This window comes from Anolis carolinensis, chromosome 1 (genome assembly GCF_035594765.1).
Source record: "Anolis carolinensis isolate JA03-04 chromosome 1, rAnoCar3.1.pri, whole genome shotgun sequence".
Taxonomy (NCBI): domain Eukaryota; kingdom Metazoa; phylum Chordata; class Lepidosauria; order Squamata; family Dactyloidae; genus Anolis; species Anolis carolinensis.
In genome coordinates, this window is record NC_085841.1 from 312443095 (window position 1) to 312587273 (window position 144179).

The 144179-nt window shown below is 40.3% G+C and overlaps 2 protein-coding genes across 5 annotated transcripts; one reads left to right on the top strand and one right to left on the bottom strand.

The window, feature by feature from the left end:
* Positions 1-2950: 2950 nt before the first annotated feature.
* LOC100563580 (transmembrane protein 151B) lies at positions 2951-33347 on the bottom strand. Of its 2 annotated transcripts, none has more exons than XM_008104350.3 (2): positions 32613-33347; positions 2951-7112 (listed from the first exon to the last, which is right to left on the bottom strand). In XM_008104350.3, the coding sequence occupies exons 1-2, from the start codon at positions 32733-32735 to the stop codon at positions 5685-5687; spliced, it is 1551 nt and encodes a 516-aa protein (XP_008102557.1). In that variant the 5' UTR covers positions 32736-33347; the 3' UTR covers positions 2951-5684. The 2 variants fall into 2 exon arrangements, with proteins under 2 accessions (XP_008102557.1, XP_003214627.1); XM_003214579.4 differs by having other exon boundaries at positions 2951-7115.
* Positions 33348-51960: 18613 nt separating this feature from the next.
* Positions 51961-120681, top strand: rpap1 (RNA polymerase II associated protein 1). Of its 3 annotated transcripts, none has more exons than XM_062968152.1 (25): positions 51961-52105; positions 57293-57530; positions 61394-61539; positions 63061-63153; positions 66117-66303; positions 66968-67144; positions 69101-69340; positions 79209-79324; positions 79627-79725; positions 80240-80341; positions 81562-81729; positions 83265-83459; positions 89528-89662; positions 92891-93070; positions 94252-94409; positions 94900-95079; positions 100780-100981; positions 109670-109779; positions 113772-113967; positions 114293-114442; positions 115879-116021; positions 116634-117438; positions 117868-118044; positions 119686-119742; positions 120218-120681. In XM_062968152.1, exons 2-25 carry the CDS (start codon positions 57341-57343, stop codon positions 120371-120373), a joined length of 4362 nt encoding a protein of 1453 aa, XP_062824222.1. In that variant the 5' UTR covers positions 51961-52105; positions 57293-57340; the 3' UTR covers positions 120374-120681. The 3 variants fall into 3 exon arrangements, with proteins under 3 accessions (XP_062824222.1, XP_003214628.2, XP_062824223.1); XM_003214580.4 differs by lacking the exon at positions 51961-52105 and adding an exon at positions 55706-56088; XM_062968153.1 differs by lacking the exons at positions 51961-52105; positions 57293-57530; positions 61394-61539 and having other exon boundaries at positions 66208-66303.
* The last annotated feature ends 23498 nt before the right edge of the window (positions 120682-144179 follow it).

Consider the following 144179-nt stretch of genomic DNA (forward strand, 5'->3'; position numbering starts at 1 on the left):
ATCATCTAGACATACTCAATTGATACTAGAACATATGGGTAAGAAACATTTTTGCTTGATAATACGAGTATTTGCTTTGCAGTGGCACAGAACACCTTGTTTCTAAATGATAATGAATGGATGTTGCCATGTGTTGCAATCAAGGAATGATCAATGTACCTTGATAGAGGAAGGAAGGCTAGTGAAAATGAACAGCTGAAAAAAGTTGGTTTCCATGGCCAGTAGATATGAAGGACTCCTTGTAGATGCACCTCACAGGAGCTGAAAATAGTGTTTTTGGCAACAGCATAAAACGTGATCAAGAGATCTTTAATCTTAATTCCTGTGGCAAGAGGCAAAGCAAAAGCCAGGATATGATCCAAGTATTCTGGACAAGGCACAAGGGGAAAGGAAAAGGCAAGACATTACAGATGAAGTCCAGGAATCTGCAAGTCAATACAGCAGGGAAAATGGGAAGATGCAATAACCCTTCCTCTGATGTCTGTATACTAATAACATACACAACATGGAAACTAGCAGGATGTACTTGAAATACGTAAACAAGATGATATGCACAGTCTGATGGGTATTACTGTAATAAGGAGGGCTGACATTAATGTTTGTAATGCAGAAAATGAAGGACATCTCTTGTCCAAGGGGAATAGATCAAATCAGAAAGACAAAGAATAGCATCAAATGTAAAGAACTTATATAAAATAACAAAGAATGGTAGGTCCGTTGAAAGCATTTCAGTGAAGACAGAGTGAGGGAAAACAAAATGTTATTTCTGCACCAATATACTGCCAATGTACTATAAAGATATAGAGGACACTGCTTTTAAATGGTGGGTTCTGACCCCAAATTGGATCCCTTTTGCTCAGGGTTGGAGGTCATGAAAAATTTGGCCACAGTGAAAGGTTTCTGAATATCACCCATTTATACAAATCTGTTAGCAACAAAATGCAGTGTATACAGTGAAAGTTCCAGAAAATGCTTCAGATGTAGTCCACATAAAGGACAATCAACCTTAATAAGCCTTCCAAATGCTGATTTATTTATCAATAAATGTGTGATATCTACTTTATAGGCCTATACACCTGGGCTCACGTAAACATTCCTTGGGCAGAAAGGGATCATGAGTGGAAAATGTTTAAGAAGCCCTGACATTGGACATGAGTGGTATTTTCATCATCCTAAAATGCAAAATGAATTCCATTTTCATGGCATCTGCTGGAAGTCCAGTTATGATAAAAATGAAAACATCTAATAAATTTTGTATTTGTTTTGCAGACAAATTTCTCAGAAGGTGGAAAGATGAAAATGGGGCCAGTCCCTCGAGAACTAGTTCTGAACAATAGGAAGGAATTGGGTTGTTGTATGTTTTCCGGGCTGTATGGCCATGTTCCAGAAGCATTCTCTCCTGACGTTTCGCCCACATCTATGGCAGGCATCCTCAGAGGTTGCCTGCCATAGATGTGGGTGAAACGTCAGGAGAGAATGCTTCTGGAACATGGCCATACAGCCCGGAAAACATACAACAACCCTGTGATCCCGGCCATAAAAGCCTTCGACAACACAATAGGGAGGAATGATAGATGAAGTAAAAGTGACAGGGACGTAAGGGGAAGATTACGACCTTGAAAAATAATCTCATAGTACCTTGGAAAGCCTTGTACCTTGTTTATGCAGAACAAAACAATCAGAAACATATGTATCGAATTGGATAGATCTGGCTTGCTAGAAGCACATACAGAGGAGACATGGCTCTCCAAATGAATCACATGATGCTATATTCTGCATTAGTGGCACAGATTTGCAGTACTGTGGCCAGTTAAGATAGTATTGACAGTTAAAATGCATTCAGAAGGGAGCAACAAGGATGTTGAAGAACGACAAGGATATTCAAAGTCTGGAAAAAAAAACCCATATGAGAAACAATTAAGAGATTTTGGTATACAAGGTCAAGGGGAGAGGCTGACAGTTAAGAGACCGTTAAGGTTAAGGGGAGAGCACTATTTAAATTTCAAAGAGACTGTTATGAAGAAAATGGAGCATACTTTTCTTGCTTCAGAGAGGATGAATAGAAATAATGTGTGGAAATTGAGAGAGAACATATTTCAGCTAGACATGACAGTGAGAACTATAGTAGTACAAACCAATTTAGGACATCACGGTCTATCCTATGATGGAGGTATTAAAGCAAAGACTTGGTGACTATCTTTCAGAAGTGCTGTAAATGTATTGCAGACCCTGCATTTAGCAGGGGTTGGAATGAAGGCACCTTCCTATTGCATGATTCTACAGTTTGTGACCCATATACAAATTGCTTCCCAGAGTTTCCTCAGTGTAGAAAGTGCTGAATGGAAAGGAATTTGTGTCTTGGTGCTCCACAGTTGCACCTGAGAAAATTAAAAATATATAGAAACCCCTATTTCCTGTCCTGCTGTTAAGAGACCCTGGAAGATGTACAAACTTGCCAGCGTATGCAGTTTAACAGATCACATTCTGTGTTTCTGAGGACAAGAGAAAGCAAATCAGAATTTAAAGTATCTATCCTCCCTGCTTTTTACTGAAACCAAAGGATGCTTATATCCAGTAGCCTTAAATCCCAGATGTAAAAACCGAGTGGTTAAAGATTAGAGCAACAACTCTTGACAGGCATGTCAGTTACTAATGTTACTAGTATTATTTAAAGTGACTGAAAATGCAGAAAGCTATGTTTTCTTTTTCTGTTAATAGAAATCAATATATATAGTCTTGATTTCTCATTAGCTACTTAGGCTGCTTCCATGAGAGCCACTGAATGACCTGAACAGGCTTTTGTTTGATCCAATGAGCAAATCATTGGTTAATGGCCTAATTTCAAATCCCTGCTCAGTCCTGGACAACTTTGGATAAATTAAGACTGATTCACAGGTTCATCATTGGCATTAGTTAACAGTATCATCAAGGAGTGGGACACAGGCAAGAGTGAGCTATCATTAATTTACCATTGTAGAAAAATATTTCATATCATGACCACAAATGCAGTGCTTTCCAGTGAGATATCTACACTTTTGGCTAAGCATAAACAAGTATTCAGTAATCAAATAATGAGACATCATACACACAAGTGTGAACAAAGGACAGCATGAAATTACCCACATATCCATTTCTTATTGCTTTCTTTAAAGGCCATAAAATATAAGATCTGTAAAGCATACAAGGCTCGTAAAGCAACTGATCACTAGATGTTGAACTCTACCAATTATTGTTTGCATTGCTGTATCTTAAACTAATGAACAATACAGATTGAGTATCCCTTATGTAAAATGCTTGGGACCAGATATGTTTGGGACTTTGGATTTCTCCCCAGATTTTGGTACACACGTATTAGCATATATGTATATAATAACAAACACAATTTCATTTATGTTTCATCTACATACATAATCTGAAGATAATTTTATACAATATTTTAAAGCAAATATGTCATTATCTCAGCCACCTATGTGGACTATTTTAGAGTTTTTCATAATTCCTGATAATGAATGCTTAGCCTATATCTACCTATCTGGATCATTTGCCCAGTTAAATCTGTGTTGAATGGGTTGTCAGGGCAAAAACTGAAGACAGCTTTAATGGTGGCATAGAAGAAGGTATTTCAGCAGGTGTTGCTGGTTATCTGGCTATCTGACAAGCAAAATTTGCCGAAAGTCGCTCTTTTACACGACCATTAAAACTAAGTTTTTATTCTGGAACTAGTTTTAAGTGATGCTGGCTGTAGCCTGAAAATCAGGAAAAGCACTTGATCTAGGTGACAGGTATTCACTTGGTGATCTTGGAAAGCGTGAAAGAACATCTAACAAGCATCGAACAGTGAAATAGAGAGGAGATGGAGGAACAGAAGGAAGAGATTTTTTGAAAAATGAAACAGGAATATGATAGCATTAAGAAAAGGGAATAAAGCTCTGCTAAGACAGAGATGATGTTAGATCAGGCGTGGGCAAACTTGGGCCCTCCAGGTGTTTTGGACTTCAACTCCCACCATTCCTCACAGCCTCAGGCCCTTTCCTTTTCCCCCTCAGCCGCTTAAGCGGCTGAGGGGGAAAAGGAAAGGGCCCGAGGCTGTGAGGAATGGTGGGAGTTGAAGTTCAAAACACCCGGAGGGCCCAAGTTTGCCCATGCCTGTGTTAGATGTATCTATCTGAGACTTGTATTCTGCAATCCCTTCTTTTGAGAAACAGTGAAGGAAGCGATTCTGCCCTTTCCCACATCTCCGAACATTACTCCAAACCGAGGAGGATGACTTTTTTGCTCTTCATGATGCTATAATCTGGGATACATTGTCATGGTCCCATTGTCATATGATAAGAGAACAACTTCAAGACATCAGAACAAGTATATGAAGCAGATTAGCTATGCTCTTTAATAAATATATTTAGTTAACAATACTCTAGCAAGAATCATAGTTTAACTCACTTTTACAGTTAAACTAAATGTCATTATATATTTTCATCAGCATAGTGTAGGATGTGAAGTAGGGTTTTTTTAACTGATGATGAGCAAGGATGAATCTCCATTAACTTATCAGCTCTTACCTTGCTCTATTTACAGTAGACATGTGAGATATGGGGATATTAGCTTAAAACTGTGGTCTTAGAAGGAAAATCTAAGACTGGTTTCATTATCAGTATGATGGATGGAAAGGTCACACATTAACAATGTCAAAGTACATGTATACACTCAAATGAATATTCTTCCACAATTCCAAAAAAAAAAAAAAAAAGAAAGAAAGGAAAGGAGAAGAAGATAAATAATATGGGAAACCAAGATGAAAGGATATTTCTGGATGAGAGTGCAATGAGATTTAGAGAGGAGAAAGTTAGGATAGTTTTAAAGGTTGAGTATCCTTTATCCAAAATTCTTGTGACCAGAAGTATTTTGGATTTTGGAGGGTTTTTTGAATTTTGGAATACATGTATGTGCACATATGTACATAATGTGATATCTTGGAGATGGAACCCAAGTCTAAACATGTTTCATATACATACATATTTATACATATAGCTTGAAGATAATTTTATACACAATACTTTAAGTAATGTTGTGCATGAAACAAACTTTATGTACAGTGAACCATGAGAAAGCAAAGGCATCACTACCTCAGCCACCCATGTGAAGATTTTTGAGCTATTTTGGATTTTGGAATTCTAGGTAAGAGATGTTCAACCTGTATTTTGTCTGCAGATCTATACACAAATGCTTTTCTGTATGAACATTCAATGGAAAAGACAGTGTGGAAATTCGACTACAGATTATAACTACATAGGACTGTTAGTTTTGTGTGGTGTAGCAATAGCAGATATGTGTGAGCCTTTGAGGAAAGACACTTGGAATCAAATATCTGATCAGTCTGGAAGCTAATAGCTTGGCCTTGGACAAAGTCATTTTAGCTTGCCTGAGGATTGATTATAAGGTTAGTGTAATGACATGACAGTATAACATCACAGAGAATGCCCTGAACAAGGTGGAGGAAGAGCAGGATATCAGTGTAATAATTTCATGTTAATTTACCCTTCATTTTAGACTTTATCCTTCACAGATTAGTGAGTAAGCATGTCCCCTTATTAGGAAAAATCATTAACTGGGACTTGGATCAGTTGCACTGTATCACTGGTTTTGGGAAATGGCTTTCAGGAAGTGATGCTGTCCTCATGGTGCTTTCACAATGAAGTCTCCAGGCAGGATGCCCGGCGGAGGCAGAAGTGCCTCCCTTCCTGCCCTTCTGACCTATGAACAATTAGCACTGGGAAAAAACGAGCATCTTGATAAGTCGGTGGGTTTTCATTGACAGCCAATTGGCTAGAGTGGGAGCAGCACTGTTCATCCTGACAGCCACGGTCGGCAATGCTGCTGCTGTGACTCCTCCCGAGACCTGTCCTGTGAGAGCCATGAACCCGGCACAAGGAGAAGTGACTGGTGTTGAGAGAGAACTGTGAGTTTCCACTGCAGCTGTGGAAAGCGTGGCGAGAGAAGATGGAGGAGGTACTAGAGGCATGATGGCAACGCTCACAACCATGAGTAATTTCACTGTATCTGCACATGGAGTAGCCATTGCACATGGAAGAACTTGTCAAGTTCATGAGCATGGCTTCTGAATAGCTGGGAATGAGCTGCCGATTGGTGCAAATGTGCCACTCGAGTTCAGTGCTGTCCTGGGTGCTAACTCTGGGTATGCGGTATCTGTACAAGGGCTCCTCTGCCACAGCGGGCACTCTGTACTCCACCCCAAGGAGCTTCTCCACATGGTAGTGTACATATGCAGTCCGATACTCTATGAAAACTCTCAGTGGCCATGAGATCATCATTAAAGCAGCCACCCAGAAAGCATAATGGGAGATGTACCATGGGAGATGATCTGGGTCCCCATAGGCCATCATGAGTTCCTTGAAGTCTATGTTTTTGAGCTTCATTCCTTCTCTGACTTCCATGTAGTCATCCAGCCCTTCAATTTCTGTGAAGAAATGTGTTCTCTGTGTGAGGTAAGAATTCTCAGACTCTGTGTTAGCAAAACTGAAACACTTGCTGAATTTTAATTTTGTGGCTGAAAACAACTCCAGGCCCATGAGTTCTTTAGAAATGTCCTTGAATCCACAGTTGGAATAATCAAATTCAGCTTCAGCCACATGGGTGTTGACTCTTTCGTGGTAGACCTGGGTGGTTGTGTAAGCATCCCCATTACGATAACGGGTCACCTGCCGAGTTCGCCGGACAAAATGGTAGCTTATGGCTTTCCACCAGATACACGGGGTAGCTTGCTTCATTCTGGCAATTCGGTCATAGACACTTTCCACATCAGCTTTGTACTGAAGTTCGCTTTTGGTCCGGCAGTGCCAACACTCCACCAGATAAACCACATACAGCATTGTGAGAAAGGCTAATGGAATATACACATAGCCATCAGAGCAAGGACTGTCATGGTAAGTCATAGATTTACCTCTGAAAGAGGTATCAAAACTGAGTTTAGTGACTCTAGTAAGTTGGCACCAAGTGACAGCCCCCAAGCATGAATACATAAGGATGGAAAGGAGGAGGCACTTCCAGTGGGACTCTCTGCACATGGAGGAACTCAAGGATTGCTTGACTGGTCGCTGCTAGGATTCACATAGGGTAAAGTGTGGTCAGGGGAAGGGTGGAGAGGAGGAGGAGGAGGAGGAGGAAAGAGAGAAAGAGAGATTTGTTAGACCATTCAAAGTACTATCAGTATATACAGTCCTATAGGAGTGCTACAACTTTATGTCAGACTTTGGGAAGTGTATTGATGCTATTATTCTAGGCAGTGTGTAATGGAGCCTGGTTCTCCATCATTTCATTCTGTATAGCTGTGGTGAGGTTAGCTTGATTCTTAAAGTAAAGTGGGTCACGACACAACCATTTCTTGAAATCACATATTTTGTTTTGCTGTTTGTTTGTTTTCGACATGGAATGTTTGCCACTTTATCACTTTTGTTGGAAACTGCCCTGAGTCCACTCGGGGAGATAGAGTGGGTTATAAATAAAGTATTATTATTATTATTATTATTATTATTATTATTATTTGAACATTTTATTTCAGATTACACAAGAGTTATTTGTTATTTATAGGCTCCCTCCAATAGCTAAAATGAAATAAAGCAGAGAATTGAAGCAATTAAGATATTTTGGGTAGCCAGTCCTGGTTACTCCAGGTTTTTCTTCCTTTCAATAGCCCAATTAAGGTGAGAAAAGCCACTTCATTGTTGTTGTTGTTGTTGTTGTTGTTGTTGTTGTTGTTGTTGTTGTTGTTGTTGGGATTCAGAAACTGATGCTGATGTGCATCGTATCACCCAATGATCTACCAAGTGAGCCCATTCTACCCTCTGCCCACACCTGGTTTAGAGAAACTGAGGGTTGGAATACTGATTTCACTGATAAGCATTCAGAATTACTCCGCCCTGTACTAGAACTAGCTAGAACCAGCTGAATTGAGAGATTGTGCAATGCTAAACAATATTTTAATTTTTATCTATAACTAGTATCCATTTTTCCAGATTTTTTGGTTATGTTGTAGCTTAATGAGATATATTAAAGATTTGTTTAATACTATGTTTTGTAACCGAGTCACTTAAATCAATATTGTTGCTTTGGCACCAAGTATAGAGATTTCTCTCATGCGTCTGATCTGAAATGTTGGATACAATGTTATGTAGGGCTGTGATGTATCCTTTCAGCCTTACACTGCCTCTCTATCCTCCAAGATCTTGCACTGGGCATTTTTTCAATCTGTCCATTAAGCCATTGACTCAATGGCCATGACAGTTATTGAGCAAGTCTTTATAATGGTAGCCCAAAGGTTCCTGCTGGCAGTTCAACAGATCTGACAGCATTTCCCTTTTAAGCAGGCAATTAAAATTGTTCTTTGGAGGATAGGCTTTGGTAATTAGTGGTGAGTTTAAAACTCTGCTGTTTTAATTTACTCTTCCTTTGTTGTCTTTTTCATATATCATCATGCATGCATTTTGCACGTTGCTTTGTGAATCCCAGTTGACAAAGAGGGATATACACAAATTAATAAATGCATATACTCAGGGCCTGTCTACAGGGACAACAAAACTGTATTCACTTCATATTGGGCCCTGTCCTGACACATTATGTTCTTGACAATTTGCATTCTAACTGGTTCTTTGGCCCCTTAAATCACTTTCAAAAGAATTGCCTTTTAGAATACATTCTGGCCAAAGACCTGGATGAGTTGTGGCTTTTTTCAAGTGGCATTCCCCAATAAGTGGCTTCCCACTGGAGTTGGGAAGAAGTTTGGTGTGGCCTAAACTGGTTGGTGGAAGCCGACAAAGGTCAGCAGGTCACATGATTGTTGCCACCAGAGAAGTGGGATTATTTTCAGGTGTAGAGAAGCCCTCAGACACTATTCTTGGATACACTTGGCAAGAAACCCAAACTAGCATCTCATCTGAAAACATTAAAGAAACATTTGCAGCCTGTAACTTATCAAACCCTGGTGGCACACAGATTAAACCGCTGAGCTGCTGAACTTGCTGACCGAAAGGTTCGTGGTTTGAATCCAGGGAGCAGCATGATTTCCCGCTGTTAGCCCCAGCTTCTGCCAACCTAGCAGTTCGAAAACATGCAAATGTGAGTAGATCAATAAGTACCGCTCCGGTGGGAAGGTAATGGCATTCCATGCAGTCAAGCCGCCACATGACCTTGGAGCTGTCTATGGACAACGCCAGCTCTTTGGCTTAGAAATGGAGATGAACACCAACCCCAGAGCCAGCTACGACTTGACTTAATGTCAGGAGGAAAACTTTTACTTTTACCTTTAACTTCTCAAATAATTAAACCATGATTTAATGGAGAATGCTTTAATTACTTGTGCTCAAGCTGGGGTTCAAATTCACCACTGTCTATAGTGGAAAAATTATTATGAAACTCACCCGGACATTAAAATGCAAACCCATTATCATTCCACAGCTCACTCTGTAGGCATAAGAAAAGCCCATAGATAAAGGCTCCATATGCATGAGAAAACTGGAAAATAAAGATGCTGTGTCTGCATTTGGGCAGCAAGTAATCTTGGCTGAGATCGCAAAGCAACTGTACAAATGATGTACAAAGAAATCTCTTGGAAATCTCCCAAATTCCTAATGTTGCATCTATTCAGAGTGATGTGAAATGAGTATAATGGGTCATTACCAACTCTGGCCCTAGCTACACTACCCTATAATCCAGTTTCAGAGTGTGGATTAGAATAGAGGAACTCCAAGCACATTCATAAGACAGTTTTCTTTTGGTCTGTCAATCTCCTGATAATTAAAATATTGTTGTTTTTATAATTTATCTTTTTTCAAAATATAGCATGCATTACTGGGAAGACATTTCCATCTTGTCTGTGTGTGTGTGTGTATAATATTGTATATAATATACAATATAATTTACAATAATAATTAATATATTGCATATACATGTAATATTGATAATAATATTATAATGTAATGCTATATAATAATAATACAATGTAATAATAATATTAATTATATAATAATTATTAAATGCAATATTACTGGTAATATTACAGTATAATGGTGTCGTGCAATATGCTGGTATATAGTGCTAATGTTGTGCTGTGCGAGTGATATAATACACTGTATGTAAATATTATTTGTAAGCCACTCTGAGTCCCCTTTGGGGTGAGAAGGGTGGGATATAAATGTAGTAAATAAATAATAATAAATAAATAATTACACTCACCACAATGTCTGAAATTTATCTTTTTTATCCTGCATTTACAATATCAGTTTTTGTTCTTAGTAGAACAGATAAATTCAGAATCTCTTTATCCTTCCACAGGGGTTTGCATAAGGATTACTACATACTGATATAAAGGAGAAATAAATAAATCAACTGTTCCAGAATCTTATACAACACTTCCTGGGAACAACTCATTAAAATAGAATTAGAATGTTAATTTCACTTGCATCACTCATCATTTGCTTACTATTTATGGTGTGAAACCTTTTGATACAGTACAATGTTCAGGTAGATAAAAGTGTAATCGTGCCTACAATATTTACAAGTGCTCCACAATAGGCAGATTTATAACTGGAATTTCTGGTACCCCTTCTACACACGTTGCAATGCTGGCTACTAAACTTAGTCTGATGTACATGATTTAACATGTTAAAGAAACTGCCTGATGCCAATGAAGTAACTGTCCTTTCCAAGAAACACCTGTAAAGGCTTAGGCATATGTTCATTTGTAGCTGATAAAACATCAAAGCCCCAGATTACTTGCACAACTCTAGATACTACTTTTCATTATACAGAGTTTCAAAAGACTTATCAAATTGCTGGCATCCAAGATCAAGAACAGGAGAGAGTCTGTTTCATTGCACCTGCTACCAGAGCTTGTAAGTGCATGTCTTGCTGAAATACAGCTATGCGTATAAAACAGAATATACATGAGTCTTGATTAGCATAGGGGCTGCATTACTCAATTCGAAATGTAAGTTCAGATTGATATAAATGAGAGAATCACTGGAGACCAGTGGGGATAGAAACATATGGAAAAGAAGTAGAGACCTAATTAGCAATTTTACTCAATCCACCATCAGTTTTAAAGGGATTTAAAGCATAAACACCAGACCTTGTATTTTTCAGGCTAGGCAGTGGTTCCCAATCGTCAGTCCTCCAGGTGTTTTGGACTTCAGCTTCCACAATTCCTAACAGCTGGTAAGCTGGCTGGGATTTCTGGGAGTTGAGGTCCAAAACACCTGGAGGTATCTCTAACCACTAGGCTAGAGATACCTCTCCCTTCCATACATTGAGACTCTGTGCTCATTGAGACTACTCACCTAAGCAAGCTTAAGAAACCTCTTTGAACAACACCAAAGCTCAAAAATTTCAGCCTCTTCTCATATCTCATTTTTAAATAAAACTATTTAAATGTATTAACTTATTTCAAAACATTGAAATACTAAAATTACCTTGTTACGCCATCAATCCCATGTCTATACCCCAATCCCCTAACATGATTTCTGTATTTCCAATGATGGCAGAATTCCAGTTACTCCCCCCTCCATCCCTCGTGCCTCCCTTTTAAAAAGATAAAGGGAATCCCTACCCTTCAGCATTTCACAGATGAAAACTGGGGCATGTGTGGTCAAGAAACATGTTAAATGACAAAAGTAATAAATGAGGAAGAACATACCAATTAGGAGAGGCTACAGAGCTTTGCTTTTGCCTGAGCACATTGGAAAGGGCAAGATCTCTTTCCCCCTCCCATGATTGTACTTTGAATTCTGTATCAATGGTAATAGGTCAAGGACAAAAGAGAAAAGGGAGAGGAGGATAGAGAAACTGGGAGAATTCTCTTTTAAAAAGTGGCATGACAGTCTGTCCTTGCCACTTCAAAATCAGTCTCCAAATGATAACTGAGATTAGATTTTCTTTCTTCCCCTCACTCTCCCTCTTCTAAGGAATCAAAGGGTAATCCCTTCCTTTCAGCAACATACACTGAGACTGCAGTTGCTTTCTCTGCCTCCCCAAACTCTCAATTTAGGTGGGTAAAAGTCAAGTCTGCTTTTTGCCAAAACTCCATACAGCTTGTTTCTCTTATCTCACTCTCCGACATTGTTGAAGTGCCAAGAGAGCTTTAAATTTTATATAAAACTTCCATTTATTGATTTATTTTAAATTAAATGTTGTAAATGGGGGAAACACAAAAATTTGCTTGTAGTAAATGCCGGTTATTCTATTAATCTGTGGTACTTCTAGGATATAGATTTGATCAGCTTAACACACGTTGTGTATTCCTCACCTGAAATGCTTGGGACCAGAAGTGTTTTGGATTTTTTTTTTTTGATGTGGGTATATTTGCATGAAAATAATGGGATATCTTAGAGATGGAATCCAAGTCTAAGTGTGAAATTCATTAATGTTTCATGTATATTTATACACATAGCTGGAATATAATTTTATATACAATATTTTAAACAATGTTATGCAGGAAACAAAGTTTGTATACACCGAACCATCAGAAAGCAAAGGTGCCACTATTTCAGCCATCCTTGTAGATGGTTACAGGTTTTAGAGTCTTTCAGATTTCAGAATTAAGGATAAGGCATGCTCAACCTTAAAAATATTCTACAACACAGATTCTTGTTAAGATGAGTGAGGTAATTGAATACTTTTGTGGGTGTTTATTCAGAATTCATTGAGAAATACCATCAATTATCAAAACTTGGAGTAAAATACTATATATATTTGTATATAAGTCTACCTCGTGTATAAGTCAAGGGTGGGGTTTGGGGCCAAAATTATGGATTTTGATATGACCAATGGATAAACTGAAGGTCATTCCATGGAGAGGGGAATGTGCCAGAATTGCCTCAGGAGGTCAAGCACCCAGGCATCCAAAAAGACCTTTTGCCACTCTACTCAGAGAAGTGGGTGCTTTCTTTTTTGACATAAGGTAGAGTGGCAAAAGGAGAGAGTCTAGTCCCTCATGGGAGACCCTAAAAGAACCACTGCCCCCCTTTCCTCTCTTTGTGCCACTAGATTCTTTTAAGTTTTCTCAGTATGGACAAAGGCCCCATCTACACTGTCAAATAATCCAGTTTATGAAACCAGATTATTTGCTTTAAACTGGATTATATGGCAGTGTAGACTCATATAATGCAGTTCAGAACAGAAAATCAGGATTCAGAAACCGGGTTACATGGCAGTGTGGATCCAGCCTAAGTTCTCACCTTTTGCTGTTCTACTCAGAGAAGGGGTTGTTCTTTTTTGAATAAGAATTAAGATACAGTACTTGCATTGAAATGTGGATAAGTCAAATGGGATTTTTAGGAACAATGCTTGACTAATATTTTTAGATTTACACATAAATGTATTCAGTAATCACTGTTGCTGATATTCTGGAAAGTGTTCTGCTCTTACACATTAGTAGGGGAAAAGCAACCCTAAATGTATTTGGAGTTAATGTGGAAGGAATTGCTCTCTGTTCCTCCAAATCCCCAAACTCAGGGGTCCCCAAACTAAGGCCCTCCGGGGTCATTTACCTGGCCCCCGCCCTCAATTTTATAATATAATATATTGTATATACATATAATACTGATAATAATATTATAATGTAATACAATAGAACACTAATAATCAGGGCCGTAGCCAGAAAAAAATTTCGGGAGGGGTTTTGAAAATTTTGGGGAGGGTTGAACCCCTAGCACATACCCCTCCCCGCTACAAACCTGTCAATATCTGCTTGAGATAGTGCCTGGAGGGACTCTTAATGTTTTGCATCTCATAGACTTAGCATGGGGATTTGGTTAACCAGTTAAAATTCATGAGTAAACGAGATTTTTTTTATAACTTGAAAAATTTCAGGGGGGTTGAACCCCTAAACCCCCCCCCTCGCTACAGGCCTGCTAATAATAATACCATATAATAATATTAATTATATATTCTATATTACATATAATATTACTAATAATGTTCAGTATGGTGGTATAGTTCAATATAGTAATATATAATGCTAATATTGTGCTATGCTAACAATATAATATATTGTATGTACATATAATTTGTAAGCCACTCTGAGTCCCCTTTGGGGTGAGAAAGGTGTGATACAAATGTAGTAAATAAATGCAATAAATAAATAAATAAATAATAAATACATTTTAGACTTAGGCTCGCCCAAAGTCTGAAATGACTTGTTGGCACACAACAACAACAACAACAATCATAATTATCTTGACTATCTCATTGGCCAGAAGCAGGAGCACACTTCCCATTGAAATCCTGATAAATGTATGTTGGGTTAAAATTGTTTTTATTTTTAAATATTGTATTGTTCTTTCATTGTTCTTGTTGTTGTTGTTTTTGCACTACAAATAAGACATGTGCAGTGTGCATCGGAATTTGTTTGTATTTTTTTTTCAAATGATAATCTGGCCCCTCAACAGTCTAAAGGATTGTGGACCGGCCCTCGGATTAAAAAGTTTGAGGACCCCTGCCCAAACTTCTTCTTTCTAATCAGCTGTAGAGGAAGTGGAAACTAGAAAAAATAACCAATTTCTACCTCATTTAGTTATTCTCCCTCATGACTAAGATTAAGTTCTGAGTTGGCAGACAGCAGGTGAGGTGGTTTTTAGTCTGCCCAGTAAAGGCATACTCTCTCTGTCTAAGCATTCCCAGTTCATTCTATATTACATGATATTAGGTTGGTGTGGTACACTGAAAGAAACAACTTCTTTAAAACTAAAATAATTTAACACCACGATCAAAATACAATTCACAATCCAGTAAACTGAAAATTAAGTCATGATCTTACTAGCCTTTGAAGACTTGGATGAATAATTTTTTAACTTGGTGCCAGAATAACCTCAATGTTGGTACCAGCATCTCGCTACAACCAAACCTTTATTTTGAGGCAATTTATGCACTTCTTGGGTCTCGCTAGGATATTATCTAGACACAGTTTTTAGACATACCCAATTTATTTTTACCAGAAGTCCAGATTGATATTTCCTTAGTAATACTAAATGACTCAATGTTGACATCTGCACCATCACAACTTTACATAGTGGAAGACCGCATAGGAAATTAGAGCAGCCTGCATTTTAGTTTGTGACTGTCATTGCTTGTAGCTTATTAGTGATACTTCTGCTGGCTCTGTGTGAGTTTTTTAAAAATGTATTTCTCTTGCTTGTGATGGTGAAAAAATTGTTCTGTTTGCTGGAATTAGTGTGGTGGCATGGGCAGTTCAGTGGTTGAGTGAATCATTTTGAGACAAAGGAAAGTTATCAGTTTGGCTGAGTTTATCGATTAGTGAGATGACAACTACAAAGTGGTCTTGATGGACATGGTAGCAAAGTATGGATTGTCAAGGTTGTTGTTGTTGTTGTTGTTGTTGTTATATTTATTTATACCCCGCTTTTTCTCTCCACAAGGAGACTCAAGATGCAAGGAGACAGATAAAGGTTCTCTCTCCAGATTCATTCAAATGTTGAAGCCTCTTGTCCTATTTCACCTGCATTGAAACCTTCATTCTACAAAAGCAACTGAGAGAGTGATTCACCAAGCAGATTCAAAATAATATAAAGCTGTAGTTCTTCATATTAATAAAAAACAGTTCATAGATACAAAAAGTTGACACGGAAATGCTGTGATTTTCTGGTGTGAATAGACTGCAATATCTATTGACGTGCACAAATACAATCTTTGTCCAAAAAAAAAAAAGAAGAAGAAGAAGAAAGGAAAAAGAATAATATTTTTGGCTTTGACTGGAGTGGGCAGAACTCCCATAAAAACTTTTGTGAAGCTAATATTTCAAGCTCACTTTACATATATTTTAAGATATTTATGAGTGAGAGTGGTGCTTTCATGTTACAGATTATAATAAACTTTGAAGCTTTCTGAAGGCCATGTACTGGAATTAAATATGTATTCATCATGAAGGACAAAATGGTAACATTTTAGACTTCCTTGATTCAAAGTTAATTGCAGATATAACCACATCTATATTTTAAAGATTTTCCTTAGGAAAATTCCTCTCCCTGCTTCTAATTATCTAGCATGTAAGGACAACTTTTCTAGCTACTCTCCTGCAATCAAGAATTCTGCCTCGTGTATATATATTTTACTTTGTTTTTCAATGTCTTGCTCATGCAGTGGCAGAGTCTATGGAGGCAATGGAGAAAATATTTTCTGCATGTTGATATTCTGCTGCTCTGAAAGAATTTCAAAGGTAAGAGGCATGAGACTCTTCCTTCAGCACTCTGTCTCTGGAATAGCAATCACTGTTGATAATGTGAAACAAATGAATCTGGGCTCATACCCAAGTATTCCAGTCCCTGGCTTGCATTAAGCTTCAACAATGACAGCAGCAAAAAACTGTTTCTGGAAGTAGTTGCTTGTCCTTTCATTAGACAAATATTCTTGTTACTGTTACAGCTGATGCTCTGGATGGATTCCTGTTGTACTGCAAATGCACTGGTGTTTGCTGGCTCCCATAGAAAATAGAGATGACAACTTAGTAAGTCAGTTAGACTTTCTCACATGAGGGAGGCAAATCAACACATTGCTTATCACATGACATCTATTGCAGACCGCTGCGTGCATCTTTTGCCAGCCTGCCTCCTCCACAGGATTAACTGGTCTTCTGCTGTTGACAAGCAAAACAGGTCAATAGTGGCCGATCCCTCAATGTTTCTATTGCTTCCCATGTGCAATGGGTGTTCTGCTTATGTGCTGTCATGCTGGCACTGAATTGATGTCAGGAGAAAGACTTCATCTTCTCTCCCACTTTCTCCCCTATTCTTTGCTATTCCACACCAGTTTTACTTTAATTTATAGTAATTTGGGGATTTTTAATTAATCACTGCTGAAATTGTGTAATTGTTTTAATAATAAGAATAATAAGCAATGAACGTGTGTGAAGATGGCAATGCCAAGGTATGCTGAAGTATGACCACAGATTGTCAAATCATTGTTGTGCTAAGAGGTGCAATAAGAAAGGTGCTCATGCTGGTATGGATCTGCTATCACTGCTCGTACAACAGGCATGGAATAACAGTTTCATGCAATAGTTTTTAGTGTTTATTTTAGTATAAAGTATCCTTGAGATCTAGAACTTCTAATTGCAATCAGCCAACTTTACCATAACTACAACAAGGGCTGCTTTTTCTCATGCTGCTTCTGGAAGCCGGTGGGCCCTTTCTGTAACCCTTACTTCCTCACAGTACCGTTGCATGTATTGTACCACAACACCAGTGACTGCCAGCCTCCAGAATTCTTGGAGGCAATGGATGTCAAAGCCAAGGGTTGCAGAAAGGAGGTCTTTCCTCCCAGCTGATGTTGCTGCCACAACAGTGGAAATTTCTGTCTATAAATTCTCTGTCTATAAAGACTAATTGATCCTCTCTGTGGTCTCCTCCAGGCAGCAGGTAAAGGCGATTTTGTTTCATCATCAGGAAATGAGGAAAGCACTCTGACTAATGGGCTGCCTTGTTGGTGCAATGAGTTAAACCCTTGTGCCAGCTAAACTGCTGACCTGAAGGTTGACTGTTCAAATCCACCAGTGAGTGAGCTCCCGAGACGGAGTGAGCTTCCATCTGTCAACCCTAGCTTCCCATGCAGGATGGTAACACATCTGGGCATCCCCTGGGGAACGTCTTTGTAGATGGCAGATTCTCTCACACCAGAAGCAATTTGCAGTACGTTCTCAATTCACTTCTGACATGATAAAATAATTTTAAATGGTTATGTTTTAAAATTGATGTTAATTATATTGATAGTTTGATGATATTTCAGCTTTTGAATGTATTTGGGGGATGAAATATTTTATCTCAGTTTAAATTAAAGTTACTTGAGTCCTAGGACTGGGAAAAAGCAGAAAATGAATTTTATAACACAACTTGACCACTTCAATCCCACCCTACAACAGCCTACTGGGCTTATGCACAGCAAACAGGGAAAAATCTGTTGTCACTGTGAGGCAAATGACCTCCTTGTTGTAGCTTATGGCTCTGTTCTTTCTCAATTATTCTAGCATATGAAATGAGCAGCATGGCAAACATGGTGTTCAGAATCCTCTCTCCAGAACTCACTAGTAACTGTAGTAACTGTTGGTGTTGTGTCTAGATTGTTTCTTTTGCTTAGAAATACAACAGAATTAAGGCAGAAGAATCGGTAGGTGACAGAATGGGCTATAGCAATTTATACCGCAGATGGTGGCACCATTTTAATGCTCCATTACACGAAGAATTCAGTGTAAATACACACTTACGGACATGCATACAATTACACCAGAGAGAAATGTTTTAGCCCAGCCTTCTCCCTGCTCTACTATTTGACAACTTTTAGGGAAGGTGTATATGTTGGCCTTTCTAATGAACTATTCAAAGTACTGATTCTTCGGCAGTTAAATGAGATGGGCAGGTCTTCTCAGAAATGAAGAAGGGATGGAGGCATTTGTCCCTTCAAAACAATGTTTCTTCTCCCCTAAACCAGTCTAGCTATAGTGCTCACAAGATCCCACATTTACAAGTCGTTCTAGAACAGTGGTTCTCAACCTGTGGGTCCCCAGGTGTTTTGGCCTGCAACTCCCAGAAATCCCAGCCAGTTTACCAGCTACTAGCATGGCCCACCACATTTCCTTCTTAGTTTTGTATCTGCTTTTAAGTTGGCTACAACTTATGACAACCCCTAGCAGACTTATTTAGTGGAGATTTCCCATTGCTTTTCTCTAAGGCTGAGAGGGTCCGACTTGCCCAAAATCACTCAAGGGGTTTCCATGGCCAGACAGGTATCTGAACCCTGGTCTCTCTGAAGCCTACTTCAATGCTCAAACCACTATGCTATACTGGTGCTTGGAATCCCTGGATATGGGTCTCAATCACCTCTCTGGTTCCAGGATCCTGTCACATCAATCCGCTTGTAGGGGTTTAGAATCCTGGGGTTCTTTGATGGCACACACTATTTTTCCACTTGAAGTTATGTCTGCATTCTATGAAATGCCTTTTTTGTAATTTGGCAAGGAGCTGGAACTCTGGCTGAGAATTCAAAACCCCTCTCCTTAAACTACAAACTTCAAGATTTCATAGAATGGATGGAATCATAGTGCTATAATTTGTAGTATGAAATAGTGTAAAGTCTTTCTGCTCGTTTCACATTTGGTACCCTACTGAAGCATTCCCTGACCTGATGACCTTACAGTTTCCACCAGCTCCACCAACATGACTTATGGGCACGCATCATAGGATCTACAGTTAAAAACATCTGGAGGACATTGGGGGAAGGCTATTCTATAACACAGCCTGCAGGATAGCAATCAACCTCAATTCCCAGCCTAATTCATTTTCATCTGGTCTCCTTCCCAGATATTTAGTAATGTAGGACTGACCCCTGGTGTTCATGGATACCAATGTGTTGAGGCCAACAAAGACCTGCTTTGAAGAGCTTGGAAGTAGCCTGACATACATCAGCAAGGCACAGCACCTGGGCAAAGACCTACTGGGTGTGTCCACAAGCTGTTCTTTGCTGCTGGGGTAAGCTTTTAGTGATCATTAGGTGATAATATCTTCAGCAAGGTGTCATGTCAGATACTGAACAGAAACATTGCTGCCTTTGATCTACAAAAGATAGAAATAACAAGTTTGCACACTCTGTGTCTTTGTAGTTCCATAAAGATAAATCCAATGTATTTATTCTTGCTGCAACCTGGATCTATCTAACCCCCATTCTTTTTCTTTATTTATATCTTTATTTTGCCTTATTAATTCTTGAAATCAGGGTAGGAAAAGTCTCTGGACTGCACATAACCCAAATCCATTTTATGGTCTTTGGTGCCCACCAAACAGCTACACAAGCTCTAGACCCCCTGCCCTTAAAAAAATAAAAAGATTCAGTGTGCTTTTCAGTGCACATGCTCACAACTGGATCAAAACTGCCACAAAACACATTTATGTTGCTTCCATTACCCTCTCTAATCCCCAACTTTCACCCAAAAACAGCTGTAAAATGGCCAAAAATGGAACAGGGAGTGACATCAGATCATTTGCAAGTTTTTGTGTTTAGGTGTGTGAGTCCTGCCATGGACTTGGGTAGGAAGCATCGCCCCCTGCACAATTACCTACTCCTGCTTTAACTTGTTAGAAAAGAGGTGTCTTTTAAAATAAATGACAGAAAAACTGACTAGGTTACTACTAGCAGCAATGAATCATGCCCTACAAAAAGGGAAAATTCCAGATTCGTGGGCGGACGCTACCATAGTCCTTATCTCCAAACAAGATAGAGATATGGAACACCTGAAAAAAGTCAAACCAATATTGCTGCTCAATTCTGATTATAAATTACTTGTGGAAATTCTTGCAAACAGATTGAAATATATCTTAGTTAAAATAATACATGAAGATCAAGTAGGATTTCTACCTGGAAGATAGCTAAATCAAAATGTGAGAATGGTGCTAAATATATTAGAGGTTGCCAAACAAGACCCAAATAGAGATATCGTGCTATTATTTTTAGAAGCAGAAAAGGCGTTTGATTATATAAGTTGGGAATTTATACAAAAAGTACTGGGAAGGTTTGTTGCTGGCTCACAATTTAAGAGGCAGTGGGAGCCATTTGCTCCCCACAAAGAGGTAGGTTGAGGCTTAACAGCCCATTGTCAGACATCATTGAAATTCAAAAGGGGACCAGACAAGGCTGTCCACTGTCACCCTTGTTAGAAATATTAAACATCAGAATAAGAGAAGACAACAGTATTAAATGAGTGACTATAAAAGAGCATGAATTTAAAATCAAGGCCTATGCAGATGATATAATAATAATAATAATAATAATAATAATAATAATAATAATAATAATAATAAAACTTTATTTATATACCGCCCTATCTCCCGGATGGGACTCAGGGCGGTTTACAGTCATAAAAGCAACACAAACATTACATAACAACATAATACACATTATTAAACAAAGTAAAATAATACAATTATAACAATAAATCACACTTACATGACCAGATCAAGGGGACGGGAACCATAAAGGGAAATCTTATGCAATATATTCAGGCTCAGAAGTCGGCGGTAGTCCAATATAATTACTCAAAAACCTGCCGACACCACCAGGTCTTCAGTTCCTTACGGAAATCGGATAATGTAGGGGATTGCCTGATCTCTTTTGGCAATGCATTCCAGAGCCGGGGGGCCACTGCCGAGAAGGCTCGTTCCCTCATCCCCACCAGCCGCACTTGAGACGGTGGTGGGAGCGCGAGAAGAGCCTCCCCGGAAGATCTCAAGGTCCGCACTGGCTCATAGGAGGAGATGCGATCAAGGAGATAGGTAGGGCCCAAGCCGTGTAGGGCTTTATAGGTCAAAACCTGCACCTTGAATTGGGCCCGGCAGTTTATCGGCAGCCAGTGGAGCTGCTTTAATAGGGGCATTGTGTGCTCCCTATAGCCGGCTCCCGTTAGAAATCTGGCTGCATTTTAGGTACCCAGTTCAAAGAAGACAGTCGCTAATGGAGATAATCAGTAAATTTGGACTCAATTCGGGATTCAAAATCAGCAAAGAGAAATCTATGTTTCTAACTAAAATGTTATCAACAAAATATATTGATGAACTGGAAAAACAATCAGCATGCAAGGTGGTGTCGAAAATAAAGTATTTAAGCATATGGTTAACTAGCAAACATTAATTTACTTCAGAATAACTATGAGAGGATTAAAAAGGTTAAAGGTTAAAAAAGGTTTTAAAAGGTTAAAAAGTATTTAAATAGATGGCAAAGAATTCAACTAATCTGAACTCTTTTTTCTTTGTGTTTAAAAAAATATTTTTTATTTATTAAAATAAATGAAAAATAAAAAATAAAAATTGACTAGGGATGGAAATTCATAGCTGGATTTTATGGTGCTACAGAAACTAGCATTGGATAATAAATGGAAAGCCATAGATCAGGAAGCATTGGATTCAAATGTGAGTTAAGCCATGAAACTATTTAAAAAACCTCATGTATCACATGTGTGCAAATGCTCTCTCTTTTGTGAAAATTTGTAAAATAGTCCTAGTAAAGATTTAGTGAAAAGGTTTTCCAACTATTTTAATTTCTTGGCACAACTGTTTTACCAGCAATTTGTCAAGCCTTTCAAAGTCAAATGTCTGAATCCTTTTGGTATGGGAATTTAGAACAGTTATAAGAGAATGGCGAGAGGTACTAGCAGCAGCCTTTATCTGCTTGCTGTCCACTGAAGCTTAGAGAAGTTCTGTAGCCTGAGATCTGTCTAAAGTTTAGCAATGGAGAGATAACAAGTTATTAAAGCAATCTTAGGCACTAGTAAACACACTTGGGAGCTAAAGCCAATTCTAGTTTCCTGGCTGAACAGATACATACATAAATACAAATGCCTATTTTAGCCATTGAAACCAATGAGTGGTGCAATGATTTTGCTGGGAAGGAACAGGGAGATATTGATTCTATCTCCCACTGCACAGCCCCAGCACCCCAAAGTCTACATTGGGTGGTCGGGAAGCCCCTCAAGTTAGTTTTCAGTTGAAAACAAATGTTGTTGGGAAGTGGAAAGACAATTTTGTCTTGCTAGCAATAAGTTGCAAGCATGGTAGTGAATTAAAGCCAATAGAATCAAACACTGTGGTAAATTGTGATGTGTTGCTGATCTATACAGGTTCACTCAAAAGTAGGGCCCCTTCTACATTGCCATGTAATTCAGATTATCAAAGCAGATAATACACATTATCTGCTTTGAACTGGATTATAAGAGCCTACACTGCCATATCATCCAGTTCAAAGCAGATAATCTGGATTTTATAACGCAGTGTAGATGGGGCCTAAATCTTATTGAATTCACTGTGGTTTGCTCATGGGTAAATATAAATATGGGATTGTGACCTTAGGTAGTCATTACCTAGACTCAAGACATCCACATTATCTGATTTGAACTGAATTATCTGAGGCTCCTTCTACACTGCCAGATAATCCAGGTTATCAAAGCAGAAAATCCACATTATCTAATTTGAACTGGATTATCTTAAGTCTACACTGCCATATAATCCAGTTCGAAGCAGATAATGTAGATTTTATACAGCTGTGTAGAAGGGGGCCTCAGTCTTTTTCTCTAAAATGGAAGAATACTATCCAACTATACTAATTTTTTTTGAAGTTTTCCCAGAAGAATGTATGTGGTCTATTTGCAGAGAAAGGGACTGAGAGGTATATTTGAGCACTATTACTATGTCTTTTCCTTGAGTGATGAAAGGAAAGCTATTAATTTTCACCCATACTTTGAAACATTTTGCATAGGCTAACTAACAGGCCATCAATGGCAAACACTTCACTGCAGACAGATATGAAATAATGGTAATGACACAAGAAATTATGAACGAAGTGGAACAATTTACAAGCACTACAATCAGAGAGAGGGGAAAAATCAGTTCTTGTTCAGAAATAGAAACCTAGAATGTATCAGCTTCAAAAATGCAATCAAGATATTGCCATTATTAGTAGAGTAATGATAAAATAAATTGGTTCTTCCACAAGACACCAAGCCATTCCTACACAGCTGCTGTCCACGCTGTTGTACCACAGGAAGTTAATGATCTCCTGCAAATTCCAATCAATTACATATGCATAGGAGCACTATCCCAGGCTTCAAATCGGGGTGGACAAAAATAATTTAATAGGGAGAGAGAAATTGATACAGGTTCAAAGACCTCTGCCAGCATGAATTTCAGGGGAGATTGTTTTGGTGATTATCAACTTCCATGTTTGCAGAACAGTGAATCTGCTTCTAATTTTTGTATCAACTTCAAAGGGTCTAAGGGGGAAAGTCTACACTGGTTGCCCAAGCTGGAGAACACCCAGACCAGCAGTCTCCATTTATGTCTGGACAGGACCTATAGCGACTGTGGTGCCATGTTGGCATCCACATAGTCCCACTGGCCTGTCATCTTGCTTTCTGTGTCCCTATTACTCTCTGCCAGCCACTGAGCTCCATGAAAGTGTCTGGCAGTTATCTGTTGTGACTATGATATCATAACAGGGCATCCGCATGACCAGCAAGGAGGGACTCCTCCTTTTTGCTGGTAGCGTGGATGCTCTGTTCTGACATCACAGATGTGATAACTCGCATGAAGCTCTGTGGCTGACATGGAGTGATGGCATTGACATGAGGGTGAGTTATCCTCTTCCCCTGTGTCGGTCACTATGGGGATAGGGGAGCTTACCATATGAAGGGAGAGAAGCGTCTTTTCCCCATTGCCAGCATGGAGTTTCCCAGAGCGTATCACATGACACAGAGCTACTTCCAGTTGGGACTCCATGCTGGCAGCATTGTGGCAGCAGAGCCCAGAGGAGTCGGGTGTACATCCAGCTCCTCATAGAAAAAAGCCAGAGGAGTTGAAGAGGAAGCAGGGGCAGACCAGGAAATGTTGTGGGAAGGAATACTACAGACCCAATGGTAGGGAACATAGTGTGACAGTTCCCTCTGCTGCTCCACGATTTCCCCTGCTGTCCCCCACTTTACAAATGGCCATCTGATAAGGTTCAGGGTGATGGCACGATGTCTGTCTGGACTGGCTATCAGGATAAATCTGACCCAATTCAGCTATCCAGACTGCCGTGAAGTTCCAGGACACCATGGAGTTTCCAGCAAAGTCAGATCAAAGCAAGAAAACCCATGATACTCACCAGGAGTTGGCATATGTTATGGGGAGAGGACAGACATTGTTGATTGTAGAGATGAGCCCACTTTTCTTTATCTATGTAGACTCCCCCTGAGATTGAGTCCCTGATTCCCCAAAGTTTAACATATGAGGTTCAAACTAAAACCCAGACCAGATTCACCACCACAGTGACATGGAAGCTGCTGGTCACCATTGGGAGATTGAGTAACACAAGTGTGCTTTAGATTTCTGGGTTATACTATATGGAAATAATTTTGTCAGTCCAGGATACATATGTTTTATTTATACTAATAGGCTGTATCTCTTTGGAGCATGTAGTTGGCCTACAGGTCCACTCAAATGCTTATAAAGTCCATAACAGCCACTTTCTCTGTAAAACTAGCAAAGTGGCAAGAAACAGTGTGACTGAAAAGCAATTATATGTGGAGTAACACAAGTATTTTGTGCCCTTTTTTCTTCCTCCTCTCATCTTCTGAAAATGTGCCTCTCTCCCATAATGTGTTAGGTTTCTATGGACGCAAGAGACTACAGTAAAAGGAATGTTTCCTCTCTGAATTCTCCTTCACCCTCAGAAACCTTCTTGAGAATTTTTGAAACACATATTCAACTAACAAAAAGAATTAATTGACAACTCCATTCTAAACAGTTGGAACACTAAATTTGTCTGCAAGTTGATTGGCCACTAGTCTTTGCTCCCTAGTACTGCTATTCCTAGGCAGATAAAAGGTGTCAGTACTTTAGGAATGGCAGTCTCCATTTCCCATGTCATGGGTTCAAAGCTCAAAGTGAACTTGTTTTGGTTAATTCCCAGGGGCATGAATGACATTTGCAGCCTTACCTTCCCAAATTTGCAGGGGCCACCTGACAATATAATATCACTTTAAATCAGGGTGCATGTGGAGAATGCACCCCATTTTTCCAAATGGAATAATGTTCCCAAAAGCAAAATTCCACTTAAAAGCAAGGTTTGACTTTCCACTTGCCCTCTTTCAAAGGCTGCCCACCAGATATTGTTGAACTTAACTGGGCTGACTTAGACCAATTAGAGTTATACTCCAACAACATCTGGAGGTCTCTCTATTTGAAAGAGAAATGGGATGATGGTGTTACCAGGTCTTCTTCACCCCCAAAACGTGGAACAAGAGCAGTGTATGGTAGCTAGTGAGCCCAACAAGGAGGGCACTAAGGTCTGTATACCTCCTGAAATTACCCACTCCATCCTTTTCTCCCTTCTCTATTTGATTCCTTATCTAGCAATGTCTCTTAGGATCTTTTCCATCTTTAAAGAGTATACTCCAGACATTGTGTTGAATGAGGAGCACATCAAATGGCACCCCTGCCCCAAGTCAAGGTGTTCGAATTTCTACCCGAAATAGCCAACTGGAATTGGAGGTAGAAAATCTTACTCCTATCCCTTCCTGGTAGTAAAAATACAACAAGAAACAACAAAAATCTAACCATTCCTTTCATGGGAAAAACCACAGTAATACTAAAGTAAATAACAAACAAACCCTGCCCTTTCATGCTATCTCAAGTCAACAGTCTGAGGTAGTTGCCTTGCTCTGCCCAACTGCAGGGGCAGCACTTCTCATTTGCCTTCTTTACCAGGACTTGTATCTTCTCTTTCCCAATTATCCTTGTCTGCCTTGATTTTTGTTTCCAGATACCATCAGGTCATTTTAAGTGAGACTCAAAACAGGCTTCCTTCACTTCAAACATCATTTTGGGCTTCTGGCTTACTGTTTCTTCCCTTTGTTATCTCTGCTTTCCTCCTTTTTCATGATGGTTAATAAAAATGCCATCTGGCTGATGTTTTTGGGCTATATAATCCAGCAATAGTTAATGGTAAGGAAAGTTTTGGAGATTGCAGTCCAACTGCAAACAACAGTCCACATTTCTCACTCTCTTTTCAGCCTTACTCAGCACAGCCTTACTTAGTTTTCCATCAGAATCTACATTTAGACAAGATTTAATTCATAATAGCTTTGACATTATCCTGTTGACTTGCACTGTAAACACAATTTTGGGGGTAAAAGATCACACCAACAGAACTAAATATGTAAAAGATTTGCTTTCCAGTCATAATCTACATTCAGAAATCATGAATCTGGAGACAGAGACCACATTAGAGCATGAATCCACTTTAAATCTGGTTTCTGCCTCCTGCAGAATTTTGAGGTTTGTAGTTTGATAAAGCCCAGGACCTGTCTGGCTGAGCTGTTTAAAGCCCCCTTCCGAAAGTGGATTTAAAGTGGATTCAAGTTCTAGTGTGATGAGGTCCTGAAAAGCACTGCTTTGTGTATAGGAGATAATGGTTGCTATAGGATTTAGGATTTAGTTCTATTGGGGTGATCCTTCCCCCCAAATTTTGGATTTTAAGTAGAAACCAACAGGATAATCCCAAAACTGTGGTGAAACAGATCTTTTCAGAAATATTATTGACTTTCTATTTGGGCTTAGCAATACAGCGGGGAGGACTGTTAAAGTAAAATATCCAAGGCATAACATCTAAACCAGAAATGGAGCAGTGTAAGCTAACTCAGAAGGAAGCTTTATTTAGTTCAATGGGGCTTATTTACAGGACGGTGGTCACAGGACTGCAGACCAATAGCATTTAATTGGCCATTGCCCAGAATCCAACTAATATCACCTCCCTAAATCTCATCTTCTCCAGCTAGCATGGAATTGTAATCTAATATACCCTGAGAGTACCGGGTCAGAGAATACTGAAAGAAACCTTCTGAGCACCAACATTTTGGCAGAGTAGGAGCAAGCTGAATTCTTGAAGGCAGATGTTTGGATTAAACAGCCTTTTTGCTCACTGCTGTTCAGAACAGGGACCAAGATTCATCATTCGGTTAGGAAAATACAAGCATTGGTAATCAATATTTTTAGATGCTGGACTACCAAACAACATTCCTGTGTTTTTTGTATTAGAGGAAGTACTCTTACATCATGTCCCCATAGTGGCTATGGGACATGTTCCAAGTTAATTTAAATTTTCCATTTTTCAATATTTGCAGTATCATGCCTGTGAACTTCTCCCATAGGGTTATATGTGTCCTTGGATCCTTGAAGCTATCTTTTGTTCACTTGAAAAGATTAACTAATTGGATTGTGCCGCTCCCATGTTTGTACTGAGACATAAGAGGCAACCTAAAAGCACCCCTGGATGACAGCCATTTCATTTTGCAGGCAAAATGAGTGAAATAAATAACAGGATCCAAAAAGCCATGAATAGATTTTCTTGTTGTGCTCAGGAGTTCCTGAGAATTGTATATTCTGCCTTGGCTTTGCTATTATCCCATTGCAGTAGGTTTCCTCAGAAAAACAATTCTAGAAAGCCATTCATCCTTCAGATAAAGTGTTCTCAAATGTTATTACTCCAGGTATTTGGGCCTCCGACTCCCATAGGTCCATCCTAGACACCTTCATCTATGGTGAGGCATTCTGGGAACTGAAGTCCTAAACATCAGGAAGACCAAAGAATGAAACCACTGCTTTAGACTGGACAAGGTGTCCATGCTGTTTTAGTGTGAATGTGCTGGATATGCAGACAGCATATGACACTCAGAACCTGGAAATGTGACATTTTTTCAATCCAACATTTTCAGAATTTCTCAGGCAACACAGCTACTGACCATGTTGCTTGCAGCATTATTGCATTAACAATAAATGGATGGTGTGTCTAAACTATGATATCACTACATACCACACAAGATTTATTGGATGCAAACACATCAGCCTAAATAAATAAGAATTCAACTAGATCAGTGTGCCAGACACAACTGTGCTAAACACATACACACATACCAACAAAGAAGAAGAAAAGAAAAGAAAGTTGTGGGAATAAGTAAAGCCTCTAAGCAGTACTCTTCAGTTCAGATCAGGTGTCAAAGTGTCCTGTAGGTCTTTCCACTACATTTGAATACCTAGCACCACTTGTCAAATATGCTGACAGACTTGCTAAGAAAGGACTAAGTGAAATAGACGACTGAAATTAGCCCTGCTTCTTTAGGGAGGCACTTCTTACCCTGAAAGTCTGGTCCTGATTGTTTTCTTCAAAGCTGGCAGAAGTTTCTTTGAGGCCTGCAGGGTCTTGCAAATCTCTTCAGAAGGGTTTTGAACCATGTTACATGGGGGAGAGAAGTAGTATTCCAGAGGGAAGTGCGGCGCCAGATATTGAAAACAATATGCTCAATGATATAAGGGAATTGGGTCAATAGTAAAAGAACATGAGTGTGAGCAGAAAAAAAAGGAATCATTGGAGAGAATGCCCCTGACATTAGATGTCTCTACAATAATGCACAGAGCAAGATGAGCCTGAACTCTTAACAGAAGAAGATGATTCAATAGATGTGCCTCATGATTGAAATGCAACAATTGAAACATAACTATTTCAAAGAAATAGACCAAATAGGAAATGAGATGAATATTATATGTTAAAGATGTGTATACAGTCATGTGAGATACACAACTTAGAACATGGGAAACAAATTGAAATCATTTGAGTAAAAATTAAAGCGTAGAAAAACTATAGTGGCCTCATGATGCCATTCTAAACTAAATTAATGGTTACTGGTATTTTTTTCATGTCAAGAGTGACTTGAGAAACTGAAAGTTGATTCTGGTGTGAGAGAATTGGCTGTCTGCAAGGATATTGCTCAGGGGATGCTCAGATGTTTTGATGTTTTACTACCCTTGTGGAAGGCTTCTCTCATGTCCCTGCATGGGGAGCTGGAGCTGACAGAGGGAGCTCATCCGCTTTTTCCCGGATTCAGACTCACAGCCTTCAGATCAGCAACCCAACCTTCAGGTCAGCAGTCCTGCCAGTGCGCCACCAGGGGCTCCTTTGATATTTGTAACACTCTGCCAAGAATGTAATAATCAACTGATTTCTCAGGACAGGACATAGACTGAAATCACTCATGGTTATAATGAATGTTGAGAAGTTGACCAATCCAAAGAGAGTGGCTTGAAATGTGATTAGAAGAGCAGGGTCTGGCCTTTCCCCAATTGTGATGTATGAAATATAAGTCTTGTGATAATCATATTTCAATTTGAAACCAAATTGGTGGAGAAGGTTGTGTGTTTTTGCATTTACATAGTCACATTTAGTTTCACATGTTTATTTTACTGTATCCCTCAATAATACGTGCATAGGGATTTTTATAAGGAGTATATGTGTGTGCATGTGTCTTCAAGTCACCCCTGTCAATGTATCATGACCCCATGAATTTTACAGGTTTTTCTTAGGCAAGGAATACTCAGAAATGGTTTTGCCAGTTCCATTCTCTGAAACAGAAGTTTGTAATAGCCTAAGGCTCCAGGTAATGATTGGTGGTTTCCCATCCAAGTACTAACCTGGAAGGAGCTTTGTAAACTTCCAATATCAAATAAGATATTGTGCCCTTTTCAGGTATGTACATTATCTCAATAAAGTTGGAAATAACTTGAAGGCATACAACAACAACAACAACAACAACAACAACAACAAAGTATTATTTATAGCATCTGAGTGATGTACCATTGGAAAAGCTTCATTCGTTTTTTCATATTCCCATGCAATATACCAAGCATGGACAAAGTGGAATCCTCTATACATGGTTAGATTGCAATTGCTAAAATTCTTCACCATTAATAATGTTGTGTATTGAAGCCATGCATCAGAGGTTTATTTTACATTTACAATATATTACAACCAGAATATAAACCATCAAATATGCACACTGCTTTGTTGACAAGATTTACAGTTCACAGAAAGAGACCCAAGCATATTTGCAGCATGTTTTACAATCCTGGTAGAGAACAATGATTTGCTGAAGTTCATCCAGTCAACTGCAGCACACAGTATTTTGAAAATTAAATTATCTTAATATCACCCAGGCAGCAGCAATAGCTGGGTTGCTGTGAGTTTTCTGGGCAGTATGGCCATGTTCCAGAAGCATTCTTTCCTGATGTTTCACCCATATCTATGGCAGGCATCCTCAGAGGTTGTGAGGTCTGTTGGAAACTAGGCAAGTGGGGTTTATATATCTGTGGAATGTTTATAGTGGGAGAAAGAACTTTTGTCTGCCTGAGGCAAGTGTGAATGTTGCAATGGGCCAGCTTGATTATCATTGAATAGCCTGGCAGCTTCAAAGCCTGGCTGTTTCCTGTCTGGGGGAATCATTTGTTGGGAGGTATTAACTGGCCCTGATTGTTTCTTGTCTAGAATTCCCTTGTCTTCTGAGTGTTGTTCTTTATTTACTGTCCTGATTTTAGAGTTTTTAAATACCAGTAGCCAGATTATGTTCAGTTTTATGGTTTCAAGCAGCAATAGCACTTGTGAGTGAGTATAAGTGTGTAGTGCATGTATCTTCAAGTTGTCTGCTGACTTATGGCAACCTCATGCATTTCATGGAGTTTTCTTAAGGAAGGAATACTCAGAAGTGGTTTTGCTAATTCCTTCCTCTGAAATATAGCATTTTTCAGTTTTCATTGGCAGTCTCCCATCCAATTATTAATCAAGGGCTGATCCTCTTTAGCATCCAAGATCAGATGATCTGGTGCCTTTAGGGGCCTACTAATATTCAAGTCCTCTTCAGAACTCTTTGAACCTCTGAATATGTGGTCAATATATTCAGCGCTCACTCCCAAAACAAACGTTCCAGAACCTTGGACAGCTCTGGAGTTCAGAATTGGGAGACTCCCTTGCCTTTGGCTTCCTGGTGGATTAATTCCACCAAACTGTTGGGTGATATTAAGGAACACACACACAGAGTGACTGCTCCAGCTAGACTAATAACAGCTTCCGTGTCTCTTCTCCTTCCTTCCTTTCCTACTTCCCTCCCTTCCTCCCCCCCCCCCCCCACTCTGAAAACAGAAATTCCAGACATGAAAGAATCAGGGCCAGCTAACACAAAGGATTCTCCCAGGCAGGAATCAGCCAGGCCTTGAAGCTACAAGGCTTTTCAATGCTAATCAAGGTGATTAATTGCAACATTCACACTTACCTCCAGCAGACAAGAGTTCTTTCTCCCACCCTGGACCTTCCACAGATATATAAACCTCCCTTGCCTAGTTTCCAATATAACTCACAACCTCTGAGGATGCCTGCCTTGGATGTGGGTGAAACGTTAGGAGAGAATGCTTCTAGAACATGTAGAAACTCACAGTAGCCCCAAAACAAGCATGCTTCCATCTCCTGCTTCCATCATTTGATGTGACTTATTTTGCATCATGCCCCTGTTTCAAAGAGTCATTTTGGGTGGCTAGGAAAGTTTGTGTATAAAAACACAACAGTGGAGTCATCCTTGCTTCATCGCCTTTCTCCACCGTTGGTCCTCCGGGTCAAGTGTGTGTTTTGGACTTCAGCTCCCAGGATTCCTGGCAGTTAGCCAAGATGGCTGGGGATTTTGGAAGTCCAAGTCCCAAACACCTGGAGGACTAAAGGTTGGGAACCATGGCCTTTGGGCCACACTTATATCTTGTAGATCTCTCTCTCTCTCCATCTCATTTGTCTGCCTGTCTTCTAACTCCAAGATGTGTGGATGCATTTAGTATAGGCATGGGCAAAGTTGGGCCCTCGGGGTGTTTTGGACTTCAACTCCCACCATTCCTCACAGCCTCAGGCCCTTTCCTTTCCCCTCCCCAGCTTAAGCGGCTGAGGGGGGAAAGGAAAGGGCCTGAGGCTGTGAGGAATGGTGGGAGTTGAAGTCCAAAACACCCCGAGGGCTCAAGTTTGTCCATGCCCGATTTAGTGAGTGAGAGAGAGAAGGAGGGCGAGAGATGGATGTTTCTAATCTTACCCCCTGGTTCTATAAAGGCACTTCAGTTGCTCCCATTTCCAGCGTCCCATCAGCACACAGGCACGCACACAAAACACACACCGCCATGGACTGCATCCCAGGCTCTCCTTTGCCCTTGGCGTCTCACCTCCTCTCCAGCATCAGGAGCTGCAGTTCCTTCTTGTTCTTCTTCTTCATCTTCTGCTGCTGTTTCTTCTGGCGGATTGGCCTCGGTTTCAGCGGCGGGGTCGGGTCCCCCCTCCGAAGCCATCCCTGGCCATCCCAGACCCGGCAGCCCACGCCTTGGGGTCAAAGCCGGAGCCCGAAGGACCCAAGGAAGTTTCTCCGCCCCAGAGAGGGACGTGGGGCGAACATCTCCCTGACTCTTCCTGCGGCTTCGCTCCTTGGCGGGATGTGCTGTGCTCCACCGAGAGGACGCGCTCGGCTTCTCCAGGTGCAGTGTGATCCGCAAACAACCCGGATCGTGTCTTGGCGAGCCCCCAAAGCCAGATGCTGTCCCTTAGGGGCTAGGAGGGGGATCCTGGAGAGGTGTGGGGCTCTTTTGGTCAACGCTTGGACCCCTTTCTCTCGCAGCCTCTTCCCCCACCGGCCGCCGCCGCCGCCTCTGTCAACAAAAGCCGCTGCCTCCGCGCCGTTGCAGTCCCCAACTCTCTGCAGTGGAATTAGTTAGCTGCCAACTTCGCGCTTCCCTTCCCTGGCTTCTTCTTATTTTTTTTCTCTCTTGGAAGGAAGAGAGGACAGATCTACCCGGTTGTGTGCGTGATACTCTCCTGCTGCGGTTTCTTCTTGGGAACATGAGCAGGTTATTCGAGGGTATGTCCTGTGCCAGCGGGTGCCAATCCCAGCCCTGGCAGAGAGAAACCCAGAGGCTCTTCCCAGGGTCCACCTGGAAATCCTCTTGCACCAGGCGACAGACAACATCCCTGAAATCCCAGAGACTTTTCTTGAGTCTTGACACATTATTATTCCTATTATTATTATTATGACACAGCAAACAAGATAGATATGCTGGATTTCATATCACAAAATCACAAGTCGAACACTTCCCAAGTGTCTAGGACTGTGTGATGTATTTTCGGATGATGCGCGCAGATCCCAGTAGGGTGGCCTTTTGCAGTTGGTAGATCGTAATTTTGTCAATGTCTATTGTTTCCAAATGCCGGCTGAGATCTTTTGGCATGGCACCCAGTGTGCCGATCACCACCGGGACCACCTGCACTCGTTTCTGCCAGAGTCTTTGAAGTTCAATCTTGAGGTCCTGATAGCGGCTGAGTTTTTCCTGTTGTTTTTCGTCAATGCGACTGTCACCTGGGATGGCGACATTAATGATCCAAACCTTTTTCTTTTCCAGAACTGTGATGTCTGGTGTGTTGTGTTCCAGAACTTTGTCAGTCTGGATTCGGAAGTCCCACAGTATCTTTGCATGTTCATTTTCCAATACTTTTGCAGGTTTGTGATCCCACCAGTTCTTTGCTGCTGGGAGGTGGTACTTGAGGCATAAGTTCCAATGAATCATTTGGACCATGTAGTTGTGCCTCTGTTTGTAGTCTGTCTGTGCAATTTTCTTACAGCAGCTGAGGAGATGATCAATGGTTTCATCGGTTTCCTTGCACACTCTGCATTTTGGGTCATCAGCTGATTTTTCGATCTTGGCCTTAAATTATTATTATTATTATTATTATTATTATTATTATTATTGTTATTGTTATTATTGACACAAAGACAGAGTATGACACAGTAAGCGAGATGTACAGCAGAGTCTCACTTATCCAAGACTCACTTATCCAAGGTTCTGGATTATCCAAGGCATTTTTGTAGTCAATGTTTTCAATATATCGTGATATTTTGGTGCTAAATTCGTAAATACAGTAATTACAACATAACATTACTGCCTATTGAACTACTTTTTCTATCAAATTTGTTGTATAACATGATGTTTTGGTGCTTAATTTGTAAAATCATAACCTAATTTGATGTTTAATAGGCTTTTCCTTAATCCCTCCTTATTATCCAAGATATTCGCTTATCCAAGGTTCTGCCGGCCCGTTTAGCTTGGATAAATGAGACTCTACTGTATATGCTCTATTTCGTATCATAGAATCACAAGTCGAACACTTCCCAAATACTTAGGACTGTGTGATGTATTTTCGGATGATGCACGCATATCCCAGTAAGGTGGCCCTTTGCAGTTGACAGATCATAATTTTGTCAATGTTTATAGTTTTCAAATGCCGGCTGAGATCGTTTGCCAGGGCACCAATTACCACTGGGACCACCTGTACTGGTTTATGCCAGAGCCTTTGCCTTTATTATTATTATTATTATTATTATTATTATTATTATTATTATTATTATTAGCCTGGGGACCCGACGTTGCTTGGGTTATTTGAAAAGGTCATTTTTAATTGTACAAAATGCATACGGTTGTGAATTAACTACAACTGACATCATGTCAGAAATGATGGGGTTCAGTATGCTTTCTGGCTGCAGGGTGAACTACAACTCCCACTATGGTGCGTCAGTCCCCTCAATCCCCTCCAGTAGGTTGAGTTAGTCATGGGGGTTCTGTGTGCCAAGTTTGAACCAGATCCATCATTGGTGGAGGTCACCGTTTCTCTGGTTGTGGGTGAACTACAACTCCCAGAAAGGAAGGTCAGTTTCCCCCAAACTCCTACAGTAATCAAATCTCAGCATATCAGGTATGTGTGCCAAGTGTGGTCCAGATCCATTGGTTTTGGGTTCACAGTGCTCTCTGGATGTAGGTGAACTACAACTCCCCCAAATCAAGGTGAATTTCCCCCAAAGACCTCCAGTATTTTTTGCTGGTCATGTGTGCCAAGTTTGGCCCAATTCCATATTTAGTGAAGTTTGGAGTGCTCACTGATGGCAGGTGAACTATAAATTTCAGTACCTACAACTCCAAAATGTCCAGGCCAATTCCCTTCAAAACCCACCAGTATTCAAATGTGGGCATATTGGGTATACATGCCAAGTTTGGTCCAGATCCATCACGGTTTGAGTTCATAGTGCGCTCTGGATGTAGGTGAACTACAATTCCTATAAATCCCTCCAAAGACCTCCAGTATTTTTTGTGCTCATGGGGGTTCTGTGTGCCAAGTGAGTTCCAGGTCCATTGTTGGTGGAGTTTAGAGTGCCCTTAGATTGCAGGTGAACTATACATCCCAGTACCTACAACTCCTATAAATCATGGTGAATTCTCCCCAAACCTCTCTAGTATGTTCAGTTGCTGATCAATTCCTTTGTTTGTTGTGTGCTATAGAAAAGGATAGGAAATGGTTAAGGGAGAGGCAATGGATGGGGTCATGCAAATTCCACATCAATGGAGAGATTAAGAAACACTAGGGTGTTTATGGTGGAGGAAAACAGAAAATCCAGAATGAAATTGTCCCAGTATGACAGCCTTCACTTGGGTTGGGGACAGTCTTGTGTTTGTGGAGGACACTGGCAGGGGTTGTACATGTTCACAGTGCTCACTATAACCTGCAATGTCATTGGAGCGAAAGGCCATTGGTGTCTCCTGAGTAGTGGGAGCTATAGCTATTTGTGGAAGTGGGAGACTGTCTGTGTAAGTGGACACATATACACATATTTCCATTTTTATTATGTGTATAGATTATTAGGAACAGGAAAACTGTTCTTGCCTGTTCTGTCCAGGGACTCAGTTGCCCTCCACGATGTTTTTGTTGTTGTTGGGTGTTTCAAGTCATTCCAGACTTATGGCGATCCTATCACAGGGTTTTCTTTGCAAGATTTGTTCAAAGAGGGCTTGCCTTTGCCTTCCTCTGAGGCTGAGAGAGTGTGACTTACCCAAGGTCACCCAATGGGTTCCCATGGCTCAGAAGGATTTTGATCCCTGGTCTCCAGAGTCTTGAGGTGCACCTACAATGTCAAATTACGGTAGTTTGATACCACTTTAACCACCATGGTTCAATGCTATGGAACAGTAGAGTTGCAGTTTCACCAGGTCTTTAGCCTTCTTTGCCAAAGAGGTTAGTATCTTACCAACTATGAATCCATAGCATTGAGCCATGGCAGTGGAACTGTATAATTAATGCAGTTTGATATCACTTTAACTGTCTTGGTGCAATGATATGGAATCACGGTATTTGTAGTTAGTAAAACACCAGTCTCTTTGGCAGAGAAGGCTGCAGGACTGGTGAAACTACAACTCTGTGGTTCCATAGCATTGAACCATGGCAGTTAAAGTACTATCAAACTTCATTAATATACTATAGGAGATGTAGTTTTAGAAACTGCCCCCCCTCCCAATTTATAATGTATGAGACTAGAAGATAAGACTGGTATTTGGCAGTTGCCCAGCACTTGACACCTGGAGACATAGCTACTTCAGTTGTTTACTTGCTTTCTACTATGAGCAAATACAGTAAGTGAAAGTGAGCCATAGGTGAGAAAAGACAAAATTTTATAACCAATTAAAAGTATGCTCTTTCAATCCGCTGTAAAGAGATAAAAGGCTGCACCCCAGCGGGGAGGTGGCGGCAGTTCTTTGTGCATTGTGCCAACTGTTCAACATTTGCTGGCTGGCAAATAAAGATTTCTTCATGGACCCAACTCATCCATGTCATCCGTCTCCGCACTGCCCTTTTGGAGAAGGGGAAGAGGATTTCTTGAGTTTTCCCCTTCAGTACAGTGTAGATCAGACATTGGCAAACCTTTTTGCCTTGGGGCAGCATTGTGGGCCTGACTGAGAGGGCTGGGCACGCACTGGCTGAGATGAGTTCGAGAGGGAGAGGGCTGTGAGAGGGTGGGGCTGGGAGGGGGTAGGGCAGGGTCTGGGTCATCCTCAGGTTGTCCTCCTGGCATAAGGATGGGGCTTCTCACCCCATCCTTATGCCAGGAGGGAAATGCAACATGCGGTGACTGCCCCAATCATCCTCCCCGATTCTTCTCTTGTGATCTTTGGGCTGTCCTCTCGGCATTATGCCAGGAGGACGAGATACGTAATGGCAGAGAGCACTCTGGAGCACTCTCTCTGTTGGAGAGTTGTCCCTGGTCAAGTGCTCCCTGGTTAAAAAAAGGTTGGGAACCACTGTTATAGACAAAGTACAGGGTGGAATTATTTTGTTACCCATCCACCACACTATCATTAGTTGAGCTAATCCAATTAAAGTTTAAACTGAGGGGATGGAGGGTAGTCATATAATATTGAGTCAATACAATTGTATTGATTGGGAAGAAATTTGACATTTTTTTTCATCATCTACTTATGTATTTAGTTGTGACAATATAAAAAGCAATTAGTGCCACAGTAGTTACTGCTTGAAATTTGCCGGAAATGGAAGTCCATCTTGCTTGATGGAAATTCTCTGGAATGCCTCAATATTAAACTGAACACATGATGTAAAACAAGGATATAACACAAAATTCTTGTCAAATGCTTTGCTGAAATAAAAATATAATGCTTTTTTAACTTCATTTATTTAATTTACTATTTTATTTTATTTATTCTTTATGGACCAAAAAGACTAAAAAATAAGTACCAAGAAAATAACACACAGTGATATTTAGGGATAGAAAGAAAGAGAGAATGGCAGTCAGTGAACCCCATACTATGCTGTGGTGTTTCTACTTTGAGTTTTAGACTAGCCTTTAAAGGTCCTATCTCTGATATTGAAATCTATCCCCTCAAACATTTCAATACTTTGGATCGCTTCTTTAAAATCTGGAATAAAGCCTAGAGATAATTCATCACATCCCTGACATCAAAGCTACTAACAATTACAAGGAGATATTTCTATAGACACAGAGGAACTGTCCAGAGGATGTCCAGAGAAATAAAAGGGGCAGAGGAAGAATTGAATCTTGAGCAAATCTGACTAGAAGTAGAGGTCTGCTCTGAAACTCCTATTAAAGAGTGAGATGATGAGCAATTATGGCATGATTTACTGAGGGGGATTTTCAAGACTGAAGATTAAGAACTCAGCATTTCCAGGGAGTAAAACATTGTAAGACAGCTTGGGACAATGAGTGTGGTATTAGTTTGAGCATTGGACCAAGGGTACATCTACACCAGGAATGGGCAAACTAATGCCTGGGGGCTGGATGCCGCCCCTTGGGCGCTAACCTCAGGCCCTCCTCATTTTCCCTGTCGTATTGGCATAAGGACATGGTGGCCCACCGCATCCTTATGCAAAAAGGATGAGGGGGGATGCACACAGCAGCTGAGAGCCCTCTGGAGTACTCTCAGCCATCGCATGTCTTGCCCTCCTCCCAGCATAAGAACGGCGTGAGTGGCGCCATACATTTGTTGAAAGGACAGCCCGAGGAAGGCACGTAGGCATGGGCAAAGTTGGACCCTCCAAGTCACTCTTCTTGCAACGATGTGGCTGTGGACCATCTTTTAGTTCTTGGGGACCACTGGTGGTCCATGGACCACGGGTTGGGAACAACTAGTCTATAAGAACACCTTCTCATTTTTTTTAAACGTCACAGGTTCACTTGCTTAAGTCCAATACCAAGTCCTTGAGTCTTGAAGATTTATGCATGTGCAATATGACAAATTACACATGTCATCTGAGAATGATGTATTTATTGGTTCTAATATGAAAGTAACATTAAAACATTCCTAAGTGCAATAAGAATAATGAGAAAACAAATGCAATAACTCTTTAATAGGAAAGATTAAAGTATCGGATCACCTTTTGTTTTATAGATTACAACATGGCTCATCTAAATGAAAGTCGGCTTTAGAATCACAAAGGACACAAGGCTGTCCTAAAACAAACACTCGCTTTCAAAATCAATGCTAAGAAGTAATTTTGGGGTTCCATCAGCAGAGAGGGACAGTGTCACCGGCATTAGCTGCCTAGGACACCTCTCTCTCCCCATAAGCTTTTTTCCTATTCTAATACACATTAATTATGTATTTCATGCTAAATATGTGATAAATGCTTCACATGCAGGCATATCCCACTTGGCTGCCCATTGCTAATTTTACCTCTGAAGAGCTTAACATCAGAGGCAGGCAGTTTTTCTCATGGGCAGCAAGTCAGGATATGGAATTACATTTCTTGAAGCCAGTGCGGACTGTTATCAGCTACAGCTATTTTAAGACCATAGCTGACAACTTAAAGGGGGGAAATCATTCAATTTGTGATTACAAGACTTCCTGAGAGAACTTCTCTACATTTTTCACTTTAGTTGATGGGCAGATGATCAAAGGGTAAGGTCCTATGCTAAGTTGAACATAGCCCCTGAAGTACTTTAATCTCGCCTTTTACCTGTGAAGAGTAACTTACTAAAAGCTCTTCTTCCACACTAAGCTTTACAGTAATTCTTAAATTGTTCAGGTTCTTTTGCCTCAAATTTGCAGGGGAATTTGTGGATGAAACACCCTGGAAAAATACTTTCTCTGTTCCTAGAACCCAAACTTCTCTTTGCCCTGAGGGTAGAGAACAGTTTTATTATCTGGACATATGGAAAGGAATCACTTCAGAAGTTACACCAGAATTTCAACAGCTTTCATCCTAACACCAACCTCAACCCAAAAGAGCTCTCACAACAGGTTTACTTTCATGACACCACTATGCAACAACATAGTGGAAGGTAAACTCCACATTATATCAAAAACCCACTGATTGCTGTGCACACTTACATGTATCCAGCCTAGGAAAACACCATTAAATATATTGTCTAAACTGCAGGCATCTTCAAATTGCGGCCTCCAGCTGTTTGGGTTTCCAACACCCAGAAGTTTGTTCAATGGTCAGGAATTCTGGCAGTTGGAGGCCCAAACAGCTGGAGGGCCATAGTTTGGGGGTGCCTGGTCTATAGCCACGTTCTCTGACACAACAGCATTTGCTTGAATCTGAGAGACAGGGAATCAAAATGCATCACTAGAGCTGGCTTTCTTCAGACAACAATGTTTATTTAATATTTACTCAATTACATGAAAAAACAAACCAACCAGTCAAGACTGATATATAGAAATAATGTATAACAAGACAACTCCAAAATAGAAAATGATAAAATATCACAACTGGAATCTTTTAAATCCATCCTCGATCGACTGCTACTCGTTCCAGACAACACTGCTCCAATTTCACAGGCTTCTGGTGGGAGACCTATACTTGCTTCCTTCCCCCAAACTATTTATTTAAACATAACATAGACAGAAACGTATGATAACACCCTACCATAAACACAGATTTACTGTGGCAACCCCACAATGGATTCTAATAATGTCACCCAAAATATCAGGGATACATTTGTTTGTTCATCATCTAATGTCTTCAGTGCAGTCTACTGCCATCATTTGTCTTCTGCACTTCACATAGTACAAACAGAACACTCTGTATGTTGTATATGAAACTTAAAATGAATTTAATGTTTAGATATAGGTCCTTTCTCCATTATGTATATGCAAGTATTCTAAGACTCAGAAAAACCCAACATTCAGAACACTTCTGGTCCCAAGCATTTCAGAGAAGGGAAATTCAATATGTATTTGTATTATTCTTTCCTTCCTCTGTGCATGTATTTGTATGACAAGTTGCATGTTTTTGGCAAGGCTTTTAAAAATTGTTCTGCCTGTAAAGTACCATGTACATTGATGTTGCTATATTATTATTGTATTATTATTGCTAGTGATGTTGTTGTTGTTGTTGTTGTTGTTGTTGTTATTATTATTATTATTATTATTATTATTATTGGTGCTGTTGCTGCCATTGCCTAGGAACTAATCACAGCCAACCAGTCAAAATATATAAACCATAAAAAAGAGCACAGCTGCAAGAGTAAATCTCCTAATTACACCATAAGGGATATTCCTCAAAACTAATTAGAGAAAAGGGTTACATTCTCCAAGAGCAGATTTTCCAAGTCTGCTCTGGTCCAGAGTAGTCCCTCCAGCTGATATCATTGGCATTTAAAAAAACACTCTGTTAATAAAAAAATATGATATATCTAAAGTGACTGTGAGTTGGCAGTTTGATGTGTTAGACATCCATATAACTTTCTTGATCTGACTTGTGCATTCAGCCCTTTCCCCTCATATTTTCCTGAAACGGTTTCTAAAAAAAAAGTCAGGGACAAATTACACTGATATAGGTCCAAGAGCCAATTCAGTTTTGACCCAGCTACGTTGGGGAGGGGCTCAATTTAATACAAGGAGGGAAAACCATTTTAATCTATGAGCAAAATTTAATTTCAGAGAAGCAGGGACGGGGAATGAGGCAGAGAACTAAAGGCAAAAGAATGTAAAGGTAAAGGTTTCCCTTTGACATTAAGTCTAGCCGTGTCCGACTCTGCGGGTTGGTGCTCATCTCCATTTCTAAGCTGAAGAGCCGGCATTGTCCATAGATGTCTCCAAAGTCATGGGTGCAGCATGACTGCATGGAGTGTCATTACCTTCCCACCGGACCAGTACCTATTGATCTACTCACACTTGCATGTTTTCTGCTAGGTTGGCAGAAGCTGGGGCTAACAGAAGGAGCTCATCCTGCTCCCCGGATTCGAACCACGAACCTTTCAGTTAGCAAGTTTAGCAGCTCAGTGGTTTAACCCACTGTGCCACCAGAGATGTAGTTTTAGCTTAATTATTAGTAACAGCGAGTAAGCCTTAGGGCAGTGGTTCCCACTTTTTAGTCCTCCAGATATTTTGGACCCAGAATTCCCAACAGTTGACCAAGCTAGCTGGGATTTCTGGGATTTAAAGTCTCAAATACCTGGAGGAACAAAGACTGCAAACCACTGCCTTAAAAGATGAATCTCAGCATTTAGAAAAGAGAAAATGGGAAATAACTAAACAACAGCAATAATGGAAAAAAGTGTGTGGCATGGTTGGATTCTAACTCCGGGTGGTGGTGGTGGTGGGGTATATATTTGATTGTAAGATCAGAGGTTTCCCAATCTTTGCTTAATGTGTGGCAGATCTTAGTCCTTGGATTGATAAGAGGGCCCACTCAAAATAACACATGGCAGTACAAAATTAACATGTTAACACGAGGAGCAATTTTGTAAACCTGGGATTTCAAATCTATCTTTTCACAGCTGATTGATTTTTCTTCAATCCATTTCATAGCTCACCTTGTCTCCCTGATAACTTGTTCTCAGCTTAAAAAGCTAACTGAGTTTTTATGGTATCATCATCCCTGCTGCCTCTTTTGAAGCTGACATTACTTTCTCTCCTGTCACTCAAACTCAGTATGAAGATCTTTGCTCTTTCTTAACTCTGGCAATTGGAAAGCGCCCAGATTCTTCTGCTTCACTTTCTCTTCATCTGTCTTCTCTGAATGCTGCAAAAATGCAATTAGACATTCAGCGGCATTTGAATTAATTGGTTTAACTTCAACAGGACCATAGATGTAGAGGTATTGAATTGTCTTCAATGCCAGCGTCTCACTGGAAGATTGAATCCTAACTAAATCTGTCCTTTTTAAACAACTTGGAGAAATGACAGTTTTTTTTATAACTTCCTAAATTACAAGCAAACATAGAGCTTTTCTTGATAGCTATGCACATATCTTGCAGGCAGGTAAGTCTGGCACCAGCTTTGCTTTCTTCTAGGCACTAAGAAAACATTTTTTTAAAATTTATTCAGGCATTTAAAAATATCTGGGCTGTCTTAAATATTCAGCAGCAATTTCTTATGCTGACATCCCTTTGCATATTGGCTGGATGTTTGTGCATCTTTCACATGACGTCATCTTCAACGTGCTTATGGGCTGAAATCAAACTGGCTGTCATATAGGTTTCTTTCTTGAAGAAAATTACATTTCACCTTCAAAGTCTTGATAAATTAAAAACAGAGAAAAAAATAGTGTTTTTCATGAGCTTTGTTATGAGTGGAGCTGCAATGTGATCTACAGCTTCAGAAGGTTTTCAGAAGGGAAGGATTGCTGAAACAGCATTGACACCCTGCCTATTTGGGGGGCATAGAAGGCCATTTGCATTTTCTTAAAAACAAAACAAAACAAACAACAGCAACAAACAAGTGTAAGAACCAGTATGGAAAAATTGCAAGGGAGATGGAAGGCATTCTGGTTGCTGTTTTCTGTACTAGTTTGTCAGAAAAGCAATGGCTATGGGGGTGAGGAGGGTGTGTGTGTGTGTGTGTGGCATTTAGCTGGAAACATTAGAGGAGTGACTGAACTCATGTCTGTAGCCAAATAAACAACAATGTAATTCTTCAGAACCTCCCAAAGAATGCCAGAAAAATAGGAAGATGTTTTATCCAATTTGGAATATGTTTTATAATTGTGTGATACAAAAAAGAGATTATGTGAATATTTCATTAGGCCAGTGGTTCTCAATCTTCCTAATGTCCTGAAAAATAGGGCCCAAAGTATTAAAAGATTTTTTTATATAATTTCTGCATGAAATAAATATAACATTTCATTATCAGCCAACTGTGGATAAATAATAAAATAATAATAATAATAATAATAATAATAATAATAATAATAATAATAATAATAATACACTTGGGAAGTGTCTGACGTGTGATCCAGCCAGCATAATGATCTTGTTTGCTGTGTACTAACCTTGTTGTGTATCAAGTAAGAACAATAAAAAACTTATTATTTCCGCCTTGGCAAAACGGATTAAACCACTGAGCTGCTGAACTTGCTGATCGGGAGGTTGGTGGTTCAAATACACGGGATGGGGTGAGGTCCCGCTGTTAGTCCCAGCTTCTGCCAACCTAGCAGTTTGAAAAAATACAAATGTGAGTAGATCAATAGGTACCACCTCGGCGAGAAGGTAACGGCGCTCCATGCAGTCATGCCGGCCACATGACATTGGAGGTGTCTACAGACAACATAGGCTCTTTGGCTTCGAAATGGAGATAAGCACCTCCCCTCAGAGCCGGAAGGGGAAACCTTTGCCTTTATCTGTGATATGGTTGTTTCTAGGCATTGAATGTCCTTTGTGTTTGTGTATGCTGGAATCCACCCTGAGTCCTTTCGGGGAGATAGGGTGGAATACAAATAAAGTATTATTATTATATTATAACTTTATATCCCGCCACCATCTCCCAGCAGGGATTTGGGGCAGCTTATAAAAGTACGTAGTAGTGCAGCAGAATACACAAGGTACAGTAAAATACATAAACATTCATAAAACAGTAACAGTTTCAATTTACACAAAACAAATATACATAAAATAGCATATAAAACCACCTACTAATTTAAATGAAATACATTATGCAGTGGCATGGTTCCATTTTGTCACAGAATCATAGAGTTGGAAGAGACTACATGGGCCATCATCCAGTCCAACCCCATGTCATACAGTAGTACATTTTCAGTTAACTTATTTAGTCATTCATTTTAAAAGAGTCACAACAATAACGATTCAAGAGGCACCTGAATCAATATGTCAGGGTACAGGTTATGATGGGTTAACTAACTTATTTAGTTAGATACATGAGATGGTCTCATTAAATTGATAGCAGAATTTTACTTTGTGGGGTAAACTTAGTAGCTTCCAGAGGGGCAGTCAATGAAGAACATACAGATTTTCTCTCACACGTTTCCCAAAACTTTGAAGAAACAAACAATGCTTTTATGTAACCAGGGTAACTACAATGCAACCACAGCTAGAAGCATTCAAAAGTCAACCTGGTATGTAATTCATTCGTAACTTCATTCATATATTCTCTATTGTCTCCTGTCTCTCAGGCTACTGGCCTTGTACGTTCACACATATTACTACTATACAGAATTATATCTATATTCTGACAATCCATAATTGGTAACATTGAAGAATTCTAAAGAGCTCTTTTGGAGACAAAAGTAATACTCTTGATTTTAAACAAGGCTTTAAAACCTTTTACAGAGCTCGGAAAACCTTTCTAAATAGTTTAATTCTGAGTTTGTTAGATTTCTTTTTTATACAGCATGATGTAACACCATTGATTGCCTAATGAGTGCTGGAGTTGATCCTACAAGGTAGGCCACCAGAATGTAGTGATGAGCTCTCTAAGGGCTTATCTACACTGTAGAATGAATGCAATTCGATGCCACTTTAACTACAGCCCCTGCTACACTGCCATATAATCCCGATTATCAAAGCAGATAATCCACATTATCTGCTTTAAACTGGATTATATGAGACTAAATTTCCATATAATCCAGTTTAAAGCAGATAATCTAGATTTTATATGGCAGTGTAGAAAGGTCCTGCCATACCTCAGTGCAATGAAATCCTGAGAGTAGTCGTTTGGTGAGGCACCACAATTTTTTGGTCAGGGAAGGGTAAAGACCTTGTAAAACTACAACTCCTATGATTCCGTGGCAGTTATCATAGTGTCAAACTGCATTCATTCTACAGTGTAGATGCACCCTCTGTCAGGTTCAGAAGGCCTCGGGAAAAGTAGCATTAGGATCAGGACTAGCATTAGGTTTGCTACTGGCTTACTTGTTAGTATGATGTTCAGACCTGTGAAAGCATGGTCTTTTTGGGGGGCAGGGGAGGAAGAGAGACAGAGAGACAGAGAGGATACCAAGGAGCAGAAGAACAGTGAGGCAACTGAAGAAGTAAGAGAATAGATTAATGGTTCTCAGGGCCCATCCAACAGTACCTTTCTCCCAGGAGCTTCTGCGGCAATCAGGAGGGTGGCCAGATGCCTGTAAACCCGGAAGCAATCACTACAAAAGGCAAAGAACACGAAATTTCCAGGTACTGGAATATTGCAGATTTTAGCAGAATATCCAGATCTCCGCATGTCTGTATGTCAGTGCAATCGGAAATCACATAATTTTTTTATCTGGGTTTGTTTCTGGGTTTAAGATGTTTGTTCCTGATTGGTCAGTTCCTAAAAGGAAGGTGACATTTGAGTAGAGGGCAAAAACTTTGTCCTGGGAAGAGGAACTTTGTCCTTCACCTGTTTAATGACGTTTGTGGCAGAAAAAATGAATTTCTGGGGTGCAACAAGTATTTTCACATTAAGTAGTACACAATGAAACAGGAACAGACACTTTCAAACCAGGAACAGAATGTCATAACTGCTGTAATTAGTCAGACCTTGTTGTATGGCCATCTGTGCAGAAGGGTTTCGTGGTGTACTTATGCCAGGGAACAACAGGATGGTGTTGCCAGGTTATACATGTTGGTTCCTTATTGGGTGTATGCTGACAACATGGGTACAGTTTAGTAAATGGCAAAAACTTACTACTGGCTGTTGGGACATAGATGTGCTGGAGAGGAATGTAAATACTGAGAGCCAAGATCATGCAGGAGGGTAATAGGAACAGCCATGTATAACCCAGGAACAGCACCCTATTGTTCCATGCCACAAGTGCACAACTAAATCTGTCTCGACAGATGGTTAGGCAGCCAGGCTGTAAAAGTGACAATAATGACAAAGTTCTGTTCCTGGCTTGAAAGTGTGTGTTCCTGTTTCATTGTGCAGTGATGACTTGGGCAGAAGTAGTCCTACCCCATTAGGTTTGTTTGTGTGGCAGATACTTCATGAAACATCTGGGGGGGAAGTTTTTCTGGACAGAATAAAAAACTTTTGCAGAGGTCCACATATCCATATATCTGTGTATCCGTACATCTGCATCCTGGGGTTTTTACAAAAAAAGGTTGCCAAGGTTTCCAACAGAAGTCCCACAAGTGGTCATCTTGGGAGCCTCTAAATCTCGGAGCAAAGCAGCAAGCTCGGACAACTGAGGCAGAAATCCCAGGACTAACAGGTCTGTATGTGGACCCCTTCTGAAGTCCTGGGATTTTTTTTTTTACCTCTGTTTAAATCCTGTGATTTAGTGCTTCCTGGAAGTGCTTTCAACCTGTGGGCCCAGATGTTTTTGGCCTACAACTCCCAGAAATCCCAGCTAGTTTATCAGCTGTTAAGATTTCTGGGAGTTGAAGGCCAAAACATCTGGAGACCCACAGGTTAAGAAGCACTAGAATAGATGAATCCTGGATTGGAATGGAATTGAGGGTGAGAAGTGATTAATTTGCTTAGCAAGAAGCTCTCAAATGCACAATGTCAGGCATCTCTCCTTCCTCTATATCGGCTTGGTTTATGAGGAAATTATTTTGGACTTTCTGGAGTGCAGATACGTTGTTAATCTCCCCTATTGATCAGGGTAAGATGCAAATAATCACTTCTTACTCCTTAGTGTGTTTCCGAGTGCTCACACAATGATTTCATATATAAGCGAAATGCTTTCTCCAGCCCTCTTCCTCTTGGTGTTCCCACCTTTACCCTACATGCTGCCTTTCAACCATCCTGGTTTTTTTTTTACCAATTTGATAAAATGAAGTCAAAAGACAATTGCTAGGTAATCCATGTTCTCCCATTTCTGCTTAGAAAAGCAGAATAGTGGGATTATTTGATATCCAATATTTTAAATAAGAAATATCATGGACTGAACTGGGAATCTCTAACTTTATTGCATATTCACACAGTCTTCTGAGATCATGCTCTTTGAGAGGGAATTTGGGAGGCAAAAGAGGATGCACTAGCGCAGTTGTTCCAAAAATGTTCTTCATATGTTCAGGGACCCTCAAAGCATATCTGATTAAAAATTCTTGACCCTTGATCTTTCTATTCAACCATTTTTTTTTGCTGCACTTGTGATAGGTCACCATCCTCTATTTGAAATACATACATCTTTCCTTACTAACTTTTATGATCATCCCATATGATCTTTAACAGACAAGGAATTTGAGAGATTACTGAAGTGTAAGTGTTGACAGAGGTAAGATCAAGTCGAAAGAAGAGAGGAGAGATGCAAATCAGTAGCAAAATTGAATCGAACTATTTGTAAAATGAACTCCCATGCAGCAAAGGCAACAACAATAATTTCTTACCTACCTCTCTCTATAAATTGAGGTGGGGAACAACAGCATATTAAAATACAATACACACCATCAGTTATAAACACTATTCATTAAAAATACACTAACCAGATAAAACACATGACATCAGTGTAAAAGAACATATAAAATAAATACATATAAACCATTGTTACATAATGTACAATTAATCGTTTAGCATTCATAGTTTAAAAATAATCTGGATAGGTTTGCTGGAAGAGACTGGTCTTTAATGCTGCTTTAAATTCAGACAGTATACTCAGCTATCAAATCTTTTATGTTCATGTTACAGACTATAAGGAGCTTTCCCAACCTGACAGTTTACAGATATGATGTTGGAATCTCACTATCTCCAGGCCATTCTCCTTCTAATCCCATCGTCTGTTGCCAAAAACAAGCTTTTCAAGTAATGGATTAATTAGTGCTGATTCAATTAATCCAACAAGTTCAGTTATTAACCATTGGGACAATGAACCAATCTAGTCATTTCTCACACTTAATATTAAAATTGATTTTTCAAACCTAATTTTCCAGGCTCCACTTTTGAAAAATAAAGAGAATACCCTGATGAAATTAGTAAATCAGTCAGGGAGACATTCTGGTCACTCAACTAATTGATAACTTTTTGATAAAGGATATAATTGAATAATACTTATATGAAAATATGTGGACATGAATTTTGATCAGACAAAATAATTTAGAGATCAGGCTCCATCGGTTGGCGGTTTGAATCTGCCAGACGGAGTGAGCTCCCATCTGTCAGCATTAGCTTCCCATATAGGGACATGAGAGAAGCCTCCCAGAAGAATGACAACATATCTGGGCGTTCCCTGGGCAATGTCTTTGTAGACGACCAATTCTCTCACACCAGAAGCAACTTGCAGTATGTTCTCAATTCGCTTCTGACACGATAAAAAACCCCTATAATGAGTAAGACTGATCTACCATTAAGCAAAATGAGGTCACTACCTCAAGTGGCAAGATTCAATGGTTAACTGTATCACTTCTTCCAATGGGAAGTCACTTTTCTTTTTCTTAGGATTGTGCATCTTTTTCATATGATTCAGATAAGGTTCTAACTCACTAATCTGTAGAACAGCAAAACTGGCAGTCTGCCTGATTTGGGCCCCTTCTACATTGCCACATAAAATCCAGATTATCTTATTTGATCTGGATTATATGGCAGTGTAGACTAATATAATCTAGTTCAAAGTAGATAATATGGATGATCTGCTTTAATAATCTGGATTATGTGGCAGTGTAGAAGAGGCCATGTGTGAGGGCTATAGCTTTATATAAACTATCACAAATATAAAATAACGTGTCTCAAATATTAATTTTCAAGATACAGGAAGCAGATCACAATCATGGAACCCTCACCACATTTAAGAAACTACAGTGGGAGATATAGTTTTACATGATATTTAGCCTTCTCTGATGACTCACCAAACTACACATTCTATGATTCCATAGCACTGAGCCATTGCAGTAAAAAAAAAAGAGACTTTCCTCCTAAAAGATGAACTTGATACAAGGCTATTATGAATTATCTGTATCTATATCTATATATTCTATATAAGTTCTGCAGCAGTGAGACCTCACCATTCCCGTATTCCAAAGTAGATTGGGTCTCTAGCAGCAGGCTAGAACTCAGGAATTTCGTAGTTTAGAGAGGGACCTTATAACTGTTCAGACAGACTAACCTACAAACCCTAGAATTCCGGATTTAAAGTGTATCCATGCTGTAGTGTGATGAGGCATTCTATCAGACATCCTTTAGCGCTGAATGTTAATAAACCTCGGTTTGTTGCCTTCAAACCCAGGTAGCTGCATTTTGGCTTCAGCATATCAGTTAAAATGGCATCAAACTGCATACAGGGTAGATGCACCTTAACATGATTCCACATGCATTTTGGAGGGGTGATAAAAGGTTACCATCATGAAAATTATTAGTTCCCTTGCAGCTTAAAGTGCCGGTGAAAACATACCCGAAGATGTATGATTAATCAAGTCAATAAAAGGAAACCAATGTCTATCTGATCACCATTCATATGTCAAAGGCAAAAAGATAGTTTTTCCATCAAAGCAATATCCTAGAGACATTTCATCTAAGAGTCTATTGATAAATCATTTAGAATCACACACCTTGAAGCAATTTCAAGCCCTGTGGCTAAACAGAAAAAGTGAATTAATGGTCTATTTACATTTTACACTGTGATTGGAAATTAAGAAAGTGGGTTTTTTTAAAATATAGGTGTGCCTTATAGTGTTTTAAGACACACCTGGTTACTTGTTTTTTGGTTACTTGTTTTTTTGTTTTTACTTTGGAAAAAAGTAGTGAGTCTATAGAGATCTTTTTGCTATCATTACATTGAAAAAAATTGCTGACAAAGCAATGGGGTCAATACGGATGGAGTTTTGAACAGCTTGTCTTTCCATTTATGCCAGGTTGAAAATTTAAAAGTAAGGATTTTTGATTTCTTTAAGAACGTGATGGGGAAAATCCCAGAATCCTAGTCTCTTTATCCAATCTTCTTTGATGTCAATTACTTTGTAATTTGTTTGCATATTATTCTAATTAGTTGTCAGATCTGATAGGCTTCACAATACAATAAAAAGTGCAGTGTCTCTAGTCCACTTGTTTAAATTTTGCTATACATAACGGATTTGAGTTTTTTAAAAATCTTTTCTCTTGGTTAATACAATTCTACAGTACTTTTGTCAGTTTTACTAAGGTTTTTTATGGGAAGTACTTGGAATGGGTACCTCAACTTTGGAAGTAGCATAGTTTTGAATATTGCTGTTCTTCCTAGCCCAGAGACACTGATTTCCCGCCACATCTGACATTTCTGTTTAATTACCTTTATAGAAGAGGGAAATTAGCTCAAAAAAAATCCCCTGGAGACATCCCAAAGTCTCAGAGAAATTCCAGGAGTGGAAAACAAATTTGGGGTGAACTTTTGATGTTCTTGTGACATATTAAAGCATAATAGGCTCAATTTTGCTGTGTTGACTCGAAGTCTTAAAGACTGCCTCTAAGCTCTGGACTGGGGTGGCCAAAGCAATAGCTAGATCATCAGCAAACAGATATAGATTTATCGTTACATTTTTGTAATAGATTCTGCTAACACCCAGATCTCTCTTGATTGCAGACACCAAAGGCTGAATAGCAAATGTGAAAACAAGTGGGGAAAGGGTGAAATCGAGCAATTTAGAGCAGTTCATGGAGAGCAAGACCCAGCACATGGATACTGAAACCCGACAAGTGGATAGCAAGATCCGGCATTAGGCTGCTGAGTCCGTGCCTGGCAAGACTTAAAACTAAAATCCAATGTTCCCCAATCAAAGAAATCTCACCAGTTGAAGCAGAAGCCACCAAGGCAATTTTATTCAATCTGGCCAAAAGGAATGCCAGCCAGTGTTATACCGCTCAAAAGCTGACATGTTTGACAAGAATAAAACAGACGTTTTTATACAGTAAGGTCTTTTGTTTTCCCCGCTAACACCCAGATGGGGCTGGCTTCACACTGATTGGCGGAGCCAGTCTCTGACGCCACACCAGCTGGCAGAATTCCCTCTCCGAAGAGGGACTGCGGCGCCCGCCAATCAATCAATCAATCAATCAGAGAGCGTTTCCCACTTCCAATGCAGATTTTTGCTCTCCAATGGCTGACAGGGGGCAGGATGGCCAGAGGGGCAAAAGAACACATAGTTTTCTGAGTGGATCACATTGTTTCAATCTCAAGATGAACAAAGAGGGCCATTTTGGCACTAGTGCCCATTGAGTTCCAGATCAGTATATTGTCCAAGGTGAGTGGATTACGGAATTCATTCCTGGGAAAGGGGAAATGGCATTGTGGAGAAATTGGACAGGACCTCCTGGCATATTGGAGGAGTGCCAGGTGATTAATGTTCCTTTTGTGTCCATGTGGCTGCACGGATCCTGTCGTCCCATGTACAGTTGATCTTATGGGAATCAATAGGGGTGGATTGATTCCAGTGATGATGGGAGCTTGAGTCCATTGTTGATGTGATACCCAGGAAAATGCTGGAGGGAATTCCCAGGGAGAAGGGGTGCTGGTGAAAGGTTACAGTTATACACACAAAAGGGGTTTCATGGATACCAGGACCCACAATAGTGGGAACCGGGGTACTGACTGGGGCGAGGGTTGACTCAGGGTTAGAGTAAAGAAGGTTAAAGTTCTGGGGAGAAAGAGAGCAAGCCCTGGTCCTAGAGCAGGCAGAGCTGTAGCCAAGGGGGGGGGGGGGTTAGGGGTTCAAACCCCCTCCAAAAATTTTCATATTTTTTTAAAACCTGGTTTACTAATAAATTTTAACTGATTAACCAAATCCCCATGAGTGTCCACTGAAGTTTATCGATGGAGCCTGATCTCTAAATTATTTTGTGTTATAGAACTACTCTTCATGATTAGCTAAAAAAAAATCCCCACTTCCAAAATGTTTTTCTGGCTATGGCCCTGGCAACAAGGACCAAGTGGTTACCAGGCTGAGCTGCAAGAGCCAAAAGGAGAGAGAAAGATACAGGAGGCAAAAAGGACACAAAAAGAATCAAAACAAGGATAACACTCTGAAGTGTATGCTTATTAAGAGGATATTTTGTATCAAGTGGGGAAAGGGGGTTGTGATACAATTGTATCAAGTGGGGAAAGGGGGGTTGTGATCTATAATTTTCTGTCTTGTCAAGTATCTAAATGGCATTGGATGTTTGCCGCATATGCATGTTATGTGATCAGCCCTGAGTCCCCTTTGAGGTGAGAAGGGTGGAATATAAATACTGTAAATAAATAAACAAACAAATAAATGCAAGGTATCACTGGGGCTGGTAGCTGCTGCAAGTCTTCTCTGTTCCCCCGGCCGGCTCCTCCGCTGGAGTGTCCGATATGATTCTAATCTTGTACATTTATTAATTTGACCAGGTGGCAGGCAGTGCTCAACTTCATTGGTGAACTCCAATTGAATGCCTTTGCCTATGGCTTTTGGTTCTAGTATTTGGTATTTGTATGTATGATGGCATGCATAATAACTATTATACAGTGTTCCCTTACTTATCACTGGGGTTAGGTTCCAGGACCACCCGCAATAAGTGAAAATCCGCAAAGTAGGGACACTATATTTTAACATTTATACATTTTTAGTAGTTATACACTATTTTAGGTCTTTATCAACCAATTGTGTGTTGATAAATCGCCTCCTTCTCCTCCTGTTGCTGCTTGGGCTCCTTTTCTCTCCCTTTGGCTTCTCCTTCCTTAGGCTGTAAATTGTAATTTTTATGATTTATAATAGTTTTTTAGAGTTTATTGAAAAACTGCGAAACAGCGAATCTGCGAAAAGTGAACCGCGAAGTAGTGAGGGAACACTGTATACATATCAATTATTTCGGTCATTTTCTGGCCATCCTAAAGCGATAATACAGATTAAAAATATACCTTCACAACAACTTGTCAAAAGCCTTGACTGAGTTAAAGGAGGCTATCACAAAGGGTTTGTATTCGAGGAGGCAGCATGTGGCATAGCATTTAATGGCCTGCAACTTGGATCTGCTATGGAATGTGACCTATCTGCAATGATTGCCAAAAACAACCTGCAGTCCTGAATTTGTTAAGGAAATTGACATTTCATAGTGGATCTCAATGTGTCAGAGAGATTTGAAGATTGGAATTAATTAGCAGACATGAATCTCTGGAATTTGGTCTCTGTTAATTTTGCAAATTTCTAACCATCTCTTTGTTAGGATGCTCATTTGTAACCATCAACTTTTAGATGGATGAGTGTCACATTCCTGATATATAAATAAGTGGTTCCCAAACCCTTTCAGGCATCGAACCCTTCAGAAATATTTATTTTCTGCAGAACCCTAACTCTATTCATGATTTGTTTAATCAATATATATATTTCCGTTTATTAGTGTTGTTCTTTATTTCCTGTTCTGATTTTAGAGTTTTTTTTTAATACTAGTAGCCAAATTTTGTTCATTTTCATAGTTTGCTCCTTTCTGTTGAAATTGTCCACATGCTTGTGGATTTCAATGGCTTCTCTGTGTAGTTTGACATGGTGGTTGTCAGAGAGGTCCACATTTCTGTGTTCTCAAAATAATATGCCGTATACAGGTTGGTTAATCTGAAAACAGGGAAATGCCAGACCAGAAACAATCAGGGCCAGCCAGGACCATAGAAAAATTTCGGGGGGAGGGGGGAGTGAATTTTGTTTAGCACATCATGAATAGTAGTTCCATAACGCAAAATAATGTAGAAATCAGGATCGATCGATAATTTTCAGTGGACACTCATGGAGATTTGGTTAACCAGTTAAAATTCGCGAGTAAACCAGGTTTTTTAAAAAAAACACCTGAAAAATGGGGGGGGGGGTGTTGAACCCCTAACCCCCTCCCCTGGCTACAGTCCCCGGTTAACACCTCCCAACAAAGGATTCACCCAGGCAGGAATCAGCCAGGTTTTGAAGCTGCAAGGCTTTTCAGTGCTAATCATGGTGACTAATTGGAACATTCACACTTGCCTCCAACAGAGAGAGTTCTTTCTCACACCCTGGATTTTCCACAGATATAGGCACCTCCTTTTTCTAGTTTCCAATATACAGTAGAGTCTCGCTTATCCAACGTAAACAGGCCGGCAGAACTCTGGATAAGCGAATATGTTGGATAATGAGAGATTAAGGAAAAGCCTATTAAACATCAAATTAGGTTATGATTTTACAAATTAAGCACCAAAACATCATGTTATACAACAAATTTGACAGAAAAAGTAGTTCAATACACAGTAGGGCCCGGGCTGTGGCGCAGGCGGGAGAGCAAGCCAGCTGCAATTAACTGCAATGAATCACTCTGACCAGGAGGTCATGAGTTCGAGCCCCGCTCGGAGCCTATGTTTGTTTGTCTTTGTTCTATGTTAAAAGGCATTGAATGTTTGCCTATATGTGTAATGTGATCCGTCCTGAGTCCCCTTCGGGGTGAGAAGGGCGGAATATAAATGCTGTAAATAAATAAATAATGCGATGTAGTAATTACTGTATTTACGAATTTAGCACCAAAATATCACGATGTATTGAAAACACTGACTACAAAAATGCGTTGGATAATCCAGAACGTTGGATAAGCGAGTCTTGGATAATTGAGACTCTACTGTACCTCAAAACCTCTGAGGATGCTTGCCCTAGATGTGGGAGAAACGTCAGGAGAGAATGCTTCTGGAACATGGCCACACAGCCCGGGAAACTCACAGCAACTCAGTGCATTCATTTTAGCCATCCTGAGCCTTTTTTTGGACTTCAACTCCCAGAAGTCTCAGCTGTTTTGGCTAATGGCAAGGCATGCTGGGCGATGAAGTCCAAAAAAACTAGAGCAGAGTTTGACGAACACTGGTCTATGCTGCAGCACAACAAAGACTGCAATTGGGCTTCTCTTTCACCGCCATGGCTCAATGCTATGGAGCCCTGGAAGGTGAGGCGCCTTCCCTGGTGCCTCACCAAAGCTGGACACTACCATTGAGCCGTAGCGATTAAAAGGGGCGTCAAACGGCCTTCGTTCTCCAGCGGCAGCGGCAATCTGGGAGGCTGGCTTTGAGTCCAAAATGGCGGCGGGGGCGGAGTTGGGCCTGAGAGGAAGCCGCCCCTTCTCGCTGGAGGCGGAAGGAGAGGCGAGGCTTGGAGGCCAGAAGCAGCGACAGAAGGCTGGCCGTTTCCTCTTTCTGGCAACCTCAAGATCAATAGAGAAGGAGGCCGGCACAAAGGGGCTCCTGAGGCCACACTGCGTTCAACTTGTAAGGATCGCGGCCTCCAGATTCATGACTGGCTTTGCTGTGAGGGACGAACATGGCGCCTCCCCTCCTGGAAAATGTGTTTCTAGTGCAGGCATGGGCAAAGTTGGGCCATCCTTCTAGGTGTTTTGGACTTCAACCCCCGCCATTCCTCACAGCCTCAGGCCCCTTCCTTTTCTCCCTCAGCCGCTTAAGCGGCTGAGAGGGGAAAGGAAAGGGCCTGAGGCTGTGAGGAATGGCGGGAGTTGAAGTCCAAAACACCTACAGGGAAGGCCCAACTTTGCCCATGCCTGTTCTAGTTTCTTTCAAGAATATTGGTGCCTCACCAAGACGACAACTCCCATCATTTTATAGCATGGCAGTTACAATGGTGTCAAGCTGCATTCATTCTGTAGTGTAGCTGCTGCACCTTTGCTGAAGAGTTCATGAAATACATGAAATTTAAATGAGTTCCAGCACTGATTTAAATATGATTTTTGTGTGTGTGTGGTAACTGAACGCAGGAGCCCCAATGGCACAGTAGGTTAAACTGTGAGCTGCTGAACTTGCTGACCAAAAGGTCAGCGGTTTGAATCTTGGGGGGCTGGGGGACGGCGGAGTGAGCTCCTGCTGTCAGCTCCAGCTTCTTCCAACCTAGCAGTTCGAAAACAGGCAAATGTGAGTAGATGATTAGGTACCGCTCTGGCAGGAAGGTAATGGTGCTCCATGCAGTTATGCCGGCCACATGACCATGGAGGTGTTTACAGACAACGTTGGCACTTCAGCTTAGAAATGCAGATGAGCACCAACCCCCAGAGTCGGATGCGACTAGACTTAATGTCAGGGGAAAACCTTTACCTTTACTAACCATCTGCCTCAGCAAACTAAAATTCCCAGGAAGTTAAAGTGGTGTCAATTTGAATTAATTTTGCAATGGAGATGCATCCATGGTCTTTTTAATGGAGAGACTCTTTGAGGATTTTTTGATTAATGCTAACATTTCCCTTACATAGATCATATTATAACTTGCGCTTCAGGTAACCTGTGTGAATAGGTTGCTATGAGTTTTCTGGGCTGTGTGAATGTATACTTTTGGAACTTGCATTCCATATAATAGAAACTAGGTTCTTTACCCTTGAATTCTTAGAACCCTGTTTTGAGCTTGTGCAGTTATGAAGGAAATCATTCTTGTTAAGCTCTTCTTCCCTTTCTTGTTTTAAAAACCTAGATCAAGTAATCTATAGGCTCTGTACAAGAAGGCAGGAGCAACAGGAGGATGTTGTCAAGGCCCAAGCCTGGTGAATCGGAAGCAGACTTGTTGCGGTTCCAGAATGAGTTCCTATCAGTGAAAGCTTCCCCAGCAGTGAAAATAGTCAAGAAAGCAGATAAAAGGAAAGGGGATGCAGGGAGTGGAGATGATGGCAGACCCCCACTGCAGCATGATAGAGATGTGGTGATGTTGGATGGTAAGTCTATTGTAAGTTATTTTATGTTTAATGCAGATAATCTAAACAAAACGACCTTTTTTGCTTGGAGGTTAGTATTTGTATTGTGACTGTAGCTCTGCCCACATGTGATGTCCCACAAATGCCATCATGCAACTCAGTTGAGGCTACAGTGTATAGGGCTATCCAATGGCATCACCATTAAGCCCCATTCATATTGGATGAGTAGTGTGATCATTGTGCTTATGCCGTCACATCCAGGCACCTTTTTAACACTTTAGGATGTGCTTCTTCCTTTGCCCAGATGAACTGCGGGGGCCTTACTTAGAAGCTCTGGAAATCCCAGTAACCAAAGGCACTTCAAGTAGAACAATCCAACAAAATTTTATTTTCACAAAGTCCTTGGCAGACTTGGCACTTGTAATTAAAGTTGCAAATAAAAACAGTCCACTTATAAAACCTTGCAGATGTTCCTTGCTTGCTTTCCCCCTTTAGGTTGCTGGGTTAACTTCCACCAAAAGCAAAGAGGTCCAGAGATCCTCTTCACCCTAGCTCTGAGCTGCTTTCAAAAGATCTATAACTATCTAAGCTCAAAGCTAGTTTTTGAGGTGAAGTTGGTAGAGCTTCCTCCAGTGGCAAAGAAATCAAAAGATGTTCTCTGCCCCAGTGCCAAAGCTATTAGAAAGAACAGGTCTTTCCCCTATCTATGCATGGCACTGGTTTTAAAGGCAGGTAATTTGTTTGTACTTACGATGGCCTTTTCAGAGTTGGCCTGGCTTGGCCACACAAGCACATCTATGATGTTTCTCCTTCAGTCTAGAAGGCAGAATAGGCTTCTCAAAATGGAGCCTTCCTTACCCAGGAAAAGGGGCGGTCTCCAGAACAAAATGATACATTTCAAGCCTATAGCAGCAAGGCTTTGCAAACTGGCTATAAACTCTGCTAATATCCTAACTATCAGACTGCTGCAGAATCTGCAGCAACCCTGGAGCAAATGCAAACAGGTGCTATTTTCTATAACTATAAAAATGCAAACCAAACCTCTGGGGGACGGAACAGTGCTGTCTCAGTTAGCTTCTGCTATTGCTCTTATTTGGTGAGAGAGTTTAATCCTGTTCTCAGTGCAGTATTTGAATATGAGAATATATGGAGCCCCTGGTGCCGCAGTGGGTTAAACTCTTGTGCTTGTGGGACTGCTGACTTTAAGGTTGGGTGTCTGACCTGAAGATTGCCAGTTCGAATCCAGGGAGCGCGGAACTGAGCTCCCTCTGTCAGCTCCAGTTCCTCATGTGGGAAAATGAGAGAAGCCTCCAACAAGGATGGTAAAGCATCAAATATCCAGGCAACCCCTGGGCAACGTCCTCGCAGACGACCAATTCTCTCACATCAGAAACGACTTGCAGTTTCTCAAGTCGCTCCTGACACGAAAAAAGTGCAATATCTACACCCCAAGTGAAAATATGTAATTTAGGAAGCAGGATTGTATTTGCTACATCTGGCCTAACTCAGATTTCCTGGTTGCATATACAGTTTGTTCTCATATTGGGCTAAATAGATGACAGTCGGGGCTGTGGCCCATCAGATATGATCCCTGTTCTCCTCCAGATTTCATACCTTTCAGTCAGGATGGACAAACTCTGCCCTTGGTGTTGCATGTGACCCTGAAGCTTGCTTTCTTAGCTCCCAATTCATATAGTCTACTTCTCTGCACAAATGAGCCCATATGAGGCTGACACTGTGGCACTTTAGTTTGTGAATTGGTGGCAGCTAGTTTTTATTCACAGCTGTTCTGCGTTATAAAAATGTGATTGGAAGTGGTTGTTATAATTTTATGTGTAATTGTTTTATACTTATGTACTGTTTTATATTAAATGCTGCATCCTGGAGTGGCTTGTAAGCTGTCCAAGTCCCTTCGGGGAGATGGTGGTGGGATATAAATAAATTTACAATTATTATTATTACATTGTCTTTTTCCTGGCAATACAAAGAATGAAACGCTTCTTCTGGACATCTCCAGAAACAGCAATCACCTGCCACTTCTCATTGAAAAACTGAGTTTTTCCACACCACAAGTGAAGCTGTTGACTTCAGAGGTTTTTTTATGCATTTTGTGCAGTTCTTATAGTCCCCCATGATCTTGAGGCAGAGGATTGGCCTCAGGTCCACTGAAGCTGATGACATCCTTGGTCTAGATCAGTGGTTCCCAAACTTACTTGGCCTACTGCCCCCTTTCCAGAAAAAATATTACTCAGCACCCTGGAAATTAATTTTTTTAAAATTGTTAATAGCAATTAAACAGAAATATATATGTACTACCAGGGGGCGGTAGCGCCCACTTTGGGAATCACTGGTCTAGATTCTTAACAGATGGGAACCTGACGCATCTTATATCCACCGCTGAATTATCTGACGTCTTCTTTCTTTAATAATTTATAACCTCAACCACAAACCCAAATGGGCTGCTAGTCTTATTTAAGAACCCAAGACTAAGTTTGTGAGTTTGACAGTAAGCAAGCAACTAATCTATATATATAAAAGAGTGATGGAATCACGGCGACCAACAAAACAACAAAACTACAGGCCCCCCAACCTCGAAATTTGACAACACAACCCATCATCCACGCCTCTAGGTTGATACAACAAAAAGAAAAGAAAAATAAAGTCCTAATTAGAGGGAGAGGAATGATTGCTTTTATCAAATTGCTGCCAGTTAGAAGGCTAAGCTCCTCCAACTTGGTCTCCTAGCAACCCAATAAAAAATAATAAAAAAACACTAAAAATAATTAAAAACACTAAAAAATTAATACAATAAAATACTATAATTACAGAAAATAACTAAAAATAATACAAGAAAATAATAAAATATAATAAATAAAAAGATAACTTACAATATAAATAATTTAAAAATATAAATAACGTCAAATAAAAATTACACAACAATTTTTAACCAATACCACCACCAATTTGCCACAGCAACGCGTGGCCGGGCACAGCTAGTAATGACTATTGAGATTTTCTCCAGAGTTTGAAAAGAGCGTCAAGTTAATCGATAGATTTATTTATAGATAGATTAAGATTTCTCAAAATAGATTTTAACAATTTGAGGTATCTCTTGACACTTATGGTGTGAAGAACAAAAGGTCAGATGTCTGCTAATGGTATAATCATTCCCACCAGTGTTTATTTCCAGATCTAAAGTAGAAAGCTCCCTCTGAAGTTTGCTCAGAGCCAAAGAACCCTTGTGATTAGGCATATAGGGCTATGTCTGTTCTTTCCTTTCAAAACTCAGCATATTCAATCTGGTCCAAATGAGGGACCTCTTGTTTATGGCAATGTGTTCTTATGGTTATTAAGACTTGTTATTGTATTAGTCTGGATTATGCTTTCGCACAATTGCAATTAACATTTCTCAAAAGAACATGACTAAAAGAAGGGGCAAAGTTTTAAAACCTCAAACTTTCTGGGGTTCAGATCTATGCTCCTGAGTATAATTGGATTCATTGTCTGTATTTTGTATATGCAACACAAAGAAGTAGTTGAATGTTCTATACTAAAAGTAACATATGCTTTGTTTTCCATCAATGTTTACTAATACAGTATTCCGCTTATTTGTATCCCTTGAATTGCCCATTCATTTTTTAGGCCTTCCAGTGTCTTTTGGCTTGTTCTTTGTGTCAATTTCTTGAGTTCAATCCACTATGAGAAGTCATTTGATATTTTTACTACATTTTAAATGATTTGAACAATTGTAAGCATGTCTCATTTTCACTAAAATTGTAGTTACTAAATGGAACATTTTCAGTTTTTTCTATGTCTCTGGAAGCAAAAAGTACTAGGATTGTGTACATGGTCTCTTTTTCATCTGTTTTCCATCTGTTTTCCAGACTTTCCCGATGAGCCGCCACCTTTGACACCAGGTCCTCCAAAGAAATCCAGGTTCAAAGGTACCCGTGTCCATTTCGAGGAGGACCCAGGAGAGCGACTGGATCGTGCTGATCAGCACATTACAGCAGTATTCAACAAAATTATTGTATGTTCCTTTTGTAGGAACTGTTGTTAAAATGTTAAAAGCATCACGCAGTGTTGATCGATGAGTTCTAAAGCTGGGGTTATATCCAATAAAAATGAATTCTCTTCAAGAGTAAACTAAACGCCTAAAGTGAGGGTCGAACCATGGTTGCAGTCAATCATTAACTGGAATGCTTCACAGTTCTTGTATTTAGACTAAATCCAGTTGTTAATCTCAGTTATAATAGGCCCATGAATTAATAGGAATTTTATATGTCAGCATTTAATGTACCGTAAGTTCCATTGATTCAGCATGTCTACTTTTAATTTCACTAACTAGTGGATTCAGGCCAAATACAGTAGTCTCTCACTTATCCAACATAAACGGGCCGGCAGAATGTTGGATAAGCGAATATGTTGGATAATAAGGAGAGATTAAGAAAATGTCTATTAAACATCAAAATAAGTTATGATTTTACAAATTAAGCACCAAAACACCATGTTATACAACAAATTTGACAGAAAAAGTAGTTCATTACACATTAATGCTATGTAGTAATTACTGTATTTACTAATTTAGCACCAAAATATCACGATGTATTGAAAACATTGACTACAAAAATGCGTTGGATAATCCAGAACGTTGGATAAGCGAGTGTTGGATAAGTGAGACTCTACTGTATTGCACTTTCTAAGAATCAGAATTATTAAATTTAGCAAAGTTATTCAAATTTGCCTATGTTTATTCATTTTATTACATTCCCACTTCTGCTAATCATAAGATGACAGAAGGATAGAGTTTAGAGATAACAAGTTTCAAATAGTATGGCTCTGTTTAGTAATATTTGTGCGTAATGAGTGAACAAAGTCATATTTCAAAAGTAACGTGTAATGGCTAATAGTGTAACATTCATGGTTTCTCATTACTTTCTGAACTTACTTTGAAGGGTGTTTTTAGAGACAAAGTTATGTAGTGGTTCTCAACCTGTGGGTCCCCAGATGTTTTGGCCTTCAACTCCCAGAAATCCTAGCAGCTGATAAACTGGCTGGGATTTCTGGGAGTTGTAGGCCAAAACATCTGGGGACCCACAGGTTGAGCACCACTGAAGTAATGGGAATTTTTCAGACTTTGGTTTTAATGATGGTGGGGAATTCAGTGGTTGGTTGTGAGCAGAACATCATACATGCATCTACGATGTAAAATCCCCTCTGGAAGCTTGAGGGAAGTGTTTGGGGTGGAGAATCAAAGGGAAATCCAGAAGAAGAAGAGAGAAGGCACCCTCGGTTACACAAAATTGAAGTGTAGATTTATTCTTGCTTAATGATTGTGAACTGGTGCCTGTTTCATTCGTATAGGTTGGCCACTTTAAGTCAAGTATAAAGTCAAAACTTGAGGGCTGGGGGAACCTCTACAAGAGCTATTATCTCACAGCTCAGAGGAGATCTGAAGTTGGGCTCAAAATATTTCTACAGGGTCACACTTGCGTGTAACACTTCACTGAAATGAATGTTCAAACAGTGCAGTCTCTTTAATTTGTGGCAGGAACGTGACACAAGCTCTGTCAGGGTGACCACGCCGGTATTCACAGGAGGGCCATTTCCAACAGTTTTTCACAGGTCTGAAATAAAACATGAGGTAAGAAAAGCAAGTATATGTTAACCAGCTGGCTCTCTGTCTTCTGTTCTTGCTCTTTTAAAAAAAGTTTTGCCTTTTAGTGCTGTGCTTTATGGTTGAATTTAAACATTATTTGCTGTTGTCCGATTTTACTATATTCTTTTTTTATTGCTGTAGTAATTAATAACAGTTTTCAACCACAGGTTCTTAACTCAGTGTTTGTGGACCTCTAGCAGGTTTGTGGATGAATTTCAAGGCATCTCTGAACTGGGTGCAATCATTATTTTTTTTCTTTTAAAAAAAATCATTTTTGTTACATTGATTTTCTTGTGTATCATGATAAATAACGAAGAATAAAATCCAGTGTTACCTCATATTTATCATTCATTTTGTGTTCCTAATTAGTCTGTGGAAGGAAATAAGATTCCAATACAATAAAATAAATATATTCAAAATGTATGTTTACTTTTCTGGGGATATAATCTATAACTTTCATCACAGTCTCAGATGGGCTCATGAACAGAAGTGTGGAGCCTCCAGTACAAAGTGGATACAACAGCTAAAGCATGCCTGTGCAATCTGTGGCCCTCCCAAGTGTTGGCTTCTAACTCTCAAAAGCCCTAGCCAGCTTGTCCAATGGTCAGGAATTCTGGCAGTTTTAAAATAAATTATTTTCCATTTTGTTTGCATTAAAATGTAGGATAAAAAAGATAAGAATGTTTCTGATGACTACATGACTGGTACTTTCTATATAGTAGTCTACAAAAAGTTTAGGCAACAGTGACATTACCTTAGTTTCTTTGTAAGCCACAAAAGTTTGAATTTCATTCTTGAGATTTCATGTCAGTGTTCTGCGGTATGGTAATGAATTTCCTGGATTTTTGGCCGTACTGTGTTTTTTTTTTACCTGAGAAATTGGCCCCCATGGTCTCCTTAGTGATTCCTCCCTTAAACCTAGGTTTTGGAGCATTAGCGTATTAGAGCATTAAGAAGCAAGGGCTCAGAAGTTAAAAAGTAGAAAAGAGAATATGCTGGTGTTTGTTTTCTTGGAGGAAAACTGAATCTGGAGTATCTGAAGAGTTTTTATATTTAATATTTCTAGTACAAAGTTTCTGCAACAAATGTAACCATATAAAATATTGCTTTATGTACTTATGGTGATATTCGTCTGATTCCCTCCTTTAAATTGTGGGGCAGGAATTGTGAAACAGAACCTTTTCTCCAGGGATAAGCCAGCTTTTTAAAAATGTAAAACCAAATTTTTCTCTTTTTCAAAGTACCCCAAATTGACTCCTCAGCAACTTGTCCATGTAGAAAAGCTAATTGCTTGCAGTCTTGGGTGCAGGAATAAATATATATACATACACCTGTTAGTGCCACTTACCTTTCTTCATAACAATCTACATTCTTAGCCTGAAGGTGAATTTGTTATTTTTTCATGGCAACTTTAATCAATGGTCAGTAAGTCTGTGACATGTAAATGCCATGCAAGTTGAAAAAGGCATATGTTAAGCATAATTAATCTAATTTATTACTGTGAAACTCTTGTCCTATTACGGTCCCCAAGTCTTCAGAAATTGCCTTTCTGAAGCAGTGAAGTCTGTTTACTTTTTGAAATGGAAAACATTCAGATAAGCAGACTCTTAGATTAATTACAGAAAGTGAATTTTTTTGTGCATAGGGGTGGAACAAACTCTCCAGAATTTACCTATAACCTGGTTGTTTGTTCCCCCAGCTTTGTCAAGAAGTATATCTATGTTCTTTCATTTTAGCATATAGCAGTAAAATAATGAATTGTATGTAGCTTCTTCCCACTCCCTTTAAAAAGTTTCTATTCCAAAGCATAGTGTCAAGGACACATATTTGATTTTGTTTTCATAACAACTTAAAGGCCAATTACATTTATTTGAGATTATGATTACAGCTAGTGGTTTGCAGACTAAATACCATCTTTTTGTACATAGTAGTGGCTTAGTCTTTTTTGAATGAGCGATGCTGCACTGACATAAGCAGAGTTGAATGAATAAGTAATTGAGTACGTTTGCAGATACACAGACTTCTTTACAAGTGGGAGGATGGAAGTTTGTTGCAGGCATATGTACACGTAAGAACAAGGATGGGGAAAGTGTTCTGGTCCATACACCAAATACTAATTTGAGGAGAGATGGGAGGCAACTGCATTTCAGTAGAGAAAGGGGTCAATGTCAGATACACAGTGCAAGATGCAGTTCCTACCAGCTTGGTTACTTTCCCATCCAGCATACAAAACACAGCTCAGTTTTGTATATGTGTCTGTCTTCATGCCTTCAACGTGCACCTCAGTTCTATTCAGGTTATGTCAACTATTATTAATTGCTATTTTGTTTCAGACAGGATGTAAGAGCAAAAGCAGCATGAGTGAGGAACATTGTGGGCTTCTACTGAGCTCATATTGTGGAGGCTTACCTTTCCTGTAGGCTTCATTGAGCGCAGTGGGATTTGCTTTCAAGTAAATAGGCATAGGATTGTACTTTTAATCAGAGAGCATATCCAGAGACATGCTGGATGTATCAGAAAATCTGAGCAGCAGCTTTTGACCCAATTGACTGGCAGTAGAACTGATGAAGTTAAGAAGGTGAAATCTCCCACAAAATGTTGCAGTACAGGATGTTATTGTTCATGGTATCAGCTATGGACATTTTCCCAAAAGCCATTCAACTCTCCATTACAACCGATCATGTTCCCTGGACTGTTTGGTGATTTAGTTCCTCCTTAATGCCTCCCTAATCATTTTCTGACTTTCTTCATTTCTGCCAACTCTTTGGGTTAGCTTCCCTTGTAGGGAATTCAAGAGCCTGGCAGCAGCCACTAAAAAAAAATTGCTTGCATTTTTAACCAGCCGAATGGCTTAAATTAACTCTTGGATGGCAAGTCTTCTCTTTGTATAAACAATGAGAACCTGAAAAGATAAAAGGGTTTTTACATGGTCTGTTGTCTTTCTACAGGCAAAATCAGCACCAGGTAGAAAAAGTATCTTTGCTCAGAAGATAGCTGCAAAGAGGGCAGCTGAAGTGACTCAGATTTCTGTTACTGTAGACTGTGATGCAACTGAACAGATGAACGCAGAAGAAGCAGTTCTTGAGGGTGCCCCACATCCTGAACCTTTGAGGACCCCATTCTGTGTAGATGAAGGTGAATATTTAATTCTGTGGAGCAGGAGTTCTCATGTGCCTCGTGACTTTAAAATGTTTGCTGGGAGACAAACATACGGAAGCAAATATCTTTAAATGCAAAACCCCCAAGTGTCTTCTGGCACCTAAACTGCAATCCTATCCATGTGTAGACAGTGTTTTATTTTTACTTTGCATATATTATTCATTGCATAAATAATAATAAACTTTATTATTATATTATTAATGTTTGTATATTTGTATATTTTAAATGGTTATGGTGATGCTTTTATGTTAAGCTGCTTTGGAGATAAAGGGAGATAAAGCGGCGTATAAATAAATAAAATAAATAAATTTACTTCCTGGCATATATCAGTGCATAATCTTGGCTGTTCTACAGTATTTCTTTCTGCAGGGAAAGGAAGGAATCACTTCCTGTACTGCTATACTGTTTTCCTTTGATGTCATGTTTTAATGAAATTGCATGTTTGGGGGAAGGGAACTGTTTTGTTTTTCTTTTATTTGTAAAGCACAATGTACAGTGATGGTGCTGTATAAATAAATGATAATGGTAAAGTCCATTAAGCAGGATACTGGTTCTGTATTTAAGACAAATGGGTACTGTAGAGAATCTTGTCCATTTAGATATATTTATCAAACCTGCTGGCAATGTATTTGTTTTTTAGATAAGTCTTTTGGTAGCTTATCCAGTGGGTGTCCTCGCATTGTTACTGGTGAGGGTCTTAGAAGCCTGTCTGGTGAACAAGAGGCCCAAAATATTCACAAAGAGAACTTGGAGAGGCTGAAGTCTATGTCCAAAGAACAAATCCTGCAGGAGCAGAAGCAGTTGCTGGCTCAACTAGGTAAAGACTACTTACCAACTTCTCTTAAACTGTAGGTACAGTTTTCAAGTTCTCCTCCCTTTTATATATATAATGTTTATTTATTTTCATTCATTCAAATATACATACATTGCGAGTGTTTGTTGCATACAGTGCAATACTTTCATCTATTAGTCTTTCATAATCATTTCTCAGACAATATATTTACAATAAGGGGTCACAGGCTTCTATTTGTATAGTATATATAGTGATATTATAAGTTCCAAATTTATATCCGTTTCCTCCTTGCCTTCAGTCTATTAGCTTCCTCTATGTATATTTTTAGATTAATTTTACATTGAAATGTTGGATCATTGGTTGCCATTCCTTAACAAAGTTCTCTAAAGGTTCTCCTCTTAAGTGCATTGTTATTTTGTCCATCATCAGCAACTCTATAGTATATTGTTCCAGTTCTGCTAAGTGAGGTACCTTAGGGGTTTTCCAGTATCTAGCGTATACTATCCGAGCTGCCACTGTCACGTAAAACAAAATTCTTCCATATTTCCTTTCCAATTCTTCTTCGGGCATGTTCAAAAGGTACATTTGTGGTGTCATTTTAAAATTTGTATTTAATATCTTTTCTAGATGTGCATGAATCTGTTTCCAATAGCTGTTTACTTTGTTGCATGACCACCGTTCTCCTCCCTTTTAAAGACTGAGCTAGTTCTTACTATTTAAAAAGCCAATACGTAAAGGAGTGCCCTAAGCACTGAGCAATACTTTTCACATTCTGAAAATATTTTATCTCCATGTTTTGAAAGATTTGATTCTGAAGGGCTGTGTTGTAAAGAAGCCATAACTCAGGAGCAGCATGTATGCTTTGCATGTAGAAGAGTCTAGATTCAGTCCTTATTTGTTGGATCTAGAGCCTTCTGCATGCAAAGCATACACTTTGCATTTCAGCAATGGCTCCTCTTCAACATTTAATTTAATTTATTCTATTTGTATCCTTTTTCTTGCCAGGAAATTCAGGACAGCTTGTTGGATTTAAAATGAAAACTTACCTGAGAAATGTACTATTACAATAGTTATAAAACCAAACATCAGTGATATTAAAACATAATAAAAACAGTTTACAAAAAACATTTAAAGCATAGATAAAACCATTCAGAGTAAAAACAGGTCACATTACTTGAATACTATTCTGCCATATGTTTAAAACGAGTCTAATTAAAAGCATCTTAACCTGCTGGTGAAAAGAGAACAGGGAGGGGACTCTACAGGAGGTCTCTCCTTCAGGGAGCTTTGCCAGAGGTCTCTCCTATAGATTATAGGAGAGAATTTCAGATTCTGGGAACATCAACTGAGAAGGCTGCAAACAACTTGTATCTGTGAAAGTGTTGGGACTGAGATAAAGCTTTCCTCAGAAGATCTCGTAGTGAGATACAGTGTTTTAGTTAGTCAAGCTGTGTAGGGATTTAAAGGTCATAACTAGAATTTTGAATTTTGCCTGGAAATGAATTCTTGTTAGCCAGTTTCAACGGGAATTCTATGATCCCTGTAATCAGTCCCAATCAGCAGCCTGGCTGCAGGATTTTGAGTCCACCTGAGCTTCCAAAAGTAGTCTCATGTAGAGTACATTACAGTAATCTGAATGGGGTGTCACCAAAGCATGTGTCACTGTTGTAAGATCTTATATCTCATAAAATGGGCACAGCAGGCACACTAGTTAATTGTCCAGATACAGTCCTGGCCACTGTTGAAACTTGGGCATTTTCAGGTTAGGCTTGAACAGAATCTTGACTGTCCTAGAGGATTACTGTGGATAAGTGTCAAAAGTGTGAATAGACCAAAAAGAAAAGTAGACTTCTATTCAAAGGCCTTTGGCAAAAATAATATTATCAGTACATTTCTTTAAAAAATCAAAATATAAAAATGGGCAGCATTAAAGGAGACTGTTAATGTTGTTTGTAATTTGTTTCATGTCTTTATTATCAGATCCCAATTTATTGGCTTTTTTAAAGTCACGACATAGTACTACTACAACTAAGGGAGGAGAGGAAAAAATGGAACATGAAAAGCCATGGAAAAGTATGCATTCAGCAGCACAGCCTGCACCACAGCAGGAAAAAGGAGAAATTCTGAAAGCTAATTTATCTCAGGAGTCAATCATTGAAGAGGACCCAGACACAGAAAAGTCTCTAAGGACTGAAATCTCTACAAAAATGAATGTCACAGGTAATGAAGTGTGTAGCTATTGATGTGATAAATTGCTGGCTTGAATCCAGTTGTTAGTCCCAACTAAATTAGACATGTTGGATCAATGGGATTTACATAATGGTTGATTTGCCATTCAGCAAGCCTACTGTAGTTGGAATTTGCAATTGCATTTTGGTTTTCAAATCTAAAGCAGAGCTACTAGGGAGCAGATGACATTGAGGTTCAGTTCTGCAGGATGTTCATTGCCCAGTTTTTAGAGGCCACGGAATCTCAATTCATATTACCCAGATTCCCCCCCCCCTGCATTTGGAAGACTATGACTGGTTTGATAATATCCTGGCAGTAATTTAATGATGTAATCCAGAATGTCCTCTGAAGTACCACTGGAATGTCACGGAAGATGTCTCATTGCCTTCTGTTTCACTGTGCTTCTGCCTCTGTGCTGGTCAATAAATGGCCTTGTCGGGGTGGAAGGGCTGCAGTAGGTAAAAGGTAGGTTTTGAGAGAGCGAAGAGAAGAGATGTGGCCTAATTCCTCCTGATGGAATTTTATTCCACATCACCCTGATCCTGAATATTGCTCTGTGTTTTGTGATCTGCCCTCCAAGGAGAGAAAAATGGTTTCAGAGTAAGAAGGGAGCCAGCTAGAGTTGCAAGTGCTGATAGAGTAAATTTGAATGGCACCTTCACTTCTTGGCGGGTCATATGTCCTTTGGGAACAATCACTGTGTTTGGGGTTTTTCTGCTGATTCACTCATAATGTTACCTTGATGGTTCCAAATAGCAATATAACTGCTCTCTGTAAGTGTACACATGTTTAGAGAATACTTTTTTAATGCAGGTGTTCCTTTTGGGATTAGTCTTTCTACTCTGGGAGAATCTAACAGAGAACTCATCCAGAAATCTGTCTGTCTATATATCTCTAGCTATCTATCATTGTACCCCTTCCTCCCCCACCCCACAGTTCTAGATTCTTTACTGAAGTTAATGATCAATATATATCTTATAAATAGTATTAACCCAATCAACTTAAAACCATCAAATCCAGCAGAAAACTAGTATAAAAGTAACATAAAAAGACAATTCTCAGTTCAGTATAGGTGAGAAATCTTGCCAGGAAATAGATTTGCACTAAGTCTATATAACTAAGAAGCTTGGGGAAAATAAAAATTATATGGTATCAGAAAGCCCAGAATATAGTAATCAAGTAAGCTTCTCTTGGGAGAGTATTTCTTTTTTCTTTTAAATTGTTTTATTGTGTGTATAAGAAATAGAACAGACAATCAGAAAAGAAAAGCGAAAAAAAGAAAAATGTACAAAATAATAAATAGGTTTACAAAACAATATACAGCAAACACTAGTTAAACATGTGAAAAATCGATATTAGCTGTACAGTAATTATACCTTAACATATCTTTATCCATCTAACCGCGCACTCCTGAACCCAATCCCCATGATCTCATAACTAACCCGCAACTACGCATATGTCTTCTTTCACTAAATCCCTTTGTGGCAAATCTACCTTTGTCGTCTTTTCCAGATACCCAAGTGCCAGCCTCCATTTGTTTGCAAATTCTTCATTATTTCCTCCTCTACTGCTATTTGTCATCTTGGCCATTTGGATATAATCTAATAATTTATCTCCCCAATCTTTAATAGAATAGAATCATAGAATAGAATCATAGAATAGTAGAGTTGGAAGAGACCTCATGGGCCATCCAGTCCAACCCCCTGCCAAGAAGCAGGAAATCGCATAATTAACTCTTTTCCCTCTTCCATGTTTTAGCTATTATTAGTCTTGCCGCAACAAAGCAATATTGCCAAATTTCTTCATCTCCTGCGCTAATACACCTTGTAATAGTCCTAATAAACGCATTTCTGGGTTTTTCTTGACCCTTTTGGTGATCATATTGTTTATTTCTTTCACCAACTTTTTCCAGAATTCTTGAATGATATTACAGGTCCACCATACATGGAAAAAAAATCCTTTCACCTTCTTTCACCTCCAGCAAGCCCCTCGTCCTGTTTTCTCTATTTTGGCCAATAATAGAGAGTTATATAAGTTCTATAAAACATTTTGAGAATATTTTCTCTAATTGAACTGGCCATTGAAAATTTAAACTTCTTTTTCCAAAGATGTTTCTAGTTTTCCAAGTCAATATTTCTACTTAAGTCTTTGGCCTAAGTAATCATAACAGTTTTTATCCGGTTGTCTACTAAATTATATTCTAGAATATATTTATAAAGCCTGGAGATTAGGTCTTTGTTTTTCTTAATCTGGGTACCAGCATAAAAAAGGCATTCCCTCTAATAATCATCTTGCTTTCCTCATTTGTGTATATTTGGGGGAATGGGGGGGGGGGGGGTATCTGGAGAAGTATATCTGAAGAAGATCTTAAGCATTGGATGGGTGTATATGTACATATATATAGAAAGAGAGAGCAAAAGGTAATCCTGGCTCAAAACCATTCCGGCCTTTAAAGGCTAATACCAGAGTTTTGAATTGGATCTGAAAATTGCTGGCTTCTGCAAATCTTTTTTTTCTTTCTTTTGCTCTGTTTCTGGGCTTAGCTTTATCTCTGATTCTCAGCAGCTGTGTGTTTGAAGTTAATATGAAGCTGTCAAAATTACATACCCAGGCAGCAGCTTTGGAGGAATGTTCTGACACTTTTCTGCATGCAAGCATAGGGGGCTGGCCTGTGAAATGGAGGAAATTCATAGGAAATTGGGCCAAACTGGAGAAATGTGTACGTGGTGTGCTGATGGTTTGAAGTGTATTGGCAGCTAGTCATATAACTGCCATTGGCAGAAGCTGCTCGACAATGGAAGGAGGACTAGACTGGAGGAATGACTGACTTAACTGGCTTTCATTATGGCTACTGCAATTATGTAGGATATCCTAAGGTTGAGCTGAGGTTGCTGTGGCAGCAGCAGGTTGACTGGCAAACTGTGGTATTCCTCCCAGACCTAACGTGCTGTGAACATCAAGACCTTTCAGAGCTGCTTAAAATTAGCAAGACAAGTGAAGCTTACAGGATATAACAATCCTATGTGTTTAGATTATGTTTTCCTCAGCTTGGGTTACTTGCTTATGCTTAAAGGCATAAAATGTGAGATTTCAATTGACCAAAAGGCTATAGTGGTTCCTGCATTCCAGATTATATGAAGGAAGCTCAGTAAAAACCAAATACACGTCATGTGTGAGTTCAGATATTTCAGTTTCAAGTTTGTAGAAGAGAAACCATGAACTTGTGCTTGATTTTGTCATCCTTGCTGTAGAGTAGGATGGGCAAAATTTGGCCACTGTGTCACCTGCATACCTGTAAGCACACAGATATGTTGTGAATACCAAACTGAATAGAGCCATGTTAGCCATGTACAGTGGCTTCTAAAAGTGTGAAAAACCTCTGACTTTCAAAGCCTTTCTGACTGTGACATCAATGAGATTGTCAAATGCAGAGTAGACCAGTGGGTTATAGTGAATACTCCTGGCTGTAGCTCGGTGGGTCACAAAGCCCACTACTGTATTTAGCTCCAGTTTAAACCTTACAGCTTATAATTGTTTTTACTTTTTTCCTTCCACTTTTTCCTCCTATCTTGTTGCTTAGCTTTCCCCATGCATCCTGCACCTCTTCACTTCTCTTCTGATGTTCATTCAATCTCTACTCCTTCATTCTGCTGTGTTCCCTGGGTCCCTGCATGGAGACTACTTAATGGGGTCCTTGAATCATTTTTGGATTTGAGTGGTGTGGTTTAGTGAGATAAAGCAGTGTTTACTGCTTAATCTTTAAAAGAGCTGTTTTAATGTGTAAGAGCAGAGAAAAAGTGGTTTAGAATTTCCAGAAGAGTGTGTCTCATCCTGTGTTGCCAGATAACTTGTCTCTCCCACATTTCTTGCACATCAGATTTAATTATTTAATCAAATAATAAGATGCTTCTTTAGAGAAAATGTTAATGTTCCCTCTCCACCAGGAAAAGCCCCCTGTTCTTTGGGCCAAACCATCCTTTAAATTGTGGAAAGTTGTAGAGAACATCTGAGGTCTGATGAGATGGTATATTTGGCAAGGCAGTATGCAATGAGACAAATAGAACTTGCTTCCAAGGAATGAAAGATGTGTTGAGCCAAGAGGACAGTCTCTGTGAGATGACTTAGTAGCATATCATTGTAGAAAAGAGGAGCAATTACAAAAATCAATGGTGCTTTTCAGGTTGCCTAATGTTATACATGCAGTGCATTGTGCCTAGCTGGAGATGTAATATTTATTCTCCATTAGCACTTTACATTGGAAAGCTGCCATTTCTTGATGTCAAGAAATGTATAAATAAACTAACAGTAGCCATTGCTCCAGTAGGAAGAAATTATTCTGCTCTTGCAACAAGAGGAGACTCAGAAAGCCATACTTAGTAAGATAGATGGCTTTAGTTTCTAAAGTCTCATGGTCCTGTGTTTCCCCTCCCCGATGGAACCAACCTATGCTGTTCATTCCACAACTTCCGATTTGAATCCGAAATGATCTATTCTTACTGGAGAGAAAGATCAGGCTATGCCTTTGTGAACATGTATTTGAACATGTGCTTTATATGTAGAAGGCACCAGGTCCAATTTTGGCATCTCCAACTAGAAGAACATTACTTAAAACTACCTCTGCTTGATTTCATATGAGACTGCAGACTGTTACAATAGGTAGTAGAAGACTGAATAATTCATGCATGCATGATATTTGCTTTACAGCAGATGTGAATAAATGGAATGTCTCAGATTGATTTTTGATATTTTTTCATGTTACCTTATTTGCAGTCGTTTTCAAAGGAGTTTTCACACTCTAGTTATATTTGCATTATAACCATTTCTTATTGTGAACATTGGGCTCCTTCACTTCCTTGTCTCCTCTTTCAACATGGCTGCAGGGAGGAAAGTTAAAACTTGCAATACCGTTTTTGGCAAAACAGATTGTTTCTCTTCTAACCAGAAAAACTGTGGTCATTCTTTACTGTGGTTTATTGGAGACAAGCCAACTTCTACATCTCAGATCAGAGTGCTGTCTTATTTGAATAAATCATAGCTAAAGTTATCCACATTTTAGAGTTTAGATTGTATATTTAACCTTAATTAATGAAAGATAGTGATGAAAGATAGAGGTGTTGTAGAAAGACGCAAGATAAAGTCATTCAGAATTGTTTCCATCATGATAATGAACCATAGTTTGTGATGACCAATATGTAAACTGACATTTGAAAAAGATTGCCTTTAAAGTGATGCAGCAAGGAAATTGTTCTTAGTGTGATGATAGAATGTTGTTAAAATGAATGATATTAAGTATGAAATAATCCTGATGGACTGCCTTCCAGGAGATAATAATAATAAATAATAACAATAACTTTATTTTTATATCCCGCCTCCACCTTTCCGCGGGGACTTGGGGCGGCTACAGATTGGGCATCCCTTATCAGGAATTCCAAAGTACCCCAAAATCCAAAATTGTCCCCACGAATGACTGAGGTAGTGGCCGAGATGGTGACTCATTTTTTTCCCAGAACATTCAGTGTACAAAGTTTGTTTCATGCTTAATATTATAAACCTTTTGTATAAAATTACATTCAGACTATGTATACAAGGTATATATAAAACTTAAATAAATTTCATGTTTAGACTTGAGTATCATTCTCCAAGATCTCATTATATACAGACAATCCCCAAATTATGAACAAGATAGGTTCTGCAGGTTTGTTCTTAAGTTGAATTTTTATACAAGTTGGAACAGATCGCATAGGGAAGGGTTAACATCCCTATGTGGTTTGTTTTGTTTTCTGTGCCCCTGTTCAGAAGATATCATCTTGCTTTCTATCCCTCTGATAATTGGATTTTGAAAAATGTGGCTTGTTCTGGAACCAAAGTTTGATGATAAATTTTCAGTGGAGATACCTTTTGCCCATGATAACTCTTTCAGGACTGGATCTCCCTTCCTTGAGGTAGGTATCTCTCACTTCTTCTTGTCTCACCCCAGTTCTTAACCATGAGTTATTTGTAATTCAGGTATTTGTAACTCTGGACTGCCTGTATATGTAAATATTGCAAAAACTAAAATCCAAAACAGTTCTGGTCCTTGGCATCTTGCATAAGGGAGGTTTAGCCATCCGTGCTTACTAGTCTTGGACAATAATTAAATTATTTTGTGCATGAAACACAGCTTGTGTACATTAAACCATCATAAAACAAAAGTGTCTCAGCCGCAGATGTGGTTAATTTTGGAGTATTTAGCATTTTGGAATTCCAGATAGGAGATGTTTAACCTGTTTTAGGAAAAGAAAGCTCTTGTCTTTAGGTTTGCAATTCTTATCTTACTGTAGCCACTCTAAACACCTTCGCAGAAGCATACGAGAAGCTCGGCCTCTCATTGAACATCGAGAAAACCAAAGTGCTCTTCCAACAGGCACCAACGAATCCCTCTGCAATGCCAGTAATACAGCTTAATGGTGTAACATTAGAAAACATTGACCATTTCCGCTACATTGGCAGCCACCTCTCCACAAAAGTCAACACTGACACTGAAATACAACACCGCCTGAGGTCTGTGAGCACAGCATTTTTCAGAATGAAGCAGAGAGTGTTTGATGATCAGGACATCCATAGAGATACCAAGGTGCTTGTTTATAAAGCCATTGTCCTCCCAACCCTGCTCTACGCCTGTGAAACATGGACGGTCTACAGACAGCATACCAAACTCCTGGAGCGTTTCCATCAGCGTTGCCTGCAAATCTCTTGGGAAGACAGGCGGACAAATGTCAGCGTGCTGGAAGAAGCAAAGACCACCAGCACTGAAGCGATGCTCCTACGCCATCAACTCTGCTGGACTGGCCACGTTGTCCAAATGCCTGATCACCGTCTCCCAAAGCAGTTGCTCTACTCCGAACTCAAGAACGGGAAATGTAACGTTGGTGGGAAGGAAAAGAGATTTAAAGATGGACTTAAAGCCAAACTTAAAAACTGTAGCATAGACACTGACAACTGGGAAGCCCTGGCACTTGAGCGCTCTAATTGGACGTCAGCTGTGACCAGCAGTGCTGCGGAGTTCGAAGAGGCACTAATGGAGGGCTTAAGGGAGAAATGTGCCAAGAGGAAGGAGCGTCAAGCCAACCCTGACCGGGACCGCCTTCCACCTGGAAACCAATGTCCTCATTGCGGGAGAACATGCAGATCAAGAATAGGTCTCTTCAGCCATCTACGGACACCCCCCCAAGGTGGGAGACAATCATCCTCGAACTACGAGGGATCGCCTAAGTAAGTAAGTAAGTTTCCAAAACATACCAAATCCAAAAAAAAGTATTATAGGTGGCAGCACATTGTTGGTTAGGAGTATAAAATTATATACTGTTGAAAACTATCAAAATGTATCAAATCACTTTGGTACAGGTCTTAGAAAATTGCATTTTATGGCAAAATAATGCATGTCCTCAGGAGTTTTTTTATTCCTGTAAAATTGGTTCAGATGGATTTGGTATCTTTTGGAAAAAAGCTGAACATATGGCTTACAAATGTATTTTGATGAAGAACAAATGCTTTCTTTTTATTAATTTTATTGTGTGTAAAAGACAAACAAAAAACCAAAATCAAGTACAAATAGTAAAGAAACTAGCAGAAACTGTACAATTATAACATCTTAACAAACACTGTCCTACCCCACACCCATGAACATGACTTCCTACACTACTTAATGTGAATCTTATATCGAACTAGAGTAGGGCCTGGTATTTGTCTCATATGTTTAATCCGTGCTTCTGTACCTTCCTATTGCACGGTTCAGCAGACTCACGCCCACACGGACGAAGCGGTGAAACAAAGTTAAAGCAGCAAAAAAATGTTTGCTGCTGTTGTTTCCTCTGCCTGCTTGCCACTGGTTGCCTCTTGCCTGCCTCAGTGCCTGCTTTGCAGCCTTTATTGTCCTTCTCAAAAATGTTCTACAATGCCAATTTCCTTTTGGAGAACCCTACAGTAGCGTATTTCATAAATCAATTGTGTAATTGACAGTAGCAAAGCCAGTCATTTATCCCTATCTCTTCTCTCCCTTTAAATTTCCATTGCTGTTTTTCTTTGATTAAGTACTCCCTGTAAGTTCTTATTTCTTCATTAAATGCTGGTCTTAGTACTGCTTCCAATGGGCACAGCCATAGAGGGGTTTTTGGTTTCATTCCCTCCTTATATTTCTTCTAAATCACTAGAAAATTAGCTCTTATAGTGTGTCTATTCTTTATTCACCTTATCTTTTTTTATACTACAAATGGGAAAATTGCACTCAATTTTAAATGTACAAGATTAGATAGTTGCAACCTAACTTACTAAAATTCAGTGGTAGCTGATCGCTTTTCCCTCAGTCATTTGATGAATCCATTCCAGATTTTACTCTGGTTTTTAAATAAACTAGCTTGGATGCTGGACCGTCTACCCAAAATGGGTTCTTTACCTAAGAGAGGAGCTCTTTTACCGTTCATTGTAAAGCCCTGAGCAGAAATACTGCCTTGCTAAATGAAAGATGCCAGCTGCCACCCCCAAAATCACTGTATTAAAAGCACTGAGAGGCACGCTTTATTAGTGATTAAAATCTCTGAAAAATGGAATGCAGTTGTCAAGAGCTGAGCTTTAAAAAAGAGTATCTGTGTCAGTTAGTAACCAGGAAGGGTTCTTTTATGTATTAAAACATTTAGCCGTTGATGGAAGGACAATGGGGAATATATGTTTTGATTCTACTCAGTACATCACTGCAAACTTTTCAGGAAGAAGATTGATTATAGTATCACTATTAAGGCTTCAGTCTTACACACACTTTCCCAAGAGCAAGATTAAAGTCAGTGAGGCTTCTTTTTAAGTAGACATGTCTAGGAACACACTGTAAATCAGAATCTGGGCACTTGATAGAGCGCTCAGTCAGACAGCTGCTTTATCTTACCTGTTACCCAAAATAAGCAATGTGGAAGAATAGAAAATAAGCCCCAGGGTGGTTGTGTGAATTGTCCATTACTATAAATGTACTAATGCTTTGTTTTAACATAGCTTAGATACTATTCTAATTACTCCCCCAGGAGCCTTCATTTTCGAATAGCTTTCCACATACAGCTTAGTAATTTACTTTTCTCCCTTTCTGTGTTTCTTTCTCTCTCTCTTTCTTTTTTTCTTTCTTTCTTTCTTTCTTTCTTTCTTTCTTTCTTTCTTTCTTTCTTTCTTTCTTTCTTTCTTTCCCTAATCTGTAGGGCTAAATAACTAAACCCCTTGGTGTTCAAGGCATTTAAGGACTTGTTTAGCTCGTACTGAGCTGAAGAGCCTTTTCATTTAGATTCTTTGCATTTTCTTTTCATTTCTGGCATAGTCATCATAGAAATACACAATTTTGAACAAGCGTTTCTAGTAAGAACAAAATAACATCCCTGTTTAAGTAACTCCCATGGGTGTTGTTTTTCAACATCGCTGCTTTTGTGGATAATCACTTTTCTCTTCTTGATATCTTCATTTTCAGGTATATTTTCTTACAGTTATTGCTGGAGTGTTGTCTAAATCATTAATCTCATTTTGTGATCTGCTCCTGATTTTCTTATCTCATATTCATTCCACATCCAAATTGGTATTCTGCTCATCTTCATTTTATCTGTGAATTTCATTAACACTATCCACTTTCCTTCTCTAGATCTTATGGAATTTTGTAGGAAGACCTTTGATTTTTATGTTTTGTTGATTAGTCAGTTTTGAGTTGTCCCCAACTCTCTGCCCTTTCTCCTTGCTGTGCTATGAAACCAAAATTTGAAGCACCTGGCAAATGCAGAAATGTCAGCAAACAAAGTGATGTGTTCTCTTCTTTTGCACCCAAGAAGAATAACATTATCTTTTGTTTTCCATAAAGATGATGACCTTCCTGTGAAGCCTCAGAAAGAATGGCTCCACATGGACAGTGTAGAGTTTGAGAAGCTGGAGTGGATGAAGGACCTGCCTCAGCCTCGGCAGAAGAAAACCAAAAAGGTTGGAAGAATAAAATGCAACTTTTCTCTTGTTCAAATTATGTTTCCCTAGGAGAGCCATCCTTATTCTGTTGTCCTCTTTTGGGGTAAAGCTCTCATAACCCTCAACCGACTTTGGGAATGATGGAGCTTTTGTTGGTAGCTCAGTATATTGAAACAGTGCTGGATTAGGAAAGTCTGAGATGAAGCAGCAATTTCAAGAGTTGGCTTGGGTTAAAATACCTAAATTCTACTAAATTTGATGTATCTGGATGACATAATCAGCATAAATTACCATCTTCTTTTTTTCTTCCCCACTTATAGGGGATGCAGGCACGCTTCAGTCTGAAGGGAGAACTTATTCCACCAGATAAAGATTTGCCTACACATTTGGGCCTTCACCACCATGGAGAGGAAGCAGAAGTAAGAAAAATGCATATTTGACACTGTCTTGAATTCTACTGGTCGTTCCAGCTGGTTTAGATCTGTTTAATGGTGTAAATCCCAATGTGTCAAAGCATCTAGTTGGGACTACTAAAGGGATCTCTCATTCTGTCAGTTCTTTATGTAGTCTTGGACCAGATAGGCAAGGTTTGATGAGACATGCCGGCAGGTCCGGCAAGCCTACCCAGCGGGTTTTAATCATGAGCTTCAAACTTGCATCTTATTTTTAATCTTTGATCTGTGTATTTTAATATGTGTTTTGTAGAAATATGTTTTAACATGGGTATTTTATAGAATGTTTTTAGATTATTGTGTGTTTTTAGCGATGTTGTAACACATCACGAGGAGAGGTGGGTAAGAAATAAAATAATAATAATTATTATTATTATAGCTATGAAATTTCAATACTGTTATAGAATACAGTATATATAGTCATTTGTACCGTAATTATCTTGATTGGATATTTTACGTACATATCTATCTTTTACCACAGAGGGCTGGCTACTCTCTCCAAGAGCTCTTCCATTTGTCTCGCAGCCAAGTCATTCAGCAACGGACTCTGGCTTTACAAGTGCTGGCTTGTGTTGTCCAGAAGGTGAGCAATCTTTTGTCAAGTCATCCATATGCTCTTTGAATTTCAGATTTGGAACATTATGTAATTAATTTTAGATATCTCTTGCATTGTTTTGGCTTTTTTTGTTGACATACATGGCTTTTTGAAAAGTTTGATCTAAAATATCTGTTTTCATTAACTTAATGAATTGCAGGAATGCCAGAGCATGCTGGCCTGTGATGGTTCTTGGATGGGCTATGGATCGAAGATAATGGCTCTAAGGTTCCTGCTGCAATTAAAAAGCAGATATTGTTCAAAAATTCTATGAAAGAATATATAAACATTGTACAAACTACTACTGTTCCTTTGTGGTTCAGTCCAGTAACTGCTTTGAAGAAAACCTGAAACATGTTTATTGTTTCTTAGATGATGTTAAGTAACTTAAAAATTTGGGATGTGATGTAATGCCTGGTAACAAGTGCTATTAAAATCCAGTGGGGATTACTACTGAGTTAATCTGCATATGATATATTTAAATATGTTTTTATGTATGCTTATTTTAATCTTAATGTTACTTTTTATGTTTTATGTTGCAGGCACTATGTAGTGCCGTTTGTAAGCCACCTTGATCCCCCAGGGGTTGAGAAAGGCGGGATATAAATATGACCAATACATAAATAAATAAATAAATAAATAAATTTGACAGCCCATCAGTTTAATAATAAGTAAAATGAATATATGGCTTTCTGGCAGAGCTGCAGAAACAGAATCTATAGTATTTATTAGTAGATGCTTAAACTAAAATGTTAGGTATTAATTATATGATTAACACTTGATATATTGAATTTAGGGATTGCAAAATTAGGACATTGGGTCTTTAAAGCAATAAGAAAGGTTATGAAACCTGGATGAAATAGACTATAATTATATGTTGCTATAAATCACAATCTTCAAATGGTAGTTGCTTCAGTGACTATTAGTAGACTCTCATTATTTGTTCCAGTTGTAGAAAGCGTGGGTGACAGTAAGGCCTTCTTTCCAATTTCATTTGTGGGTACTTTGTGATGAACAGTTTCCCTTCAATGATACTTATTTCATCAAAGAGCAGAATGAAAAAAGATTTTTTAAACAAAAATAGGATTATAAAATGGAGGGGATGAAAGAGTCCAGCAACCTGTTTGAGACTAGTTGGTTTATTTTAGCATTAGACCTCCTCTTCCTTTTTAAAAAAAAATGACTTCTTTTTATCATGTGTATTTCAGGCCAAGGCAGGGGAGTTTGCCACCCTTCTGAAGGGAAGTATCCTGCAAGTGCTCCTTGATGCTGGTTTCCTCTTTCTGCTTCGTTTTTCCATAGATGACTCAGTGGACAATGTAATTGCAGCTGCTATCCATGCCCTCCATGCTCTTCTGGTCTCTCCAGAGGATGAGGTTAGACTTCCTTGAATCTATTTGAAAAGTACTTGTGAACATTGGTATTTATAGCAATTAATTCCTGACTTTCCACTCTAAGCATCCTGCCTTGAATCCAGCTTTTATGATAGGGATAGGGAGTATATGGCCATCCAGATATTGGTGGATTGTAATTTCTGCCAGCTGTCATCATTGGCTTCTTTAGGTAGGGCTGATGGGAATTCCAGTCCAAGAACATTTGGAGGCTCATGTGGTTCCAAAGCCCTGCTTTATTTTCTGTTGGGATTGTATTTGGACACTCCATATGCCTGTGCCCCCTTTAAGTGCTTGAAAAATGTTAACTTTATATTCCTGTCATCCTACTCATAATTATTTTGGACCCATGCAGAGCACATAATAGATGGAAATGACTACCTTTAGGGTACTGTTCTACTTCTCATATTGTGAAACTTGTAATGGAAAAAACTGCTGATTAAAGAAAATAGCTTGAAAGTGAAATTAAGGTTTTTGAAAGCTGTTAAATAAATGAGACCACATGCATGCAATTTATTTTCAGCTAGCATTGTTGAGCTTTATTCAACAGAAATATAAAGCAAAGGAAATAATAACTATGGTGGCCTCATCCATATCTCTTCTTAGAATAAGAATATGAGCTGGTTCCTTTTGTGTCGTTCTGCTGATAGAACTGTCTCTGCCAGTGCAACCAGGAGGTGGATCGTCTCCTAGTCTGTTGCATCCAGAGCAAAATCATTTCTGGAAAACATGCCAGACCAGATTTTTGATAACAGAAGTCGGCCAGATAAATGGAGAAAAGAAGAAAACCCCATCCCATGAGAGTCTTTCCATTAGTGAAGCGGTTCATTTAGTTCCAGTTTTCTCACAGAATATATAACATTTTCAAAAAAAGAGATACTAGTAACATTTTACAAGCTCCTTTCATCTATTTATTCAATCAAGACATTTAAATTTATTGTTCTGTTTATTCATAATTTTTGTTCAGAAAAACTAACAAAATCTACAAAGACATAAATAGCAGGCATGTAAACCATAAGACAAAATACAAAGACAAAACCAGGAGAAATACATTTTCTTAATATAAAAATACCACTACTACAACAACCACTAAACATTGGCAAATCTAAACATCTACAGATCTAAAGTATGTGGTCTAAGGGCTTTACATTCTCTGTCAAATGGTTTTCTTTTCTCAATTGTCCAAGCCCAGTAAAAGAAGATACATCATTCAAACATCCTTTCCCTAAATATGACACTCTGGTTTCTCTTCAGATCGTATAAATCTTTTTCCCTTTACTTAACAAAGTAAACTATTAACTGTAACAAAGACATGAATCTCCATCAAATGTATTTTAATGGAAAGGACACAATCTAGTTTATTTTATTTATCTGATGGATTTCCTCCATTGATCTCAAGACAATATTCTCTGAGAGTGTTCCATTGGGATCTGTCTGTAGATTCATTTCAAGAATCATATAGTTGGAAAGAGACCATACAGGCCATCCACTGATCGCTTCTTGGATTTATCTGCTTCCAGGAATATCTTGACAAGACTTTTTCATGGTATCAGGGTATGACCTTTCACCCTTTCACCCCTAACAAAGAGGAGGAAAAAGAGGATGATGATGAAGAGGAAGACAATGAACTTAAATCAACCCAGAAGACAGCAGGGAGAAAATCAAAAGACGAAAACAAACCAGATCCAGAAGTAGCACGGTATGATGTTGTGAAGGTAAATTTCTCATTTCCTTCCCAAAAGCAATATATTTTTTGTTTCTTAAATATGATATGTAGTCAGAGTTTATTGGACATTCCATAACCTATTGCAAAACATAAATTTTTGCATAAGCTATTGGAACATAACTGTACCCAGTCTATGGGCACATATCCTTTTGGCAAATGTGGATCTCCATAAATATGTGGAGACCACCTTTGGAAAACCACAAAAAGCATAACCTTGTTAGAAATCAACTCTTTGAACAAGTGATTTTCACAAGCATTAATGTAATGGCACACAGGTAACTTCAGCTGTTAAACTGTAGAACCATGTCTTTAGACTGCCAAGGGTAAAGACATGTCACTACAAAAATATATTTGGTTACCAGAGGATGGTTGTTTTCAGTTTTAATTTGCCAAAAGATATACACTCCCTTTAAACATCTTAGTTAAAATATGCATTCAGAGATAAAAACGAAGTCTTCTTTGAAAAATAACATATCTTGTATTAATTCACCATAAGGCACATTTCTTAATAAAGTTCAGTTACAGATAGGATATAGCTTCCTCTCTCTGTGTCAAGGACAGAACGCCACAAGATCAAAGATAACAGAGTTTATTGGATTTACAGAACTCAAAATGCCCGTAAAAGACAAGGGCTAGGCAACATTAGCCTTAAAAAGCAAAAAGGGGCAAGAAAAACGTTCAAAAGATAAACCGGATTAAACCGGAGTTTAATCCGGGTAAAATCAAAACAGCTTGCTTCAGCCTGGGAATAAACAAAACAGAAGCTGGGGAACAAAGAGTTCAAAAGAATGTAACTAATTGGCAGCAGATGCCTCTCTGCTGCCAGCACTATGTTTTGAGTAACTTAGAAGTCACTCCTCCACACAGCAGGCAAATTCCCAATACAAACACAACAGCCGAGGATTGAAGCAGTAGCGTAGTCCCAGTTCTTTCCGAAGGTCGATAGGCAGAAGCAGACGTTTGTAGTTCACCAAGTCCAGGTAGGAGAATCCGAGCCCGTAGTCAGTTCAGTCCGTAAATCCAGAGTAGCAGATGGCGTCCGTCAAGAAGACGACGGAAGGTCAAAGCTATTGAGATTAAGCAGAGGTTGCACAAACAAAAGCCCACACAATTCCTCCCGCCGTCTGAACCCAAATTCCAAAACAACTTACGTAATCAGCACACGAAACACACCCGTCTTCAGGAAAACGTCCCACACAGATCCCAAGCGTTTGTCCAGATTACCTTGCCCAACGCAATTGGCTATTGCTCCCAAACCCCATTTTATGCCAGTTACAAGTCCTCATCACTATCAGCTGTTCTCCTTAACCCGGGCGTTTCCTCATCACTTTCCTCATCAGAACTGGAACACCTCTGACTACGCCCCACAGCATCCCCAGCTGTGGATCCCGTCCCATCCCTCCAGCTTGTCCATGGGTCTAGTCCTGAAGGTCCCCAATCATCTTCCATCCCATCATTGCCAGTGGCACCCAATTCCTCCCTTACCCGAGTCCAATCCATCTCATCCTCTTCCGAGCTAACCAGCTCTTCCTCCATTCTCTCCGTAAACCCCTCAAAAGACTCCTCGTCAGATGGTTCTGCAAAGATATCTCGCAGCCTCTTTCTTTCTCGCTCCTCGAGAGTATCTGACTCTCGAGGAGTCTTACGCCCACGTCTGCCAGTAGCAGAGCCATGAGGCTCAATCATAACACTCTGTGTAGAGAACACAGGGTATCGGTCTTGATCAATGCTTAGGTGATACTGATGGTCCTCCAATTGTGGGGTCTTGGGGGTGGGTCTGTAGGTGGCTGAAGAGACCTATTGATCCGCATATTCTCCTACAGTGGAGACATTGGTTTCCAGGTGGAAGACAGTCCTGGTCAGGGTTGGCTTGATGTGCTTTCCTTTTGGCATGTTTCTCCCTTAAGCCCTCCATTCAGGCCTCTTTGAATTCTGCAGCACTGCTGGTCACAGCTGACCTCCAGCTAGAGCTCTCAAGGGCCAGGGCTTCCCAGTTCTCATTGTCTATGCCACAGTTTTTAAGGTTGACTTTAAGCCCATATTTAAATCTCTTTTCCTGCCCACCATCATTCCGTTTCCTGTTCTTAAGTTGGGAGTAGAGTAACTGCTTTGGGAGATGGTGATCGGGCATTCAGATGACATGGCCAGTCTAGCGGAGTTGATGGCATAGGAGCATCGCTTCAATGCTGGTGGTCTTTGCTTCTTCCAGCACGCTGACATTTGTCTGCCTATCTTCCCAAGAGATTTGCAGGATTTTTTGGAGGCAACGCTGATGGAATCGCTCCAGGAGTTCAGTGTGACATCTGTAGACAGTCCATGTTTCGCAGGCATATAGCAGGGTTGGAAGGATAATGGCTTTATAAATGAGCACCTTGGTATCTCTACGGATGTCCCGATCATCAAACACTCTCTGCTTCATTTGGAAAAATGCTGCATTCGCAGAGCTCATGCGGTGTTGTATTTCAGTGTCAATGTTGACTTTTGTGGAAAGATGGCTGCCAAGGTAGCGGAAATGGTTGACATTTTCTAATGTTACACCATTAAGCTGTATTTCTGGCCTTGCAGAGGGATTGGCTGGTGCCTTCTGGAAGAGCACTTTGGTTTTCTTGATGTTCAATGAGAAGCTGAGCTTTTCATATGCTTCTGCAAAGGTGTTTAGAATGGCTTGTAAGTCTTCTTCTGAATGTGCACAGACTACGTTGTCATCGGCATATTGAAGTTCTATAACAGATGAGGTTGTGACCTTGGTTTTGGCTTTCAGTCTGCTGAGGTTAAATAGCTTGCCATCTGTCTGATAGATGATTTCCACTCTGGTGGGAAGCTTCCCATCAACAAGATGAAGTATCATAGCGATAAAGATGGAAAATAAGGTTGGGGCAATAACACATCCCTGTTGGACACCTGATTCCACCTTAAATAGGTCAGTTTGGAAACCATTGCTGTCCAAGACTGTTGTCATCGTGGAGAAACCGCAGAATGCTCACAAATTTGTCAGAGCATCTGATTTTTTGGAGGATGGCCCAGAGAGCACTGGGATTCACTGTATTGAATACCTTTGCAAGGTCAATGAATGCCATGTCCAGAGGTTGATTTTGTTCCCTGCATTTTTCTTGGAGCTGTCGTGCAGTGAAGATCATGTCCACTGTTCCTCTGGAGCAGGGGTCCCCAAACTAAGGCCCGGGGGCCCTCTGAGGTCATTTACCTGGCCCCCGCCCTCGGTTTTATAATATAATATATTGTATATACATATAATATTGATAATAATATTATAATGTAATACAATATAACACTAATAGTATTACCATAGAATAATATTAATTATATATTCTATATTACATATAATATTACTAATAATATTACAGTATAGTGGTATAGTTCAATATAGTAATATATAATGCTAATAATATATAGCCGCCCTGAGTCCCCTCGGGGAGAAGGGCGGGGTAGAAATATCGGAAATAAATAAATAAATAAATAAATATTGTGCTATGCTAATAATATATTGTATGTACATACAACTTGTAGGCCACTCTGAGTCCCCTTTGGGGTGAGAAGGGTGTGATACAAATGTAGTAAATTAATGCAGTAAATAAATAAATAAATAATAAATACATTTTAGACTTAGGCTCGTCTGAAATGACTTGAAGGCACACAACAACAACAACAACAACGGCAACAACAATTCTAATTAACTTGATTATCTCATTGGCCAGAAACAGGAGCACACTTCCCATTGAAATCCTGATAAATGTATGTTGGTTAAAATTGTTGTTTTTTTTTAATATTGCATTGTTCTTTCGTTGTTCTTGTTGTTGTTGTTTTTGCACTACAAATAAAACATGTGCAGTGTGCATTGGAATTTGTTTGTATTTTTTTTTCCAAATGATAATCCGGCCCCTCAACAGTCTGAAGGATTGTGGACCGGCCCTCGGCTTAAAAAGTTTGAGGACCCCTGCTCTGGAGGTAGAAGGTAGTTTGCAAGGATTCTTACGAGGATTTTCCCAGAGGAGGTTAGAAGGGAGATACTGCGATAGTGTCCGCAATCTGGTCTATCCCCTTTCTTGAAAAAGGTAATGATGGTAGCATCCTTGAAGTCTGCAGGGATTTTCTTGGTCACCCACACTTTTTCAGTGAGCTGGTGGAGTTGTTGTATCAGCTCAGGTCCACCCTTTTTGAAGATTTCAGCAGGGATCCCATCTGGCTTTGTTATTTTTTTGTTGGCTGATGGCATTGCTGACGTCTTCCAAACTAGGCAGTGCTGCAAGCTAATCCCTGGTTTGTTGTTGCGGGATTTGTGAGAGGGCCTCTTCGGCCACATTGAAGCTGCGATTCAGGAAGTTCTGGTAGTGCTCTTTCCAACTTAGCGCAATTGATCTTTTGTCCTTCAGAAGTTTGGTTCCATCTGATGAGCATAGAGGCTGTATGCCATGGTTTCTTGGTCCGTGGATGATCTTTGTGGCTTTGAAAAATCCCTGAGCATCATGGGTATCTGCAAAGTGTTGGATTTCTTCAGCCTTCTTTGTCCACCAGATGTTCTTGAGTTCTCTGGTCCTTCTTTGGACCTCAGCTTTTGCACTGGCATAGATCTTTTTCTTGATCAATAGTCCATAGTCTTTAGTATAGCTATACTCACTGAAGCCTGTAAGCAAATACTGAAGTCTCTAAACTGACTTCTCCACTGAAGTCCAAACAGATACTGAATATAAAAATGGAGTCTTGAGTCTGCACATGCTCAGTATAATCACATGTCTATAACTCCTCCCACACTAAAGAGTCAAATCAACATACACATGGAATATAGATTACCAAATATATACATTAACAAACAAATAGTGAGTGGCTTGGGAGGTTGCTATTTCCAACAGAGCTTACTTAGCTAAAACCCTTTCAGTGTCTTTATTTTATTTTATTTTAATTTATGTATTTATTTATTGCATTTATATACTGCCTTTCTCACTCCTGGGAGGGACACAAAGCAGTTCACAGCATAATCAGTGGCAAAATTCAATGCCTTACATGTGTAAACAACAAATATCAAGTCAGCAACATATAACAATAGAATATCTCACTTCCCTTACTTGTTTATGGCTCAGTGACTCCTTTTCCTCTCTGTCTGCTTAGGTGGAGGTTCTTTTGAATATCTCTTGAACAAATGTGAGACTAGAAGTTCTTGACCAACTGAGTCACAGGTCCATGGCTTGGTCTAAGGCATTTGAAATGAGTTTATTATTTTATGGTGCCTGGAAAAGAAACAAAATAGTAAATTGAAGAAGAGTGAATGACTGTCAGGACTGAGCACATCTTTATAATTTTTTTCCATTAAGTCCCCGGGAGAATGTGAACGTGGTTCATTAAGATTAAAAGAAAAGCTCTTGTCGTCTTGTTCATCATCATATTTTCCATATTATCCAGCCAGATGCCTGTGGGAAAACTACATGGAGACCATGAGAGCAATAATTTTGTCCTGTTACTATTTCCTGTCAACTGGGATTCAGAGGCATTTTGCTTCTGTTGCTGGAGAGGCGTAGTTTCATGCCCATTGATAATCTTATCCTCCATTAATTTGCCTACTACAATTGACCATCTTTAGGCTCAGAATCCCACAGTTTAATAAGGCATTGTACAAAGAAGTAGTCTTTTAGTCTGGCTTGAAATTCCCATTCTTCGGCTCAATTGGGTGACTGACCCTTGGTTCTCATGTTTTCCAAGAGGGAGAATATTTATCTCAACCATTTTCTCCATAACAAACAATAATTTTATACATTTAAATAGCCTTTCAGAAGAGTTGGCTCTATACTTATTTTATATTTTGCTCTACCTTTTCCAGTTCTACAATACCCTCCTGCCTTCCCTTTTCTTTACTACTGAGACAGAAAAACTGGGAAATTTGCTTGTCTTAATTACTTTAAAACATTTAGCTGATGTTTCAAATAAGCAAAATGATTTAATTAGCTTAACTAATAATGTTATATCAAAGAGATCTAATAACTTCTGAAGCATTAAATCACAAACAGAAATCCAGATGGTGGTGGTGATAATTATTTACTTTTTTCCAAGGGACTTTTGAAGACCAAAATTCTTCACCGCATTAGGTACCTTCTAGAAGTTATGCAACCTGTGCCTTTGGTCGTCCTGGAAATTCTAGACATCCTCACTTACATCACAAGGCACTCCATTGAAGCATGCAGCCAGGTAGGTGTATGTGTATGTCTTGAGACTTGAGAAAAAACAAAAGGAAAGTGGTTTAAAATCTTTATTACTTTAATACATTTATTTAGATGTTCTGAAAGGTCACCTAATACTCTGGGAGCTTTCATGTTATCAAGATCCTATACAAAGCAAAAGTGGGAAGGAGGACGGGAACTAGTGGATTATTTTAATCTATGGAGTCTTCATCTGGTTGCCAAGAGAGATTATATAAAGTACACCTGGTGTACTGGTATAAACAGGTGTGTGTGTGTGTGTGTGTAGTTGGCTTTCTGGATCTTGGATCTGTAATTTCAGTTTGCCTCACACTGTCAGGCCTCATATTATTGAATAGTGGTGATGTCAACACTGACATACTGAAGCACACACATTCGCGTCATGATCATTCATGTTTTTTCATATCCAGTGAATCCTGGAACTGACTCCCCTGCCTGTACAGCAGTTTTACTGTGTGTGTTGAGTTTACTGTCTACAATAAAATTGCTGTATAGGCAGGGGTTCAGTTCCAGGACTCATTGGATGTATGTGTGTGTGTGTTTATTGATCATACAAATGTGTATGGAGCTGTAGGAACAATCAAGCTTTTAATGAATAAAAATGGGAAATATGAAGGCAATTAAATCAAACTAATTGGTTGCAGTTATAAAGATTTCTATCCCACCTTTCTCCTCATAGAAACTCAAGGTAGGTGACAATAACATGACACAATCCCATACAATTTAGAAACAAGTCAAATACAAAAAATTAAAACAATTAAATATTTGTGTCATGAATACAAAACTAAAATACAGTTAAGATACAATAAGAACACATTTTATTTAAACTAAACATTCTCTGCCCCCAGAAAAATCCCACTCAAAACCTCAGCATTGTGCCTCTCATCTTCCCCCAAATGCCTGATGGCAAAGATATGTCTTCACTTGCCTGCAAAAAAGCAAGCAGGAAACACAATCAAAGCCACCCTTTGATTTTGTGGCCATCCTGGCTTCTCTTAGGAGGTCATTCCAAATTCTGGGAGCAGCCATTGAAAAGACTCTCTCCCTTGTTCCCACCAAGAGAGAACGTCAGGAGGGGCAATGCCAGCTAACTTGTAGAGTTTATCAACAGGTGTAGGTTTAAGGCATCCCGTGATGATTCTGCATGTTTCATTCAGTGCTATGTCCACCTGCTTTGCATGGGCAGACTTGTGCCAAACAGGACAGGCATACTCTGCCGTTGAGAAAGACAAGGCCAGGGCTGATGTTCTTATTACTTGTGGGTCTGCTCCCCATGCGCTGCCAGTCAGTTTCCGCAGGATGTTATTGCGTGCAGCTACTTTGTGCTTGGTGTTCATGCAGTGTTTCCTATATGTTAGTGTTCGGTCTAAGGTGACACCAAGGTATTTAGGATGGAAACAGTGTTCGAGCTCTTGGCCTTCCCAAGTAACTTTCAGTTTCCTGTTGGCTTCGCGGTTACGTAGGTGGAAAGCACACACTTGTGTCTTGGCAGGGTTAGGCTTCAGGTGGTTCTCTTTGTAGTAGCTGGAGAGATCTTTCAAGGCATTGGTGAGTTGCTTTTCAACTGTTTCAAAATCTTTTGCTTGTGTTGTAAGGCCAAGGTCATCAGCATATATAAAGCTCTTTGTGAGTGGTGGTAGTGGCTGATCGTTCGTGAAGATGTTAAATAAGGTCGGTGCAAGAACGCTGCCTTGGGGTAAACCATTATTTTGCCTCCTCCATCTGCTTTTCTGGCCCTGAAACTCCACATAGAAGCTGCGGTTTTCTAAGAGGGTCTGGACAGTTTCTGTAAAGTCAAAGTCCCGGGTGATATGGTAGACTTTATGCAGCATTTTTCTATGTTGCACCGTGTCATAGGCTGCCGTAAGGTCCACAAAAACTGTTCCCGTGATGCAGCCTTTCTCGTAGCCTTCCTCGATATGTTCAGTCAGATGAAGAATTTGACCTGTACAGTTTTTCCCTGGTCTGAAACCTGTTTGTTGTGCAATAAGCTTGGGTTCGATAACAGGTCCTAGTCGATTTAATAGCATCCTCTCATAGACTTTATATAGATGACATAAGAGGGAGATTGGTCGATAGTTCCTGTCATTGGAGGCATCTTTACCAGGTTTTAAGATGGCAATTATCTTAGTTTTCCTCCATGCTCTGGGAATCTGTTTGTGTGCCAGGCATTGATTGTAGAATTTCAAAAGCCAGTTTTCAGCTTTGGCCCCCAAGTGTTTGATTTGCTCCATCATCAGGGCAAGCTAAACCTGGCAATTCTAACTGGATGGCCCCCCAAGAGGGTCCTCCTCCAGGGGCAAACCAGGAATGAGCAACTTGGAAGTCCCTGAACAGACTCAGAAGTGGAGTGGGCAGATCAAAAGACAACTTGGCAAGGTGGCACTACCTGGAGGAATCCTCCACCTTGTGTGACTGTGGAGCTGAACAAACAACTCTTCATATGTATGCTTGCCCACAATGCCCTGCCTCATGTACGGAGGAGGAGTTGTTTAAAGCTACAGACAATGCGGTTGCTGTTGCCTGCTTTTGGTCCAAAACTATTTAGTTGCTTGTGATTTCTTTTCTTTTCTATTTTATTTCCATTATTTGAAATGTATTTGCTGTACCAATGCTTTTGACACGAAATAAATAACCAAGAGAGAAGGCCTTCCCCAGAGAATCATGGATTTCTGACATGTTGGTGGTGGTCAGTGGCTTCACTACACACTTGCCCTTACATCTTATGCTTTCTCACTATTTCCACATGCCACAGTTTACTGGGTGGAAAGTGATAGCAGAAGTTTCAGGGATAGCCTCCTTTCTTCCCTCTCCCTCCCTTTATTAAATGTGTGACCCAGAGAAAAAAGGTTTGGTTTTTGTAGAATTTCGGATTTTCATATAAGGGAAACTCTAAACTGTATAAGAGTTTAGTCTTGTACTCCATCCTAGGAGAAATGTAAAACATAAATTCCATAAAATAAATAAATTATATAAAGAAAGGTATTTTTCCTTCTCATTAATTGATACTGTTCTTAGTTCCTTGGTCCAAATTGGTCAAACATATCCCTCCAGAAATATGTCTAGGAGGATGTTATCCCAATTTACATGACCTACAAAAGGGTTACAAATGGTAGATGGACTTCTTCGGATATACTTTGCAGATTACATATCATTGTATAACCGTAGACTCTGTGCTTCTCACTATTCATTTTACTCCAAAATGTGTGTTTTTCAGGTCCTGAATTGCCCTCGTCTGATTGAAACTGTTGTCAGAGAGTTCCTGCCCACCCAGTGGAGTTCAAGAGTAGCTGAACCTGGGCAGCTTCTTACAAGCCTTCATGGGGTTCCATGTGCAACAGCCATGAAACTAATTAGAGTCTTGGCATCTGGGGGGCGAAATGCAGCAGCCAGGCTGGTGAGGACAACAATTGGTCACAAATATCAAGCTGATTAAAGTTAAATTAAAAGGGGAAGAAGTAGAATTTGTAAGACATCATAGTTGAATTCCAGAACCACCTAACAAACAAAAACACAATTAAAAATATTCCCATAGTCTAATTTGCTGCCATTCTTTCTATCTTATGGACACAGCATTTGGATTTTGAACAGTCGAAACAAATAGTAGACAATGCCAGTATTTATGATAAAGGTTTTCAGAAAACTAGCATTCAGGGTAGAATTCTAGAAGGCAAATTCTAGAAGGCAAAGGGGCTGGAAGCACGATGACAGTGGGTAGTACATAAAATGGGAATGCTGCTTTTAAGGTAAAAAGGTAAAGGTTTCCCCTGACGTTAAGTCCAGTCGTGTCCGACTCTGGGGGTTGGTGCTCATCTCCATTTCTAAGCCAAAGAGCCGGCGTTGTCCGTAGACACCTCCAAGGTCATGTGGCCAGCATGACTGCATGGAACACCGTTACCTTCCCGCCAGAGCGGTACCTATTGATCTCACATTTGCATGTTTTCGAACTGCTAGGTTGGCAGAAGCTGGAGCTAACAGTGGGCGCTCACTCCGCTCCCCGGATTTGAACCTGGGACCTTTCGGACTGCAAGTTCAGCAGCTCAGCGCTTTAACACACTGAGCCACTGGAGGCTCCACTGCTTTTAAACTCTCCATCAATTTTTCTGTGGCTTGTGTAGGAGACATAAGAAGAGCCCTGCTAGACTCTTGTAGACCTAAAGGTCCTTGCAGTCCCACATTTTGGTTCTCATGAAAATCCATCAGATGGTTCTAGGGAGCCCACAAATGGCATGAGAACAATATCCCTTTCCATCTCTTTTCCTGCCAGTGACTGATACATCATGCTTTTAATGAATGAATTCAGTTAATATCAACCAATATGCATAATTACAGCTGAGTGATGGTACTTGTTTTGGAGTATAAATACCATAAGCACCCAGTCAGCAAGACTTTTGGCACTGTTTACCAGGAGGTTTAGAAGTTCTATCCAAAAAAGGTAGCTTTTCTCAGTCTTGCATCCTGTTTTCAAACTATTTGACGGTCATAGCTAGCTGTTCTTTCAATTGTCCATGAGGTCTATATAAGTTCCCCTTCTGACAGGTCTTGCCATTTGCTCACCTATCTCCTTATTACTTGCAGCTTAATAAGTTTGAAATGAAGAGTCGACTGAGCCGTTTCATTGCTGAAGAGCCTCAAGACCTTTCTTTGAGGACCGAGGATGCCATAAGGATAAACACTGAGGCTTTCCGGTTATGGGCTGTGGCAGCTGGTTATGGACAGGCCTGTGACCTCTACAGGTAAACTTCCAACATCAGAAACACAATCTGATGTTTATTTCTGTATAAAATTCACCATCGTGTACTGTAACATAATTTCAGTCTTTATCCAAGGAAATATTTCGTATTTTAAAAAAGCCATTGTGGTGGAAAGGAGATCTTCTTGTCCCCACCTTGTTGTTCTTCAACAAACGAAAAGGGACAAGTTGGTTAAACTTGTAATGGATTGCTGAGCTCTTCTTCTATGGTCAAACCTGCAGCTAAATTAAGCCAGAAGCAAGTGATGTTCTATTTCTGTAAGGACAGCTGATTTTTTATCACCACTACCACCCCAGCATCAGCAATAATCCCAACATCCTATCTATGCAGACAATGTGGCATTCTAAAGTATGGTCATGGAATTTTCCATCATGGGATTTTGGCTTTTGTTAGTAAACTAGGGATTTCGGATTGTTAGTCAATTCCTCTCCTTTCTCTGATGGCTCTCCCAATCATATTTCTCAATTTACAGGGATCTCTATCCTGTGTTAATGAGGGTGATCCCTTCTCTGTCTCAGTTGGCCAGTGATTTTCTGATTAAGAAATCTACATTTGAGCTTTCTGTCCAGCGAGCTGTAGCAGTCATGACTCTGCTTACCCAAGTGACACAGACAGCAGGCTGCAGAGCAGAACTACAGGCCAAGTTAAGAAGGTATAACCACTTTTGCTCATTTATTTATTTTAAATACTTACATAGCACTCTTATTTAACAATCCCAAGCTGATGTGCAACATTTGTTAAACTAAGTACAGGTTGATCATTCCTCATCCAGAATTACTAAATCTAAAATACTCCAAAATTCAAAAGTGCTCACATAGATGGCTGAGATGTCAGTATCTTTGTTTGCTAATGATTAATGTACACAGACTTTGTTTCATGCACAACATTTCACAGATATTGTGTATTAAATTGCTTCAGGCTGTGTGTCAAATTTGTATCCGAGATATCAATGAAGTTTGCATTTAGACTTGAGCCCTATGTCCAAGGTACCTTGTGAATTACAAATATTCACATACATATATTCCAAAATCTGAAAAAGAAAACAAAAATACATCTGGTCTCAGGCATAAGGGATACTCAGTCTTTGTTACACTGAAATACGGACCTCCAATAAAAACAAAGTCATAAAGCTTGGTACTATAATCAGACAAGCAAGTTTCCAGTTATGTTCTATAAGTCTCCATGCCACTTATTTGTACTTTCTGTTACAACAAACGTTCTGAAGCTTGTCTAGAAATTCTTATATTCTTAACGTGTTTTTGATGAGTTTTCTGAGTGGTTGTTTTATGTATCTGTTTGAAATGTTTTGCATAATGTTGACATGTCTAAAATAATTGCAAGGTGGCTTGCAGTATAACAAGCCATTAGGATAACAACAATAACAACAGGTAAAAGAGAGAAGAAAGAGGAGATAAGACTCCAAAATCCTTATTTATATATAGTCCGATCCTTGCATCCATGGGATCGGTATCTACAGTTTCACTTATGCACATCCAATAAAACATGTCCGCTAGATATTTGCTAAGTCCTCCTGGGTGACTGTGTGGTACAGTAGAGTCTCACTTATCCAACACTCACTTATCCAAAGTTCTGGATTATCCAACTCATTTTTGTAGTCAATGTTTTCAATATATCATGATATTTTGGTGCGAAATTCATAAATACAGTAATTACTACGTAGCATTACTGAGTATTGAACTACTTTTTCTGCCAGATTTGTTGTATAACATGTTTTGGTGCTTAATTTGTAAAATCATAACTTAATTTGATGTTTAATAGGCTTCTCATTAATCTCTCCTTATTATCCAACATATTCGCTTATCCAACATTCTGCCGGCCCATTTATGTTGGATAAGTGAGACTCTACTGTATTTTGAGGACAGAAGTCCTTCATTTCAGTAGGGTTCTTACTATCTGTGGTTTCATGAATCCAGATGAAGTCAGGGAATGTATTCCCCATGAATACAGTATTGTATTAAAAGAAGTTGAAAAAAGCGAAATCTCACCAAATTAAGCCCCCACAAAGGTTTGCAAAATAGTAGAAAACAATCAAATATTTTATTCCCTGCCTTTTTCCCCTATCATGAAATTATGGAGTTGGAAGGGACTGTAAGGGACATCTAGCCCAACGCCATTGCCATGCAAGAATACCCAAGTAAAGCACTCTGAAGAGATTGCCATCCAGTTTCTGTTTAAAGATTTCCAAAGAAAGGGAGTCAGACTCTGTTGCCCTCATGCAGGTAAATGATCAAGATAGCATATAGATAGATAGATAGATAGATAGATAGATAGATAGATAGATAGATAGATAGGCATATATGGGGTTCCAAGCATTTTCCCCTTTGGGCCTGCTTTGGATATGTTTAGCCTCAGAGGGGCTGCTGTATCTTGCGTCTTCATACCATGCCATGAGTGTGTATGAGTTTTTCTTGAAAGAACTACTTTCAGTTCTCAGTGAAAGATATTGCTGGGACAACCCCTCTGTTGCAGCAGCTCCACTGGCTGCCAGTCCATTTCAAGGCACAATTCAAAGTGCTGGTTATGACCTTTAAAGCACTAGATGGTTTAGGTCCTGGCTGTTAGGCCGACCACATACCTTTCTACTAACCTGTCTAGGCCCTGAGATCTTCAGAAAAGGCCCTTTTCTTGATCTCACCCCCATCTCAAGCCCAGTTGGCAGGAACAAGAGAGCAGACCTTTTTGGTGGCTGCCCCTTGACTCTGGAACTCCCTGCCCATGTGGCAGGCTAAAACCTTTTTATTCAGAGAAACTTTTAAAGAAGAAGGTTTTTAAAGATCAGTTCAGGGGGTGCTTTGGATGGGATTGGGGGGGATATGAGTTTTACATACCATTTTAGCATATTTAGTGTATTTTAATTTTGTTTTTCCCACACTGCTACTATTTAATTGCTTTTTAATTGCTTTTTAACTTTTGTGTTGCACATTTTAAACTTGCCCAGTTTGGAGTGTTAACCACCTTGAGTCCCCACGGGGAGAAAGGCAGGGTATAAAGATAACAACAACAGCCTTTCTCGCTTAATTCTACTATCCATGTTTAGACAGGAAAATGCCTGTGTCAGAATGGCTATCATTTTTTTCTGCACTCTCAGCATGCATTATTAAAAGTTAGCTGTTAGCTGACTTGAGTCCATATATTGGGTGAAAGGCGGGATAAAAATAAAGTAAGTTCTGTACAGTGAATAAATAAATAAAGCCTATGTGCATTGTAGTTTAGTCAGTATTTTACACATGTTGCTGCAAGGAGAGGAAGATAATAAATTCATCATTATTATTACTATTATTATTTTATGTTCAGGGTAAGGGTTGCCTCTCCTTTGTCATTTCGCAAAACCATTCACTAGAACAATTTTTTTCCTGATGAATAACTAAAAGGAATAAGGAGTTACTAAATACAACCGTGTTTCCTTTTTTATATTTGTTTTCAAACATTTCATCTTTGGCCAGAATTACGACTTTGTAGTTTTTAGTCTCTAGAGTGCCATCTCATTTCATTTCTGTATAATGCTTGAATAACATCTTCTGTCAATGTAGGCTTTGCAGAATTTTTCTTTGAACAGCCGTATGATCCAGAAAAAAGTGCAGTTTGTTAGCATAGGTCCTTTATGGGACTGTGGGCTCAGAATTCACATTCTTTATCTTGGGGAGATAGCCCTTGAAATAGAAGAAGGGAAGATTTAAAAATGTCTCCTGTGTAAGATACCTATGTATTTTCTTTTTTTTAAAGACATTTTGATAGTGCTGTTAGTAGTGATAAGGATAATGCTTCAGTTGTACAGATGTTGGTTAGTAAGACTAATGTACACAAGTTTCCCATGAGATTGCCCTTGAAAATGGTTAAGAAATTGTATCTAGTTGGTTGCAACAAGCCATTCCATGGGCTATAGTTTGCTTTATCTGTGCCCAAAGTGATGAAAAGAGTTGTATTTATTTATTGTAGGTTATAAACATACTTTCACCTCCCAAGATATTGTCACTAACCTTAAATGTGTCAAGATGATTGAAACAGAGGCCTCCTGTAAGAAAGAAACTTCAAAATGAGATTAGAGTTGCTGAGTTACATTTCATCAAAAGGCTCCAATCCATTTCCAAAAGCTTGACTTAAAATAAAGGCTTCTTATCACATTGCACATGTTTATCCGCTTATCTAGTTTCAGGTTTATTATGTTATCAACAGTTTGGGTGAATGGCCACATTAATAATGTTGTTGCCAGTTGTTCATGTGATTTTCTTTACACTTCACTGTCTACAATTCCTTTAAAGTGCCATAGAGCTTATTTTTGCAACAGATTATCATGGCTATCACGGTAGAAATCCCCTTTAAAAACATCTTCCTTCATTCTTTACCTCATCATAGAATGAGTGGGCTGAAATAGTCTTTGTAGAAGAACAGTTAATAGTGGTATTCCTTAGGGATACAATATTGAGGCCAGCAAATGTCAGTTTTTATTCTTTCTGTAGAAGTAGAGGCAGACAGTGAATCTGGTGGGTGCAAATACCCAGCTCAGTCAAAGAGTGGTAGGTTGATCTAATGAAACTGTGACTTTAGCAAGTGTGGGAGCATTTTGAGGTAAAACAGATAAAAACTAGTAGGGGCAGAATGAAGGAACATTTGACTGTTATGCTGGGCCCAGCAGCAGAGAAACGTTCATTTAGCTTAAGGTCTGCTTTATACATGTGACATCCAGTGATGATTTGCATATATGAACAGATATAAAGCAGTTGAAGGAACCCTCAAGCATCTCAAACTGTGATTTTCAGTGACGTTGTTTTGTATATAGAACAACTTCAAATCAAACTGATATAGGACCTTGCGCGATCCTAGGACTATGGTCTATTCCTTTCCTTTTTTACACTTGGAAAATTTCATAATAAGTGCACATAATAGGTTATTATTTCTTAAACTAATTAATCCACTAGGCTAGTTTAACCTTGCTGAAAATAATACATTCGTTCAAGGGACCAATCAGGTTCATCTGGTCATCCATAGTTCCATGTTTCAAGCAGTAATCAGTGATGGTGCATAATTATTTCCCCTAATCCTACATTTCTTTGCAAACTTAGAGGTTGCAACAAAACACAAGAGAGTTGCTACATATTTAAATCAGCTATTCATCTGTTATTAAACAATAATACCTATCAGCTCATTTCTTGGCTAGAATGGAAGGAGAAAATGGGAGTTCCAACAACATCTAGAGCAGTGGTTCTCAACCTGTGAGTCCCCAGATGTTTTAGCCTAAAACTCCCAGAAATCCCAGCCAGTTGACCAGCTGTTAGGATTTCTGGGAGTTGAAAGCCAAAACTTTTGGGGACCCACAGGTTGAGAACCACTGATCTAGAGCTTCTCCCTCCTGCTTTTAGAGGTCAGTTCTGGGAAACTGTTTTGAATTTCCCTTAATACTTATTATTATTATTATTATTATTATTATTATTATTATTATTATTATTGACACAATGACATTATGTGAAACAGCAAACAAGATAGATATGCTGGATTTCTTAGCACAAAATTACAAGTCGAACACTTCCCAAGCAAATCATTATTATTATTGTTATTATTATTGCTGTATTATTATTTTTATTTATATTCCACTTTCTCTCTCCACAACGACTCAAAGTGGCTTACATTAAAAGCATTTCAATACAATTTAAAATCTGCAAATATACATTAGAATTAAATATCAATGGTATTAAAACTTCACAGTTAAAATCCATAAAAACAGATTCAAACATATTCAAAGATAAAGTTTTAGTGCTTTAGTTCGTTTTTTTAAACTTGGAATTGGTGGGTAGGCTCCATTCATGAGAATAAATAGGCAAGTTTTAAGAGTGATTACCATTGCTTCCAGGATGGGATGGGAAATTTGGGCTCTGAAGTTAATACTTGTGTCTAGCACTGATTGTACTCCTTTGGATGTCTAGATTTAACCTTTCTTCTTTTTTGTTGCATTTTTATTATGTTTCTTGCTTCCTCTTTTATTTGAGGCAGTGCCCATTTTTATTTTGTAGTGGATTTTCATAGTGTAGTAATGTGCTTCCCATTTATACCACAAGATTTAAAAACCATGGATAAAGGCACCAATTCTGCTTGTTTAGCTAACCATGTGCTTATGACTCAAATCTCTGTTTTATTTTGGATTTTTCAGTGTTCCACATTGCAACATAACGACTTCAGAACTGCCCAACATACTAAAAGTGGCAAACAGATAAATCTGTTGAAACAATCTTCACAAGTTCTCGTGTTCATTTTCCTCTTTTATCTTTAAGCTTCACTGGCCTGTTACATTAGCAATTTAACACTATTCTTCATATTTTACCTTTGGGTTCTGTTGCAGGAGTGATCCAGAAGATGGGGATCTAATTCCCCCTCCACCAATCACCTGGAGCCAAGTGTCAGGTTTCAGACCCATCGCTGAATCTGTTTTGAAGCAATGCCTTAATGATATATCCCATCTGGGTACCTGGCAGGCACTGCAACCTCTGAATGCAGCCTGCATGCTCTACCTGGGGGTGTATTACAGTAATTGCAGTCAACAGGTGAGTCTAGCAGAAATAAAGCAGCAGCTCTTCCAAGTATCTTGTAAGTTATTAACCTTTTCCCCCAGTGTAGCTGTCTCCCCGAAGAAGACTTGAAGCATTGTCAAAAGAAGACAGTAATAGAATGTAAGGGTCTGTTTTCTGGGCTTTTTAAATCAAGTGCTCTGTTAAAAGAGTGTTTTATTAAGTGTAAGCAAGTGTCCAAGTTAATTTCAGTGATTTTGATTTGCCCAGGATTTTTACATATGAAATTCCCATCTTTGTATGGGTAATATTTGCTGCAAGTCATATTGCAGGCTCAGAGTAGATTCTAGTAAATCAGGGCAGGCCATCAGATGTTAGATTGCAGCTCCCAGGACAGTGCTGTCCTACTCAGTTTAGCTAATTGTGAGAAATACTGAAAGTTGCAGCCCAAAACCTGGAGAATCCTACCAAAAACCCTCTCTTGATCATCTTTAACCCCATAGATTGGTGTGGTGGAGGGGTGTGTGGCTCTCCAGGTGTTGCTGAACCTTAACTCCCGCCAGACCTTAGCAACATAGGAATGGTGAGGGCTGATGATATTTCAACTGAGTGACACCTGGATTATGGGAATTGCAGTCTAACAACATTTGGACAGCCACGTGTTCCCCATGCCTACCACAGCACTGCATCAGGATAAATGGAACTTGTCCAGAGGAGGGTGGTGAAGATGCTGGGGACTAGGAAAAATAAGACTTCTGGGGAAAGGCTAAAAGTGTTGAGTATTTTTGGTGACAATATTACTAAAAGACAGTTGCATAATCAATCTATCCTAAAGGACCAAGAAAAATTTAAAAATTAATTATTGTTAATACCTGGAATTGTATAATTTGCTGATAGCCTCTGAGTCTTTGCAGTACAGTGGGCAAAGTTCAGTCCACAGGCCGCATGCAGTTCTATGGGGTAAAAAAATGCTTGCTCCAATATATTTTGTGCAGCACAGAGCCTACATGGGCCCTCCAGGGGTGAAACAAATTGTTTCAAAAATTTTTACCATTTTTTCAAAAAATTTGTATTCCAAAATGTCCTCTGGGGGCATGGAAGGCTCGAGACAGGTCATTTTTCTGAAACAGGACGTGAATGGGAAGTTATGTCTACCTTGTTCCTGTGGTTAAAAAATTATCTCTGGGGTGTAAAATGACCCAGGAAATGACCCAAAAACATAAAACCAGGTTCACTGTTTTTTGTGGAGCTTTCCATGGTTTTTTGAGGGTGTTTAAGGGTGTCCTGAAGGAGTCCCGATGGCCAAGTGCGTTAAAGCGCTGAGCTGCTGAACTTGCAGACCAAAAGGTTCCAGGTTCAAACCCCGGGAGCGGTGTGAGCGGCCGCTGTTAGCTCCAGCTCCTGGCAACCTAGCAGTTCGAAAACATGCCAATGTGAGTAGCTCAGTACGGTTTAAGGGTGGTAATAATAGCTCAGTAGGTACCGCTCCGGCAGGAAGGTAACGGCACTCCATGCAGTCATTCCAGCCACATGACCTTGGAGGTTCTACGGACAACGCCGGCTCTTTGGCTTAGAAATGGAGATGAACACCAACCCCCAGAGTCAGACATGACTGGACTTAACGTCAGGGGAAACTTTTACCTTTTTTAAGGGGGCACCTACCCTTCCACCTGTGTTGTACAGAATGCTGTCATTCTGCTCAACAGAAACATAGCGATTTCAGAATGATTGGTTTCTTCTTGGAAGGACCTGGAAGGCAAGTCAGACTTCATTTGATAGGAATATTGAGGGAACTTTGTATCAGACATTACATTTGATATTTAAGGCCGGTTGCACTAGTTCCTCACATTGCAAGCTCACATTGTTGGAGAAAACAACTTGACCTTTATCTCTTTAATAGGTACCCCAGCGGTAAACATATTTGTAGGCTTCGCCAAAGCATAATGAATTACTATATTGGGTTTTATCATTAATCAAAATAAATGTCAATAATAATAATAATAATAATAATACATTATTTTTCTATCCGGCCACGATCTCCGTGAAGGGACTCGGGGCGGCTAACATGGGCCAAGCCCAGGACAAAACCAAATAAAACAATTACGAGTGTCAAGAACGAAAACAATGACACAATAATCAAATAAGCAATTAAACATAACATACGATAACACACATAATAACCAGACAAATGAGGGGATGATACAAACATCAACCACTAAGGATAAAGGAGGTCAAGCATATAAAATACACGATTTCAGAGTTTTTTTAATAAAGTGTATGATCAAGTGTCATGGAACCAAGTCCCAGGGCTGAATTTCCAAGCCCTGGACTTGGAGTCATAACATAAATAATTCCGGATGTCTCATGGAGCACCTGGCAGAAGAAGATAGAAGAGCCTGGGAACTCGGGGTTGAAAGTATAAACAATTATAATTGGTAGAATGTGTGGGAATAATAGTAATGTGATACAGGGGGTGGGATTTGGTGATGATATTTACGTGTGGTGTGACGTTACGACAGAGGTGATAAAAATGATTGTATGTAAACATTAGGTCATTCCCGACTTTTCCAAAGTCATGTATTCTTCAATAAAGATTGGATTTGAGAGCAGCAATCTTTGACCTGCGTTCAGACTGGTCCTTTGAAGTGAGCCTGACATTTAAGTCGGGAATCCCCGTTCTCACCCTCCTGCGGATTCGCAGTGAAGTGATAATGAGTGGAGAAGGCGATCAAAGCCTAAATGGAGCAGAGAGGCCTCTGCCAGGGGCCCGGCCGTTGGGGGAAGAAACGCTGCAAGCCATAGCTTCCTCTACGGGGTACCCCAGGCCGAACGGCGTGACCCAGAGGATTCCCAGAGGAGGAAGAGGCGTCTCGGCGGCTGCAGAAACCAGTTGGGGATCTGGAGGAAGCATGCCGGAGACCGTGGCCCTGCGGTTATCCATCCTGGAAACTAATTTATCCAGGCTGTCGGAAACCGTGGGGAGATTGGTGCCACTATTGGAAGAGAATCTCCAGAAGGAGCCCACCCGATATGGCGCCGAGAGAGAGCCAAGTAAAGAAGGGGCTTGGAGCCAGAGGGGCCAGCGCGCCTCAACGCAGAGCCCCGTGGCGGTGAGGGGCGAGGGGGATGAGGAATACTGGCAGGAACTGGAGTTCCGGGACAGAATGGCGCGCGAGGTGGAGCGCCAGCAAGCTCTGGGAACTCTGAGACCGCCAACTCCAACAGGACTCCCAACCCCCCGAATGGGCGTCGGGGTGGAAAGACCACTGGGACCAGGAATCGGGTCCAGTGGATTAGCAGAGGAAGGCGGAGAGGAGCTGGAGATCCAGGAAGAGGAGGAGGATGTGCCGTACGACGAAGGAAGGCGAGGTGCGGGGGCTACGGCGAGGCCCGCATTCGGATGGGGAGAAGGGTCGACAGCAGCGGCAGAGTTTCGGGAGCCGCGGGGAACGACCGCCGGGATGGGGCGCGGCGTGTTCAAAGGGGCCGTCCAAGGGAACCCGATGCAACCCTTCCCCATGCCTCCCAGACAGCATCAACGGGCCGCAGAATGGATGCAGAGGAGGGAAGAGCTCAAACTGGAATACGGAGGGGAATCATCTGAACTGAACTTTTTCCTCATTGGCATCAGGGGATACATGGCGGACAATGCACACACATTCCCCTCCGAAGGAAGCATGGTGCGGGCCATCGGCAACACACTAAAGAGAGGAGCGGCCAGCTGGTATGTGCAACTACATGCCAGACGCGACCCGTGCTTGAGGTCAGTGCCCCGCTTCCTCGCCGCACTGGAAAACCGGTTCAGAGACCGGCTAGAGCAATTGAGGGCTCGAGACCAGCTTAAAGGAATAAAGCAGAGGGACAAAACGGTGCCCGAGTACGCAGAGGAATTCCTCCATCTCGCAGAAAGGGTACCAGAGTGGTCTGAAGTGACCAAAGTGGAGATATTCAAAGAGGGACTACGCCCCGAGGTTTTTAGTTGGGCGGCGCACAGAGACGATCCAGAGACACTTCAGGGCTGGATACAACTGGCAGGGCGCGTCGAATCCACCCTGGCCCAAATAAAGCGGTTCCGGAGCGGCGGCGGCCAGCAAAGACCGGTGGCGAGGGGTCGAGGAGAAACGAGGAAGCAGGAAAGGCCCGGAGGGAGGCCGGGGATCCCCTTCAAAGGAGACGACAACAGACCCAAGCCGGGATGCTTTGTGTGTGGGAAGACGGGCCATCGAGCAGCAGAATGTTGGGCCCGGAAGGGGGAGCCGCAAAAACCCCCAAAGCCCAAGCCAGCAGCCGGGAGACGAGCGGAGGAGGAGGTGCGAGCCCCAGAATCTCCGGAGAGGCTGGTGAGTCAAGACAAACGCATGCTAGTAGTGCCAATCTGCCTATCGGGGTTAGAGAATCGGGCCACCTGCAGGGCATTCGTGGATTGCGGTTGTTCTAGGAACATTATAACTCCGGAATTAGCAGGAGCGCTAAAATGCCGGCAGACGCTGCTTGACTCCCCGATTGCATTTTCGCAGCTAGATGGATCAGTTGCTGCTGGAGAGGTATCTACGAAGGAAATACGGGGGGTCCCATGTAAAATAGGCAAATGGGAAGGAAGAATATCCTTTGTGATAGCCCCTATTGCCACATACAATGTCATACTAGGGATCCCATGGCTCGAACAGGCAAATCCCGAAGTAGATTGGAGAGGAAAGAGCCTGGCATTTAAAGAGCAACAAACACAATGGGAGATAAGCAAAATAGCAGCAGAGGAGGACGAGGGAGATGAAACAGGGGAAATAGACCCACAGCTATTGCCACCTGAATACAGAGACTTTGTGGATGTTTTCAATCAGAAAGAGGCAAGTAAATTACCTCCCAAGAGGAATATAGAAGTAGAAATTGAAATAACCCCAGGAGCAAACTTACCAAAACCAAAAGTGTATCCCATGTCTGTTCAGGAGAAGGAGGAATTGAGGAAATATATTGATAAGAACCTGGCGCGAGGCTTCATTAAGCCATCCAACTCTCCTCTCGGAGCCCCAGTGTTATTTAGGAGAAAGAAAGACAACTCTCTAAGATTGTGCATTGACTATCGAAATTTAAATGCAATTACTAAGGACAATAAATACCCTATGCCCTTAGTAAAGGATTTAATTACCGTATTGAAGAAAGGGAGCATATTTACTAAACTGGATTTAATTGAAGCATATCATAAATTAAGAATCAAACCCGAGGATACTTGGAAAACTGCATTTTCCTGCGCATTCGGCCATTTTGAATATAAAATTTTGCCATTTGGGTTAAAAAATGGCGGCGGTTGCTTTATGCAGCTTATAAATGAAATACTGCACCCATTGTTGTACCGAGGAGTATTCATATTTCTGGATGACATCTTGATCGTGAGCGAGGATAAGGAAAAGCACGTGGAATTGGTCCGGGAAGTTTTGCAAAGACTAAGGGAAGCAAAGCTGTATGCAAAACTGTCCAAATGTGAATTCAATAAAACTCAAATTGACTTTCTAGGGTACCGGATATCTCCAGAAGGGTTAGCTATGGACCCGTCTAAAGTATCAGACGTAAAAGAATGGGGAGTACCTCAAACAAGGAGACAATTGCAATCATTTCTGGGATTTGCAAATTTTTATAGATCGTTCATAAAAGGCTTTGCGCAAATAACCGCTCCCCTTACTGAACTTTTAAAAACAAAAGGGAAAGGGGAGACAGCAAAAGTGAAAGCTCCTGGCGCCAAACTGAGTTGGACACCAGAATGCCAACAGGCATTTGAAACCCTAAAAGGACGCTTCACAGAAGAACCTGTCCTAAAACACCCCGATATCCGGAGCCCTTTCATAATTCATTGCGATGCTTCAGACTGTGCATACGGGGCAGTACTATTGCAAAAAGATCAAAATGGGAATTTAAAACCTTGTGGATATTTGTCTCAGAAGTTCAGTGAAACTGAAAAATGTTGGCCCATATGGGAAAAAGAAGCATTAGCCATATTAAAAGCCTTAGAATGCTGGCGGCACTTCCTCGAAGAGAGTGGAATCCCATTTGAAATTTGGTCTGACCATAAGAACCTCCAGTATTTAAAATCTCCTCGAAAATTGTCCCCTAAACAAATTAGATGGGCACAATACTTTAGCAGGTTCGATTTCCAATTAAAGTTTTTCCAAGGGAAACAGAATGTCTTGGCAGATGCTCTTTCACGCATGCCTCAACACGAGGGCATAACCACTACAAAAGAGGGAACATTATTTTCCGATAAACAATGGGGTTTAGCTGTCAGTACAAGAGCGCAGACCCAAAGAGAGAACACTGCTATGATTGAATTTGACGAGGAAAATAGTTGGGGAAAAGAACTGAGACAGTCATACGAAGGAGATCAGTGGATTGCATCCAACGCAGAAAAGGGGGAGCAGAAGGGGGGATTTTGGTTTGTGAACAAGAAACTGTATATCCCGGCAATGTTAAGGATTAAGATTTTGCATCGTTTTCACAATAACCAGAGCGCTGGTCATACAGGGATTACAAAAACAACAAAGGCGATAGCAAAACATTGTTGGTGGCCTGGGATGAGGAAGGACATAAAGAATCATGTTGTCCAATGTGATGATTGTGCCAGAAATAAATCGAGAGGAGGGAAGCCAATGGGATTATTACAAACAGTAGCAGAACCTACCAGGCCTTGGGAATGTGTGGCTATGGACTTTGTGGGGGAACTGCCGGTTAGCAAGGGACATCGTTATATTTGGACAGTATTAGACCTGTTTTCTAAACAGGCCCACTTTATAGCACTGACGAAACTACCGTCGGCAGAGAAGCTGGCTGAATTGTACATAAACCATATTTATAAACTTCATGGATGTCCCAGTAGAGTGGTCAGTGACAGAGGGGTTCAGTTCACAGCAAAATTCTGGGAAAAATTCTTGGAAATGCTAGGAGCAGAAAGGAGCCTAAGTTCTGCTTTTCACCCCATGACAAACGGGGCAGTAGAACGTACTCAACAGACGCTTGGACAGTTCCTCCGCATGTACTCAAACATGAGACAGAATGACTGGTCTAAATGGCTAGCCTTCGCAGAACTAGCTTTTAATTCGGCTATACACTCCGCAACAAATAAAACCCCCTTTGAAGTTGTTTACGGGTATGAAATACAGCCTCTGCCCCAATTGCCAAGATGGACAGAGAATGAAGAAACAGGGGCAGGGAAATGGAAAACTCAAATGCTAGAATGTTGGAGTCAAGTGACTGCATCCTTAAAGGAAGCACACAAAAAGTATAAAACATTCGCAGACAGAAAAAGGATGGAAGGCGAAAAATTGGAGAAAGGAGATTTAGTATGGTTAAGTACACAAAACATCAAGTTGGGACTACCTTCGAGAAAACTGGGCCCCAAATATATTGGACCATTCAGAATACAGGGTGTTATAAACGAAGTGACTTTCCAATTGGCCTTGCCAAAAGGTTTAGGGAAAATACACCCAGTATTCCATCGCAGTTTACTGAAAAAGTATATGGGTACTTTGGACAAAATGGACACATAGAGTTATTGTTTGATTTACTTCAGAATTGTGATGAAAGCAGCACCGAAGAGGAGGATGGAGAAAAAGGGGGCGCCATGTCATGGAACCAAGTCCCAGGGCTGAATTTCCAAGCCCTGGACTTGGAGTCATAACATAAATAATTCCGGATGTCTCATGGAGCACCTGGCAGAAGAAGATAGAAGAGCCTGGGAACTCGGGGTTGAAAGTATAAACAATTATAATTGGTAGAATGTGTGGGAATAATAGTAATGTGATACAGGGGGTGGGATTTGGTGATGATATTTACGTGTGGTGTGACGTTACGACAGAGGTGATAAAAATGATTGTATGTAAACATTAGGTCATTCCCGACTTTTCCAAAGTCATGTATTCTTCAATAAAGATTGGATTTGAGAGCAGCAATCTTTGACCTGCGTTCAGACTGGTCCTTTGAAGTGAGCCTGACAATCAAGTGTCAGAGTCAACTTGTATAATATGGCATAGGGTAAAGTAGGAAGGGAATAAAGTGCTGAGAAGTAATGTATCGGTGATATGAGTATGTCATATTGGTGGCTATTCAAACGCACACTGAAAGAGCCATGTCTTCAACTGTTTGATGAAGATAGACAGGGTTGGAGCCAATCTAATCTTCCTAGGGAGGGAATTCCAGAGGCAGGGGGCCACTACAGAGAAGGCCCTATCCCTCGTTCCCGCAAGCCGAGCCTGAGATAGTGAAGGGAACGAGAGAAGGGCCTCCCCTGAGGATCTAAGAGATCATGCAGGCTCATAGGGTGAAAGGCGGTCGTGAAGGTAGATGGGTCCCGAGCCGTTCAGGGCTTTGTAGGTGATTACGTGCACCTTGAATTGGGACCAGAAAGTGACCGGTAGCCAATGGAGCTCCTTAAACGGGGGTTGACCGCTCCCTGTAAGTTGCTCTGGTTAGCAGTCTGGCTGCCGATCGTTTGGCTAGTTGTAGTTTCCGGGCCATCTTCAAGGGCAACCTCTTGTAGAGAGCATTGCATCCTGGAGGTAACTAAGGCATGGACCACCATGGCCAAGTCAGACTTCATGAGGTACGGTTGCAACTGGTGCACAAGTTTTAAAGTAGCATCTTGAAGTGAAAAGGAAGACAAATCAATTGGTCTTCCTCTTGCTGGACATGAATTGCTTGTTTCATTTAAGTGTTCATAGACTTTCCCCATTTTCTCCACAGCCCTCAGTGAATGCTGTTGACTGCTTAGAGGAAGTGGAACATTTGAGCTCTTTAGTCCTTTTACCTCTCCTCAGCCAGCCAGCCATGCAAACTCTGTGGGAAATGTTAAGGTAAAACTATTTCCAGAGATGTAACTACTTCAAGTCAGCAATCTAGGCTGATAATCAGAATGTGAAACAGTTACTTTCCCAAGATTTGCTATTTCCTTATTACATAAGTACTGTAGTATAGCTTTGAGTGATTGATATTCATTTGAATTAACAAATTTGGGAGTATATATTGATTCTGTTTCAAATCTTGCTTTTCTTTCCCCATCACTGGCAAAATCAGGGTCAATAATGCAAAATAAACAAGGTAATTTTTAAATCATGTATACAGGTAATAACATCCCATTCTGGGCACAAACAATGACTTTACTTTGGTGGAAAATATTTTTGTGCACTATTTAGAATAAGCTTGCAACTATTCGAGCTACTTTAGACATTTGTTTCCTTGAAAGCCACACCATTTTATTCGACTCCCACCTCAATGTGTTTTTTAAAATGCCAAAGATCTAGTTTAAACCTCTTCGGAGGCATTCTTAGTAAGACAAAATAATGTGCCGTTTTCCTCCCCAAAATCTGGCATGCTTGGGGAGTCTCTAAAATGCCCCCCTGGGGATGCAGGTTGGCGTTTGGCTACAGTTTCTACAGCCTGCTATATATGTTCCAAAGATCTATGGTAATACTCTTATAGGAGAAATACCAGGATGCCCACTGCACATATCTCGTTTGTAGTGTAAAAAAACCCACCAATAAAATATTTAAAATTTAAAATGAAGAACAATTTTAACCAACCTAAATTTAACAGTATTTCAGTGGAAGACCCCAGGGGCTATCCAGACCAACCCCCTTCTGCCGTGCAGGAAAAGCACAATCAAAGCATCCCAACAGATGGCCACCCAGCCTTTGTAATGAATAATAATAATAGCAGACACCTCAGGGGCCATCCAATTCAACTCCCTTCAATCAAAGCATCACCTGAGCAGCGGGAGGGAAATAGGGTTTTGGAAGCAAGTAAGGAGAGGGGGAAAGGATGTGGGTGGTGAGGAAGGCAAGGAAAAATGGCTTTTGATGGGAAGGGAGGTATGGGGATGGATAGGAACAGGAAAGCTTGGAGGAAGAGGTGGAAGGATGAGGCGGCGGAAACTGCGGAGCCCCCTAGAATGCTTTGTGGAGCCCCAAGGACTTTGTGGAGCACATTATGAGAACCGCTGCTCCAGTAGATACCAAGGGAAGAGTGTAAAAGAAGAAAAGACCCACTAAGAATTAAACTGTTCTGCTACACACACACACACACACACACACTACATTAAAGGGAGCTTCCCACCCTCCAGCCCCAAGGGCTAGATCTATAACATTCTTAAACTTCTCTTTAATATCAAGCTAAATTACTTTCTTGTGACAACAACAATATTTTCATATACATCAATTTTCAAAACTTGTGAGCATAATCTTTGTTTCTGTCTTCGTTCTGTAAATCAAAATCAGTCCAGTTATTTATTTCTGATCAAAATAGATAAATTGTCAGTTTTGGACATTTCAAAGAACCTTTTTTGTTGGGAAATCTATTGATTTCCATATTTGAGTGTTACCCTATGCTTCACACCATTGCATTGTTCATTAGAAATCCCCAACAAAAAGAATTCTGGCTTCATAGATGTTATTTTAGGGATATTTTGCATTGTTCTCTGGATCAGTCAAATGTGACTTTTATATAATCACATATACCATAATAGAACGGTTAGGTTTTGGCACTGTAATAATCCCCTCATGTATTCAAATGGATTCAATGAGCAGGATAATTTGCTTCTCAGATGGAAAAAGAGTTCAGTTGCAACAGAAGTCTGCTTTATATTTGAGACACAGCTAAGAAGAAAGAAAATATACAATCCCCACATCTTGGGGAGATACATTCCCAGATTGTGTATATATAGAAAACACCGGTAATAGCGGTGACTCAATGATACCCTAGAGTGATATAAGAAGACCTAGAAAGGATATATTTTGTTGAATGCAAATAAACAAAACTGCATATACTAGTTCTGCAGCTACTGGGGGTCATACTGTAAATATAGATTACTTGAGAAGCCCAGAACTGGGAGTGCACGTAATAGGCAACATTCAGGCAGAGCCATCCCTAGGTGATTTTGAAGAGTAGGCAAACAGAATTTTTGCACCCCCCCCATTTTTGCGCCCCCCCCCCCCCAAACCAATAGCTCAAAAAAAAAAAACCATTGCAACATTCACAAAAATAATAAACCCCACTTGCCTTCCTTCCTACAGACTTCAGTGGAGGAGGAGGTGGAGGCGGCGGGCGAGGCCACGGCAGCTTCCTGGAGAGCGCGCATGCCGCCGGCGCTTCCTTCCGGCACACGTGCCAGCGTATGCATACACTCTCCACCCACTTCATTCGGTGGAAGGAAGTGCTGATTGAAGCGGATGGAGAGTGTGTACGCTGGCACGCCGCCCGGAAGGCCCAGGCTGGCCGGAAGGTGGCGCCATGCTCGAAGGCGCAGTTGAGGCGCTCCCACATGCATGCACGCACACTCGGGAGCACCCTTTGAGAACATGATGCCACAGGCAAGTGCCTAGTTGGCCTTGCTGTTGAACCACCCCTGCATTCAGGGTCCTGTCTTCTGATTTACCAGATCAGTACCCTCACAATACTTACAATGCACAATGAAACCTCAGCATGCTTTCCATCATCTCTGAAAGATGAAGAGAAATTACAAAGCAAGTTGTGTAATGTGAGAATGTTTCTGTGGAGGGTATGAGTATATAAATATAGAAATAGACCTGTTTACTCATACCAAGACCTATCTAGTCCAGCATCATCTTTCCCACGCGACAAACTGAATGACTCTGGAAAGCCCACATGCAGAACATGAGTGTACTAGCACCATTTTACCCATGTTTTAGCAGCTGATTTTCTTATGATTTTGGAAATAATATATATCTCAAAGTATCTCAAGTGTTTTCATTCTATGGGTCATTGTTTTGTTTTCCTCATTTGGTGGCAGATTTTTGTTAGCGTTTGAATGAATTCTGTCTCTATAGTTCAAAACATCTCTGTTGGTGTAAAATCTGTTCCTGGAGATTTCCTTCTCTCGAGTGCTCTCTTTAGCTTCACTTTCTAAGATTTTGGATTTATTATCAAAAGGTTTTTCTTTGAAGTAATTTATCAGTGTTTTGACTCTTTTATTTAGTTTCTTAGTGTATTGTTTTCATTGTCTTTTTGTAATATGTCCACCTGTTGTTCATCAAGCATCCTTACTCCTAATTTGAATTTCCCTTTAATTACTTGGACCTTGTAGAAGAGGTGTCATGTTCTACTTTTTTGTTGTTTTCTGTTTCCCCCATTGATTATTATAATAATGTTAAGAATGAGGGTGAGACGACATAAAGTGAAAGAAATCCCTAGGACGGGAAATGCACTTCTGAAAGAGTTATCGGGAGGGGGGGGGGAATGTGTCTCCACTGAAGCTTTGTCACTAATCCCAATTATCACAGGAACAAAAAGTGAGTTGAAATCTTCTAAACACAGACAGCCAAAAAAACATCACAGGGATGTTCACCCATCCCTATGCAATCCAAAGTGTGAGTGTGTGTGTATTGGCTGGAGTTGCACTTAAAAATGTACCTATTCTGACTTAAATACAAATTCAGTTTAAGAACGAGCTTACAGAACTTATCTTGTTTGTAAATTGGGGAGTGCTTGTACTGCATTATAATGCTGATGGGCCCTCAATCAATGAAATTCCTATTTTAATTCTACCATATGGCAGGATTCAATTTAATTTAATTTAATTCAATTCTCCCATATGGCGTATTTAAAATAAATATTATAGTGCAGTTCTGTACATGAAACCAATAAAACGTACTTCCTGGTAGGTATATAGAAGGCTGCTTATTTATGTTCCTCACTTTTTTGCTTAGGTCAAAATGAATTTCCTGCCTAGATATTTTCAAATGACATGCTTTTTCAGTATGTAAAATCAGTGCCTGTGGTCATGTCAAATCATTAGAAATTAACTCTCTCTGTCTTTCTCTTTGTGATGCAGGCCATGTTCTGCTGTGTGCAATCCTTTGTCCTGCTCCCTAGCACCAGAATCCCTCCCCAGCATTATTTCTTTGAGCTGCATAGGAGGCAAGCCCCCAATGAGCTTATTGGGCTCTAAATCGCCTTTCCCTTTTCTTACGGCCCTCCTGGTCCTAGTTAATAACATCACGCACATCCATAAAGGACTGGTCAACAAGGTGAGTACAAGGATCTCCTGTTTTTATATAGCCAGGTTAGGAATCATGCAGCCTGCCAGATGTTGTAAGACCGCAATTCCCAGCATCCCACTGAACAGGAAGAAGGGCTGGCTAGAGCAGGTGGGAGTCACGTTCCAACGAGTATGGTTCTCAAGCCAGATGTAGAGCATTTTTTGCAGAGAACCTGTTTTGTTTGCCTCAAAGCAGGAATAAGCAGGGATATAATACCTCTGCTGGTTATAGGAATTCAACATGATGGCAGGAACCAAGTGCAGGAGATAATTTTTTGATTGCCAGGTGTTAATAGCTGTCTCTTTTTAAACAGTATGCTGCTATATTTGATGAAAAGGGTCTGGAAAACTACCTTGTCCAGTGTTGGACCAGTGGACCACCTTATCTAGCTCCTTCTTCTGCATGGCTCTTGCGACACGAGTACCACTTTCAGTTTTTTGTGCTTGCACTGGCTCAGAAAATGGTAAGCTCTCTGCTTCAAATATCTCCTGTGGGTTGTTAATTTCATCTGCCAATTATAGAACCTGTGGGGGAGGGAGAGAGATGGGGATGTGCATGTGACTTGGGCTTCTTTTACAGAATCTGATGCCACCTGTTGCACTTTACTCTCTTCCCCAGTGTATAGGCACACATGTATGTGGCCCTCTTTTGATATAGGAACTGAGAAAAGAACACGTGGTGATGGTATCTCTGCCATTAGTCTACATATGCACTTTATTATTTCCTAAACCTGGCAACCTCTGAACAACGTCTACTGTATATTGAGTTAATGCTAAATTGACAAAAGAGTTCCTTCAGATTGTTGAGCGACACTGGCATGAACAAGCCCAGACCTGATCACATGGTCTGCAGCCCCTCCCACAACAAAGAGTTAAGGAAAACTGCATAACAATATACAATACAGTAAGAAATTTGAATTGTATACACAACAAATAACTAGTGGAGGCTTGAGAAGGCCGCCACTAGTATTTCCAACAAAAACAGCACACAGGCAGACTCCAATCAAATAAACTTTGTTGCAACCTAGTGGAGGCATTGGGTTGCAACAAAGTTTATTTAGCTACGTCAAAGTAAAATGGGGTGAACTTTGGGAATCAAGAAATGTTAGTTTGACTATGTTTACATCACTTTTTGGCACAATAAAAAACTTTGTACCTTGACAGCATTGGATATTTTGTATCTAACATTCATAACTATCCCAACTGAACACATTACAGCTCTAGATTGGAAATTTCAGTGAGACCACCCAAACCCCACAAAATCCTCAGCATCATCCCCCCCCCAAATCTTTTTATTAGAATGTGCTAAAATTGTCTTGGTTGTTGAAATATACTGATAAAGGGGACCCACATCCTGTTGGGGGGGGGGGGGTAATTTCCAAAAAGGAAAAAGCATTCAAAAATAGTAAAACAGCAACAACAGCAGTAGCAGCAGTTTGGTGGATCAGAAGCAGACAACGAGGTCAACAGAGGAAGGGCTTTTCCCTGCCATCTAGCTCATCTACCTATCTCAATCCTTTATGAGGATTATGACCTTGTGCTGGATGTTGTTGAGTTCCAACACATTCCTCATAATAAGTACTGATGGGAGTTGCAATCCAACAGCCTGTGGAGTGTGGATGTTGGAAGTTTACTATGCAAACCGCACAGTATGAAAAATCAAATTTTCTAACCTGCGTTTTCTGTCACCACACTGAGTATCCAGAGTTGGAGTTTGGGTAGAATTATGAAAAGCTGTGGAACATGAGTGCTGAGGCCACATGCACCTACACAAACACTGTCCCCTGTTGCAGCTTGCCATAGAAGATCCTGTAATGTTTTCTCCCCGCCTGCCTACATATCTCTGTCAGCACAAATGATGGTAACACTGTTATGTACTGAATGTTTGTTTCCTCTCCAGGCAGATACTTGTCCAGATTACAGCCAGCATGCTTCGCTCCATCACTGTGTTGCCATGGCGCTATTAAGTCGTTTGTTGCCAGGCAGCGAGCACCTGGCTCATGAGCTCCTACTAGGCCTCATTTTCAACCCCAAACTGATTCCGTAAGTTTTGTTCACACCTCAGCCCCCATTACTTCCATTGAATAACCTTTTTTTAGAATTCAGGTAGGATGTGGAGAAGCTATTTAGGTAAGAAAGAAAGGGAGGATTTCTAAAGAGTTTTGTTAAAGTGGCCTTGTGGAAATGCAGGCCTAGCCTGTTCTAAATTTCTGCTTTTGACTTAAGAAATATTCTGTTGTGATTCCATTGCACTGAAGCATAAATGTTGCTTTCTTGACATTCCTAAAGCCTTCTAAAGGTTTTTATACATCTCCAAGCCTTCTTTAATGCTTTTCTGTTTGCAAACTGTGTGTGCTGTGTGAAAGTTTTCATTTTTTTTCTGGATGTTTCCTATGATGGTGGTGTGGCACTGTCATTTGCCCAAAACTGGGAGTTCAGATGACTTAGAAAAATTAAAACAGAAATTATAGTAAGCTTTTAATATTAGTTTAACAATGTGGAGGTAAGTTAAGAAAATGACTTGACCCCAGCATAAGAACCAAGGAAGATTCACATGGAATGCATTTCCATGCAGTCATGCTGTACCTGTGTCTGTCTGTCTATGGTTTGTAAACAAAGTATCAATGCTTATCATATGTTTCCTCATTTTTATAGAGAAGGCAAAACAGGGGGACCTGTAGCTGCTGACTTCTCAGATCTTCTGAACTTGGGTTCAAAAGCAAAGCCAGTGCAACCAGGCTCAGCAGCTGTCCTTTCTTCACTCCCTAGTCGTGGAGCCTTACTGGAGGACGCATTCAGCCACCTCCCACTTATCCAGTCCTGTTACCGCTCTCATTTTGTTTACTTGGAGCCTGCTCTTGTTCGTTCCAGAAACCTTTATCAAGGACAAACTCACCTTGTCCAGTCCATGCTTCTTCCTGAGGTTAAAGGGCCCATCCTGCCTTCTGACTGGCCTTTCTTTCCTCTGATCAGCCTCTATAACAAAGTGACTAGTACTGAATCACAGTGGGCTGTATTGCCCTCCCTTCCTGTGGATTTAGTGAACACTGTAACTCTGACTCTTCAGTGGGCCCTCCTCTTGGAAACTTGGAGAGCTCGTGTCCTTCAAGGTATTTCAGCAGCAGCCAGACTTGCAAGACTGATGTGTATCTTCCTCACAGGCAGCAATTTGTTCCTGGAAGGGCCTGTTCATTACTACACTGCTGCTCTCCTTTCACTTTACTGCCAGTCCAAAGTGTTAGACTCCTTAAACTTGGATGCTGCCCTCCCTGGCTTAGCTTCTTTCTATGACCTCTACATCAACCTTCTGGAACAGTTTGAGAGTGTTTCCTTTGGAGATTCTCTCTTTGGAATCTTTGTGCTTCTTCCGCTGCAGAGGCGGTTCAGTGTTCAGCTGAGGATGGCTGTCTTTGGAGAGCACGTGGGCACCTTGCGGGCACTAGGAGTCCCACTCCAACAGGTTTGTCCCATTTCTGCTGCCTGAGGTTCCCCAAACTGTACCCATTTTCAGATTCATTCAGCTGGTTGTCCACATATAATGTTACAAGAATTGTGGGAATGCTTAAGCATCTTTTTGCTTGGTTCAAAGAGTCTTGAGTCTTCTGAGCATTGGGAAGGTGTTCCATTCAGACCAGAGCTTGGGAAAGTTACTTTTTTGGATTGTAACAGGAGGAACATGTTGGCTGAAGGATTCTGAGAATTGTAGCCCAAAAGATAACCTCTGTAATCTTGCTGCTTCTAAGCCCTGACCGTAGGCATACTGGCATACTTTAGTATTGCCCACCCAGGGCACTATTCCTCGCTCACTCCTCTAATAAATATGGACCAAGCTCTTTGCATAACTTGGTATTTTGATTAAAATGGTTTTGTTTTCTTGGCTTTGTTTCAGTTCCCCTTACCTCTGGAAAAGTACCTTTCCCCCCCTGAGGACAATCTCAGCCTCTTAAGACAGTACTTCCAGACCCTGGTTACAGGTATCTTGCAGCAGAAGCGATGCCCTGTTCTTTATGTGGTTGCTGTGGGCCACATCAACAGCTTCATTTTCTCCCAGGACAGCACTACCCAGGTATGTGAACATCTTTCAAAGTTGGGGCATAATGCATCCTGTTTTTCCACCACACTTTACTCCCTGTTTTGCTATCCTCCACAAGTGGTAGTGTGAACACCAGTTGAGATTTCCTGTGAAAGATAATGAACCATCCTATCTTCCAGTGTCAACAAGGTTTACAAATGGATTTTGAAAAATAAACAAATTGGGCAGCATCATTGTGAGGTCTGCCTTTGAAGAAAGTCTGGGAATTTCTCTTTGTTCAAGATACATTTCCCAGGGTTTTGTCCAGGATCACCAGCTCAGATTGCATTATGTCAACCATATGGTTCACTGATTGAATTCTGGGATCAGTTAAAGGCTATTTAAAGTTTCAAATAAATGGATGCCTTCTTCATGAATGTGCCACAAAACATTTTCTCTGCTTCATAGAGCTATGCATTTTGACTTTTCTGGTCAGAATAAAAATGCATTATGATGTTTGAAGATGTTTGCTGCATGACAGCCTCTTTGGACATATTGGATTATATTTAATGGTTCTACTAGTAAAAAGTCACTAATAGAAGTGATCTCATCGTTGGCATCCACTGTGTTGCCCACAGTCTCTGGAGAGTCAGGGATTTTTACCGCTTGTTATTGGCTGTGTTGTGGTAGGCTGTACTGGAGGGGAAGAAGTATCAAGGAATGGAAGCACAAGCAGAGCTTCTAATTGGTTTTCATTCACTTATCCTCTCCTGGGAACATATAATAGTGCCATTCCCTGTTGTGTACCTCAGCATCCCTTGTGACATCTTTATTGTGCCACTGAAGCAAAGAATGTGTGGGCAAGTGCTGTGTTCTGCACAACTTTGCCCATAGTTAAAAGTGAAATGTTTCAAGGATTGCTGAGTTACAGCTTCTGGCTTTCTTTCTTTAACCATCATGCCAGTAAACTGAATTCTTAGTGAACCAATTGTAGCATATTGTCCTGCCCATTAAACATGCCAGCTAAAAGTTAACATGGAAACAAATTGACCCAAAGTAGTAGCCCAAGAAACACTATGCTCTTTACTGGTTTATTGTTGTCAGTTGAACTTTTCATTTTGACTAGTAAGAAGTTTATATGCAGCAAGGTTAGGTATTTCATAGAATGACTGAATCGTAGAGTTGGAAGGGACCCCAAGAACCATCAGGTCCAACCTCCTGCCATGAAGTAATACACAATCAAAGCACCCCTGATAGACGACTGTTCAGCCTCTGCTTAAAAACCTTCAGAGAAGGAGACTCCTCCATGCTCCAAGGCAGCATATTTCATTGCTAAACAGCTCTTACCATCAGGAAATTCTTTCTAGTGTTTAGGCTGAATCTCTTTTCCTGCAATTTGAATCCATTACCATCCCTAGTCTCCAGAGCAGTAGAAAACAAGCTTACTTTCTCCTCAGTGTGACATCTTTTCAGATATCTAAACGTTGCTATCATGCTTTCTCTTAGCCTTATTTTCTCCAAGCTAAACATACCTAGTTCGCTAAGACATTCCTCTTAGATCTTGGTTTCCAAACCTCTGATTATTTTGGTCACTCTTCTCTGAGTTTCTAGCTGGGAAGACTGAAGAAGTAGCATCCTTATTCTTAGCAAAGTTTTAAAAATACTCGACATGTGGTGGCTTATCTTCTTTTACAGGAGGTTGATGCTGTCCGAAAAAATATGCTGCAGAAGACCTGGCTCCTGGCGGATGAGGTAGGCTGTATGACAGATAAATATGGCTTGAATCCAGACTATTTGAAAGAACATTGCTCCCAATATTTCCAAGGAAAGTTACCAGCAACTCAATATTGCTGTTGTTACAGCACTGTTATCCTGGCAACATAATGATCTCCTGCTGCTGCCAGTACTATTTGAACTGTACTTTACTGTAGTGACAATATGAATTATGGATCATGGGGTGATAGTTAAAGAAAGCCATCCAAACATTTCTCTCTCTCTCTCTCTCTCTCTCTCTCCCTCCCTCCCTCCCTCCCTCCCTCCCTCCCTCTCTCTCTCTCTCTCTCTCACACACACACACACACAATTTTATCTCTGGTAATTTATATTAAGATGAGGGTCTAATATTTTCCTTGGCTGAAAAGCTTGTAGTTTTTGGATTATACTGGAGTATGCTGGGTAAATGTGCTTTGCTTTTCAGTTATACTCAGTTTGTTCTTACTCCTTTCAGGTGCTGAAGCGACATCTTCTCTACTACAAATTGCCAAATAAAGACAGACCAGTGGGATTTGACCTTTATGAAGAGCTTCCTGCTATTCGAATGAAATACCTTTGCACTATGACTAAAAAGGAACACAGAGGGAATTCACCTGTGCCAGATTCATAGAGAAGAACTATGGCTACTGATTAGAGAAAGGAGAGTCAGTTTTGTGAATATTGCAGAAAAGCTTGACCATTTGTTTTGTTTTGTTTTGTTTTGTTTTGTTTTGCATGAGTCTACCCAAAGCACCATGACTATTAGCCTTAGATTGGTTTGACCTTGCTAAAACCTTCAACTATTATTTTAATGTCTCTTTCTATGTAGTTTTCACACACATGGTATTACAAAAGTGGAGAAAATTTGAGAAATTATTATATGTATCAAGATGGAGGACTATTTTTAAAAAAATAAAAATAAACTATGGTAGTAATGAAGCAGTGCTGGTAGCCTTTATTAACATTGATATCCCATATTGGAAGAGAGATTATCTTCCAGTCTGAACATTTAATTGCCACCTTGACCAAAATGCAAGCCTGAAGATAATTAAAATATCCAGGAAAGAGTAAAATCCAGGTGTTAGTCCAAAATAGAGTAGATCCATTAAATTAGAGGGGAACTTAATTATATGGTGATTTATTGAGTGCCCATTGATGCATTGGTGCTGTTCTAAATGGTGCTAACAATCAGCTTTAAGGTGTGATTGTTCTTGGAGAAGTGATTTACAGCTGTATCTTCTTCATTCACGTAGTTGTTTCCAACTCTTCGTGACCTCATGGACCAGTCCACGCCAGAGCTTCTTGTCGGCCGTCACCGTCCCCAGTTCCTTCAAGATCAAGCCAGTCACCTCAAGGATACCATCCATCCATCTTGCCCTTGGTTGGCCTCTCTTCCTTTTTCCTTCCATTTTCCCCAGCATCATGATCTTTTCCAAGCTTTCATGTCTTCTCATGATGTGGCCAAAATACTTCATCTTTGCCTCTATTACAGCTCTATAGGTACTAGATTATACTTGCTATTATCCCCAGCACCCATGCTTTCTGTGGTGATGGGAATTGTGGTTCACTGAGTGGAGGATACACTTAAAGAATGTCCTTGATTAAGCTTAGAAGTTTTCATATATTTATAAAGCCACCTGTCTCTCCTTCCTTCCCTGTCTCTGCATTAGCTGTTGCTTCACTCTTTATTTTTTTAACCTTATTATTTTTAATAAAGTTATCATGTGGAGAACAGGATGATTTTTTTTCTTTCAGCACTTGTTTGAATCCTCTCAGTAGAAATAATAATAACAACAACAACAACAACTACTACTACTACTCCGCCTCCATCTCCCCGAAGGGACTCGGGGTGGCTAACATGGGGCCAAGCCCAAACAATTACAATAAACCATTAAATACAGACAAGGCACGCAACAGCATCTAATAAGTGCCCATACAATAACAAAGTGAAGCAAAACATAGCAACAATGGCATAATAAAATAAAGTATAAAAACAGTACAAGTTTGGAATAAAAACAAGCTGGGCCAAAGTGCAAAGCACAGAAAATGTTAAACCCATGGATGAGGTAGATAGAAAAGGTGCTGCATGTAGTAAGGAAACTCGGGTGGGCTAAACAATGAAATTACACTCAAAAGAGGGAAAAGATAAAGTGCATCAGGAAATCAGTTGACATGTTTGATATTGGACCAGAAACCTGACATAGAGATCAATTAATCAGTCTTCGAAAGCACACTGAAAAGCCAGGTTTTTAAGCTTTTCCTAAAAGCTGCCAGAATGTGTGCTTGCCAGATCTCTCTGGGGAGCGTGTTCCAGAGCTGGGGGGCAACCACAGAGAAGGCCCTCTCCCTCGTCTCCACAAGCCATGCTTGCGACAGAGGCAGGAGCAAGAGGAGGGCCTCCCCTGAAGATTGAAACGATCGCACAGGTTCATAAGGAGAAATGCAGTCACAAACGTAGGCGGGTCCCAAACTATTCTGGGCTTTGTAGGTGATAACCAGCACCTTGAATTGGGACCGGAAAATGAACAGCAGCCCATGGAGTTCCTTAAACGGGGGTTGACCGCTCCCTGTAATTCGCATCTGAAGGAGAAGATTTGGGTTATCCTATCTCTGAGATGCTTTATGCATGTGGAGAGATACTCCTAGTCACCCAAGTTCTATGCATATTGAAAACTCATGCAGTGATAATAACCCAGAAATAACCTAAACCCTTTGATATGACCATTTACATGACACAGTGATGAGGAAATGTAGAGAGTATGTCTCGAATTCTGATTCAGCCAACTTGACTCCTACTTTTGGCAGAAAGGCATGCTGCAAATACAGTTGCAAGAACCAATGTGATAAAGTGGTTTGTGTAGTGGATTTGGACTCTGAAATACAGGGGTTCAAATTCTTGGTCAGCCAAGGAAACTGTCTCCCAGCCTTGGAGAAAGACAACTCTGAATAAATCATTCCAAGAAAGGGCCAGCATATGGTTACCATAAGCCTGAGTTGAAAAGGAGGCCCATAACAAGTCTACTGAATCCTGCATCTGTTCTGTGCCAGACATTTCATGAAACACTATTAGAAGTTTTCATATTTTTATAAAGCCACCTGCCTTTCCCTCCTTCCCTGTCTCTCTGCATTAGCTGTTGCTTCTCTCTTTATTTTTGTAACCTTATTATTTTTAATAAAGTTATGTGCAGAACAGGATGTTTTGGCAGCTGTAACCACTCTATTGAAGAGAAAAAGAAACGTGTATGCTTAGTTTTTGGAAAGACAAACTGCAATAAGTGAAGCTTCCACAATCTCAAAGTTTGTCTAGAGCTGCCAACTTTTTGTTGGGGAAACAATTTTTATGCTGGCCAAGATTCATGGCCAGGTTATAAGCTTATTCTTTGATCTTGCCACAATTCAAATGGAGAAAATGCGTCAATGACTTGTTTTGTTTTTTCAAGGCCCCAGCTTATTGTACTATTAGCACAATTGTAAGATGTAGGCTGTCCTGCTTCTTTGTATTCCTTCCCAGTAAATGCCTTAGAATATAATTATTTTGTGTGCTGGAAGTAGGATCGATCAATCTGTTTCAAGACTGAAACACCAAGCCATCTTCATGTTCATGATTTTCTATAAAACATCCTTGAAATGCTGGTTTTCTTTTTCACTCTTCAAGCTCCTGCATCTTGGCAGAGCTGCTATGCCTGCAAAAGTCTTCCGGGGCTGCAAATCAAAGCTCATTTCAATGTAAAATCTTCCTAAGCTTTAAAGGTACTCCTCTCTACCTGTCCAAGTTTCAACATCTACTGGGGAAGACGTATGTGCCAAGCAGCTAACTCAATGCACCATGTTGAGTCTAGAGCCGTGATTCCCAACATTTTTTTGGCCATGCCTCACCTAAGCATCTCAAATCATGATTCCTTCTCCCCATGACATATTCTTATTTAAAAAGTGAACTCCTATTCACAAGGAGAAAGCCTAAAAGGTCAGCTGACAAACTTTTTAAAAAATTCATACAAAAATATTGACTTACCTATAAAAGTAATAATTGTGCTTTGGATTTTTTCGCAGATTTCTTGCTATATTCATATGCAGAACAAAAAGACATTTTTATGTATTGTATAGCTTATCATGCTGAGAGGAGTGGGATATTTGGAATGAAAGTAGCCTCACTTTTCTGTGCTCCTTCACTCTCTAGTTTACTCTATGCTTTCGCCACTCCTCCCTCCTCCCACTCTCCATTGTCACCAGCTGACCACCTTGTACATTCTGATTTCAATTTTAAAAATACGTATGTCACAATATATATTTATATACCGTATATGAAACCCCTAGAACCATAAGAAATTCAAAAAAGCACTGTTAATAACTCATTTTTGAATTGCCCCCATTAAAAACTAAATTGCCCCCTGTGGGGCACATGCCCCATATTGGGAACCAGGGGTTTAGAATCTAGGGAGTCTTGGGAGAAAAAAGAAAATACATGTAATAGTTTAAAATGGTTTTATTTTAGTGCGAACTTTTTTGATGTAAGCCCACTTTAGATGCAGTATCAAATGATATTAAAGGTCTCAGATAAAAAGCATATTTGTACAACTGTATATTTGTTTTGCATGACCATTTATAAGGTCTCCTATTTGTTTGAGTCCCAGAGAAGGTCAAGTTGCTTGCAATGGACCCTTAATATCTGCTGGGATTTTGAGGAGGGGATATTTTCAAGCCAAGAATGGTTGAATATATGGATGCAGAATCTGTGTATATGGAAAATGACTAGTTCTTGATGGGTCATCTGTGAACTCGCAACACCTCACCCACGCTTCCTCCCTACATTGCATCTTGCTTTCCTGAGTTGCTACTATCATGTCCAGGAAACTGAGAGTTTGAACAGGAATCATGCTGTTTATTTGCACCAAGGTAGGAGGGGCTACTGCCCAAATGCTTACATAACACTGCCCAACATACATTTTGATGCCTCAAATGATAGCCCCGTTTCTAGATATATTTGACCTTCTGATTCCAGTTCCCACATCAGCTCTTGTTTTTGAGATACAGAACATATGCCATCTACCAGTTGCCATCTGCTTGTTTATAGAAAATCATAACTAAATCTAAAAAACTAGAGCTGATGCAGTATATCAGATGCTAATTTTTTAATTGTTACCCCAAATAACTCCATGCACAGGCCTAAAAACCAAGACACCCAAGAACTTTTTTAAGTTGGGCTGTGTAATAGGTCTAGAAGGTTCAGAATTATGCACTATGTAGGTGTAGAAAACACAATTTGTGTAAGTTCAAGGAGATTATTCAAAGAACTTCATAGAATCATAGAATAATAGAGTTAGGAAAGACCACATGGGCCATCTAGTCCAATCCCCTGCCATGCAGGAAAAGGTAAGTGGCTCTACTAAGAACAACTCTTGAGTATGTGAATACTCATGCAACCAACAAGTTTCAGTTTGTTTTTGTTTACATAACTAATGTCCCCCAGTAGGGCAACTGTTGTTCACAGAGCTGAATATCTTGCCAATCTCAAATGCTAATCATTTCAATGAAATCAATTTCATGAAGCAAAATGACAAAGTTGTATTTGCATCTACTTCAGCAAGGCATGGCAAATATTTCAATAAAACACATCAAAATAAATTAATTCCTTATTTCCGAGCTCTGGTCACTGATGGAAGAACTTCCTGACCGTATGAGCTGTCCAACAGTGGAACTCTTTGCCTTGGAGTGTAGTGGAAGCTCCTTCCTTGGAAACTCAAACAAATGCTAGATGGTCATCTGTTAGGGATACTTTGATCGTGCTTTTCCTGCATGGCACAGGACTAGATGACCCATGTGGTCTCTTCTAGCTCTATGATTCTATGAGAAATAAGGGCAGAAGAGGCTGGATCATCAGAGTTTACCTTCCTCTTTCTTAGGGTTTTAGTAAATGAGTGAGACTTCATGTCTGTGTATAGGTATAACAACTAAGCTATGGTTGAAAGTCTGGTTTTGTAATGTATTCTTTCTGTAAATCAGTAGAGGGTGCTGCTGAACAAAATATTCATAACAATCTAAGGTTGTTATGGATTCACAGAAGTTTCAAATCATTGCAAAACTTTGCTGAGAAAATAAGTATTTTAAAGTTTTAAATCTTAATAATTGGTATGAAGGTGATCTTAGTAATTATTAGGAAGTAATCAGTGTCTTTGCCTATGCAATGAATATCTTCAAATCACAAATTGTTTTTTAAGGAAACTGAGACAAAATGTTTTCAGTAAAACAGGTTAATACATATAAAATTAACAGAGTGATTAGGTATGTGGCAGGTGTTCCTTTTCATAGGGGTAGATATAATGGATTATGTTAGATGACAAGAGCTCTTAAATACTTCAGTTTGTAGAATTGTTGCCAGACTAGACCTAATTTGTTCATCACGTTTTCTGCTGAAGATTTTGAAGCTGAAAAATCCCACAGTTGACAATATCCTAGAGTTCTGTTCCAGATTTAAAAAATTTTTAAAAAAAGACTCACGAAGATAGTTCTAATGTATCCAAGAGTATAAAAATTGAGGACAAACCATCTGCTGGATTAGCACAAGGTTAAGGATAAAATGGCATCCACTTTCATTTCAAGTACAAATATTATTGACTTCATAAGTAGTTGAATAATCTTGCTTAGAGGAATCTGCATTGCCTATGCGGCATGCACAAGGCTATCCTCCAGCATCTTTTTGCATTTTCTGTCCTCTACCATCTGCTACCTTTCATTGCCTAGTGGCCGATACTACCACTTAGTATTTTATTTATTTATTTATTTACAGTATTTATATTCTGCCCTTCTCACCCCAAAGGGGACTCAGGGCTGATCACAATGTACATATACATGGCAAACATTCAATGCCATTAGTCATATAACATATATAGACACACAGAGGCAATTTAACATTCCATTTTCCAGCTTCATGAGGGCATGCTCGATACTGGCAACAGGAGGAACTGCCGCTTCATCATCCACTTGTGACACCAAGTCTTGATGGAGTACTTCCTCATTCTTCAGCACACTGCTGCAAAGTTTTATGATGTTGTAAATTATTTAAACTCGCCTCCCCGCATAAAGCGGTACCTAAATTTCCTACTCGACAGATGCAACTGTCTTTCAGGCTGCATAGGTCAACAGCAAGCTAGACTATTAATGGTCAGGAGCTCACTCCAACCTGGGCTGGCTTTGAACTCATGACCTCTCGGTCAGTAGTGATTTATTGCAGCTGGTACTAACCAGCTGCGCCACAGCCCAGTCCCATAATCTTCAATTATTCATTCAACATTTCCTCTTTGGTAAGCTATTGCATATTTATCTACTTATTTAACAATATTTATCTTATCCTTAATCTACAGATCTGAGGGTGCTGTATATTAATAAAGCTAATCTGACTGAATTAAATATTGTGAAATAAAATGATTATTAATGACTGAAAATATATTAAATAGCTGAAGAGAAAAAAAGAGACTAAAATTGATTAAAATGGTTTAATACAATTTACACCCAAGTATATGAGAGTAATGATGGTACCATTGCTAGTGATTAGACTTCCAAGGGCGGGTTTTATTGTGGCATCTGGTATGAAATAACTTCTGCAACATCCTTCCTACAGGGTATTGCTATTATTCATTGAGAACTGGAAACAGAGGATGGTCCTTCCACCAAAACACAATTCTTAGGCAGGCATATATATGAAGAGGACATCTTCAAAGCATCATGTTCCTAATCCATTTAAATTGCTGCCATTACCCGCACTTTGAACCCAAACCCAAAGTTGATTGACAGCAGGCATTGTCCCCTGTTAATTGAGTTTCTGGGAAAGCTTTATTTGCCAGTGTGAGTTTCTGCCAGAGCCTGATCCCAGAAGGGCAGTTGGTTCTCGGAGAAGCAGAGGCAGCAGGAGGACATTTTTGCTCCCTGGCTTCAGGTAGGATTTGGCTAAGATTTGGCTAAGATTTTAAACTGAGTTTGGGCTTGGCTCCTGTGGTCAAAGTCTAACTGTTGTGTGACTGTTGTGTTGAAAGAGAGCCAGGTACTTAAGTTGATTGACAGCAGGCATTGTCCCCTGTTAATTGAGTTTCTGGGAAAGCTTTATTTGCCAGTGTGAGTTTCTGCCAGAGCCTGATCCCAGAAGGGCAGTTGGTTCTCGCAGAAGCAGAGGCAGCAGGAGGACATTTTTGCTCCCTGGCTTCAGGTAGGATTTGGCTAAGATTTGGCTAAGATTTTAAACTGAGTGTGGGCTTGGCTCCTGTGGTCAAAGTCTAACTGTTGTGTGACTGTTGTGTTGAAAGAGAGCCAGGTACTTAAGTTGATTGACAGCAGGCATTGTCCCCTGTTAATTGAGTTTCTGGGAAAGCTTTATTTGCCAGTGTGAGTTTCTGCCAGAGCCTGATCCCAGAAGGGCAGTTGGTTCTCGCAGAAGCAGAGGCAGCAGGAGGACATTTTTGCTCCCTGGCTTCAGGTAGGATTTGGCTAAGATTTTAAACTGAGTGTGGGCTTGGCTCCTGTGGTCAAAGTCTAACTGTTGTGTGACTGTTGTGTTGAAAGAGAGCCAGGTACTTAAATTGATTGACAGCAGGCATTGTCCCCTGTTAATTGAGTTTCTGGGAAAGCTTTATTTGCCAGTGTGAGTTTCTGCCAGAGCCTGATCCCAGAAGGGCAGTTGGTTCTCGCAGAAGCAGAGGCAGCAGGAGGACATTTTTGCTCCCTGGCTTCAGGTAGGATTTGGCTAAGATTTGGCTAAGATTTTAAACTGAGTGTGGGCTTGGCTCCTGTGGTCAAAGTCTAACTGTTGTGTGACTGTTGTGTTGAAAGAGAGCCAGGTACTTAAGTTGATTGACAGCAGGCATTGTCCCCTGTTAATTGAGTTTCTGGGAAAGCTTTATTTGCCAGTGTGAGTTTCTGCCAGAGCCTGATCCCAGAAGGGCAGTTGGTTCTCGCAGAAGCAGAGGCAGCAGGAGGACATTTTTGCTCCCTGGCTTCAGGTAGGATTTGGCTAAGATTTTAAACTGAGTGTGGGCTTGGCTCCTGTGGTCAAAGTCTAACTGTTGTGTGACTGTTGTGTTGAAAGAGAGCCAGGTACTTAAGTTGATTGACAGCAGGCATTGTCCCCTGTTAATTGAGTTTCTGGGAAAGCTTTATTTGCACCTTTACTAACTATCCTTTGCAGTACATACAGGAAACAAAGCAACATAAACAAATACACAAAGAGGTGGTTTGTTGCAGTTTGCACATAAAGTGCGTGCATATTACTTAACTGTACAAAGATCCCACTTGGCCACCACGCTCACCAAGAGAAGCAACAAAAGCCAAACATTCCCATCACATGCACCAGCTGTGGCATGTTCCGCTTTTTCACACAAAAACTAGACAACTACATCTGCACCAAATGCAAACAGATGACTCTGATGGAGCAGAGGATCCAACAGCTCGAGCACCGTATTAAGACCCTTAAGGACATTCAGGCACTCGAGCTCTTCTTGGACACTGCACAACACGCTGCTGTAGATCAGCAGCCTGCATCACACCAACACCACCAAGACCATGATCAGGAACCTTATGGGGAGATCAACTCAAAGGTAGACAACCCTCAGGCTTGGAAGGAGGTCACCCATAGAAGGAGACGCAGGACCAGGCAGCCTCTGCAGAACTCCTCTGCTCAGCTGCATTTACACAACAGATCTGAAATTCTTACATCATTAACATACAATCAGGAAACACATCTTGTGGAGGACCACAGTTTCTTAGATACCACTCAGTGGACCACCCTGGATCAATGCGCAGGGGATAGCCCTGACGGGGACAGTGCATCACCACAGTCACACTTATGTAATCATGCAAATGCTCCATCCCCAATCATAGACCAGGAGCAACAGGAACATCCTTGGGAGAGTAATGGGCTCTCGGATGTATCTCAATGGATTGTCATTGATGAATGCACTGGGGATGTTGAGGAGGAGGACAACACTTTACACCTACATGATTCACTTCAACAGGAACACTCTTCAGGGGACATACACACTGTCTTGCACAAAAGGGACCCTGTCAATCCTCAAAGGAAACAGGTCTTGGTAGTAGGTGACTCCCTCCTTAGAGGAACGGAAGCCATCATTTCCAGACCGGATGGGATGGCTCGAGAAACATGCTGCCTCCCGGGGGCAAAAATACACCATATCACTCAGAGGCTCAGCAGGCTCCTAAAGCCCCATCACCCTCCCCACCTTATGTTGATTCATGTAGGTACCAATGACACCGCTAGGCATACTTTTCAAAAGATCACAAATGATTTTCGAGCTCTGGGAACAAAGCTAAAACTGTATAATGTACATGTGATCTTTTCATCCCTCCTCCCCGTTGTAGGACACGGCTCTACAAGGGCCGGAAAAATAGTACAGGTCAATAACTGGCTCAGAAAATGGTGTCAAGAGGAGCATTTTGGCTTCCTTGACCATGGTCTACTCTTCCAAGAGGATGGACTACTGGCAAGCGATGGGGTGCATCTCACACAAGTAGGAAAACATCTTTTTGCACACAGACTCACAAACCTCATCAGGCGCACTTTAAACTAGATCCACTGGGGGAGGGGAACAACAGCCTGGCGAACACTATATTACCCACGACCACAGGGAACCGCCGAAAGGCTAAACGGAGGGCTGCACAAACACAGCAAGGACCAAGTACAGAGAGCACAATAATCCCAAATAAACAGTTCGAGGGGAGGTCACAGGGGCTTACATGTCTTTACACTAATGCTCAGAGCATGGGAAATAAGCAAGACGAACTCCAACTCCTAGCACAGCACCACACATACGATGTCATAGGCATCACTGAAACCTGGTGGGATGACTCCCATCACTGGAATTTAACCATTGAGGGCTATAACCTCTTTCACAGAAATAGAACAAAGGGGAGAGGAGGGGGAGTAGCTTTATATGTCAAAAACAGTTACGTTGCAGAAGAAATGCAAGACTGTAATCCGGGAAACCAGCTTGAAAGCATCTGGATAAGAATCAAGGGAACCAGGACTCAAAAAGATCTTGTCGTGGGTGTCTACTACAGACCTCCGAGTCAGGATGAAGGACTTGATGAAGCCTTCTGTCAACAGCTGACCAAACAGGCACAAAGAAGAGATATAGTAGTCATGGGCGATTTCAATTATCCCGATATCTGCTGGAAAACAAACTCAGCCAAGAGTACAAAGTCCAACAAATTCCTCACTTGCCTTGCAGATAATTTTATGGTCCAGAAGGTAGAAGAGGCAACAAGGGGATCAGCAACTCTTGATCTAATCTTGTGATGACTCATGGGCCTTGTAGTCCTGCTCATGACATTGTAATGCCTGATGAAGAAGAAAACTTGGGTTTTTTACCTTCCCAGTCAGAACTGGAGTCTTCTCAGCCAGATCTTTCCCAGGCAGATCTGGGAACCTTGCACCTGCAAGAAAGTTGTGTCCCAGAAGTATGTCAAACAAACCCTGAGCCTACATCTCCCGTGTTCTCTCGCCATGAGTTTTGTAAACAACAGAGGGGTTTGGAAGCAGCTTCGCGCAGGAGTGCGAGAATAGCAGCTAAGAATGTACCCAATTAAGTCTGTTTTTCGTGAGAATCTTTAAGGAGTCAAACATCTGGTCTCAAGAGTTTAGCTTTCGTTTCTGGTTCCCAGAGAACTGCTTCGGCGGGAAAGTTAGACTCTATATAGGTGTTTTACCCGCGTAGTAACTTCGCGGAGTCAATTCGTCAGCCTCCGGAGCGAGTTGTGTTTGGACAGCGCGCTCCGATTCAAGCCTCGTTCCTGCTCAAGCCTTGCCTTGTTTCCAGCCTTCGCTCCTGTTTCCCAGCCTTTGTTTACCTACGGACCTTGCCTTGTTTCCCAGGACTAAACCTTGCCTTGTTTCACGGATTTTACCAAGTTATTTCACGGACCTTGTTCTTGTTCCTTGTTACCTTGTTCCACGTTTCAAGCCTTGTTTCAAGTATCAAGTTATTTCCTAGCCTTGCTCAAGTTCATGGACTAAAGGACCTTGTCATCTCCCCTCACTTTGCCTGGCAAAGTGAGTGTTTCGGTTATTGGATTACAACTTTGGACCTTAATATTTCATATTGGACATTGTTTCTTTGGACTAATTTTGACCTTTCCTGAAAGGTCTGCTTCTGGACTAACTTTTACATTTGCTTTTACTAACTTTATATATTTCCTTAATAAAGATATTAGATAGAATCTGGCCTCTGCGTATGGTTATTGGTGCTCTGTAGCCTGGGTCGTGACAAATCTTAACAAATGTGGAAGACCTGATCAATACAGTTGAAGTGGTTGGATCCTTAGGGGCAAGTGACCATGTGCTCCTGCAGTTTGCAATACAAAGGAATGCTGAAACTAAGACAAGTCAAACACGCATTCTGGACTTTAAGAGAGCTGACTTCCAAAAAATGAAGGAATTACTGAGCGGCATTCCATGGACGCCGATATTAAAAAACAAGGGAGTTAAGGATGGATGGGAGTTTTTCAAAAGTGAAATACTCAAGGCGCAAATGCAAACAGTGCCAACAAAGAAGAAAAATAAGACAAGTGCAAAGAAGCCAGAATGGATGTCCAAAGAACTTCTAACTGAGCTAAAGCTCAAAAGTGACATGCACAAGAAGTGAAAAAGGGGAGAAATCACCAAAGAAGAATTCAAACGTATAGCCAACACCTGTAGGGAAAAGGTTCGCAAGGCTAAAGCGCAAAATGAGCTCAGGCTTGCCAGGGACATAAAAAACAACAAAAAAGGCTTTTTTGCTTACGTTGGTAGAAAAAGGAAGAAAAAGGAGGCGATAGGGCCATTGCAAGGAGAAGATGGGGTGATGGCGACAGGGGACAGGGAAAAGGCAGAACTACTTAATGCCTTCTTTGCCTCGGTCTTCTCAGAAAAAGAAAGCCATCTTCAACCTCAGCAACACGGAATGGACGAAGGATTGGGGGAAATCCAACCCCAAATAGGGAAACAAGTTGTCCAGGAACACTTGGGCTCTCTAAACGAATTCAAGTCCCCAGGGCCAGATCAGCTACACCCAAGAGTACTGAAGGAACTAGCAGAAGTTATTTCAGAACCACTGGCAATTATCTTCGAGAGTTCTTGGAGAACGGGAGAAGTCCCAGCAGATTGGAGGAGGGCGAATGTGGTCCCTATCTTCAAGAAGGGAAAAAAGAACAACCCAAACAATTACCGTCCGGTCAGCCTCACATCAATACCAGGCAAAATTCTGGAAAAGATCATTAAGGAAGTGGTCTGCGAACACTTAGAAACAAATGCGGTCATTGCTAATAGTCAACACGGATTTACCAAAAACAAGTCATGCCAGACTAATCTGATCTCTTTTTTCGATAGAGTTACGAGTTGGGTCGATACAGGGAATGCTGTGGATGTAGCGTACCTGGATTTCAGTAAGGCCTTCGACAAAGTCCCCAACGACCTTCTGGCAAACAAACTAGTAAAATGTGGGCTAGACAAAACTACGGTTAGGTGGATCTGTAATTGGCTAAGCGAACGAACCCAAAGGGTGCTCACCAATGCGTCGTCTTCATCATGGAAAGAAGTGACAAGTGGAGTGCCACAAGCAGGGCTCCGTCCTGGGCCCGGTTCTGTTCAACATCTTTATTAACGACTTAGACGAAGGGTTAGAAGGCACGATCATCAAGTTTGCAGACGACACAAAACTGGGAGGGATAGCTAACACTCCAGAAGACAGGAGGAGAATTCAAAACGATCTTGACAGACTAGAGAGATGGGCCAAAACTAACAAAATGAAGTTCAACAGGGACAAATGCAAGATACTTCACTTCGGCAGAAAAAATGGAAATCAAAGATACAGAATGGGGGACGCCTGGCTTGACAGCAGTGTGTGCGAAAAAGACCTTGGAGTCCTCGTGGACAACAAGTTAAACATGAGCCAACAATGTGATGCGGCTGCTAAAAAAGCCAATGGGATTCTGGCCTGCATCAATAGGGGAATAGCGTCTAGATCCAGGGAAGTTATGCTCCCCCTCTATTCTGCCTTGGTCAGACCACACCTGGAATACTGTGTCCAATTTTGGGCACCACAGTTGAAGGGAGATGTTGACAAGCTGGAAAGCGTCCAGAGGAGGGGGACTAAAATGATTAAGGGTCTGGAGAACAAGCCCTATGAGGAGCGGCTTAAAGAGCTGGGCATGTTTAGCCTGCAGAAGAGAAGGCTGAGAGGAGACATGATAGCCATGTACAAATATGTGAAGGGAAGTCATAGGGAAGAGGGAGCAAGCTTGTTTTCTGCTGCCCTGCAGACTAGGACACGGAACAATGGCTTCAAAATACAGGAAAGGAGATTCCACCTGAACATCAGGAAGAACTTCCTCACTGTGAGAGCTGTTCGACAGTGGAACTCTCTCCCCGGGGCTGTGGTGGAGGCTCCTTCCTTGGAGGCTTTTAAGCAGAGGCTGGATGGCCATCTGTCGGGGGTGCTTTGAATGCGATTTCCTGCTTCTTAGCAGGGGGTTGGACTAGATGGCCCATGTGGTCTCTTCCAACTCTACTATTCTATGATTCTATGATTCTATGATTCTATGATTCAAACCAGAAGTATATTTGCAGCTAATACAAATTATTTAATCTAGTGTTACATGGTTTTTGTATGATGTTCCAGATAACTATATAGTGGCATGGACTACTGTGATTAACTTACTGCTGTACAGGAAATGCTGTAGCTATCATCCTAGTAAATCTAGCCTCAACCACTCCAAGCCATATAGTCTACCTGGTAAAGATGCATCTAAGAGTACTTTCAAGCTACATTCTTGTTTCTGCAGAGGGAGTGCAGAAACAGATTGCCTATCTAGGACAGATTGCCTATCCGCTTTACAGACTTGGGGAACAACAGCCACACAGTCTCCATCTTCTGAAATTATAATTCACATTATTGGCCCTCACATAGCCCATTACAACATCTAGGTGCTGATCCAGTACAGCCCCAGCCAACTTCAATGACACCTTACACTTGAGCATAATTTGCATAAGATTTGCTTAAGAAAGGGAATACATTTTAAAATGTGTTTTTCTTTTTAAAACACATACTTGTTGGACTGTAGTTTTCAAAATATTTGATTGAGGGTAAAGTTCAACAGCAGGATGTTGTAAAGCAGTGATTCTCAATCTCTGGGTCCCCAGATGTTTTGGCCTTTGACTCCCAGAAATCCTAACAGCCGGTAAACTGGCTGGGATTTCTGGGAATTGTAGGCCAAAATACCTGGGGACCCACCGATTGAGAACCACTGATGTAAAGGATTGTATCATCAGTGTTTCAGAGCAAAAGCTAGCTTTATTTGATGTGTTTTGCCCTCTAAAAAGATGATAGTAGCCAACTACAAGGATGCCAGAGATAGAGAAGTTAAAAGAAAAGGGTTAATTTGTTTAAATAATCACAAGTAAACTGAACATCCAACTCAAATGTCATTTATGCAATTTCAAAAGAAAACCCCTGTGACTGGTTCGCTTTAGAATCACTATCCATGGTTCTTTTGTCATGGACCGATCACTACCTGGTCAGGTTTAGACTCACTGGAGCTCTAAACCTCTGGAGGGTTGGAGGACCGATTAGGATTATCCGCCCCAGTAGATTTATGGATCCTGATGGATTCCCGATGGCTTTTGGGGATTTTCTTGCCTCCTTGGCAGGTGATTCTGTCGAAGCTCTGGTGAATCTTTGGAATCGGGAGGTGACCAGGGCGGTTGACACAATTGCTCCCAAACGTCTCCTTTCACAAAGAAGAGCCAATTCAGCTCCCTAGTTTTCCCAAGAGTTGGCGGTGATAAAACAAGTGTAACAGAGACTAGAGCTGTGCTGGCGGAAATCTCACAGCGAATCTGACTGAACACGGTCTACCCCTATAATAGGTGAAGTGTTCCAGATCCAGAGCTCAGGAAAAAAATATTTAGGAATACCACTCTCAGAATCCTTTAGTCATCAGGATCACTGGTGTTGTTAAAAAGATTGTGTTTTTAAATCAAGTTTTAATAACCATTCCAGTTTATTATTAAGATTATTGAAGACCTATGCAACTGACTTAATCCTAGTCTAATAAAAGTCATGTTAAGGGCAAGAGATAACATGTGGTGGTAAGAAAGACTTTTCTTCCCATTTGCGCATGTATCTGCCAACAGGTTCTTACATATCTAAAGTGAATTAACTCATTTCCTGTTTTTGCTGAGTTTCATATTAAATGTGGGACAATGTGTAATGTCACTGATAGGCATGTCAAACAAACCAGCCTGGTCAGCAGGCCAAAATGTCTTTCTATCAATATTTTAAGCAGTAGAGGTATTAAAAATGTGCACACTTAAATTGCCATGCTCTTCTTCACCCCTTTCCCTACCTTCATTCCACTGCTGCCAATATCTTTTCAGAAAGTGTCTTAAGGAGGAAATCCATTAAAAAGAAGTTATGCCAGCCCTTTTTAAGGCAGCTCCAGTGACCTGAAGATTATGAAGATGGGTGTGCAGGAGTCTATTGCTGTCTGTCCTAATGGAAGACTAGAAGTAACTGCAAGGAAAAAAAACTCACATTGTGCTGAAAATGGTTAATCTCATTGCATACTGTTGCACAGAACTGAAATCGCCCCCTCACTGCACAACTGGTCTTTGTAGGATGGAGGAATTCAAGCACTTCCACCTGAACCCCTGGTTTTAATATTCAACATCAGGAAATTATGTTTTCCTGGCACTCCAAATGAAAGTTCCTATTGTATTGCAGTCCTCATCCTACCATATTCACTATTGTTGAAATGGCAATGATAGTCCTTGTTCTCAGAAAACAGAAGATGTAGTGAGACTGTTTAGACAAGTGTCCCTTCTACACAGTACTCAGGTTATCTGCTAATCCCAGATTATATGGCAGTAGAGAAGAGAGCGATCCACTTGAAGTTTTAAAAAATCCCCACATAATGCACTGGATTTCATATGCGCACGTGTGTCTTTGTATTAAGATATTCGTATGTACACATATACAGTCCAGTGCATAACTGAGTGATTTTAAAAACCCCCACTTCTGACGGATGTCCCCCATTCGCCCTCTATCTTGATCTGCTACAGAGGAAGGCTTTGAGATTAGCGGACCATATCCAGGGACTGACAAGCCTGTGCCTGGACCTGGTATCTGGTCCTGGGATTTTTTGACTCAGTTAGAAAACACGGATTTGGTGCTGCCTAGAAGAGACAGTCTCCTATGTGTGGGACTAGGAGTCATGTGGTTCTAGTTGGTGCACATCCTTTTCAGGTAAATACTAATTAGTCTATCAGAAGTGATTTCTTTCAGTGTTGTGATTTTCAGATAGATAAATGCCCCACTGCCATGCGCCAGAGATCTATCATTTGGATACTAGTGAAATATCTTTTGGGGTCTTGCCTGTCCTTTAGTGATGTCAATACTGGCAGATTTTCATGTATTGGTTAAAGGGAACAATTTGACACTTCGAGACCTGGGAGAGAACATGGTAAACTACTGCAAGCCCCCCCCACCCCGCCCTCTGTATGAAATTAGGCCAAAAAACGTACAAAAATTGATTATATTTTAAACAATATACTGCTTCATGTGTAAGAAAACCTTAAAGTGAGTAATATTATGAAAAATGTGCACAAAAGTTTTTGCAAGCCTAACCAGCTGGGTAAAAACTTTTGAAAATATTCATTCCTTCATACAAGAGCAAGTTTTACACCCCAATCTGTTTTCAATCCCTTTTTTGTGTTTGCTTGAGGATACTGCGAAAGAACTCAATTTTAAAGAAGCTTGGCACTACTTACTGAAAATCACAATGGTCAGATAGCCTGGTTGCCATGTAACTAATTAGCTAGCCACGTGTAATATTATACATGTTTACTCAGAAGCAAGACCTATGATGTTCAGTAAGGCAAAACAGGCATAACCTTTGAGAGTAATGGGCAATTTAGTGAATGATTGCCACTTGGATATTGCCAGGTAGCTTGTAATGAAATGAAGGCATCTTCACAGGCGGAAGTGAAGATGGTGTTGGATAGAAATTTTACAAAGACTGTCTGGAAGGAAATGAATAGTGTATAAGGCAATTTTACTTATTAGGTCTATTTCTAGTCTATAAGCAACATTTTTCAAAGACTTTTCACAAAAGTTTCACAAAGTTTCTAATAGTACAAAAAAGCATAACGATAATTTGGAATTATAAGAGATGGATTATCAAGGTTTGAATCATTTATTGAGCAGAAATGGGAGCTTACATAAGATGAATAACACAAAGAAGATAGTTCACAAAGTAAAACTGAATAGCCTGCATACAATTCACTTGAGAATGAGAAAACAGGGAAGGTGAGAGTGCTTGGGTCCTGTTAAAATCAGGAAGACTGCGCACAGAGATTGGACCATTAACTAACCATCATTTTACCCTACTCCATGCTCAGTTTACCCTATGGGCCCGGCATTCATCTCCAAGGTAACATTTCCATCAATTGGGGAGCAAGGGAGTTTCTTCCTCCATAAAATAAAGGAATGGCTCATATATGACTTGGAAGGTAGAATCACGTCTTTATTTAATTGACACATGACATTTTGTTCTGATCGTCAGAACTGAACATTATGTGTTGCTTGGGACAAGAACAAGTAATTGTTTCCCTGAATCATGTTTTCTCCTTCTCCTCCATAATTTGTTTGCTGTTGTTAATTTCTTTCAAGTCATTGCAATCCCATGAAAGAGAGCCCTCCAAATCACCCTATCTTCAACAGCTTTGTTCAGCTCTTGCAGATCCAGGGCCATTGCTTCCATGATTGGGTCTGTCCATCTGGAATGCAAACTTCCTGTTTTCTTGCTGCCCTCGACCTTATCAAGCATTATTGTCTTTTCTAGAGAGTCGGGTCTTCTGATGAGATGTCGAAAGCACAACAGCCTTACTTTCATTATCCTGGCTTCCAGAGAGAGTTCAGGCGTGATTTGTTCGGGAACCATTTATTTGTCTTTTTTTTTTTTTGTAGTCCACAGTATTCATAAAACTTTCTCTGGCACTACATTTCAACCTATGGTGTGACCTACATATTCCAACAGTTCTGAATTAGCAGAGCCACACTCAGAGTGGAAGTTGATTCTTTGTCCTTGGGGTCCTCAAGAACAGCTAGAACATATGTGTTGTCAAAGCCTTTCATGGCTGGAATCACTGGATTGTTGTGCATTTTCCGGGCTGTATGGCCATGTTCCAGAAGCACTCTCTCCTGATGTTTTGCCCACATCTATGACAGGCATCCTCAGAGGTTGTGAGGTATATTGGAACATACTCGGGTGCACCCCCAATCAGTGGCTGGGGAGACAGAGCTATCCCAGAAACATTTTTTTCTTGGAAGAAACCTGTGCATGAGTTTTTTTAAATGTGTGGAGGTCAGTGCACAGCCTATCAACACACAATCTTCACAGAATGAGGTGCATATCCAGTAGCCTGGTTAACACGACGACAGTGACTTTTCAGTCTGTTGCAGCTTCTTCCACCTTCATAGCTGTTGTAACATGTACCATATTATCTTCCTCCGGCTCTGCTGTTGAGGCCTTTGGGTCTTTGGATTGTTCTTCATCTGGATCCTCTGCTGCAGCCCCTCCTGGGAGTACATGACTCCGGTGGTTATGCCCTCTTACCACGACAAAGTTGGCAATCCATTGAGGGGGTCCCAGAAACATATACTCCCAATGAACAGTGCCTGGGGAGCTGCGTCCATTCTTTCCACTGGAGCCATGCTGTTGTGCTATGTTTTGTTTCACCAGCATGTTACAGATTCTGGGCTCAAAATTCACAATCTAATAATAACACAGCTAGGAGTGTAAAAGTCCAAAAGAAAAGAAAAGAAGAGGGAAATCCTCATTCTTCTTTTTTTTTTCCAAAACATGAAAATCTCTTGTTTGTGGGTTTTCTAATATATGCCAAGACCCTTGTATTTCTTAACACATGGACAAGAATTACTGTATAGTGGATGAAGCCAGCAAATTAAGTCAGATTCCCACAAAACAAGCTAAAATTCAGTAGATTGTTAACTTTGAAAAGGACGAGCCATCATGTTGGTTCCCATTTTTTAATCACCCGCACTTGCAGTAGGAGAAGGTAATCAAAGCTTTATTCTCTCATTTGCTTTTCATGACATCAAACCAAAATGGCAGCTGATGCTCTGGCTTGTCTCTCTACTTACGTGCCAGAAAAAGAAAATATTTTTCTTTGGCTTTTTTCTTGGCTTGTTGAAACAAGCAGAGCACCAGTTTCTGCCATTTTCAGGTCTTATTTATTTATTCATTTCCCATACTTATACCCCACCCTTATCACCTCTTAAGGCGGACTCAGGGCGGCCTCACAACCGGCAATGATTCGATGCCCACATACAATTTCAGAATTAACAATTACACTTAAAACTAAGCATCAAAAATAACTCATTAAAACAACAATAAAAATCATGCAAATTCATAATCATAGTCCAGGATCAGTCCATTAGTCAGTCACTTTAAGGGTTACTTATTATTGCACTGCTATGCTTGCGGCTCAAATAATAATAATAATAATAAAACTTTATTTGTATTCCACCCTATCTCCCCAAGGGGACTCAGGGCAGATTCCAACATGCAACGGCAAACATTCAATGCCTCTGTAAAACAAACAAATACTGACATAAAACTGACACAGTTATTTTTTGAAGGAGAGGAGGGAGGGGGCCAGCTTTATTTCTTTAGGGAGGGAGTTCCAGAGGTGGGGGACTTGGTCCCATAACCATGTCTTAACCACGTCAAATGCTTGGTCCCATAACCATGTCTTAAGTTTTTTTTTCTGAAAGACAGGATGGAAGGGGCTGATTTGATTTCATTGGAGAGGGAGCTCCACAGATGAGGGGCCACCACTGAGAAGGCCCTGTCTCTTGTCCCCACCAATCGCACTTGCAAGGGTGTTGGGACCAAGAGCAAGGCCTCTTCCGATGATCTTAACTTTCGAGGTGGGTCATAGAAGGAGATAAATTCAGACAGGTAAGCTGGGCCAGGGCCATTTAGGGCTTTATAGGCTAAAGCCAGCACTTTGAATTGTGCTTGGTAGCAGACTGGCAGTCAGTGGTGCTGATGTAGTAGAGGAGTGGTATGCTCACTGTATGCCGCTCCAGTGCACAACCTGGCTGCTGCTTGTTGGACTATTTGCAACTTCCGAACAGTCTTCAAAGGCAACCCCATGTAGAACACCTTGCAGTAATCTATTTAGGATGTAACCAGAGTGTGGACCACCATGGCCAAGCCAGACTTCCCAAGGTACGGGCACAACTGGCGCACAAGTCTTAGTTGTGCAAAAGCTCCCTTAGCCACCGCTGAGACCTGGGGTTCCAGGCTCAACAATGAGTCTAGAATCATTACTAAGCTGTGAACCTGTGTTTTCAGGGGGAGTGTAATCTTATGAAAAATTTACCATTGGTCAAAGTCTGAGCTAAAGCACCATTTTTTCGCTGTATCTGCTGTAAGCAGGAGTGGTCAAAAATGCTTGCTATAACTAGCTTACCTGTTATAGTGGCCATTCCTATTCTAACTGGTTATTCAGCTAATGTCTGAAAAAAAAACCTGCAGAAGTAATTTCAAAACATACATTTTCATGATGTGGGAAAAGAATGAACACAGAGCAGGATATAAAAGCTGGAATTAAGGAATAATTGGGGAAAGGGGAGCTTGAATTAAGGCAAGATGAAAAATGAAAGCCAACCAAAGCCTCCTGGCAATTGGACCAAGGGGAAGTGTTATGTTTTTCTTAGAAAATAATAATAATGAGTAGTGGATGGCATTAAATTACATAAATTTACATGAGAGGAATCAGAAGACACACACAACAGACAATAAATTGAAAGGTTGTATAACCAATGCACAAATACATTTTGCAACTAAATTTGATTATAAGTCTGATGTTCTTGAACAGGATGGAGTTCATGAATAAGATTTAATTAAACAGCTGTGGAAGATACAGCTTGTTTGATCTCTCTGCTTCAGTTGGCGATATAGATGTATGTACATGGCTATTAATCCAATAGATATCTCAGCCTACATTATTTGTGTATGTCATTCATGGGCATTATAAATTAATTAAAAACTCAAATGTTGTGACACCCCTGGCTGCAAGAGAACTGGAAACCAATACACCGAGGCCAATAAACAATCTAATATCTTTATTAAGGAAATGAAGAAATGAAGCAAAAACAAGTAGAAGATATAGTTTAGCAATAGACCTTTTGGGAAAGGTCAAATATAGTCCAGTAATATATTGTCCAATGTCTAATATTAGAGTTTAAAATCTGTAATCCAAAAAACCGAAACGCACTCAAACTTCCAAGCAGTTTGAGTGGGGAAACGTCCAAGTCTTTACTAGAGTTCAAAAGCAAGTCCAAGGCAAGGAATTGAAGACAAGGCTGTATACACAACACAACAAGGCAAGGCTGGAATCACGGCAAGGCAAGGCAAGGAACACGGCTGGACAAGGCACGGCTAGGCTGGAAGGCAGTGGACTCCGACGTGGTCCACACTTGGCTGGGAACAAAGTTATCCCTTCAACCAGCGCACAGAACTTTTAAAGAACTTTGAATCTTCCCTCAGAAGAGGTGTCTCAAATGCTCTTTTCCCAAGGGAAAAGAGCTAGAACAACATCTTGACCAGATGCAATCCTCCCTTAGAATTCTCAGGGGAAAATAGGTTAATCAGCAGATTCCTTCGCTGCTAATCGCGCGCTTCGTCTCCTGCCAGCTTTCTCCTGCCTGTTAGTTTCCACAAACATCCTTCTATCAAAGGGAGGGGAACTGGGAAGAGAAGACTCCGTTTCAAGGGCCTTTTTAATGAGCGTTGAACTAGAATTGTCAATAGGGAACATCTGGAACGGGGCAGAGTCTTTCTGAATCGGCACAAAACTTGTTTCCTCATCACTGTGGTCCACAATGGAGTCAGGTTCACGGCCCAAGGGTCCATGGGACATCACAAATGTTGAAACAGAAGAGAGGATTGTTTATGATATGAAGCTGAACTGTGTCAAGAAGGAAGGCAAGAACCCCAAGAGAAAACCAAACCACCCTTGTAGGCATTGGCCTGAATTGGTCCTGATATAGCATTTATTCCAAACCAAACCAAAAGCCACAGCATAAAAGGAAGGAGTTTGAAATTGTTGGTGGGTGCCACACCAAATCAGAAAGAAGAAATATTATGTGAGGCAAAACACAAGGAAATGTTGAAAGATTGTGTAGGAGCCATTGACAATCATGGAACCAAACTGTGATCATTCAACTTTGTGGGCTCTGGAGTTGGTTTGACATTTCGATATCACCGAAACTATATAGAAGGGAATACTGAGATTTACATATGCCAATCTAATATATGGATCCTATCAATGGCACTACCTTTCAGTGATGGTGGGATTGCATAAACCTGTGACGCAAGAGACTATATAGATGATGATGATAATATTATGATTATGATGATGATGATGGTTATTATTACGCCATTCTTTTTCTTTCCACAAAGACTCAAAGCAGTTTACGATAGAAGCATTTCAATACAATTAAAAATATACAAATATACAAACTTTAAAACAGAATTAAACATCAATGGTATTAAAAAAATTCACAGTTAAAATCCATAAATATGTATTCAAACCTAAAAACCACAGCACCCCCTGACTTGATCTTAAAAACCTTATTCTTTAAAAATCTGCCTGAATAAAAGGTTTAAACCTGCTGCCGGAAGAACAGCAGGGAGGGGGCCATTCTGGCTTCCCTGGGGGTTGAGGGGCAGCCACCAAAAAGGCCCTCTCTCTCGTTCTCATTAACAGAGCCTGAGATGTAGGTGAGACCGAGAGAAGGGCCACGCTTGTACAAGGAGACGCTGTCAACTGAATAGCCTGGACTTTAACCAGCACTTTGAATTGTGACCCGGCCAGTCTGCCAAATTTTAAAATGCAATGTGGCCCCTGTGTCCAAAAGTTTGTCCATACCTGGTCTACACTGACCATAGATCAATCTTCTACTTGCTTTACAAGATTTCTGAAAATTGTTCTTGTAAACAAGTCCTTCTCAACCTTTGGTCTTCCAGGCATTTTGGAGGTCAATTCCCAAAAGCCCCAGTCTGCTTGGTTAGCTGTCAGGAATTTTGGGAGCTGAACTCCAAAGCATAATGTTGATGGGGGTGGGTTATATAGAAATAATGAATGGGATGAGTTCATAATTTATATTTATAGATGAAAGGTTTTAATTTCCTGTATTCTTCCTATGTCTCTCTCTCTCTCTCTCTCTCTCTGTGTGTGTGTGTGTTTCTTTTTAACATCAGTTATTCCCTTTTGGTGAATGTGTGGGTAAGAAAAATAGGGTTTTTCCCAAAATTCACATTGTCGCTTCCTCCTTTTTCAAACTCAAAACACAGATAATGAGAGGTAG

What these genes read in the sequence shown, in the direction of transcription:
- LOC100563580 (XM_003214579.4), bottom strand. Translation starts at nt 32,735, where the DNA reads ATGGCTTCGGAGGGGGGACCCGACCCCGCCGCTGAAACCGAGGCCAAT. An exon ending in CTCCTGATGCTGGAGAGGAG is followed by an intron (nt 7,116 to 32,612) that starts GTGAGACGCCAA and finishes TGTGAATCCTAG; the next exon opens with CAGCGACCAGTCAAGCAATC.
- rpap1 (XM_062968152.1), top strand. Translation starts at nt 57,341, where the DNA reads ATGTTGTCAAGGCCCAAGCCTGGTGAATCGGAAGCAGACTTGTTGCGG. An exon ending in TGGTCTCTCCAGAGGATGAG is followed by an intron (nt 81,730 to 83,264) that starts GTTAGACTTCCT and finishes ATCTGCTTCCAG; the next exon opens with GAATATCTTGACAAGACTTT. An exon ending in TAGGAGTCCCACTCCAACAG is followed by an intron (nt 117,439 to 117,867) that starts GTTTGTCCCATT and finishes GCTTTGTTTCAG; the next exon opens with TTCCCCTTACCTCTGGAAAA.